Genomic DNA, 144,179 nt, shown 5'->3' on the forward strand with positions numbered 1-144,179 from the left:
CGGCCCAAACTAACCAAAATACCACTTTGTCCCTTCACCGGTAATAATAATAACAGTAATAAATAACCGACCAATAGTTTCGTTAACAGCCCAGTCCGCTTAAGCCGCGGACACATTAAAAGCCGTTAGTATTACTACAACAACACTCGGTAGTGCAGTAAGATCCTTCTTCACTTGTTGGCTTTTTTTCCTTTTCGGAGAAAACATTTCATCCAAGTCCACTTGTTGACCATGGTTTGACTCGCCACTCAACCACAAAGTTCAAGCTTTGTGAGTTAGATCTCGGTGAGTATACACAACCCCTTTATCATTATCTACAATTTGTCCGCTTCCTCTAGCGATCCTAAAATAAAAAGATAAAAGAACAGAAAACAATATTACATCGGTTCATTAACTTTGTTCTCAAATGCATTTTGTAAGCGTGAACAATAATATACCAGCGTGTTGTAAGCAAACCTTCAACTCCCACTGGCCCACGAGCATGTATTCTGCTGGTGCTTATACCAACCTGGTTATGGATCCAACAATTACCATGTATTATCAACTAACGATGAAAAATACTTAGCAAGCAATATGTTGTTTACCTCTGCACCAAGACCAAAACGAAAACCGTCACTAAATCTCGTGCTTGCATTGTGAAACACAGCAGCACTGCCAATAAAACAACCAATAAAAACATAAAAATTCAAATTCCCAATAAAAATATGAAAACACGAAGATATGAACCTGTCAACTTGACGGAGAAAGATGTCTGCAATTTCACGGTCTTGTGTGACAATACAATCAGTATGCGCACTGCATGGTTCAATCATGTAAAGAAAATAATAATAATAATAATAATAATAATAATAATAATAATAATAGAAAAATAATTACAAGAAAATAATAGAAAATGCAATACCTTCCATGCTTGTATATATGATCAATGGCAGCATGAACATCATCCACAATTTCAATAGTGCAAGTCAACGAACTATACTCGTGATGAAATGAAGGTGCTACTGGAAGATTAAGCATGGAGCTTGCTCTTGGACCACCATTGATGCTAACACCTGATACAAACAGATTCATTAAATATTATTATTAATGTTTGCATATGTACAGTTATTAAATTTCATACCTTTAGTTTGAAGTTCAATAAGAAGCTCATTAACACCACCATTCTCCATCAGATCCTTATGAACAAGAAGCGTTTCCATAGCATTACAGGCAGCAGGGTAGTCTGTTTTTGCATCCACCACTATGTTCTTTGCCATTTCCATGTCAGCAGATTTGTCAACATAAACATGACAAATACCATCTGGAACATAGGACGTTTAAAGAACAAGTTTTGCTATGAAAAAGTTATGAACATCAATTGTTTCATCTTACCAGCATGCCCTAAAACAGGGATTTTTGTCGAAGACTTGATTTGAGAGACAAGTTTATTGCTTCCTCTCGGAATCACAAGATCAATAACATCATCAAGCTGCAAAGTATTTAAAGTTGAATATTATAAATTTATGACCAAATGTTTTTATACATTCAACTTCATGAATCATGATTCATATACAACCAACCTTAAGTAACTCGGGTATTTCATCTCTAGAAGTAACAAGTCCAATTAGTCCTCTACCAACGTTTTCTGGTATGGCTGATGTAATAATCTAAAACGTTGAGTAAATAGACCAAAATAAGAGAAAATCAAATAAATATGTATTAATTAGTTAATTAAAGAAAAGTGACCTTGTGCAAGATTGCATTGGACCGTCTTGCTTCTTTTCCCCCTTTCAATAAGAGCCCATTCCCAGTTCGTATAGCCAATGATGCTATCTGTTCACGTTGTAAAAATTCAAGACTTACATATTTAGATATTGTCACACAATTCAGGTGTGCCATGCATATACCTGAACTAGTGCCTCGGGGCGAGACTCAAAGATAACAAGAAGTACACCTAAAGGAGATGATGTCTTGTCTAATATCAATCCATCTGACAGCTGGACACATAGCAGTTATTAGACAACATGATAAATTAAAATTTTTGTATCAAAATGCTAATTCCTTAATCCTTACCTCTGTTCTCTTTAATATTTGTCCAATTGGTTCCTCCATATTTGCAAGCACACGTATGGCTTTTGCAAGACCAGATATCTATAAAACATGAGATGCGTATGTTGTAGTTAAATTTGAAAAAAATAAGGATAATGAGAAGGAAAACGACTTGCCTTCCTGGGCTTGAGAGCCAAACGAGAGACTAATGATGCTTCATATCCAGCATCTTTGGCATTAACCACATCGGCTTCATTTTCATACACAATTACCTTTTCATTTGCTTCAAGAGCATCAGCTATATCCAGTAAAATCTTACTTCTATCCTTCACAAGCATCGCCTGCATTCATTAAAACATATCAGTACATCAAAATATATCATTAATTTATGATGATAAATTGATAATACCTGAAGACGTCTAGAACTTTCTCTTGCAGCCACTGCCATGTCACGTGCGTTTAACTCTCCATTTGTCACCCACGTGTGAGCATCCTGATGAAACAGTGTACCAATCCGTTTCCCTTGAAGAACTTTTATAATATTGTCACCAGCAAATCCACTTCAAACATTTTAACACAAAAGTTAGTTATATCAGTTAAAAGCAATAAGATCATATAAACGATATAATCATACCTGGTTATAACGACCGGGATGCCAGCCTGTGAAGCATAAACAGCAGCTTTGACTTTGGCCGTCATTCCACCTCTTCCTAACCTTGACTTATCACCAAAAGTAATTGTATTCTCAAGCTTTTCTTTAACATAAGTATAAATTAGCTTTGATTGAGGATCACTAGGGGGGCCACTGTAGAGACCGTCCACGTCACTTAACAGTACAAGAAGGTCTGCTTTGAGCTCTAATGCTAATAGAGCTGCCAAACTGTCATTATCCCAGAAGATTCCAGAAGAATCCTACAATATACACATCATTAAAATAACACAAAAGCACGCATTTATGTACTATGATTAGTAAAACAAAAACACATTACACACCTCGTATGGAGCTCGGCGGGTACTAACAGCATCATTCTCGTTAAATACGGGAATAACCTTATACGATAATAATGAATCCACTGTTTCAGTAAGTTGTTCCCTAAATTCTGGACTCCTGAAGTCGTTATCAGTCACGAGAAGCTGAGCTGATGTCACATCCAGCTGCAAACAATATAAGAGACGTCTCATTTCAACACAAAATTTTAAAATAAAGAAATTTAATCATGTTGTTAAAATAATAAACCTGACTGAACAATGTATCATACAGTGCCATGAGACCATTTTGTCCAACAGCTGCACATGCCTTTCCATCAAGCTCAACTTGTGGTTTTTGGAGGTCAGCAAAGCTTCAATAATAAAAAGTAATATAAGTATATATAACTAAGAGATATTCATTAAATTAAAGTTTATGTTGCAGTAGTTACATCATGTAACTAACTACCTGCTGTGGACCAATTTCCTGTATCTAAGTCGTTGTCGGCCAGCACCAACAGCACCCGATGAGACCAAGATAACTTCAAATCCTTCAGAGTTTAGTGTTTGAATCTGTGTTTAGAACATAAGTTAATCATAACAGTAATTCAACACATATAACTACTCAAATATAGAAGAATGAGTTTTGATCAAAACACCTGCTCACAAAGAGCTCCAAGTCTTCCAAGTGCAAGTCTTCCATCCTCTCGTGTGACGACAGCTGTCCCAACCTTTAAAAAATAAACAGTACATTTTCCATAATTATCAAATAGCATAAACCATGACAAAAAGTATTTCATAAACATTATTGTTAAATTCTTTCCATGCTACGAGGATCCAATCCTCCACAGACACTTGGTATTTTGATTTTTATTGGTGAATCATATATTCATATGGTGTTATAATTATGCCAAACATCCTTCATGAAGACTCTTCTGAGAATCGGTAGGACCATATAATGTAAATCGCAGTTGATAATGGAATTTCATTCCGTTTTCGCCATTAATATCTATGCAGATTTTAATCATGGTCCACAAACATAAAGATCAGTTCATAAATCCATCCAATTAGAATTATCAAATACCAAAAACTATAACAAAAAGAATACTCAAAACTTTGAATAAACAGTAATGCAATATTCTTTCCATGCTATGAGGACTTAGGAGCCAATCCTCCACAGACACTTGGAATTTTAATTCTTATTGATGAATCATATGGTGTTATATTTATGCCATTAAAATCTATACAGCCTTTAATCATGGTTCACATACTTAAAGATAAATTCCCCACCAGGTTACCTACGTGTCTAACAATATGAAAAGGACACTGATTGATACATCAGAACATATTATAGAATCCGGCACAAATGAAATTAACCTACTAAACATACAAATAACCAGAGTAATTAATTATCATCACTCTACAGTTTTAAACTAGAGTAATTACACTACAAAATAATTACTCCAGTTCAAACATTAATAATAATTATTCTACATTTAGCACAATTACTCTAGTTATTTGTTCTCATGTTAAAAGCTCAATTGGCATATACAAGCTCAATTGAAAAGGACACTGATTGATACGTCAGGACATATTGTATATCCGGTACAAATGAAATTAACCTACTAGACATAAAAAATAAAATAACTAGAGTAACTATTAAGTAATTCCACTACAAAATAATTACTCTAGTTCAAAAACTGTATAGTAATAATAATAATTATTCTACTTTTAGCACAATTACTCTAGTTATTTGCACGTTCTTACGTTAAAAGCTCAATTGACATATACAGGCTCAATAGAAAAGGACAAATGAACTTAACCTGCTAGACATAAAAATAACTAGAGTCATTATTATTAGAGTAATTACACTACAAAGTAATTACTCCAGTTCAAAAACTGTATAGTAATAACAATAATTATTCTACTTTTAGCATAGTTACTCTAGTTATTTGTACGTTTCTTACATATACAAGCTCAATTGAAAGGGACAAATCTGCTAAACATAAAAATAACCAGACTAATTATTATTAGAGTAATTACACTACAAAATAATTACTCCAGTTCAAACACTGTATAGAAATAATAATAATAATAATAATAATAATAATAATAATAATTCTACTGTTAGCAAAATTACTCTACTTATATGTATGCTTTCTCACTTATAAAACTGTTTGTAATGGATCCTAACATGATTATTATATAATCTGCATTGACGAACTCAAATAAATCCTAATTAATCCGAATATTACACAATTCAGAGATAAAAGCATCGCGATAACCGTCAATATAATCAATCAAACTATGAAATGAACACGAAATGAACACTAAATTAACATGAAACTGACCTTAATTACGATACGTTTAACATCCTTGAGGAATCCACGAGTAGGATCAATTGCCGCCATTGTTGACAGCTTTGAGTTACGAATATATATATAGACGCCGTAAATAATAATAGTCGATGTATGTATTTGCGAATATATATAGATGGCTGCTGCTATATGTATATGTATATGCACAGAATTGACTTGAGAGGCTGTTTGTGACGTGTACTTCAGAGATTGGGGGGTTATTGTAGGGTGTGGTTAACATGTATAAGCCGTGACTACGGCTTGGGTCTTCAGATCGTGCCACGTTGATGATTGTGTGTTTGATGGAATATTTAAGGGTTTTGATTTTTTGTTTTTTAATTAGGGTGAGGAGTACTGGAGTAGAGCCTTTTGTCAGTATTGAGAAAACCATACATTAAAGTTTAAACGCACCAATATTATAATTAAGGGTAAATTAGAAAAGTTTTTTTGTTTATAGTTAAAAAAAAAAAGAAAAGTTTTATTCTTTAAGAGTTTAAGTAACTTTATTACTTACACGAATCACTCTTTGCAAGTGGAAGGCTCGTAATGCGGTGATACGTGACGATTTGTCCATCCGTTTAGTGGATTTGATAGACGGGATAAAGGTTGTATGTTTTTTATTGGTGTGAAATAGGTAGAAGCTACGACATGTGGTGTGTGAGGATTGGAATAAATTTAATTTTTAAGAGGGTGTTGTTGTATGGGGTTTGGTATTTTTTATGATTTGTAATTGTATGTTACTTGGTGACTATGCTGGCTAGTGTTTTAATGAAATTTGTTGTTTTTAAAAAAAGGTTTTGTTACGATTTTAAATTTTAGTTTTTAATTTTTCTACTTACGTTAGATTTTCAATTGTCTTCTTATTTCACTGTTATCTACTTTCTAATAATACTTTTTGTATTGAAAACATCCCTCTCAACCAAGTTTAGGTTTTTAAATCAACAACTCTCTCTAGCTCATATTATTATTATTTTTAAATATAACTAATATAAAACATAATTGCATTAATGTTTAAATTCAATATAATATTTATATCATATGTAACAATTAAATATTTTTAGCATCAATTATGATGTAATTTGGTTCATAAATCTTATGCGACTAATTCAACCAATGAATTGTTAGTGCAATTGGTTTGATGTCCAGCCCAGAAAACATCAGTATAAGGTTAAAACAAATTTGTATTTTATAAAGTTCTAACTTTATATTATTACTTTTGTATTTATTATATCTGTATTCTCTAATAAAAAACAACAAGTTTTGTCACTTGTCACTCCAACGTTAAACCTCACTTTTTTAAAAATATTGTGAATTTAGTATGTAATTCCTATTTATTTGCAAATATTTTAAATTTATAATTATCTCACATTTTATAACCTCAAATTGATCCAAGATACGTAAAGCATGATTCTAATAATAGTAGATGATATTTTTACTTATATTGTATTTTGTAGATGTTTTTGATTCTTCATATACAGCTTTTCATTAACTAATTATTATATGTTATTTTTTGTTGAAAAACTCCTATAGTACACAGAACTCAAGCTAGTTATTTATACACACTTGTGACAAAGTATAGTCATATTCAAGAACCGTTTTCTTTCTTTAAAGAAAAAGTTGCAAACTTACAATTTGGAGATGAAACCATGACTTGATCTCTGGACTCTATATCTATGTTTTATTTGAAAGTATTAAGACTATCATCAATAAAGAACTCAAAAAATCTTCAAAAACATGTCCTGTCAGCTACCACTAGAGGTGCACAAATCGGTTTTTTTAAAAAAACCGGTTCGGTTATTAACCGGACCGGTTTTTTTCGTCCAGGAAAAAAACCGGTTCGGTTAATAACCGGACCGGTTAATAACCGGTTTTTGTGTATGAAAACAATAACCGGTCAAACCGGTTAGGACCGGTTTAGGAACCGGTTAGAACCGGTTAATAAACCGGTTTTTTTATTAACCGGTTTTTTAATAACCGGTCTAACCGGTTAACCGGTTTTTTTTTTTTTTTTTTTTTTTAATAACCATTATTTTTTCACAGTATAAACAAACCGGTAACTACAAGGCAAACCGGTAACTACAAGGCAAAACGGACTGACTCCATTCTTTGCTTTCGTTGTTAGGTTTCTTTGCTTGGAAGATTAAAAACACATAACTTTCATTTATAGCTTTTACATTAAAAATACAAACATTAAATCGTTATCGCATATTCGTAACTCAAAAATACAAACATTAAAGAATGCTTAGACACGATTACATTAACAACTTGCTGTTTCTTACTCATTATTTTCTTCGCTACCCGATCCCGAGCTATTCCTTAGGTAATCGTCGTACGCGGCTTCTTCATCGGTCATTGGTTGAGTGTGTCCTTGATTGACCTCGTCTTCATACAAGCCCGCCTCATAGTCCATTTCCCCCTCGAGTGAGCGTTGATGTTGTGCCCTATCTAAAGAGTCAAAGTAATCCTTGTAGCAAATCGACATCTCTACAGCTGGTGGAGTGAGTCGAGTCCTCCTAATCGATATAACCCTGCCAGAAACAGAAAAAGCAGACTCCGAAGCTACCGTGGAAGCTTGGACCGTTAGTAAATCTTTGGCCATGGCGGCGAGGATCGGAAACTCATCCTCCTTACCTCTCCACCAAGCCAGCAAATCAAGACTTCTAAATTCATCTGGAGTCATGTGTTTCACAAAGTTGGTACCACCATACCTTCCAAGTTCACTGCTTGGGGTGTTTACCTTTTGACGTTTACCGGCGTCTTCCCAAATCATGTAGTACATCCCCATTTCAAGGTCGGTTTGGGATTGGGATTGGGCAACAGCTCTTAACGAGTCATGAATTTGGGAAGACGACCCGTATTTTGTAAGGTAAACATCATACATGTTAGACAAGGTGGTGTTGAAAGCATTCTTTAAAGTTTGGTTATAATAGGGGTTTTGATCGTCGTTTAACTCTAGCTCATCACAAATTTTTTCTATTAAAGCTTCAACACCACCAACATTTATGCAATGGTTTAACGCAGCAGCACATGTCAAAACAGCGGGTAGTTGTTGAAAATATTTTCTAAATTTTTCTTTCATTTTTACACCCATATCAAAATAAGGTGCACCCCTACAATGAAGTTCACTCAACTTTGTGCACATGACAGCAATTTTTTGTAAAGCAATGGGGCTTGTTGGATAGTAAACCCCGGATAAACTAGTTGTGCAAGATTTAAAAATTTGAAGGACCTCCGTAACGATCTCAATCAATAACCAGTTTCTAGGATCGTACGGTGCACATTTACCCCTACTTGACATTATTTGATGAAACGCAATTAGTGATTCTTTTTGTTGGATGACTTTCTCAAACATATCACAAGTCGAGTTCCATCTTGTTGGACAATCCCAATTGGGCCCCAACCATTGACAATTAGCTTCATCACAAAATTTTTTGTATCTTGAAAATGTTTTATTGTTGCTAAAAACATCTCGTAACATTCTTTTAAAATTGTTTCTTTGCGTTTCGATCACGTTTAACCCATCTTGCACGCCCAAGTTGATAATATGTGCAATGCATCGGCTATGAAAAAACGCTCCATCACAAATAGGTTTATACTTTAATTTTAAATGGCCAACCGCGGCCGTATTGTTGGACGCGTTATCAAACGAAATTGAAAAGATTTTATCTTCAATCTTGTATTGTCGAATGACTTTATCCAAGAGTTTAAAAATATTTCTACCCGTGTGCGGGTAATCAAACAATTGAAACGCAACGGTTCGTTTCATCATTTGCCACGACCCGGGGTCAACCCAATGAGCCGTCACACAAATGTATGAGTCGGGCGAACCATTAGGTACCGACCACACATCCGTTGTTAAGTTTACACCAGTTTGTAAGTTTGAAAAGTATGAAATTAGTTCGGATTTAGCGTTTTTCCAAGCTTTAAGACAATCTCTTCTAAGGGTCGAACGACTTACGTGTTGGTAGCGTGGTTGAACATACTTTTGCATCATCTCCGTGAATTGAGGGTTGTCGAAGTGGTTGAAAGGAAGTGTATTTTGAATCACAAAGTTTGAAAACTTTTGACGTACCGCTTCAAGGTCGTACGTAAACACCGTTCCTTGATTCGTCATCTCCGGCTGCGAACTACTTCCCGATTCGTCCTTCAAGGCCTTGCAAAAGGGCCTTTGTACATGCGCTCTTAAAGTGGAGTTTGCATCTTTGCCATAAAACTTCAAACAATGTTTGCATCGAGCTTTTTGGGTACCGTTAGACATTTCGCATAGGTCGAAATGTTGCCAAACATCTTGGTTTCGTTTCGTGGGGATGACCCGAACGACCGTTTCTCCCGTGTTCGAGGCACCCATGTTGACGGATGAAGTAGCACTTTGGGAGGCCATGATAATCGACTACGAAATAAGAGCGTATGGAGTGGTAATGTGGTATAATTGAGCGTGAGATAACAAAATAATCGCGTATGTAATAAACGTTTAGAGCGTTTGGAGTTGTATAATCGAGTGTGATCTAACCAATACCCAACCTAAGCTATATATAGATGTTTGTGGGGGTAAAATGGGGAAAAAAAAAAAACGGTCAAAAATTATAAAAAACGGCTATATGGCCGTTACTCAACGGGAAAAAACCGGTTTTTAACCGGTTAACCGGTTTTTTTATAACGGTCAAAAACCGGTTTATAAAAAAACCGGTTAACCGGTTTTTTAAAAAACCGGTTATTAAAAAAACCGGTTTTTTAATAACCGGTTATTAAAAAAAACCGGTTTTTTTTATAACCGGTTATAAAACCGGTTTTGGCTCCAAATTGTGTAACCGATATATAAACCGCCGGTTTGTAAACCGGTCAAACCGGTTTACAAAAAACCGGTTTTCTTAAAAACCGGTTTCCGGTATAAACCGGCAAACCGGTTCGAGGACCGGTTTTTTTGACCACCTCTAGCTACCACATTAGAAAAATACTCATTCTTCAAAATCTTTAAAAACCTTCCCAATAAGAAAACCCAAAAACACTAAAAAACATTTCCACATCATCACCACCCTTTACATTTATTTTAACTACCAATATTTTATTTTTATAAACTATATAGAACAATATTTATATCTTATTTAAGGAAAAAATTAAAAATAAAAATTTAAATGTTAGATAAATTTTTTTTCCAGTTGGAGGAAAATATTAAAATTTTAATATTTTGTGTTGGGTATAAAATTTATATATATATATATTTATTTATATTCGCTTGAGATAAAATGTTAAATATTGAAACTTGAACCTCAAACATTACATTAGCTCGTTTATAATATTTACTTTTTATAATTTATAAAGTATTTTTATATTTTGTAATATTATTACTAAAATATACGTATACATATAATACAATTTTTTTATTTAAATGAAATCCAACCATGGCTCCACCCACCTGCTATTTTCTGCAAGTACGCGTTCTTTCATATTTTTGTTGAAGAATTTGTAGCTCAAGAATCTAACCCCCCGATGGACACATGGGCTCAAGAATGCCAAGTAAGCATGAAGAATGGCCACAAATATCGTATTGGAGATTACCCAAGTCAAGTAGTAGAGACAAGATAACATAGATTACATGGAACATAAAATATATTACAAGAAAATTGTTAGTTGAACTCCGATCTTGTTAACTCACATGTCTTCACCAAATTAAATAATACTAGGATTGTGACCCGCGCGCGTTGCGCCGCAACATGTTAAACCATGAAGCGGGTTGATTTTGCATTACATGTTTGTCAGAAAGTCCATCATAAGAAGGGTTTATGTAATAAATATAAAATAAATAAGTGTATGTTTGGCTTCACGCCTTCACAATAAAAGAATCATAATCCAATAATATCTTCTTTACCAAATCTTAGTCCCTTTCTTGGAACGCATGAAGTTGGCATTGAATCCTCCAACTCTTAATTACACGAACTTCTTTTTCTCGTGCATCCGTATTCACCAAATGCATCATCTCTCGTGGCATCATGACTCACCAATGAAGCCAACATGTGGCTAGAATCATCACATCAAGTATTGGGAACGTGGGTGAGTGAACTCTAGTTGTGCTTGAGTTACGATCTGCTCCGGTCAAGTCGAACTTTGCCAATTAGCCTCTGGATATCGGGTTCTTATTAGTGGTCCAAGTGGGAATTCTTGTAAGAAAGCCCCTTCAAGTCTTGATCCTGGATATAAAAGCATCAGTAAGACAGTAAACACCGTCTTTATCTTGAATACAAAAGTATCAGTAAACACTGCAAGAGTCAACAAAAGCAAAGTAACTTAAATATTCATTAATATTGCAATCTAAAGTGCAAAGAAAGAAAACTAACTCAAATATCTTGCAATAATAATATGACAATGAGTTATCGCCACGTCGTGTCACGTTGTAGTTCAAACAGATCAGCAAATTGCTCTTTAAAAAAAGAAAAAAAAAAGGATCAACAAATACTCTAGAGGGTAGTCTTTCAACAATTAAAAAGCCTCACATGACAGGAACCTAGATAAGACTTTTGGTTGAATTTCGCTTTTAATGGTTGAGGTCAAATGTCTGTGAGAATCATCACTAATTAATTATTGTAACATAACCAACAGTTTTGGCATGAAATATTGTTTCTCACAAAATCCATGCAAAAACAGATTGGATATAAACAGCCAAAGACACCCGCAAAAAGCCCTGAAAAAGATTTTTAACACACCATTTAATGAAACGAAAGTAATGTCACACACTCATATATTAGAACAGTCAACATACCAGCAGTTTGTTTGCCATGAGCTACATGGTTGACCGGCTTTCATCCCGACTGCGGTGATTCATGGCGTTTAATATATACACAAACCAATATATGACACATCATGATCCTTTAATAACACAATAAAACAAAAGGGTACAGACAGCGATATTCATAACAAAGGCTTCAAATTGTTGTATTCATAAATACAAACTATGGATTTTTTTTCTTAGTGTATATATTCCTTTTTAAGAGTGTTTTGTACAACAAAGGCGAGAGTACCTTCATTAGTGGAAGTAGTACCACCAACCCTGCTGAGAAAGAGGAAGGCCTAATTTCCACATGATAGATGAAGAACCTAAATTGTATCGATATTCTTCAATCTTAGAATTAATACACAATTGAAATGTCAAATTAATTAATTTTCAACTTCAATGGTGATATAAAATCAAACTTAAGTGCTTCGAAAGTTGTTGATGTAACATCATAAAAATTTTGGTCCAAATTTGACAAATTAATAAAACTTAAGGACTAAAAATATTCATGGCAAATACAAAAGAGAAAAATAAGACAAAGAATGGAAGTAGCTTATGTTAAGGAATGAAGTAAGGAGACTTCATCTCACATCGGAAAAAGAAAGAAAAATAATAAGAAGAGAACATTCCATGGAAATGTTCTCAAATGGCCAACCACTCTCCCTAGTCCTAGCGGAGGGTGCAAAGCACCCGACGCGCACGGGCACGGGCGATGGGCGTTATAATGCACTCTCGCATCGCCGCGAGCCGCCTTTGTATTTTTGGATGATGATAAGATCAAGATATGGCAAGTTACCAAAAGACCAGGGACTAAAAATGAACAGATTCAAAATTTTGCATCTTCGCGATACGCGAAGAATCCAAGTTATCACGAAGATGCAGTACACGTGGAGAGACAGGAACGACACGTGGCAAGCCTACGCGGCGACTCAGTGAAGCTGCTTCACGATACGCGAAGTTGCACAAAAATTTCTATACATAGGCCGGCCATGGGGGTGGTCCTCACCATCCAACTCTCACTTCATACGCGAAGCTGCACAAAAATTTCTATAAATAGGGCGGCCATGGGGGTGGTCCTCACCATCCAACTCTCACTTCCAATTACACATTGTCTCGATTTACGTGCCACGACCCGAGATGACGATATCCCGACAAGCCTTACCTCAAAATGCGTGCCATAACCCTACTTAAATACCCTCTCGACTTACCTTCAAATAGAAGTGTTGTTCAAGTAAAGCACAAGCATTTTTATAAATAAGCCATTCAAGGTAGGGATTCTGCCAGATTATTATAATATAAATGGCTTAGACCCTAGTCAGGGATATAGCCCGTACCTTGATTTTATAAAGTGAAAATAAGATTTTATAAAGTCAAGATTATAAATAAAATAATACTTCTTTATTTTATATAAAGATTTTATATTTCTTATAATTTGAAATATATGTTTTCTTCACGAAGAAGAAACAAAAGTTTATAAATGATTAAAAAGAAAGGACTAGAGGTCCTTATATTTATAAAGAGATAAAATGTCAAGGTAAAGGGTATGCAATCGGACTAAAGGTCTGAAGCTAGATCGTTGATCTAGTTTTATAAAATGTTATTCTCGTACTATAGGTCCGAGGTAACGAGACAAATTGGTGAGAAACACCAACCAAGAAGAAAGGTGAACACGTCCAACTTTTTATAAAACAAAATCTTGAATGTTTGCATGGGATTATATCCCTAAAACTTTATAAACAAAAGTAATACTGGCCCTCAGGCTATTGTATACGTTTATCTGGATCCTTACATATATGGGCAGACGGTGGGCACATTGCACCACACTTGCTAATGCCTCCGCCACGTTGGGCCGGACCCAAGTAATGTCCGAGAGGGGATTATCTCGTGTATATTGAATAGTTGCCAAGACCTCGACGCTGCGGTATCGTTGAGACGTTTCAAGTATAACTGGAGGTTTATAATAGTATACTTAACTTGGTTGTTTCCTAAGCCACGATGGGCCGGGTCACAAGATACCCGAGGGGATAACTGAGTAACTTAAATGTTTTGTGTCAGCGTGTTCACCAGCATGTGTTGCTGACGTATTTTTATAACTGTTTTACATGTAATGGAGAATAGGTGTTTGGAGACAGAGGATAGCCGTTTGACGATCTGATTGCTCAAAGGATGTTTTAATATTTAAAATAATGTAAGTCATGGTTTTAATATCCAAACACTTTTGTATAACTTAACGGGTGTTTTAAACCCCGTGATTTGAATATAATAATATTTTATTAAAAGTCTTCCGCTTTACAACCTTTAACTCTGATGTATTTACAAAACAGGTACCAACTTACGAGTCACACGCCCAGGCCCTGAGCCGGGGTGTGACAGTTGATTACCTCGAAGAATGTTTAACACGCTCGATTGGGAACAAATGACTCTGAATTGATTTTGTCTTCAATTTCTTTTTCTTTTTTTATCATCATCGCCGCCTTGACGGCGTACAACAACGATTGACGACCATCATCGTAGGCTCACATGCATGATCATTATAGTCGGCAACAACAATGCCGACAATAACACCGAGTCACAATCACAACCCAGTCAATGGCAGGTCACAACTGACAACCACAACAACCGAGTGCCACCATCATAGTCGGCAATCACAAAAGCCAACTGTCACTACGACTCCATCAACCCCAAAGGTTCGGAATCGAAACCTGCACTTTCAGATTAATATAATTTACCAAACAACATTACAATTAAACCCTAAATCCCTAAATTCCAACAGTAATCCACGAAGACCCTAATTTACAGCTACAAATTAAACAAAATTCGTAACAAAAAACTTACTTTCATGTGCCACGGAAGACCAGAAACAGTGCCTGCAGATCTGCAAAATGTAAAAAACAACATCAGTTCCACAAATATTGATGAGTAAAGTATAATAAAGCAAACTAACAGTGGCATAAAGCCATAAAAGAGTTATATGAAAACCCTAGATAAACAGATCGACGTAATAAACCTGAAGAAGCCGTTCACAAAAGCCAATTACGACATAACCGGAACCCGGCAGCGCAAACAATGAGGTAGAGAGAGAGACCCTGACGGCATCGAAAATGATAGGGAGGCATTCAAGACGGTGAAATAAGCCGGTGAGTTACTTATGTAACACGTGTGAGGACCACGTATCAAAGAAAACAGTGCTTCAGTATAGTGTACATGGTGCTTTAAAAGTTGTTCAGAAATGCTACAGTAACTTCTATGAGAGGCACCGACTTTGCATTTTAAACATATATGTAATTTGTGAAACATTTTCATCATCAAATCCTAGGTATATTATTAACTTTCTTACGATAAATAAAATTAAAATCCAAAAAAATATATAAATATTAAAAACGAATAATATATAACAACTCCGTAATACGAGAGAGAAAAGCTACTAAGTAATAAAATGCCATGTTGGGCCATTGGGCTACCTATTTATCATTAGCTGGGCTTCACAACAAACAACAATCTGTCTACTAAAATTTTCTTTTAAGGCACAAAGTAATCAACAACTTGTGACCAAAATCATGCGTAGTCATTAATCCATACCAAGCAATCAAGCATATGTTAGATAAGTACAATCATATTGACATATTGTGAATTTAAAAACTGATTAACGAATCCAACAACATGAACCTTAAACTACAGAATCAAGAACAAGAATTAGTCATAAGAACAAAAAATTAAAGCAATCCATTACTTATGATAACCGGTAACTCTTTCCCGTAAACGCCTTAAACCCTTCTTCCTTAATCTTCACAATGTCCTTATCATCAGCCACAGCCGTCAACGATAGCCCATCAAGCCGCCTCCCCAATCCAGTGAACGCCTTAAACCCTATCGCTTCTTTCACCTCCGGTTTAGCATCCTTCTTAATCTCCATCTCTTCTTTCTTTGCCAGTTTAGAAACCTTCTTACTCTTTGCATGATCTTCTTCCATTCGTCTCTTTTCGATCTTTTGATAATCCAACGGGGGCGCAAAGTCCACCTCACAATCGGTTTCAAACAATAAAATCGCACGTGACGGCCTCGTCTCCACAATATCAATCAAATACTTCTCATCCCCATGATGAACCACAATAGTGTCACCGGTTGTAAGACAAACAAAATCCCTAAACGCTTTTTCGAGCAACGATTTTTGATCCAAAAGGGTGGTGAATTTGGTTGCATGTGGTTGTAATTTAATGTACTTGCCTTTAGGGAGGCTAGTGTTCTTAACATTCACAAGCTCACCTTCATGCAAGTGCATGTTGTTCATCATCCACGTGGGGAGTAACACGAAACCCTCGTCCGCGGTGAACTCCACAACGCCGCAGTGGGAGTGGTGGCCCCCGATGCGAAAGAGCATCGGGTAGGAGATGGAGAGGGCAGCGAGTTCGTTGAGGGCGGATGCGGGCATTATGATCTTGTTTCCAGGTTCGTGGTGGGATTTTGAGGCGTGGGAAAGCGGGTAGGCGGAGTAGTAGTGGTCGAAAGCGGTGGCGGAGGAAGAGAGGGTGTCCATGTTGTCGTCCCAATGATGCATGAAGAAGAAGAAGAAGAAGTAGTGTGGTTAATTGGTTATGAATGAATTAAGACGTAGCGTGGTTATGAAGGTTTGTGGGAATTGTTGGTGTGTATATACAGGGGGGTGAAACGTGGAGGACAAGCAAGGAAATAGATTTTAAAAATCTTTTTTTTTTTTGATATTTTTGAAACCTTTTTGTTAAATAAGAGAGATTTTTACATGTAAAAAAAAAGGAAAAGGTAAAACTACAAACTATCAACAATAACAACTCCTGTGTATTTAATGTTTAGGGAAATTTAAAAAATAATTTGGTCAATTCTTTTAAAACAACAGACATTCACCATGTATCCAAAATGGCTAAAAATATGGAAGGGCTTAGCCGCCACTTTTTCAGCGATGAAAATCATGAAAAGTGACCTCAGACCAATCGAAAAACTATGTGTCCAGACTGCCTAAATTGAGTCCACAAGTCTTAGCTGCATTCTCCTTTTTTAGCGGCTAAAATGGAGACGTTGTCTAAGCTGTCGTCCGTTTTTTAGCCTACAACGAGACGACTAGACTTGTTGGTTAAATTTAGCCGGCTTTAGACACTAGCAGTTTTTTATTGGTATGAAGTTATTCTTCATGATTTTCAGATTCAAAGAATGACGCCTAAGGTTTAGCTGTCTTTCATATTTTTAGTTGTCTTAATATACGCGGCAAATTCTGCTTGGCTTAATTTGAATATCTATGGGGTTGGAGGCTAAATTTCATGGTCTATTTTTGAATGTTTATCTTCGTACGATAATTTTTTTTCTTATTAGGGTTGGAGACTATCAGGTATGGATGTCTTTTTGCTTCTTCTTTTACACTGTCACGTCAGCGTCACATCATAGCCCTCTCAACCCCACTCTTTTCCATAATATCAAGAAAATGAAAATGGTTACCAATTTGCTTTCCTCTTTTTTCAATTAAAATAATAATTATAATTCAATTATATCAATAATAATAATAATCCAATTAAAACCTAAGTTGATCAAATCACTAATTTCCAACCAAAGCTGCATAAACTGCATACCATCGTTTCTAATCCAAGCTGCATATTATCATTTCCAATCCAAATTTGAAATAGTACCATGATCCAAGTTTCAAATATCCCCAAATCACAAAACTGCAACCCTAAAATCAACGAAAAAACTACCAATTTCGTCACAACAAGAGCAAAACTGATTGAACTCTCAAACCCGTGTATCGAAACGAAGACCCCAATTAACTCATAAACTAGTAAGAAATGTAACAATTACAGATCTTGATATAAACTTCACATAGGCATTTTATCAAACACTTAGTAGGCGACCTGAAATTAAAGCTTAAAGATAAAAAAATAAAGAAATTAGTACTTGCAGATCTTGAAAAAATAAAGAAACTAGTATGGGACGATTGAGTATGGATCAAGTTTATGGGAGAAAGATAATACATGTTTTTCGTTTTATATTGTGTAAATAATTTTATGGATTTGATTAAAAAGAGAGATTTTTGGATAGTATAACAAGATTTCTTTAAATTGAAAAATCTAGGACTAGTTTTATACCGTGACTATACTTAATACGTGTTTTAAAAGCGTGGCTTTTCAATAAAAACAACCCAACATTGCATAACATTTTGCTAACAAACTCATTGCAATTACATGTTCCTCTATACTTAATACGTGTTTTAAAAACGTGGTTTTTCAATAAAAACAACCCAACATTGCATAACATTTTGCTAACAAACTCATTACAATTACATATTCACCCTTAATCTTTCAGCAATATGCTATTAATACTACATTAATAGTTCATATGCTAACGGCATTACATAATGATTTGAAGATTGGTACCAACAATATATTGAAACTTTGGTAGCATTATATGACTTGAATTGAATATCTGTTTGTGGAAAGAATGATGTAATGGTTGAAAAAGACCCGAGCTAATATACAAAGTGTTTGTACCAACTTGTTTTGAAAACGTATAAATTCATATTTAAGTGATTATTTCCGATATATTTCCCCAATGTCTTTCTCTATTGGAAAACAAGTATTACATGTAGTCCACATCAGCCCAAAAAGCTGATAATTATGGTGACAAATTCCATATGAAATCGAGCGTGACTTATGGCAAATTGGCACACAAAAAACATCCACTAGTAGTGCTCTCATGTGTGTCAAAGCCAACAATAATAGAACTAGTCTAAGGGCCAACAAGTAACAACTCAATAATAGTCCCACCATTTTTTATTAATTGAATTTTGATTGGTTTTCACTAATCTCAAACATGTGCTTCAACAATTCACTCTTTATAAATTGTAATCATTGTAAACATGAGTTGTGATATAGTACCTTTTTCATTCATAAATGGCTCAAAAGATAATTCATAACGTATGGAAGGTAGGGGTGCTCTTGGGTACCCGGGTATTTTGGAAACACTGGCGCCATCCCTTCTTTTCCTTTTCCGAGTAGGTGAAACTGGTTTTACAAACCAAATTTGAAAAATAATTGTGTCTGTAATTTAATAATATGTGATTGGTTGAAGCATTTGGGTATAAATAGAACACTACTCTCATCAATTTGGATTCATTTGGTTAGCTTTTGAGTAGTTCTGACTTGTCTTCATACGACTGGTAAAAATTTTGGGTAATTACTAATTTAGGTTTTTCTTGTTTTACCTCCACCTCCGTACGATTTGAACTTTGAAGTGGCAAAAATATCAATATCTTACAATAAGTTGGTTACTTTAAAATTGTTTTTATCATAATAAAGTAATGCATGTACAATAAACAAAGAATAAAACAACCAATACAATGTTAATAAGAACAATCCATCAAGAATAATATAACCTCCTACATTTGACCATTTCGTTCATTTGAAGTTACCTCCACACCTACCTCCAAATTTCATCATAAACTCACTCCTTCCCAATCCCACCACCCAAGGCTACCTTTCCCATTAACATTATCATCATATTCTCCTTCCTCACCATCCCTCTACCTCTCACCCAAAACCACCTTCTCCAACTACATCACAAAGGAGTTACACGTCGTGTATGTATATACGGAGACATGTATACCAACAACAACAAAATAGCCAATATAATAATAGAGAGATTGGATTTTAATATTATTGGCCCATTGGTTGACGATAAACCAAACTTGATAAACAACCGTCTCAATTTTCAACCTATTTTCTACTAGTGATCTTTTATGTATTCATCATTTCACAATAAAACTAACGAGATTACTTTTCAGTTAGCACGCGATTGCCAAATGACATAGGTTGAAAGTAGTTTGTCAGAAAATATTTTTTAAGTTAAGCTTAACACCGATCAATTAATTAAAATAGAGATTATTAAAATCCAAAATCCGCTAATATTGCCAAGAACAATGCACTAACTAGAGGTGAACAAATAAACCGGTTAACTGAACTGACAGGAAAATCGAACCAAAACTGAACCAGTTTGAAACCGATTATGTAGAAACCTGTTTGGAATCGATTGAAACCGTATGTTCAGAACCCGTTTGTAATTTTCTCAACCAAAACCGGTTAATTGAACCGAAGTCGGCCAAAATCAGGCAAAAACTGATCAAAACCCGAACTAAAACCGATCGTAATCTGGTTAAGAAACCGGTTTCAACCCGAACATAAACCGAAACTGATTTTTAACTTTTGTTAACCAAACCAATCCAGTTTTAAGATTTAAACTGGTTTGTGCACCTCTATCCCTAAGGCTTTTGTCTATGGTGGGGGAATCGAAGCCCCTCCACAATGCCACGTAATCGTCACGTAGAAAACGAGGTTTCGAAGCCTCTCTCTATGACGTCTCGCTGTTGTTTAAAACCCATTGAGCACCCCAATATATATATATATGAAAGAGAGAGAGAGAGAAAAATGAGGGCCCATAAATTCGGTACAAAGGCGCCGGTGGTTGTGAAGTCGGACACCTCCTTAAGCGCCTCCCGAACCGCGCCCCTCGACGGTATCCCATGCCATCCGTGCCCCTTCGCCGCCCCCTTCCACGCCCATAGCAAAGGGTCTAACTTCCTACATTTGACTAATTCCTACATTTGAACTTACATCCACACCTACCTACAACCTTCATCACAAACTCATTGCCCACCAAAATCCTATTCTTTTCCATGGCTGCCTTTACAATCATTATACTCTCCTTCCTCACCATCACCACCACCGTCACCAGCACCACCCTCTACCAGTCACCCAAAACCACCTTCTCCAACTACAACACCATGCTCTCCACCTTCAAAATCTTCACCTACTCCACCACACCCACCACCACACCCCAAGAGTCCCAATTCCACACCTCTCTCCTCACCTCCCACTTCACCACCCAAGACCCCAACCACGCGCACCTCTTCTTCCTCCCCTTTCCTCCCTCCACCTCCACGCGCTCCCTCGCGCGTGCCATCAAATCCATCCGTAACACCTTCCCCTTCTGGAACCGCACGCTCGGTGCTGATCATTTTTATTTGTCAGCCGCCGGCGTTGACTCGTCCGCTGACCGGAACGTGGTTGAATTAAAAAAGAATTCGATTCAGATCTCGTGTTTTCCCACGGCTTCTGGAATGTTTATTCCGCATAAGGATGTGACTCTGCCTCCGGTTCACTCGTTTGAAGGAGTATCCTCGGTTAATGATACCGATACCGATACGAATACGCCGTTTTATTTAGGTTACATGATTTTTTTTAATGGAAAATGTAAAATGTTAGGGGTGTTAAATGGGTCGTGTTCGGGTGGACCAAAAAGTCGTGTTGAGTACGTGAACTCAAAATTGGTACGAAGTTTCACGGGTTAACCTGAACACGACCCATTTAATGGTTCAAATGAGCCGAACTTGAGCTCGAGTAGGTTCCAGTTTGGCTTGTTTGACTTATGAGTTATGAGAGCTCGAATTTAGCTTGTTTCGAGCTACTTTTCTAAAACTCTAGCTCAGCTCATTTAGTATTTTATTGTTTTTTATTTATTTAGATAAACTTAAAAGAGTATAAACTTGGCTTGAGCTCGCGTAGTAATCTAAATAAAGCCAAACCTTGCTCAAGCTCGGCTATACAGTGTGAAAATTAATACATCGAAGTTCAAAATAGGTAAAATTTAAAAAAGAAAAAAAAAGCTTAATATTATTTTAAGGCTCGACGAGGCTACGAGCTTTCGACACAAGGCTCGAGTTTGGGCTTGATAATCACATTTTATTTAAATTTGATATTTTTTTACAGCAAATTTGATACTCAACCAATTTAATTTACTACATAAAATACTTAAAAGTAAGAAAATAAAATGAGTATAAATGGGCTAATGGGTCAACACGTGGACCTGCTGGGTTGAACCGAACTCGGCCCACTTAGTTAAACGGGTTTGCGGTTCGACCCGAAACTAACCCCGAACCTGTTTATTCCAAAACCAAACCCGCAGATTTTGTGTTACGTTCGTGTCATGTTTTCGTGTCGTGTTAGTGTTAGTATACTTTACACAAATAATTCTTAACTATTTTTCGTTTAGGTTACATGAGATTGACCGATGAAAGTCATCATCCTACTTTAATTAAAGAAATTAAAGATCATCCTGATTTCAAGGTTGAACTCGATCCGACGAACAAAAAGAAGAAATTCGTTAAAAGCAGTAGGTTTTGTTTGTTTGTGTACGGGTCTGATATGACGTGGATGGTGGAGGCGTTGGCTTCAGGGTGCGTGCCAGTGGTGATTACTAACCATCCGATTCAGGACCTGCCGTTGATGGATGTGATCAACTGGTCCGAGATTGCAGTGTTTGTGGGTCCCACAGGCGGTGCAGAGGGACTGAAACGGGTGTTGGATGGGATAGAGAAAAGTCGGTATGAGCGTATGGTGGAATCTGGTGTGGCAGTGACGCAACATTTAGTGTGGAACGCGGAACCAAAGGCGCATGACGCGTTTCATATGGTTGTTTATCAACTGTGGTTGAGACGACATACGATTAGATATGCGAGATGGGTAGAGCAGTAGTTATTTGATTTGTTTTTCATGTTTTTAGATTGCTACGAGAGAAATAAAACTTAATACAACTAGAGATTTGACTGAATGGTTATTACATGTATAAGTCCTATTTTTTATTTTGTACATTGAATAAATCTGTATATGTTTATACTCTACAAAAATAATAATTAATAATCCAATTTACTTGAGGCATAATTTTTTTCTCTAACTTCGGCCCAAAAGTTTTTAATGATTTTCAGGGATGGCATGTGTTTTGAAACCCGGACCGGATTAGGGCTGTCACTTTTACCCGAAACCCAACCAAAAAAAACCCGTACCCGAACCCGAACCCAAAAAAAGACCGACCCGAACCCGAACCGAATTAATTCGGGTTGGTCTCGGGTTTGATTTATAAGTTTCGGGCCAACCTAAATAAACTTTTAGTTTTGAAATTAAATATATTTCTAGGTATAATTGGCTAAGTCTTAGCCATTACGCTGTGTTCCCGAGTTTCATCAAAATTTGGCTTTAATCAACTATTGTAATTTTAACTATTATAGATCAATTGCTTATTATTAATTTATGTTTTCCATTACTAATAGCAATTGAAATCGAACAACCAAATCATGCCCGATTGAATACGATTATGGCTCGAACTAGTTTTACACTTTTGAAGTTATGTTGGTTTGTTATTTGATTATTTGCTTTATAAGCAAATTAAGAAGAATATGTTATTTTAGTTTTAGTATTGTAGTTTTTTATTTTTATTTTTGTTTTCTAGGATACTCGAAACCCGATTAACCCAACCTGAAAAAACTCGAACCCGAATTACCCGAACCCTAAAAACCCATGAGATATTTGTGTTGGGTTTCGGGTCAAGATTTAAACCATGAAACCCGAAGAACCCGACCCGAAAAAACCCTAAACCCGAAAAACGAACCCGAAGAACACCCTTGACCGGATTCGACCCGAAACCCAAAAATCATACCCAATAACTAGCTCGAATTACTAGGTTTGGATTTAGTTAAACTTTTCTCGGGTCGGGTGACCATTGTTTTAAAACTATATAGTTATATTTTTAAGAAAAGGTTACATGCGGCCATTTAAGTTGGCAAGTAAATGAGTAATTAAGTAATAATATATACTCTCATATATAACTCCTTATACAAATAAGGTATAACAACAAACATAATAAATACAACAATTTAACTTATTTACGTTAATTATTTGTATTGGTAAGTTATTGGGCTTACATATATATTTTACGAGCCCTAACATGTTTGTGTATCGATCATCTGCAGCTAAACCCTAGTTTCGAAGCTTTGAATGATGGAGATGGAGGATATGATATATGGAATATTATCAATACCACCCATCAAATCTTTAGCTCGTTTCCGGTGTGTATGCAAATTATGGTTGAAACGCATCAACGATCCTTACCTTCGTACCATTCATGTGAAAGAAGAACCTACGCTAATCATGTTCCAATGTTCTCCAAGTCATGAAAAGATCAAATCACGCATGGTGTGCGAAAGGAAGTCGTTATGGAGTTGTGTTATAAGGGTCCGTCCTACGACTATCTGCTTGTTAGTAATTCATGCAATGGGCTAACCTTGGTCTGTTACGAACGGGACCCGTGTAAGGCGGGCATCTATAGATTTGCGGTTATTGATATTGTTAGTAAACAGCGTCACGATTTGCCACCCCTCGCAATCAGAATTAAACCTTGTGACCTTGACTTGGACGGTCCATGCAATGCAGCAGGGATTGGTTTTGATGATTCCACCAACACTTTAAAGACGGTGTTTGTTGTCGCTAAAACCTCATGTAATAAGGCATGCGCTATGGTTCATTCCTTGGGGACGAGCTCGTGGCGAAAGTTAGCACAAGTCCCGGATTATATTATATATGGTGAAGGTGTATTTGGTCATGGACGTTTGCATTGGTTGACGTTCGATTGTGAAGAAAAAACAAAAATAGTGTGGTTTGATGTGAAGACAGAGATTTTCGGGTTAATGGGCACTCCCAAATCAAATGGGAATGTCGACGACTTCGAACAGTTGGTTGATTTAAACGGTATTGAAGTTGGATTTACATATATCGGCTTCGCTTATATCAAGATGTGGATATTAAAGCAGGAAAAAGAATGGGTGTTGCATTGTTGCTTTGATCAGCTTAGTCTGATTAAGCCCCGGTATTTTGTGGGGGTTTTGGGTTTTTGGAACAAAGATGGGGACATATTATTGTCCTCCAACAGAGGGGAACGGTTGTTCGTTTACGCCCTCAAAAGTGGTCATTTGCGAGAAGTTGATCAGGGGGATTCATGTAATGTATCAGAATTCCGAATGTGCCAAAGCAGCTTGTTTTCGCTCCACGCAAGTGCTAGCTTATTCCCTTAAAAACTGCTACGTTCTCGTTAAGATTGTTCGTATCTGCAATTATCAAGTTGTTTATTTTGAGTATGGAGCTCCAAATTGCCTATTTGATAGTTATATAGCCATTAAGTTGTTAACTAAGATTGCTTCATTATTAATATACGGTTGGTTTTTCTTTGTTTTTATTTTTAACCTTCGACGTGTGTACGCGTGGTGGGGGTGGGGTAGGGAATGAGAAAGTTTAAAATTTGATGTGCCACTAATGTGATAGTTTGTGGAAGTTTGTTATTGCAGATGCTCTTAAGCCTGAATGTAATAGGTCCTAGGGGTGTTCATGTTTCGATTCGAAACCGTGAAACCGTCCAAACCAGTTCGAAAAAATACCGGTCGAATTCGTTTCAACTAGTAACAGAATATACATCGTTTTAATTATTCAAAGTGTTTAATAATTTATTTTTACTTAATAACCAATATAGTGAAAAAAAATATATATGTGCCATAAACATAAGTGTTCCAAATCTAGCATATTACATCCATTATTTATACTAGCAAAATAGCAACTTTTATTCAAGCTAACAATACAAAACCAGTGGTTAACGGCTAATAACAACCTGATATTTCAAACCGACACAAATAGTCCCTGACCTATTCATCAGTCTTCAAACCCAACTATTAGTTACTTGTCACATTTAGCCCAAACTTATAAACTTCCTTTAACATCAACACCAGTTGACTAAACGTTGACCAATCATAATCTGATCATATCTTATAAGGGGTGTGCGACGATTGGTCCGAGGTCGCTTTTCATGATTTTCATCGTTGGAAAAGCTGTCTTGGGTACATGGTAATCCTGATTGACTCAATTCAAATGTCTATGAGGTTGAAGGCTAAATTTCAGTGTCTGCTTTTTAGAAAAATTGATCAAACTTTATTATTTTTTAATTTTTAAATTTCCCCAAACATTACATAGAGTTGTTATTGTTGATAGTTTGTAGTTTTACCTTTTCCTTTTTTTTACATGTAAAAATCTCTCTTATTTAACAAAAAGGTTTCAAAAATATCAAAAAAAAAAAAGATTTTTAAAATCTATTTCCTTCCTTGTCCTCCACGTTTCACCCCCCTGTATATACACACCAACAATTCCCACAAACCTTCATAACCATGCTACGTCTTAATTCATTCATAACCAATTAACCACACTACTTCTTCTTCTTCTTCATGCATCATTGGGACGACAACATGGACACCCTCTCTTCCTCCGCCACCGCTTTCGACCACTACTACTCCGCCTACCCGCTTTCCCACGCCTCAAAATCCCACCACGAACCTGGAAACAAGATCATAATGCCCGCATCCGCCCTCAACGAACTCGCTGCCCTCTCCATCTCCTACCCGATGCTCTTTCGCATCGGGGGCCACCACTCCCACTGCGGCGTTGTGGAGTTCACCGCGGACGAGGGTTTCGTGTTACTCCCCACGTGGATGATGAACAACATGCAGTTGCCTGAAGGTGAGCTTGTGAATGTTAAGAACACTAGCCTCCCTAAAGGCAAGTACATTAAATTACAACCACATGCAACCAAATTCACCACCCTTTCGGATCAAAAATCGTTGCTCGAAAAAGCGTTTAGGGATTTTGTTTGTCTTACAACCGGTGACACTACTGTGGTTCATCATGGGGATGAGAAGTATTTGATTGATATTGTGGAGACGAGGCCGTCACGTGCGATTTTATTGTTTGAAACCGATTGTGAGGTGGACTTTGCGCCCCCGTTGGATTATCAAAAGATCGAAAAGAGACGAATGGAAGAAGATCATGCAAAGAGTAAGAAGGTTTCTAAACTGGCAAAGAAAGAAGAGATGGAGATTAAGAAGGATGCTAAACCGGAGGTGAAAGAAGCGATAGGGTTTAAGGCGTTCACTGGATTGGGGAGGCGGCTTGATGGGCTATCGTTGACGGCTGTGGCTGATGATAAGGACATTGTGAAGATTAAGGAAGAAGGGTTTAAGGCGTTTACGGGAAAGAGTTACCGGTTATCATAAGTAATGGATTGCTTTAATTTTTTGTTCTTATGACTAATTCTTGTTCTTGATTCTGTAGTTTAAGGTTCATGTTGTTGGATTCGTTAATCAGTTTTTAAATTCACAATATGTCAATATGATTGTACTTATCTAACATATGCTTGATTGCTTGGTATGGATTAATGACTACGCATGATTTTGGTCACAAGTTGTTGATTACTTTGTGCCTTAAAAGAAAATTTTAGTAGACAGATTGTTGTTTGTTGTGAAGCCCAGCTAATGATAAATAGGTAGCCCAATGGCCCAATATGGCATTTTATTACTTATTTTATTTTATTTATAATTTTTATTAACAACACTAAATGGGCTCTAATCTCAAGCCCGGGTTGAACTAGAGGTGCACAAATCGGGTTCACCTTGAAAACCCGAACCGGTTCGGAACCGGTTTTTTTCACACCGGGTAGAAAATGAAACCGATTCCAGTCAGGAACCGGTTCGGTTCCCGACCCGAACCGATGCCCAGAAATGCAAACTTTTAGGAACCGGGTAGGTTGGAACCGGAACCGGTTTTTACGTAAAAACCGGTTCCACCGGTTTTTTTTGAAATTTAAACATTATAGCCGTTAGGAACCGGTTCCAACGGCTATATAGCCGTTTTTGACCGTTGGAACCGGTTTTTTAACTATAAATAGGTTATCTTCTTTCTATAAATAGCAAGGTTTGTTTGTGTACTTGTTAAACCACTCCCAAAACTATAAAACACACTCCAAACCACAATTAACCTTAAACCGACAACAAATGGCAACCAATGATGACGTTGTTATGGTGATCGAAACAACAAGATGCCCCGATGTTTGGGTTCATTACGATTTGTGTCTCATGACCGACTCACATAAGTTGGCACGTTGCAAATATTGCTCGAAGTTTCTTAAAGCAGCGTCCAACTCGACATTACGAAAACATACGAATAAGTATTGTCGAGAGAAAAGAAGAATGGAAGCTAAAAAAACGGAAGTGGGAGAGTCGTCCGGCTCTACAACCCGTCGGAACCGGTTATTCCGGGTACGAACCAAACCGGTTCCAATTAAGAACCGGGTAGGAACCGGTTTGGAACCGGTACTGACATATAAATATGAGAACCGGGTACGATTTTCGGGTACAAAAATACCCAAACCGGGTATTGTTCCAACCGGGTTGGAACTGGAACCGGTTCCGGTTCGGTTCCACCAGTTAGGTTCCGGAACCGGTTTTTTTTGTGCACGTCTAGGTTGAACCAATTAAAGTTTATATTCACGCTAAATTTTTACACCCTAGAGGTGCACAAATCGGTTAACCGGTTAATTTTTTAACCGATGTTTTTTTTTCTTTTTTCTTTTTTGGGGGAAATAACATATTAGGAAAGGAAGTTGACTGAGAAGGTAAATCATTTTAGAAGAAGCCAATCACGAAGGCCAGAGGGGAGGAGAATGCCAAATCGAAAGCAACCCGTAGAGCCGGTTCTTGTAGACTGAGTCTAGTGCTTCATACGTTACAAGACAAGGAAAGGATTTTGGTGAGCTTATGATGAAGTTTGTAGGTAGGTATGGAGGTACTTCTAACGAAGGAATTAGTCAAATGTAGGAAGTTAAAATTTCAAAACCGGTTTGGTTTGGTTAACATAAGTTAAAAATCGTATGATTAGTTTCGGTTTAGGTTGAAACCGGTTATTTTACCAGGTTACGATCGGTTTCAGTTCGGGTTTTGATCGGTTTCGGTTCAGGTTAAAACCGGTTTCTTTACCAGGTTACGATCGGTTTCGGTTTAGGTTTTGATCGGTTTCGGTTTGGTTGTTGATCGGTTTCGGTTCGGATTGAAACCGGTTTCTTTACCAGGTTATGATCGGTTTCGGCTCGGGTTTGGATCGGTGTTTGCCCGAATTTGGCCGGCTTCAGTTCGGTTAATTGGTTTTTGTGGAGAAAATTACAAACCGGTTCCGAACCTACGATTTCAATCGATTCTAAACTGGTTTCTACATAATCGGTTTCAAACCGGTTCAATACTATTCAAGTCAAAGTGTTTAATAATTTATTTGTACTTAAAAACCAATACAGTGAAAAAAAATATACGGGCCATAAACATAAGTTTTCCATCCATTATTATACTACTAGCAAAGCTGCAAAATAGCAACCTTTATTCTAGCTAACAACACAAAACCAGTGGTCAATGGCTAATAACAACCTGATATTTCAAACCGACACAAATAGTCCCTGAACTATTCATCAGTCTTCAAACCCCAATTATTAGTTACTTGTCACATTTAGCCCAAACTTATAAACTTCCTTTAACATCAACATCAGTTGACTAAATGTTGACCAATCATAATCTGATCATATCTAAGGGGTGTGCGTGGTGTGGTTTGGCCAAACCGAAAACCAAAACTTTGATTTTTGGATTTTTGAAACCATTCGGTTTCGATTTTTTGGTTTTCATTTTGGTTTCGGTGCGGTATCGGTTTTTTCGATTTTTGCCATTTGAGCTTTAAAATTTTAGGCCAAAAAGAAAGTTGGCCGAAAATAATAAATTTAGTTATAAATAATTTTATTAATCCTTAACTAATAGATTATTAAACATTTAGATAAAAGTATTTGAGTTACATATTTATTAAATTCTAATAAATTATTTAAAATTAAAAATAATAATCTAGAAATTCGATTCGGTGCAGTTTTTTCGGTTTTTATTGCATGCAAAACCAAAAACAAACCCAAACCGTTAATTCAGTTTTTACAAAAATATAAAACCAAACCGTCGGCTTTTTGTTTCGCATCGGTTTTTTTGTTTGGATTTTTTGGTTTTTTCGGTTTCGGATCGGTTTTTCGGTTTCTTGCACACCCCTATCTAGCATGCTGTAATCGACCAATTTCTTTCTCAACGTCTAACAAATCTAACACGACATGCAAAATAGTTGCAGCTAAAAAGTGACCGGAGAAAGTTCATTTGAAAATTACCAATAACTTGTTGAAAGTAAAATCCAATCCATCAGAATTCATTCATTCATGTTGTAGTACTAAAAAAAACAGAACTGTGAATACTAAACTTACCAAGCTAAATATATACACATATTCAAGTCCATAATCACCACCTCTAAGCAGTACAAGTAATAAAAAATGTGCCCTCTCATCCAAAGCCTATCTTTTCTTCTCTGGAAAACATAAAAAAACATGTTTAATTGATACCAACAAATCAACACAATAATATTTTCATTTATAGAAATAGTTTCAATGAACGGATTTGTTGATCTCGTTCGTTTATATTCTAAACGATCGAACACAAATGAACCAGCAAAAACGAAGAAAATAAGTGTGTGTGTTCGTTAGTCGCCTACCCAAGTACTGGTTCTAAAATTTTAACTAGGTTGATGCATGATAGGTCAATTAGTATTACTAATAAGTAATAATAATAAATAAATTTAAATGAATAAACGTTCAGAATGGGGCATACGTTTATGCTTTTTATTTAAATAAACAATTTTTTTTGTTAATATCCATTAATTTGTTAAAAAAACAAGCATGTTGTCGGTTCACAGAACGTTCTGTTCATTTACAGACTAAAAAACATTTCATATTCAATCTATACTAGATTTGAAGTAAAAAAAAACTATAAACGCACCAAACTACACTGATACTATTTTAAAAAGCCCATTTTGACCCGAACTCATTTTACACAGAAGGTATATTGATCCAAACTCCATTAAAATGAACATTTTTTTTTGTTGATATCCATTACTTTATTACAAAAACAAACTTCTCGTCGAACGTTCCATTCATTTACAGACCAAAAAATATCTCATGCTCAATCTGTACTAGATTTGAAGGAAAAAAAAACTATAAACTTTCCGAACTATACTCATACTTTTTTAAAAAGCCCTCGTTTTGAGCCGAACTTATTTTACACAGAACATATATTGACCCGAACTCCTTTTAAATGAACAAACTTTTTTTGTTGAAATCCATTACAAATACAAACTTCTTGTCGAACTGATCACAGAACGTTCCGTTCATTTACAGACCAAAAAACATTTCATAATCAATCTATACTAGATTGAAGTAAAAGAAACTATAAATGTTCCAAACAAAATTGATACTTTTTTAAAAGCCCGTTTTCACCCGAACTCATTGTACTCAGAATTTATATTGACCCGAACTCATTTTATTCAATATTGACCCAAACTCGTTTTACTCAAAACTCATATTGACCCAAACCCATATGACCCGTTACCCAAGCCCGCCCAACCCACCTTGTTTGCCTAGCTTAGCAGTAAGAAATATTTGTATTCTATCACATAATAAAAATCATTTTAACAATAAAGCTAAACAAAACAATAAAATTAATCTGACCTTAGGAAGGTAGGCAGCCAAAGTAACACCATGATCACATTTTTGTAGACATCAATAACTTATTTTTCTTATCAACCGGTTTCAGAATCTGGAACGAACACAACAGATTTTCATCGACACTCATCATCGCACCCGCATTATCAAATTCACCACAGTAATTCGGAGCCGAGAATATAGTCACTAGTTGCCTATCAGCAAAGAATTCATAACCATCTTCCACAACCTACATAACACAAAATCTCACATAAACATACATACACATACATACGCGCATAAACAAGTATATTAACCTGGTGCGCACGACAGACGAGATCCAAATCATGTTTTGCCAAAAACTCAGAAACCTTATCAGCACCGAAAGTATACGAAACGCCTCGATCATTCATCCCCCATCCTTTAACATCTTTACTCGGATCCGACCATAACAAATCACAAAGCAGGCCCGTATCCGGGATAGCAGTGGGCCGGGGCAAGTTTCTAATCTGATCCAAATTATTAAGATCAGGCGACAACCCCCCGTGCATACACAAGATCTTGTCATCAACAATAGCAGCAACAGGTAAACAGTTAAAACATTCAGTAAACGCCTTCCATATCTTCACATTGAACCGACGCTTGCACTCGTCATAAAACCCGTATATCCTGTTTATTGAAGCGCATTCATGGTTTCCTCTCAGGAGGAAAAAGTTTTCCGGGTACTTGATTTTGTAAGCGAGTAACAAACATATTGTTTCCAGGCTTTGTTTACCGCGGTCTACATAATCTCCCAGAAACAGATAATTTGATTGCGGAGGATAGCCTCCGTATTCGAATAACCTTAATAAGTCACTATATTGTCCATGAATATCCCCTACAAAATCACAAGTTTATACCGCTATGAATATATGAATCAAAGATAACGGAATACCAAGTAATGAACCAAACCAAACAAGGCCTTGTTCATGTTCGTCCGTTAAGCCTTTATCAGACAAGCGAATGGTTCGCATACACCTAACCAAATGAAATTTCTTGTTCGTGTTCGACTTTTCGTACATTAAGAAAATAACTTGCCCGTGAACGGTTCACGAACACAACTGAACACAAACAAAGTTATATTTGATTTGGCTAACCGAGAAAATGGTCAGTGGCTCGGTTCCAATGGTTCGGTCCGACTACCAAGTTTTTGTTGGTGTTTTTTTAACATTCATAACCATATGTTAATTTACATATAAATTAATCACATAAAATTCTTGTAAATATATATTTCGTTCATAGTTAATAATTTTGCCTAAATCTATACCTTAAGTCGTTAACCAGTGTTGTAGAAATCACGAGTCGCTAGTCGAGCGGTGGGGTATGGACTAGCGATCAATCGGATTGAAATATACGCGTAATTTTTAAATATATTTTATATATAAAATTTTCAATTTTGACCGACTTTATCAAACAGTAATTAATCGGGTACCCACTGGGATTAATTAGCACCTAGACGGGATTTTTACTACGGTTGTTAAAGACTAAAAGTAATAATAAAAAAATATTAAAACCCTTTGACCAACAAACATTAGCCAACATAAGTGGACGTAAACAAACACATTATCAAACGTTCACGAGCTTACCACAAATTTTAAAAGGGGCTTGGAGTTCAAGGAGATTGGGTTGATTAATAAAGATTTCGCGTGAGGTGGCACATAGCTGCTTGATTTCAGGTTCGGATAGTTGAACCAGCTTCCCGGATTTAGTGGATCGGACTTCGATTAGCCGTTCGATTATCTTGTCAACGACTACGGGGTCCATTGAAGAAGAAAGAAATAAGCAAGATCCTCTGGGAAACAAAGCCCTCTTTTGTTGGATTAATATTATTATATTATTGTTAAGACTGATTCAGATATTTTGGGACATGACGGCTGCAAACGATCGCTTAATTAGTAATTTGGGAGCGTCAAGATGGACCGGGTTAATTGTGTCTTTGATAGGCTATCACCAGCCGAGCCGAACCGAACCGAACCGAACCGAACGATGACTTGCTTGTTGTTTGGCTCGTTTATAATCGAACCGAACCGAGCCAAAATCGAAGCGAGCATTTTTCGATTGAACATCGAGCGATTTTCGAGCATTATTTATTTATTTTTTTACTATAAAATTTCAATAAATCAATAAAAAAACTAGTTTGAAGGTTGTAAATAATATATTTTTGTAAACAAATTAGTAGTTTTTAGATAAGCATGTAATAGGTTGTAAATTTTTATTAGAAATAAATTTTAACTGAGATGTAATGAATATATAAACAAACTTCTAGTATTCTGAAAACTTGATATGAACAAATAAAACTGTAAAATTGACGAAATTAGGAAATTTTTAATGGGTTTATTAAATTGTATGCTTGTAGTTATGTGTGTTGTCTATATATTAATATATTTGTTCATATATAATTATTTATAAAATAAATTAAAAGTATTCGAGTCGAACCGAACCGAGTGACCCTTTGCTCATTGCATGACTCGTTTACAAACCGAACCGAGCAGAGCGGCTCGTTTACAATTGAGTGAACATTTTCGAGCAATTTTCAAATGAGCGGCGAACGGTTTGAACGGCGCTAGGCTCTTGCCTCTTGGAATTATTTTGTTTTTGACTAAGGAATGCTATTAACGCACGAAAATGGACGTGTGGTGCAGTGGTAGAAAACCTTAGTTTCTTAATGGATACCGAGGTTCTGCCCCACAAACAACATTTTGAAGGGGTATGGGTGGTTAAATGAAGGAAGATTGGGATCTTTGTGATCTCCAATTTGATCTTGAGGGCTTTCGGGTTTTATCATTAGCGGGCTTTCGGGTGGGTGGGATTTTCCCGGAACTAGAGATAACTATGAGGCGCTTAGTATGGCTGGGTTGGGCCAGCTGGTGGTGGCCTTTTACCATTGAGTCACCCCGTATGAAATACCTAAGCAATTCTCTGTTTGTTGACCATTAAAAAAAAAGGTGCTCTAAAGAGACCAGGAAAGAACAAGAATGTTTGCTTCATAACCGGTTCAGGTCGGGCCAAGGTTTTGCTTGACTAAATTATTTCAATATACCCCTCTAATTATATTGAAACACCTCTAGCCCTTTGATTATAACCAAATACACAAGCAAGATGCTTGAGAAAAAAGTATAAAGGGAAGTTTACAAAAGTTTGACCCATAAGAAGGAGCATGCCTAAATCTCCCTCACCAAACTAGACATTGATGAAGTTCTGTTGAAAATTAAGTCGTTTCTTGCCTTCCAAATCAACCAATATGTGTTCTCCACCAAAAATTGGGAGTTGTGTAGGATATTCCGGTCATTCTTGAACTGACCTCCAAATCAGCCTAACATGTGTTCTCCACCAAAAGTTAGGAGTTGTGTAGGATATTCCAGTGATTCTTGAACTGACCGAAATGGACCAATTAGCGGGACTTCAACCCATATCATAATGAATTAATGATTGACCAAATTTTCTTTAGATCCTTTTAGAGTTTTAGTCTTGTTTATACTTTATAGGTGTTATTAAGTATATGTGGGATTAACAAGATAAATTGACGATCTTATAATCTCCTCCGTTGCAACTTTTAATTATAGTAAATGACCTTATATTCATTACATTATTTATCACATTGTTGATATAAAATAAGATTTGTTTTTGATAAACAAATAATGATTTGGAACATTTCATCGACTCCTATAGTCCTTCCTAACTAATCAATGATCATGCTATATAATTTTGTCAAACTACGTATAAAATTCCAATCTGATTAATCGCTAGTCGGTACTCCACAACCCGCCTAGCGTCTAACGAGCTCTACAACAACACCGGGTGAAATAAGAGAAGTGTGAAAAACTAGGTTGGTCCTACTTTAAACAAAGAAGAACAAATTATTAACCATGAAACAATCTTAGTTTGCTTCTTTTTTTGTAAACACACTTAGCTTGAAAGTTAACAACTTAATGGCTATATAAATATCGAATTGGCAATTTGGAGCTCCATACTCAAAATTAACAACTTGATAATTGCATATACGAACAAACTTAACGAGAACTTAGCAGTTCTTAATGGAATAAGCTAGCACTTGCGTGGAGCGAAAACAAGCTACTTTGGCACATTCGGGTTTCTATGCTCTCCATGGAATGAAACATGGTTCATGGCACATCACGGTATGAGTCTTTAATGACAACAAACACCGTCTTTAAAGTGTTGGTGGAATCATCAAAACCAATCCCTACTGTATCGCTCGGACTGTCCATGTCAAGGTGACAAGGTTTAAATCTCATTGAGAGGGGTGGCAAATCGTGACGTAGTTTATAAGTGTAACATGTGCATAGTGTCGCTTTTAACATAAACCCGATCTAACCCTGAAAGCCTGAACTTGAGAAAAGTCTAACCTAAGCCCTAACCAAAGTAATTTGGGTTGGTTCGTGGGACTATTTTATGGGTTTCGTGTTAACCCGAATAAACTTTTTGGTTCAATCGAGTTCGATGATGGTGTATTCTATTTAATCAATTATGATTTTTGAGGCTTAATCAATTACAAGTTAGATTATGGTATATTCTATTTGATCGATTAGTAGGTTAATTGCGTTTGATCATGTATATTCTGTTGGACTTGACTGTTTAATCGAGTATGTATGGTTTAATCGACTATGGCATATTCCATTAAATCGAGTACGGTTTAAATGATTTTTGAGATTTTTTTAATCCATTAGTAGATTCAATCTAGCACGGCTATGCTATATTATGTTTGACTTAGTTGTTTAATCGAGTATGGTTTAATCCATTATGGTACATGATGTTTAATCGATTATGATATTCCATATATAAATTGACTTTCTTAGAGCTTTCATTTAAAGTTAAAAGTTTTTTATTACATCGAAACAGAAGATAAACATAAACAATGTATTATGATATTGCGACCCAAAAGTGTCACAATCATACCTCTCGGCTCTTCATCAAATTAAAACAAAGATGCCTTACGATATCACATAAAGTGTACAATGTAATACCATGCTTTAGAAAAAGAAAGTTGATTTTTTCGAACGACAACTTTCATTAAACGACAAAACTATGAACACGTTAGGAATACAACAAAACAACGATCTGAAAAGAAAAAGAGAATCTTTCCATAATAAAGACTCTTTATGGAATCTATGATTGAGCCGGTTGGTAGTATGAAGCAAACCCAAACTCCACAAATGACTCAAGCTCTAGTAACTAGAGGTGTACAAAAAAACCGACCCGGAACAGGTTAACCAGAAACCAAACCGGACCGTTTCACGTCTAAAACTGGTTTCAGTCAAACCGGTTCCAAAACGAACTGAACTACCGGTTCGTATAGCGGTTCGGCCTTTTCACAATCAAACCGGTTTTTTTTGCCTAAAACTGGTAACCGGTTTAAAATCGGTTCTAAATCAAATCAAATCGGTTTGAATCAGTCTGACTTGTTCTACGCTGAAACTGGTTTCTAAACTGAACTGGACCATGCAAAACCGAAATTGGTTCGGTTACCCGTTCGGTTTAAAAAAAACGGTTTTGTACACCTCTACCGGTAACTAACCACAGATCCAGTGAATGATTCGACTTGTGAGGCCCAAATACAAAAGGAAAAAACATGTTGGGCCTCAGCACCGCAGCCACAGACCCAACCTACTATTGGATCCAGTGAATGATTCGGCTTGTCTTGATCATCTATAACGAGCAACATAACACTTGCTTTTGGTTTGCTCAGTGTACTTGATAGTTGATAACGTGTCAACTTTGAGACACATACCTATAACTCAATGCCTAATTACTTTGTCATGGCCATTCATTCGAAAGCATGTGCTTCGGAGAAGAGTATGGTATTGTCACTGGGATGGCAATAAACCCGAACCCGATAGGAAAACCCGAAACCTGACATAATTGGGACGGGTAATACCCGACCCATTAGGGTTTGGGATTAGTTTTGAAAATTTTCATGGGTTTGGGATTTGCGACATACCCGATTACTTGACCCGATTACCCGATAGCATTGACCCGTTTACACGATTATATACCCGATGTACCCGACATAACTTTTTCTATATTTATATATAGTTACTCATGATATTTTAAATATATTATTAATTGAAACTTGTTTATGACAATTATTTGAGACATTTTATTTTTATGGTAATCATTATTTGTAATCGATTAGTTATATATTGTCAAAACCGATAGAAACCCGAGGGATTTTGGGTTTGGGATACCCAATGGGTATTTTGATAAAACCCAATTAGAAACCCGAAACCCGACGGGTAATTACCCGATTAAAACCCGACGGGTTTGGGACGAGTTTGGGACAAGCTTTCATAATCGGGTATGGGTTTGGGAATACCTAAACCTGATCCAAACTCGACCCATTGCCATCCCTAGTATTGGACATGAGCTACGGTATGTCTATGCATAAATAGACACGGGTCATTCATGAGGGAACTTAGGATGACGGCATATACCTCTAGAGCATTAGTGATAAAAATGTTTACCTCTAGACCTGGCTCTTCGACAACAGGTGTGACAAGAAATTAAAAAAAATAAAAATAAAATAAAATAATAATAATAATAATAAGGTAACGTACACATGTTATACATTGGTGTTTATGACTTTATGCTCATCAACGAATGTCGACACATGCACACAACTCCATGGAAAACTATTCGGATATTAGTTAAAAAAATAATAATATGGCCGAATAGGATGTGTCCAATAAAACTCAAGATGAATGTGAACAAATATAAAAATATAAATTATATGTCAAACGATAAATTACTTAAATATGTCTGGTTTGTATAATAATTACTCCACCACAAAGGTGTTCGATTTTTTGCTTTTCAAAGAACCACTATCGGACAATGCTTAACTTTTATCACTATTTTCATTAATTAAAAGGAAGGGATCGAAGACAATTCTTTAGCACGACAGCATATATTCTTATAAGTAACCAACTGTTCAAAAGTTTGTTTAAGAAATAATAAATAAATAAATAGACAATAGATTAAAATTTAAGTGGAGCATTAGTCTTTTCCATTTGATTGCTCAAATTATAAGAATGAAATAAATCATTACTTTGTGTTGTTTTGTAAGCAGGAAAATATATAGGAACAAAATAGACATGAAAAATGTATATATAAAAATACCTCAACCTCAAGATAAAAGAAAAAATACAAAAAAAGGTAATGGTGGTGGTTGTGGTGGCGATGATGGTGGTTGGTCTGCGGTGCTAGTGGTGAGGGTGGTGGTGTTGGTTGCGATTTTGATAGTGGTGTTCAATTAACGGTGAGTCAGTGAGGGTTGCCAGGTTATGGTGGCGATGGCGCTGACGGTGGTGGCTGCAACGGTGGCGGTGGAGGAAGCGACAGCAGTTATGGTCTATGATTGTGGTGGCGACGATTGTGGTGGCAGTGGTGTCATGTTGAGAAAGTAGAGTGAAAGAAGATATGAAAAAAAAGAATCAAATTCCATGTGTAATAGATAATTTCTATCTATTAACTAACCAAACACTCGCCAATGAGATAGTAGCGGAGTGGTAAGGAAGAGACTTGGTGTTCCACGTGACCCAGGTTCGATTCTTGCCCACATCATTTAGTTTCAGATGCACTAGGGTGATGATGGGAGACTATGCGGGTAGGGGGATTTCACTAGTTAGATCCTTGAACTGAACGAGTTTTATCTCACCGCACTGTCGTGCCTTCGAGCGGGTGTTTACGGACGTTGGCCTTAGGTGAGGGTTTTTCCCGGATCGAAAGACGAATGTATACCGACACGATGAATTTAGCTACTAGCCCATTTGTAGGATTCATTGACCATTAAAAAAAACGCCTAACCAAACACCCTTTTTTCATTCCTTCACGATTATTCATTCCATTCCACTACGATTATTACATACTAAACACCATCTAATATCTTGGATCAAGCAAGGTTTCAGTACATGACGGTCTAAAAAGGATGAGTAGACTTTTATTGGATTTAATAATCCCAAAGAAACCAAGCGAATAAATCTTCCGTGAGCATAAAATCCTCAAGATCGTTCAAAGCAAAAAAGGAAGCCACAAATGACGTGGTTTTTGAACAACTTTAATAAAAAATCTATTCTATTATGAAAATCAAATAAGCTTCTAGAACCAATTATAAAGCGTTACAATTTTAATAAACTCCAAGAGTATGGTCCAATAACTTCAAAATGCATTAAAAATCTTTATAAGTTCTTAGTGACTAATTAATGTTAGTCTTATAATTCTAATTCACAGACAACGTGGAGATTTGGAAAACTTGGAATTGAATTGCTGAAATGAGGTGCTTAATCAACATATGTTAATTGATCATGTTGATATATGGCGTCGGGACGAGGATTTTATTGGGTTCATTTTCTGTTTATTTACAAAAAATAAGTATCGAAAAAACTTTGTTCGGTACATATAACTATATTCATGCTTAGATAAAATGGATCTCAATAAAAGTTAATTTCTTTGGATGGAGAGCGGATTTAGACAGAATCCCCTCAAGAGAATCATTAGCTAGAAGGCATGTGATGATGGTGGATACGAGGTGTGCTAATTATGAATCTCATTCTGAATTGGTATATCATCTTTATGTAATCTAGTAGCTTTGCCTAAGCGGTATGGGTGAAGATCAATTTGTGATGCAAATGTGTAGATTTAAGAGGAATTGAATTATTAAGGAGAACCATTCAAGTTATTCAATAACGTGCCTAGCATCTCATAAAATGTTTTGAAGAATATTAAGGCAAACACATGTTTTTCTAATAGTGATTCACTTATTCACAAGGATCCAATTACAATAGAGAGATAGGTAAGCGAGCAACAAACTGTGCTGCTATCCTCTTTTGAATAGCAAAACCGATCATACTGAAAATAAAGTTATCGTTATTCGTCGTCATTGAGTTATTATGTACGACCCGCTGAACTCTTTTCGGAAACGTAGCAGCACCGGGGGCAAGAGACCCAAATCTATCGAAAGTAAAAGGAATAAAGGCGTGTCGATTCTCAACACACGCCTTCTCGTGCTTAGCAATTTTTCCTGCTTCTGCTTTTAGCACTGCCTACCTAGCAACAAACCCGGTATCCCTAAGCCCGACAAGAAAGAACACCCCAATAAAATCCACACAAAAATATAACAAAAGCTTATCTTTAAGTTATTTGTTGCACATGTTTTTTTAACACGTCTATTCTTTTAAATTTTGATATGTATAGAGAATAAAAACATCAAGAAACACTTTCATGTATACCCTTATATTATTAAGTTTTAACATGGTGCCCCATTTTATTACAGTTAACATGTTTGTGCTTCATCAACGACTCACATCCATAAATGTTGGAATCGCCTGATTTCCTTTGAAATGTCTGCTTACTAGTTGTACAGATTGAACCGGAGAATTGGACCTAATGGTTAGGTCGAAGTTTATCTTTAACACTTTCATGTATATCCTCATACTTTTAAGTTTAACTTGGTGGCCACATTTCAATTCATTTAGGTTGATTATGCTCCATAAGTGACTCCCATCCAACATTGTCGAAATAACTTAAGTTCATTCGATATGTCCAGTAAGCAATTGTACTGGTTGAACGGACGAGTTTGACCTAATTGTTAGGCTGGATTGTATCTTTGACCCTTTCAAGATTCGTCTAATGACTTATTGCTATTTCAGGCTTCAAATTTTACTACAATCATAAATCCATGCCCACCAATAAGACAATTTCATGTTTTCTATATCATGTTTTTAGCAAGAGAAAATTATGGATTTACAATTATAATAAATAAAGTGATTTGTGTGTTTTACGCGTGAAAAGTATTCCATCACGTTGACGCCACCTTACATCATGCGAACAATGATTTATCAAAGTATGTACAGTCGTTATCACCGTATTCATATTCACATTCTTTGTTGATGTAAGATGCAAAAACTAGCATATAGATCGAGGAATCAACATGTATTCTATTCTATTTGTGAAATGTCAAATGCCACCATTATATCTAACTCTATGCACACTTTCGAATAATTAACGTACACATCAATTCTCAATGTCGGCTTGTATCTTTCCATCAATCCATCATCAAAATGCTGTTTGAATTATCGTACACATGTATAAAATAAAATACATATAAAGACCAACATTGACAGCCGACATTAAAGCCTCTTTAGATTAAGCACACCATGAAATTTGCCCATCCTTGAGAGAATCACGCAAATAGCCATCAAAGGACCATTATAAAAGCCTGGGTTTAAGTTACACCATTCCATTTGATTTCACACCATAAACAATTTTGGCATAAAAAACATCAAATTAGTAAATTATTGGTTAGAATAGTCATTGGCTAATAGCCTATATTCAGACTATTGGGGTAGAATTTTAAAAATTATTAGTCATAATTAGATGTGGCAATACAATTATAAATAGGTTGGGTTGGATTGAGTGACAGGTCAGAATGAGCTTGAGTGATGGTTTTTTTTTCTAAAGATTAGGATGGGTAAATGTCCAAATAGGTTAAGTTAATCCATCTTGACTTATTAAAATACAAAGGCTTTCAAGAACCCCTAAAAATTCAAAAACAAAAAAAATAATAACTCAACATATGAATCAAAAACGAAATAAGTAAAACAACTAAAACGTTTCCCACGTCGTCCTCGTTCATTAAAAAACCCGGCTTTGGCTCGGTTCGGGTTCGGTTTTTTCGGGTTTTATTTCGGTTCGATTTTTTTGTTTTGGTTGGTTTTGGTTTCTGTTTGGTTTCGACGTTTTCGTTTCTGTTCGGTTTAGATATAATTATGATTGAGGGTTTTGTTTTGAAATAACATAGGATGGAACTTGTTTTAATCAATTCTAACCCATAAACAAGCTCATTCTAACCCATAAACAAAACCTATTCATTTTCCCAACTTATCTTAAACTCCTTGAAAATTTCTTTTGATCCATCCCAACTCATTTCAGTTTTAAAAATTATCCATAAGACCATCCTCTGTGGAGGAGCTTTGTCGCCTCTCCACGCCATCGGCACGTAAGAAACGTGGCATCGACGCCCCACTCCATAACACCCCGCTATGATTTAAAGCTTATTTACCACCTCATTATACATACACACACACATATATATATAAGAGAAGTATAAAATGAAAACCCACTTGAGTTGTGAAAACCCTATGTAACATCGTTTTTTTTGTTTTTATTTTTGTTACACGTAATATGTGTTGTTACATTTAATACAAAACATCGAAAAATCAAAAAGAACATTTTTTTGCTATTTTTTAACATTTTTTTACTAATTTTTATATATGTTTTCAGGAGAGAGAAAATGTTATATATATGTTTATATTTTTTTATTAACTTTAATTGTGGACCATAAAATTTAAACTTTAATTAAAAACATGTGGTTGAGAATGAGTTTCTAGAGTTTTCACAACTCAAGTGGGTTTTTATTTTAACCTAACACTATATATATATATATATGTAGAAAAGGGTTCAAGTAAAAATAAAAAGTTTTCTAGAAATGGTAAGAACCAATAGATTTTAACATTTGGCATTAAAACCTATGTTAAAAGAATAATTCTAGGAAACTATGTCGGTTTTTGGTAATTTTAAATCTTAACCATTGATTAACATGATCAAATGGCTATGATTTATTCCTACTCTTACTAGGAAACTACTTATTTTTAGGATAACCCTCCCCTATATATGTGTGTGTATATATATATATATTATGTGTGTGCATATATATATATCTATATATATGTGTGTGTGTGTATGAGAGAAAGAGAGAGAGAGTGAAAAGTAGGTGGCCCCACTAACATACCCAAATCGCTCGTCTTCACATTACCGCCCCACCCTATGTTGCCCCTCAAAGATACCCCTCTACGGTGTTTGGGGCTTTAAAACCACCCTTAAATCCCCCCCCCCCCCCCGACGTGAAGTCGAAGGCTCACGCAAACTTAAACAAAATACAACTAAATTAGATAGCAGTAAGTGGGTATCGAACACGAAGAGTTTGTGGAAAATGTGTTAACCAAGTAGCTTAACGATTAAACTAAGATAAAATGTAAATGACACAAAGTAATTTCCAAGTTGGTTTTGATCTGATTTTTAATACTAAATTAAACTAAATGAAAGTTGTAAACGAATAATTAAACAAGTATTCCTCTCGGGGTTCGGGTTATTATTCAACACTTTTGTTAACGCTCAATGGATAAACCGTAATATCTCGGTTTTATGTGTATGCAATTGTTGTGATTAATCAAGCACTAAGTACTCGGATTTCTAGAATGCGAGGTTGCTACTTAATCAATCAATCAATACTATTCTCCCTAGTTCTTTCCACTTAATTTCGATTGCCAACGACACCAAGAACATATGCTAAAAGCTAGATGGAAACAATATGGACAAGCTACAAACAATCACACAAGCACAAGATTATACTAACATAGCATTTAGATAATCAATCCAAGTTCAAGAACAAGAAACAAAAGTGTTTTGCAAATAACCTTACATCTCGAGAGAAATACCAAAGTAACTAGCCACTCATGGTTCGGGAGATCATCTTTGCATCAAGTAACTTGTTTTTCACAATCCAAGACATAAAACAAATCAACACAAGACCCAAAATAATGTTTTTGTTCTCCTAAATCGCCTCTAGGCCGGCCAAGGTGAAAAAGTAGTCCAAAAGACACTCCCAAACGGCCTATTAAAAGACATGCAACTTTGTCTCCGCCCAGGATCGTGGGCCACGGTGTGAACCATGGTCCACGGTTGACCAAAAGTCAACAGGTCTACCAGCACGACCGTGGGCCACGGTCGCCTCCACGGTTTCCTTCTTCTCCACGGTACGGTGGACTCTGGAGTTTTTGCACCAGGTGGACCGTGGCCCACGGTTCAGACCGTGGGCCACGGTGGAGCTCATTTCCACGACTTGATTTCTTCGTATCTCTCACGTTCCAGCTCTGTTTCCTTCACCGTTTTCTCCCGTGTTCTCGTAACACCGCTCTCTAGCTCCTTAAACCTGCAAACACACGAGCAACCGTAGTCAACTAATTCCATGGAATTAACTTAATCCCGTAAGCGTAATTATATCTTTTATATCACTTAGTTGCTTTCCTATGGATCGCCCGTCACCCCCCCCCCCCCCACACCGCCAATAAAGGATGGTCTAATGACCCAAAAATTCCATTTGGATTTCTTTTGCCAACTCTAGTCATATTAGTTGTTTAGCCAATATTCGAACGACCGTTACGACCATTGTCGGTCAAACCTTGAAAATATTTTATCAAAACTATTGTTCAGTCTCTATAAACCATTTGAAACGGTGTGAAACTAGACGCCACATTATGTTTATTTTAGTTTTAATTTATTACGCACAAAAAACCGAAACCATGTTCTTGAAGATGCTAAGCTTCAAACTCAATTCTCTTCTCTCCCTCCCTTACACAATACTTACAAACACAAAGATGACATATATGTATATGTATATATATAGCTTAACTACTCTAATAACTAATATTCAAAGTTGGACTCTGGGACCGTGGGTTTGTTGTGGGTCAGGCTGCTGCGTTGAAGGCCGAATCAGGCAAAATTGTTAAACACGAGAAAATTTGTTTAGAGAATCAACATGTGTTTCTCCCATTTTCTTTTGATAAATTCAGTTTTCTGGCCCGAGAGACTGTAAATTTTCTGAGCAGGGTTCAGCGTGTCGTGCACGACACCTTTTTCGGCTCCGAAGTCTCAAAACTTCGTTTCTGAATCAACTTGTTGCCCATTTACCTGCCACATTATTGTAATCGTTTTAAGTCTAACGAGATTGAGAAGACTTATTCATCAAGGTGACCAATAGCTATTAACCTTGTTGTGATCAAGATATATTCTCCTGTTATCTTTGTTGCACCAATCTCTCCCACTTTCCGTTGTTTGCTTTCCAAAGTGAAGATCGAATCTCTCTATATTATGAAAACTATAGCTTATCTTTCGCCATCATAGATTCCCATTTGTCCACTTTCTCTAAATCAAAACCTTTAATTACCAGCAGCTAGCAATGATGCCATCATGCCTATCTCTTTGCAGCCACCTTTCTTTTTTCTTTCATAGTCCTTTTCATTCACGCCTTTGCTTTTTTCTCTACTTCAATCTCCGGAGCCGAATATATGCATATGGTCTCTCATCCCTCTCCGCCTTGTACTTACGGTATGCAAAAACAACACTAGTTTTGCATTTGTTAAGGGTCATGTTACAGCTACACCACACTCATCTGATTTCACGTTTTAAAACAGTCGTCTAAAATACATTCAGACGGCAATTTTGGCGAACATATTGGTCAAAATGGTCGTTATTCTGACCATTGGGGTTCAAACTTCGAATTTCTTTTTGTCATAACGACCGCTTAGATATTGTTCAAACAACCATTCTGATGGTCATCCACAAACCACTCAAACGGCCGTTTTGACAAAAAGAAAAAAAAAAGTCAAAAGTTTGAAAACTATTAGTTAGAATGGCCGTTTGAACAGTATCCAAACAGCTGTTTTGACCAAAAAGTCAAAGTTTGAAAATTATTGATCAGAATGGCCGTAAACAATATCCAAGCGGCCTTTCTGAATTATGAACATAGACGGTCAAACTTTAAAAAATTTTGGTTAAAACGGCCGTCCAACCTCTATCTGGACATCTGTTTAAAATTTTGTTTCTTAATTTTCACGCAGAGAGGAAATCATGGTGTTTGAGATGGCTGAGCAAGCTTTTTAAAGGTTGTTCTAGGAACCGGGGGCTGCCCGGTGGCACACATCGTCGTCCATCACAGTTTATTGGAGACGAAAACATGGTTTTACGCGCTCCTTCGAGACCATTGGTAATTGTTATCTTGCTTGTTTAGTTTAGAAAACATCAAAACTAAACTTTTGATGATGCTAATTGGTTGCAAAAAGTATAAAAGTCTGTTTTGTATTCTAGTGCTAAAAACTAAAAAGCATGCACTTTTCTTGATCACCAAAATTTTCATCTTGATTAATATTCTTATGAACTAACAAAATATTAAATTTTTTAAATTTAATCAGGGCAATCGAGCGAGAACTGATAAAGAGAGGGAAGAATTAGATCGAGCAATTTCACTTTCGTTGGCCGAAGGATTAAACAAACCAAATGGTAAGATGTTACACAAGAAATTATTTTATACATTTTTTTTATCTACTGTTAACTGATCGAAGATGAACACATTTTCGTGATATTTGTTTAGGACTCGGGTGGCGACACAACAACGAAAATGACCATGCTAAAGCGGTTCAAGATGACCATCATTCTTCATATCCTCCTAATTATGTTCCTAGAGAATATCAGCCAACAGGATATAGGTACACTTATGATACACAATTAGACATTAATCAATGTGCATTTTCAACCCAAATTGTGGCGGATCTTGAACACATTATATGGGTGGGCCGGAGGATCTTGAATGATGATATGATATGATTTTGTGTGTTTTAGGTACAAAAAAAGCCGAAAGTTGGGGGTCATGGGCTGATAGGAATGAGAAGTCAACCTCAGAAGTTGACCCGAAGATGTGAAGTTACCGCTATTCTTGTTCTCTACGGTCTCCCAAGGTTACTAACCGGTGCTATTCTTGCGCACGAGTTAATGCATAGCTGGTTGCGCTTTAAAGGTAACTAACTACAAACTAAATATTATCATCCTTTTATGCACATAATAATATGCTTTACTTTTTTTAATAAGGCTATCGAAACCTAAATCCAGAAGTGGAAGAAGGTATATGTCAAGTGCTTTCATATATGTGGCTTGAATCAGAGATCGTGTCGGGAACAAGTTCCACGCCAGCAGCCTCGTCATCGTCATCTTCGGCTTCAAAGAAAGGCGGAAAATCAAGATTAGAAAATAAGCTAGGCGAGTTCTTCAAGCATCGAATAGCTAATGATTCTACACCAGCATATGGAGGCGGATTTAGAGCTGCTAATGCAGCTGTTAATATGTACGGCTTGCGTCGCACACTTGATCACATTCTCTTAACCGGAAGCTTTCCTGTGTGACGGGTTGGTTACTGTTTTCGTGTCGTGTCAGGAACTAACAATATTACATATACGAAGTATTGACCGTTTGTACAAATAGTATTATACTAAGGTCAAACGAATATTACATATAGGAAGTTCTATATGCCTACAATAAATGGCTAAATGCCAATGCTTTTAGCAGTTAGCAATCCATCTTCTCCTTAGTTTCACTCTTGTTTTCTTGTGTTACATCAATGGAGCAAGCGCGTGACATATTTAGATTTACCATCAAGACGTCACGCCAAGTGTATATTCGTGTACTCAAATTCATGTTTAAAGAATAATACACACTTAATTACCGCAACAAACTGACCTTTTGGAATCATTACTCTCAACCTTAATAGTCGTGCCTTGTGTAGGAACCGACGAGGCTGCTTCTTGTGCAGCCAAGGCTTTCTTGCTTGCGACATGATAAATATCAAGCAAAATTGACTGGAACGCGTTCTCGACGTTATGTGCATCGAGTGCAGAAGTTTCTAGAAATGGAAGCGCTTCTTTTTCTGCAAAAGCCTGTGCTTCATTTTCGGAAATGGCTCTAAGATGCTTCAAATCACATTTGTTTCCAGCTAACATAAGAACAATGTTGGCGTCTGCGTGGTCCCGCAGCTCACGAAGCCACCTCGCAATGTTTTCAAATGATTGCTTCTTTGTTATGTCATAAACCAAAAGTGCACCTACTGCGCCTCGGTAGTACGCACTTGTGATCGCTCGGTACCTTTCTTGACCGGCCGTGTCCCATATCTGTGCTTTCACAGTCTTCCCCTCAACCTGCACCACATTGTGATTGTGAATTTACGTTCTATGATCAATTAACCTCTGTGAGGACTTTCATCAAACACCTTTCAGGCACTACAAAATATGCATCAATTTCACTCCTAAACCCATGGTTTCATAGTTGAAACGTGCGGTTGTATACTAGCACTGTAAACCAGCTGAGCCAGCCTTGATCTCGCCTCGCTTTGACTTTTAAGTGCTCGAGCTTGAGCTCTTTCTCTAAGGCTTGAGTCGCTTGTGAGTCGTTTTTCCCGAGCCAGGGCTCATCTCGTTTATTATTTTTTAACTACTTTATAAACATTTTTAATTATTATATATTTTGTGAAAAACCTTAAACGAGTCTAAGTTCAGCTCGAGCCCGTGTAGTACCTTAAACGATCCAAATTCGGCTCGCGCTCGGCTATGCAGTGTGAAACTAATACATTTTTTGTGTTCTATTTCACACTGCATAGCCGAGCTACAGAAGGTGAGTCCCACCATACTTTTCATAAATTTCAGTGTTTAAAAAATGACCGGCTAAGGCGTAGCCTTCTTTGTATACTAAGCTTATTTGACTCGGGACAATTGGTTCAAATATATATATATACACACACTAGAGTGTTTCCGACGCGCTTTGCGGGGGGTAACTCGACAACGGACCCGCATATTAAAATGCGAATACGCAAACATATCGTAACGAATATCACTTCGGCACAACAAAATAAAAGTTTATCTAACTATCAAAAGAACTTGGTTGGTATTGGTTCGGCTCATTACGGCATTGATGTGGTATCGACACTCGGTATGTGGTTACAATACAAAAAAAATATTCTATTGCTAAAAAAACTCGGTTTTCATCGGAACTTACATAACTTGTTGCGAATACAACTTCGTTTGAACGGCATGACATATAAAAATATGAGCATGTCGTAACGGAATACTAAAGTTTTTAAAATATCGTATGCTAAAGATTACCAAAGAATCAATAACTTAAATGTATAAGTAATAACAAAAAACTATATGGGAAGGAAAACACATGTTAACGCACATACTAAAACCATGAAAACTTTTGGATGCTAAAGTAAAAAGTAAACAAAGTTTAGCAAAAAGAAATGTCATGGATCAAAACTAAAACAATTTAAAACTTGGGAGGCTAAATTGAAACAATCTAAAATTCCAGGACTAAGGTACAAAATTATACTATATATTATATGTTTTCTTTAATGTATAGTATAATATTTTTTTGAACAGCTAATTTTTATTATCCATCTTTTTGCTTTTTGCTTCTTATGACTCGAACCCCGTCTTTGCTATGTAACATCGTTACCTTTAATGGTTTAAATAATATTTAGTTGACATGTTCAATATAGAGAAAACACAGCTACCATTTTCTTGAAGATGCTAAGCTTCAAACTCGATTCTCAATTATGCACGCAGCTTAATTATATTGCTCAATTATATATTTGTTGATACAAGTTTTGTCATCTTGGTCTTTGTTTTACTAGTTTTGGTCTTGTTGTAATAGTTAAGGGGCTAGTTTGTAATTTATGAGATGTCCATTCGCTAGGTTTGTTAGCGAATGGAGTTTTGTGATGTTTATGTTTGTTTTTACTTAAAAGATCTGCAATGGACTTATGTCTGTAGACGTGCAGACATAAGCTTCTGAAGACAGTTTGTTTTTAAAAAAAAGACATGAAAACTACTTTCATTGTCTTAAAAAATTAAGCTAGCATCCAACTTCTTCACACCCTACACCCACTATCCAACACCAACACTACCCACCGTGCGCTGCCACCACCACCACCACCCACCGTCGGCCACCACCACCACCACCACCCACCGTCGGCCACCACCACCGTCCACTATCACCACACACCACCCACCGTCCGCCACCACCACCCACCGCCACCATCATCCATCACCACCACCACCACCGTCCACCTACCTCCACCGCCACCACCCACCACCACCGTCGGCCACCACCACCGTCCATTACCACCACCGTTCACTGCTTACCACCACCCACTTTCATAGTTCGTACATCACGACCAAATTTCTTAGCAGTCTACGGACGTTAAAAAAACAAACTGCCTTCTTACTATATTATATTCGCAGACTACTGAGGTTTGTTATTCGCTTAGCAAGTAGCCAATGGCCCCTGCTCTATATATATCGTGTAAATTATTAACTATCTAACGAATCGAGTTATTTTATGATAATCACGTCCATACTTTGTCCAATTTGCTCCAGAAAACACACACACAATGTGTTCCTGAGTTTATTTATAAAAAAAAACAAAGAAAAAAAAGTTTTCTGTTCTTATCTTTTCTTCTCATTTCTCTTAAATTTTCTTTCTTGTCAAATTTTTCAATTTAAAAAGATACAAATTCTTTTATTTCTCCCATCAGTTTCTATCCCTCCCCTCCTTTTTCTTTCTTTTAATGGGAACACATTTTTATTTTTTGCTTCCTTTTCGTTTCTTAAATGAAACTGAACCCAACACTCTCGTTTTTCTTCCCTTTTTACTCGGTTAACTCTCTCATAGAATTAGATCCGAGCTCGAATGAATTAATCAACCATTGTTAGTTGATAATTAGCGTTTTCTCAAGTGCTTATCTATCGGTTATCTTGGTTGCACCCACTTTCCGTTCTTTAAGCGAAGAATCTTTCTATATTATGAAATGAAAACTATAGCTTATCTTTCACCATCACAGATTCCCATTTCACCACTTTCTCAAAAACAAAACCATCCATAATAATGATGCCATCAAACCCATCTCTCTGCAGCTATCTTTCTTTTTTCTTTCACTCACCCCTCAAAACCCACCAGTTATGTCTTTTCAAGGTAAGGAAAACAGTGCTAATTTGGGTTTTGTTGATAACGCACACCAAGTGTTCGACGATATGCCTGAATGAAACTTAATGTGAAATTTTGTAATTTGTTTTGTTGGTTTTCATGTAGAGAGGAAATCTTGGTGGCTGAGTAAGCTTTTTAAAGGCGTTTCTGGTAATCAGGGGTTGGTCGGTGGCACGCATCGCCGTCCTTCGCAGTTTATTGGAGACAAAAACATGGTTTTACGCGCTCCTTCGAGATCCCTGGTTAATATTATTATCTTGCTTATTTAGTTTTATAGTTTACAGAACATCAAAATAAACTTTTGATGATGTTAATTGGTTGCAAAGAGTATAAAAGTCTGTTTTGTATTCTAGTTCTAAAAATTAAAAAGCATGCACTTTTCTTGATCACCAAAATTTTCATCTTGATTAATATACTTGTGAACTAAAACATATTGAAATTTCTTAAATTTAATCAGGACAATCGAGCGATAACCGATAAAGAGAGGGAAGAATTAGATCGAGCAATTTCTCTTTTGTTGGCCGAAGGATTAAACAAACCAAATGGTAAGATGTTACACTTAAAAGAAATTATTTTATACATTTTTTTTATCTACTGTTAAATGACCGAAGATGAACACATTTTCGTGATATTTGTTTAGGACTCGGATGGCGACACAACAACGAAAATGACCATGCTAAAGCGGTTCAAGATGACCATCATTCTTCATATCCTCCTAATTATGTTCCTAGAGAATATCAGCCAACAGGATATAGGTACACTTATGATACACAATTAGACATTAATCAATGTGCATTTTCAACCCAAATTGTGGCGGATCTTGAACACATTATATGGGCGGGCCGGAGGATCTTGAACACATTATATGGGTGGGCCGGAGGATCTTGAACAATAATTTGGATGGGCAATACATATAAACATTTTTTGACTTTTTCAGAAAACTTACACTGTTGAGCGAAAAAACTGGGTGTGCCGAGGCCCAGCCTGGCCCACACAAAGATCCGCCCATGACCCGAAATGCTAAAAATGGCTATCTAATTCTTATGTTTGTAGAATATGCGGTGGCTGCAACCGTGACATTGGTTATGGAAACTACTTAGGATGCATGGGGACGTTTTATCACCCCGAATGCTTTTGTTGTCGTGTTTGTCGTTACCCGATCACAGAAAACGAGGTGACTATTTTCTTATTTGCTTTGTGATTTTGATTTCGTAGACCGGTCAAATGATATATATTTTTTCTGTTGATTTAAGTTCTCTTTATCAGGGAAGTATGCATACCATAAGAATTGTTTCAAAGACATGACACATCCAAAGTGTGAAGTCTGCTTACAATATGTAATCAATTAAGTATCAAACATTTGAAATTTAAGATCCTTTTATGCACTAAACTTTTAAAGTGCTAATATGTGAATATAACTTTTCTTAAAGATTCCCACTAACGGAGCCGGATTGATCGAGTATCGATGCCATCCTTTCTGGTCACAGAAATATTGTCCCATGCACGAACATGATAACACTGCACGATGCTGTAGTTGTGAAAGACTCGAGGTATCGTTTCAGAATCTGTCATGTCTAATTAATCTTATTATCGAATCGTTTGATTTTTTTTAATGTTTGTGTTTCTTAAAGTCCGTGAACACAAGATACGTGCCGTTAGGAGATGGACGGAGTCTATGTTTGGATTGTATGGAATCTGCAATAATGGACACGGGTGACTGCCAACCGCTTTACCACACTATTAGAGACTACTATGAAGGAATGAACATGAAGCTTGAACAACAAGTTCCCGTGTTACTTGTTGAAAGACAAGCCCTTAATGAAGCTATTGTGAAAGAGACACACGGTTTCCATAACATGCCTGAGATAGGAGGTCTTTGTCTCACCGAGGAGCAGACTGTTGCTAGCGTAAGTCCTACTAATTTTCGGTCATTTTCAATATTTTTTTATCTGAATGATGATATGGTATGATTTTGTGTGTTTAGGTACAAAAAAAGCCGAAAGTTGGGGGTCACGGGCTGATAGGAATGAGAAGTCAACCTCAGAAGTTGACCCGAAGATGTGAAGTTACCGCTATTCTTGTTCGCTACGGTCTCCCAAGGTTACTAACCGGTGCTATTCTTGCTCACGAGTTAATGCATAGCTGGTTGCGCTTTAAAGGTAACTAACTACAAACTAAATATTATCATCCTTTTATGCACATAATAATATGCTTTACTTTTTTTTAATAAGGCTATCGAAACCTAAATCCAGAAGTGGAAGAAGGTATATGTCAAGTGCTTTCATATATGTGGCTTGAATCAGAGATCGTGTCGGGAACAAGTTCCACGCCAGCAGCCTCGTCATCGTCATCTTCGGCTTCAAAGAAAGGCGGAAAATCAAGATTAGAAAATAAGCTAGGCGAGTTCTTCAAGCATCAAATAGCTAATGATTCTACACCAGCATATGGAGGCGGATTTAGAGCTGCTAATGCAGCTGTTAATATGTACGGCTTGCGTCGCACACTTGATCACATTCTCTTAACCGGAAGCTTTCCTGTGTGACGGGTTGGTTACTGTTTTCGTGTCGTGTCAGGAACTAACAATATTACATATACGAAGTATTGACCGTTTGTACAAATAGTATTATACTAAGGTCAAACGAATATTACATATAGGAAGTTCTATATGCCTACAATAAATGGCTAAATGCCAATGCTTTTAGCAGTTAGCAATCCATCTTCTCCTTAGTTTCACTCTTGTTTTCTTGTGTTACATCAATGGAGCAAGCGCGTGACATATTTAGATTTACCATCAAGACGTCACGCCAAGTGTATATTCGTGTACTCAAATTCATGTTTAAAGAATAATACACACTTAATTACCGCAACAAACTGACCTTTTGGAATCATTGTTCTCAACCTTAATAGTCGTGCCTTGTGTAGGAACTGACGAGGCTGCTTCTTGTGCAGCCAAGGCTTTCTTGCTTGCGACATGATAAATATCAAGCAAAATTGACTGGAACGCGTTCTCGACGTTATGTGCATCGAGTGCAGAAGTTTCTAGAAACGAAAGCGCTTCTTTTTCTGCAAAAGCCTGTGCTTCATTTTCGGAAATGGCTCTAAGATGCTTCAAATCACATTTGTTTCCAGCTAACATAAGAACAATGTTGGCGTCTGTATGGTCCCGCAGCTCACGAAGCCACCTCGCAATGTTTTCAAATGATTGTTTCTTTGTTATGTCATAAACCAAAAGTGCACCTACTGCGCCTCGGTAGTACGCACTTGTGATCGCTCGGTACCTTTCTTGACCGGCCGTGTCCCATATCTGTGCTTTCACAGTCTTCCCCTCAACCTGCACCACATTGTGCTTGTGAATTTACGTTCTATGATCAATTAACCTGTGAGGACTTTCATCAAACACCTTTCAGGCACTACAAAATATGCATCAATTTCACTCCTAAACCCATGGTTTCGTCGTTGAAACGTGCAATTGTATACTAGCGCTGTAAACCGACCAAGCCGAACCCGAGCTTGACTAGCCTTGAGCTCGGCTTGTTTTGACTTTCAAGAGCTCTTTTTAATTATTTTTATATATTTTGTGAAACCTTAAACAACCCAAAGCTCAGCTCGAGCTCGTGTAGTACCTTAAACGAGCCAAATTCGGCTCGAGCTCGACTATTCAGTGTGAAATTAATAATTTTTTTTTGTGTTATTTTTCACACTGCACAGCCGAGCTAAAATTTAAAAATATACAACGCTTGCTAACGTTTGACGAGCCTAAACAAACTTCCCATACAGGGCTCGATAATTAAAGGCTCATGTTCGGCTTGAGCTCGAAAAAGCTAGGCTTGTTTGCACCACCCGTATAATGTATACAAATAAATTATTTTGAACAAAATTCGGAGAAACAAAAAAAAAAAAAAAGACCTGATGAGTCCTTGTAGCGAACTCGACACCAATGGTAGATTTAGATTCTAAACAAAACTCATTCCGGGTAAATCTTGAAAGGAGGTTGGATTTTCCGACACCCGAATCCCCAATCAAGACTATCTTGAACAAGTAATCGTACTCGTGATCGACCTTATACGCCATTTCTTTTCTCGGCACAAACCTACAAAATTTTGGGAAACAAAGAATTTAAATTTCCAAATGCATAAATAACAACAATGCTGGGATCTTTCGTGTCGTTGCAACGAAATGAAATTCGATTCGATTGGATTTGCAGGGGACTGAGAGAAAGAGAGGATACCAGATCCACAAAGAGGAAACAGAATAACCGGATGAACAGGACTGGTGAATGGAAAACAAACAGAAAAACATTTAACTAATTTAACTGAAAACATTCACCAGACACCCTACACTATGGTCATGTTACAAAACATTTAACTAATTTAACTGAAAATATATTTAACTAATTTAACTGAAAACATTCACCAATCACAATGTGCCACCTTATTTTCACCCAAAAGTGCCCGATTGTCCGTATTTAGGTGACCGATGTTCACATGGTCGGGATAAGGGCTGTCGCTTTTACCCGAACCCGAACTAGCCCGGCCCGGAGAAACCCGAACCCGAGAAAAGGCTAACCCGAGCTGAACCGAAGTAATTCGGGTTGGTTCTTGGGTTCGAATTCTAGGTTTCGGGTCAACCCGAAAACCCGAATCTACTTTTAGTTTTAAAATCATATATGTTTTTAGGTATTATAGGCTAAGCCTTAGCCACTGTGTGCAAATCAACTATTCTCATTCCACCTATTATGAATCGATTATTTATTGTTTATTAATGTTTCAGTTTATGACTAAAAACAACTATAATCCAACACCCTAATCGTGGCATACTAAAGACTATTATGTTGGTTTTGTTTATTATTTTAGGATGTTTTATCGGTTTAATTTTGTTTTCTTATTGGTTTATTTACATTACGAGTAAAGAAGAATATATTACATTTTTAAATTTAGCAATGTAGCTTTTTATTTCCTACGATACTCGAAACCCGATTAACCCAACCCAAAGAAACCCGTACCCGGAACCTGAAAAACTAACCCAAAGAAACCCGTACCTGAAGAAACCATGAGAGATTTGGGTTGGGTTTCGGGTCTGGATTTAAAACTTTGAAACTTGAAGTACCCAACCCAAAAAACCCGAAACCTGAAAAACTAACCCGAAGAATACCCCAACTCAGGATCACGAACCTGAAATTGAAGCCAAAACCTGAACCTGAATGGGTTGCAGCGGTGTTCCCGATTGAACTTGAATGATTTTAGTAAATACATCCCTTGCACCCTAATGTACCAAGGGGGTTGCACCCTAATGTAACAAGGGGGTGTTTGGGATTCCTTTTTAAAACTTCCTATAACTTTTCATTAAGTTAATAAGTTACAAATTGTAACTTATTAACTTTTTCCTCTCATACCAAAAGCAATCTCAAACACCTTAATACTTTTTAAAAAGTTAATAAGTTATAAGTTGATGAAAACAAGCGATCCCAAACACCCAAGTAACTAGTTTTCACTTTGGAAATAAATGAATTTTCTAAAATAAACAAATATATTTAAAACTCCACATATTATATCTAGTGTGGTTAACAAATGGTCCTTGTGGTACGTATTACTGGTTTTGGTTTGGTTCCCATGTTTGAAAATTTACACCTTTAATCCAGTAGTTTACAAATATATGTTTGTCAATGTTCGTATAGAGTATCTAATTGTTACTTGTAAAAAATATTATAGCTATAAAAAATTAATAAAAATATTTAATATATAAATATAATATTCAAATACACGAATGGTTGCTGTACCGGATGTTGATCATAATGAACAAGAAAAATATTTGTTCGTTCATTTAATTTAATTAACTTAGCGTGAGAGCATTAAATTATTATTTTTTGGGTTCTTGGTTAGAGGTGTTTTAGAGTTGAACAAGTTGGTGGGTTTACTAAATGAGGAGAAAGAGGTGATTCATGAGAGTGTGATAATTACCTGTTTGTGGAAAACGGGGAATTAAAGAACTTTTGAAAAGGAAGAGATGAAGACTGAATCAATAATTTGGGAGATTAAATTGTTAGGTTTTTTTTGGTATAATTCTAGAGTTAACATGGATCATGTAGATTGGATAAACTGGTGTAAATTTAGTTTCATGTAACCAAGCCCAGCCCAAGGAGAGGGCGCACAAGCCAACTCTCCTGAGAAGCCCATAGTTGTTAAAAAATTAAATTCATATTTTATATATAATTTTGTTTTTAAGACAAAAACCTAAAAATGACTCTTTGGTTAAATGAAAAATGTTCTAGATTATGGAAACAAATGTCATAGGTTCAATTACCACAATTAATGTTCATTTTTTTTATAGAAAAAAACTTTCATTTGTGTTTTATATGTCATTTTAGTAATATGTTTATTATTATTTGTTTGTTTTGAACTTTTGAAAGATAATCTTATCGGTAAAATTGTCAAATTATCATCTATTACATAATTGAGATTTGAGAACGTGTTTTTAGGGGTCCGCTTTTATACTCGTTCCAGGCTCTAAAATTTTAAGGTGTTCTTGAAAACGCCCTTGTTAGTGTCCTCCGGCTTATGGAGGGTATTATGGAGGATACTAGGTAGGCGTTTTGCCAGTTGTTTATAAAAGCTTTTGTTTCGGGAAAAAAAAATAAAAACGAACATAGACAATCTTTAGGCTAAACTATAGTCTATTCACAAACGTCAAACAAGTCAGCTCACAAAATTTAAAAATAATAATAATAAATACGTGGAAGACATTGTATGATTACTATGCATGTTTCAACAGTCACCACAGTTTTATTGGCCGATGGACAGTTTTTAACTAAATTATATGACATATATATTAATTAATTTATTAAGACACTTGAGATGAAACGTAACAGCTCATAACCTGCGGTGATTCTTAACCTAACATTGTCAAACACGCCTTAGACGGCTTTAATTTGTAGTATATTGTAGTGCATGATCCGATGGTTTCAACAACATCGTATGACTAATATATTTTGAGAAAACAATGAAGTTGAGTTTGCTATATATATATATATATGCATGCATAAACAAAGTTTCAGTACACAATAACATATTGAAATCAATGGCATCTCATGCATTAAGACTGCTCTTGTTACTCTCCATCACATATTCTTTCATCTTTAGTGACACATTAGCAGCTGACACCAATGATCTCAAGGCATTATTTTCTCTTTTCCAACAAGATAACCTTATCATATTACGCGTTTTTAGTCGTGTTCTTTTGGTTAACATGAGATAATATTATTTGTGTTTGGCAGACGTACATTGTGTACATGGGTGACCTTCCAAAGAGTGGTTTATCCGTAAAAGCACTCCACACTAACATGCTACAAGTAGTTATTGGCAGGTTAATTGTTATTTGTTTCTTGTGATGGTAACCAACAGGACCGGGCCAACGAATGCGGAGGCCTAAATCAGAATAAGATTTTGGGGCCTTTTATGACAATTGCTATGAAAAAAAATTGCTTACTACAAGTTTTAAACTCATGACTTATATTTTAGTAACAACCAAGCCTACCACCACAACTGATGCATTACTTTGAATTTATTTTACCCATTAAAACATATCTATATATAATGTTTTTTTGGACTTGGAGAGTTGGAGGCTTTAATTAAGTGTGGACCTAAAGCCGTTACTTGTTTTCGTTGGCCCACGGGCTGGCCCTGGTTACCAAATTAAATACACAATATTTCTACCGAAAAGTCTTGGGTTGCATAGAATGTTTTCCTTTGCGTATTTTGTGACATGATGATCAGTAACATATTTGATGATTTTCGACAGCCGAGCATCAAAGTCTTTACTTTGGAGTTACAAGAAGAGCATCAATGGCTTCGTCACCAGGCTCACGGAAGATGAGAAAGACCGCCTAGCTCGTGAGTGAATTATTTTTTATTTTTGTTGTCACTAGTGACTACTAAACAAATGAGTAACTAAAAAGTCCGAAAAAATTTATTAGTAATTAACTAAAAAGTCCGAAAAAATACTAATTATCGTCGGACGGTTTACCTATTGATTAGCAACGGATCTTGGACATGAAATGTTGAACTCCATTAATATATGTCATTAATCATCACAAGTTGCATAAATGATACAACTATGCAGTCAAAACAGTAATGTTACATTGTTACTTATGTAAAAGTTTTGGTCAATGACACATGCATTCAAAATTTCAAACATTCTCTTGTTTGCACCTAGGAATGGAGGGTGTTGTGTCGGTATTCCCAAGCCGCAAAAAACAACTACATACAACAAGATCATGGGACTTCATGGGCTTTCCTCAAGATGTCAAAAGAGCACCTCTTGAAAGCGACGTCATCGTCGGCATGCTAGACACCGGTGCCTGGCCGGAATCCGACAGTTTTAAGGACGACGGGTTTGGTCCTCCACCAGCCAAATGGAAGGGCTCATGCGATTCTAAAAATTTCACTTGCAACAAGTAAATACATTCATTTCAATATTATCCCATTACTCTTTTGGGATATTGACTTAAATGCCTATTTAACCGGTTAATATCGACAAAGCATTCATTTTACTTGTCAGTGCCGACAAAATGTCGATTTTACCAACCAATTTTCAGAATGTCTATCCTAAAACTTGTAGACCCGATTACTTTTTAATCATTATTCGACGAGATTTTCTCATGCATCATAAAACCGGCAGGTTGTTAGTTTTTTAAAATATAAAAACCGCCGAAGCCAACAGGGTTATATGAGGTTCCAACGAGATGTATTTTGGCTTTTGACGGAAATTTTTTGACTTCCACGAGACTTTTTGGAAGCCAGAATCTGGTCGGTTAAATATCACGTCAAATGATGATTAAAAGTGATAGGTTGCCAGGTTTTAGGGTGAACATAAATTAGTTAATCAAATGAACGTTTTTTCGGAATCAACCGGCCAAATGGACACTTTGGTCATTTTCCCTAATTGTTTCATTATCTTGTTACTAACATCATTACTTACATTGATCATCAGTAAACTCATCGGAGCAAAATACTACAACACTGAGGGCGAACCCCGAAATGAGGAACTATCAGCACGAGACACCGAGGGCCACGGCACACACACTGCATCCACCGTGGCCGGGCGTGCGGTTAACAACGCAAGCTTGTTAGGTTTAGCCAACGGAATAGCTAGAGGCGGTGTTCCTTCTGCACGTATAGCCGTTTACAAGATCTGTTTCCCGGGTGGTTGTTCAGATGCCGATATCTTAGCCGCTTTCGACGATGCAATAGCCGATGGAGTTGATATAATTTCACTTTCGGTTGGAGGGTCTTTCCCTTTAGACTATTTTGAAGACTCTATTGCCATTGGGGCTTTCCATTCTATGAAGAATGGAATTCTTACGTCGAATTCTGCTGGAAACGATGGCCCGACTCCAGGATCGATTACTAATCTGTCACCTTGGTCGTTGTCAGTTGCTGCTAGTAGCATTGACAGGAAGTTTCTTACGCAGGTTGTGTTAGGAAACAATGTGACTTATGAGGTGAGGAATTAATCTATGGTTCGTCGGTTATTTTGGTCAACGATACTATGATAAAATACATGTGTCAGTCGCTACTTCATCGGTTATTTTATAAAGTTAAACTTATTTCATTAAGGGTTTGGCTATTCATACTCCCTTTTTTTCTCTTACGTGGACACATAACACACCTTTTTTAAAGGACGTATGGGTATCTAAATAGCAGCTCCCGTTATGGAGATGATTATCTACTCTAACTGTATAAACGTGTAGGGACCGTCTATAAACACATTCGATGGTGCGGTTCATCCGATAGTTTATGGTGGATCAGTGCCTAATATAAAGAAAGGATTTACATCAGATGAGTCTAGGTAATGAACAAATACTTTCATTTAAATCATAAACTTAACGTCACATAATTTTGTGCAAAGTAATTAATTATATATTGGTGACAATTTCTTCTATGGAATTATGCTATAAATAAAGTATATACAGTATTACTTACTATTAGTCTATTATGACAATTGCAGATACTGTGATGAGGATTCGTTAGACCCGACTTTGGTGCATAACAAAATTGTGGTATGCGAGGATCTTACATCACCGGATAATGCATTATTATCAGGTGCAAGTGGTGTCGTGGTCGAAGGTGATTTAGGTTATGATGATTTCGCCTTCAGTTATCCGCTACCAACAACGTATTTAAATAGCAAGGATGGAGCATCTGTTCTAAGTTACATAAACTCCACCACGTAAGTCTACCAAGCGCATAGCTTACTCGCATCGTACAATATTCGTCACAAGGACTAATAAGTAATAACAAGTTTTCGTGTTTGTGTTTGATAGAACACCAACTGCAAACATCCTAAAAAGTATTGAACCTGTTGACAAAGCAGCCCCAACTGTGGTTTCCTTCTCATCGAGAGGCCCGAGCCAAATCACACTAGATGTTCTTAAGGTACATTAACTTTTAAGTACGGATATGTAAGTATGTAACCTGTGTATTACATGGGTTAAATAAAGGATATAATCAGTAAAAGAAGATGTTTATATATGTGATATAAGTCGTATGTATATAAAAACATATGAAACAATTGTGTAAACAAAAAAAATTAATAATTATTAAAAAATAGGCCAAATAATTTAACGTGGTATAACAATTTTTCAATGAAATTAGTAGACTTATGTTAACATTTTATATATTTATGTGTAGCCTGATTTAACCGCACCTGGAGTGGACATTTTAGCCGCGTGGTCAGAGGGTACAACCGTCACAGGGGAAGAAGGTGACACCCGTGTTGTCCCATTTAATATTATCTCCGGGACATCCATGTCTTGTCCTCATGCAGCTGGGGCGGCTGCTTACGTTAAATCATTCCACCCGACTTGGTCCCCTGCCGCTATAAAGTCAGCCCTTATGACTACAGCCGCACCAATGAGTCCAACCAAAAATACTGATGCCGAATTTGCTTATGGCTCTGGCCATATCGACCCATCAAAGGCCATAGACCCGGGTTTGGTCTATGATGCCGGAGAACAAGATTACGTGTCATTTTTATGTGGCCAAGGTTATAACGCCACGAATTTAAAAATCGTGACGGGTGATGCAAGTGCTTGCTCGGCGGCCACTAATGCAACCGTGTGGGACCTAAACTATCCTTCTTTCGCTCTCTCGGCTAAACAATCGGGTAGCATAACCCGAACTTTTAACAGGACGGTTACTAATGTGGGTGCAGCAGATTCCTCATACAAGGCTAATGTGGTTGCGCCTTCGGGGCTGGTGGTGAAAGTTAACCCGGGCAGTCTTTCGTTCAAAGCGGTGGGTGAGAAGCAATCCTTCGTGGTTACGGTTGATGCGACAATTGGATCGAGTACGCTTTCGGGTTCGTTGGTATGGAGTGATGGAGTACACAAGGTTGCTAGTCCGATTGTTGCGTTTACTTTTTAAAATATGTTTTTTGTTCATTGTTTTCTTTTGGTTAAATAATTTGGTCCAGTTGACATTGGGTAAACTGGGTGTCATTTCTTTTTTCTTATTTTTGATTATTGAATCTTGATATTGTATGACAAAACATCAAAACTAGTCCTTTATGTTTGCACGGTTTTTTAATGGTTGTTCTTTCGTAAACTTAATGACAAAAAACATCCTTTATGCTTTAAAACTCTTTCATGTTATGTCCTTTGACACTAACCCAGTTAAATTTTTTCGTTAAATCCGGTCATGTGCAAGGCACATGTGGGTAGTTTTGTAATTCACCTATATATTTATTAATTAAAACTAAAAAAAATAAAAATATATATACCCTCCCTCTCTCTCCTCTCCTATGCACTCTTTCTCTCTCTCTCTCCCCGCTGCACAAACCGTATCCCACAACCACGGCCGACACCATTTCCAGCAACCTTTAACACCACCACCTGAAACCGCCACTTCCATCACTAACCCTTTACCCTCTTCTTCCCCGTCATCGAAGCCTAACTCTACCACAATCAAAACCCAAGATCTATGTTAGGACAAATCAAACTCAACCATAATCGAAACCTTATTTTGAATCGATGCTAGTTTGTTTTTTCTAGTTGTGGCGTCGTGGTTGTAGGTTGAGACGGAGCCAGCAGACACGGAGGTTTGATGTGTGGGTGAAATAATGTGTGTTAGCTTTTTATGTGTTTATATGTCTTGGACACGATTACTTTGAGTGGTTTTACGTTTACAGGTGAGCGGAGCTTAAAGGAGCTAAATTGGAGCATATGTGATGGAGTGGAAATAGAGATTTTATTGCATGGAATGATAGAGAATTTGAAGACGAAGACATGGCCGAACACGGTGCGTAAAACGGAGCTATGACGAAGAAGTTATGGGCAAAACAGTGCAAGGGGGCTGTCACAGTAAAGCAGTGGCTGATGACCGCACGGTCCCACCGTAGCTGACGATGGGGAGACCGTAGGCTACGGTGACTGGGCGGAAAAACACGATTTTTAGGTTTTTGTTAACTATTTTAAGCCCGGTTTAACCCTAGGCCGCCTATCTTCAATATCACAACACCCTTGGACGTTTTTGGAGCATCTTTCCACCATTCTAACACATCCTAATCACCCGAATCATCCATGGTATCATCTACTCAACAATCAAAGAAGCTATTGAAGATGCATATGCTAGGCTAATCTCCTCGTGACCATCTTCGGGTGTAGGGTTGAGTTGTTCATTGGATTTTTGGTACTCTAAACCTTATTTTTGGATTTTGTTTGTGTGCTTGAACATACTTTTGGGTAATCAATGATATTTGCAGTTTACAATTATTGATTTTGGTCATCAACAATTAGGATTGAGTTCTTAGTGTCATTGACCTAGTATCCTTAACCATAATACTGAGTGATTCATCATTGCCTAAGATTAACAATCAAGTAGATTATTGTTTAGCCGTGTCAATCAATTGGATTAAGTTCTAACGATCAACATAGCCACACATCTAGTCTCTTGGTTTATTGCTTCAAACAAAGGTTATAAATTCAATAGGTTTAATCATCAATCTAATTTACTTCAAAACCTGAAACCTGGAGATTGGTTACCCTTTTCATAATTGTTTACAAATCAAATTAGTAATCGTTTCGTTTAAAACAAATCTTTAAAACCGCTTGACATCGTTTGTCCGCCTAGTATAACTAGTTATTACAAATTGAACTTGATTAGCACTTTCCACTGATTCCCTGTGGATTCGACACCTTACTTGCCCTTGCTAGTAAAGGTATTTTATAAATATTTTTGATTGACCTTTCGACATCAATCAAGGTTGCCATGGTTGCAGGTGGAGGCGGAGCCGAAGGTGGTTGCAGATGGAGGCGCAACTTGAAAAAATTATAACCGAGCTTCATCCTTTAAAAACTAACCGAGCTTCTTGTATTTGGGGACGAAGATGAAGTGGTCGTCTGCGTGGGTTTTGTCGAGAAGCGTACGACAGTGGTGGTGGGTTGCAGCGGCTGTGATGGTGTTGGTGGTGGTGTCGGCGGAAGGTGGTGGGCAGTGGCAGCGGTCGGCAAGAGGCAGTGGTGATTGGTTGGTGGTGGCGGTGGATATTACAAAGAGAAGGAAGATGGGTTGGTGGTGATGGTAGGGTTAAGTGTTTTCTTTTTTTTTTTAAGTGTTTTTATTATTTAAGTTTATTTATTTAAAGTCCAAATTGTTAAACTAATTACACAAACAACCCCTCAATGTGTAAAAAGACCAAGTTGCCCTCACATGAGGTGCACATGTCTGACTTTAACGAAAAAATTAATGGAGTTAGTGCCAAATGACGTAATGTGATAGGGATTTGAAATATAACGTTTACGATCTGCCATTTATTCCGCTAAAGGATGTCCATTTGACCGAACCGAACCGGTTTGGGTTTAAAACCAGTTTCACCCAAACCGGTTTCCAACCCGACCCAAACCGCCAGTTTCAGGACCGGTTCCCCTTAAGATCTACCAAACCGGTTTTAAAACCGAACCAGTTTGAGAAAAACCGGTTTAAAACCGGTTAAACCGATTTATAAACCGAACCGACGTGACCAGGTCGGCCTATCTTGTGTCTAAACCGGTTTATAAACCGAACCGGTTTGAGTCAAACCGGTTTTGACCAGCCATTGACCAAACCGGTTCGGTTTAAAAACCGGTTCGGTTTGGGTTTAAAACCGGTTTTGTACACCTGTACGTAGAGGTGTAAAAAAACGGGTTTGGGACCGGTTCATGGCAAACCAACCCGAACCGGTTTGATAAGCAAACCGGTTTCACCCAAATCGATTCATGAACCGACCCAAACTGCCGGTTTTGGTACCAGTTCTCCTTTGAACAACCAAACCGGTTTTTAAACCGAACAGGTTTGAGGAAAGCCAGTTTCAAACCGGTTCTAAACCGGATCAAACCGACCCAAACCAATTTGGTATTTCTTGCTTCTAAACCGGTTTCGGTGAAACCGGTGTTGACCAAATCGGTTCGGTTTGGGAAAAAATGGTTTTCTATACCTCTAGTCTCACGTGGGCTTAGTTGAATAAGAAAAACATGGTTAATCCAATTTTCGCTACCGGTTAATAATCGAAATGATTTTTGGTCAAAGTGGTCGAAACCGGTTATATAATAACCTGTTATGGTTAGTAATTTGTTTAGCATGTCTAAAAGCCAACTGATTTCAACACTAGAATATGAAACAACACATTTAACGTTAATACATATGGGAGTGACACATATGATGCCAAAGGTTTAGAGACAAACTTACAAGAAAAACTACCCTTGCATTCATTCTTCGAGTTTAAATACGGTATGAACATTTAAATTGCTCGAGATCAACATGTAGCGGCATGTTTGATAAGAGGCAATCGTAGAGTATAAATTTATAAGATACAACACTCATTAACATTTCACAAATTCACACGTTGACATTCGTAGAAATGAAACCTTAAAATCTACTAAAAATGAAAATTAAAAATTAACAAATAAAAAATGATAGGCGCATTTAAAGAAAAACGGTATATATGCTAAAAGTAGAAATAGTTTAAACAAGGACCATAAGTTAGCACCCCCGGGATTCTTTTCATGCACTTGAAGAATATACAACTTTTGTAAAATAGAGAATTATGTAATTATCTTAAATACTGAGAAAGACAATTCTAGAATGTTTGAAGCTATATTATTTGTAGAAACACGAAATGAATCTAACCTGATCCATGACGATGTTCCCCGGTCTTCGAGATGAACGAACCACGACTCGATCTTCTTCTCCGGTAGCTTGAGATCTGCAATGGCTTTTTGGGGGTATGCAGGTGACTGCTAAGAAATCTCGAGGATCTCTTGTTTACAGACACAAAAATGTATGGTGGTGGCTCTTATTGAGAACCTGCCCCTGAATAAGGAGGTGGAGACCTCCTTATATAAAGAGCCTCATGGCCACCATCATGGTACCCTAATGGGCCTAGCCCAGTTAGGGTTACCTCCACAAAACCCCCTCAGCCCAATAATATTGTATTAGTCCATATAATAAAATAAGCCAAACATAATAAATTAAGGTCGTAAGCCGGGTTTAGTACCATACCCCTACAAGCCCCCCAAGTCCAGTGTTGCTCCTAGGCGTGCAAGCGTTTAGGTGGAGCGCTGGACTTCATAAGGTGTATTAGGATATGAGGCGGTTTTTCCCCTTTCTTCGGCCTTGTCTTTATTGTCTTTGAGTTTTGAGAGGTTTTCTCCATGATGGTGACATATTGTGATTCTTATGATAATAATGGTGCACTGGCATGAATAAGATATAGCACGCATCATAACAATAGTGGCGCGGGGCCTGATAAAAGATAGAGTGCGCATCTCGATAATAATGTAATGCAACTTGCGCGCGAGGCAGCTTACGAGCTATAGAAATAATGAAGCTTGCGCGCGAGGCGACTTACGAGCTATAAAATAATAAAGCATGCGCGAGTTGCGGCTTATGAGCTATAATATGATGATAATGATTGGCCCACAAGGGCCTCTTCTATGCAGGATGACTATCCCGGCTTGTCTTCAAAATAATAATGGAGGCACAAACGGCCAGATAATAATAATATTGTCATAGTTGCTTGTGCGACTCGTAGCCGAACCTGCAAAAATATATAAACTAAAAGTGGATGTATTACAAGGTTCCCATCCTCGGGCAAATTATGAGGTGTGCCCAACCTACGTTGGCGCGTGGCCGTTTGGGATATTATTAGGCTCCCGACCTTTATGTTTGGCGCGTGGCCATGTAGGATATTATTAGGCTCCCGACCTTTATGTTTGGCGCGTGGCCATGTGGAATATTATTAGGCTCCCGACCTTTATGTTTGGCGCGTGGCCATGTGGGATATTATTAGGCTCCCGACCTTTAAGTTTGGCGCGTAGCCGTATGTGTTTATGAGGATTCCCAAACCTATGTATTCGGCGCGTAGCCGTGTGTTCTGCATTAATATAAGCACAATTTTTTGTGCCATTTCATGCAAATCTTATATACTCATACTTTTCGTTTTGTTTTATTTTGATTGTTAAACCAAAATAAATATGACTCAAGAGTTGAGGGGGCTGTTTTGAAAATTTGGAAATTAATTCCTCCATCAAGACTTTGTTGTCATGTGACATGTGATGATACTGACAACGCTTACGTTGCACTACTGACATGCTATTATATTATTTATTTAGCTAACTGTTTCTTTTTCGAAGACCCACAAATTTGTAAGGGATGCCGTGTCGGAGCAGAATAAGACATCCGCCCCAGTTTGTCGATTTTAAAAAGTTGCGTTGCGAAGATGTATGCGTTCTTTAGTGGTCGGTGTTGGTCTAACGGAGTGTTGATCTGCGGTGCGCGCATGCATGGAGGCGGAGTGGTGATCCAAGGTCGCGTATGCATGGCGGCGGAGTGGTGATCCGCGGGCGCGCATGCATAGCGGCCGAAAGTTGAGCGCGCATGCATAGCGGCCGAAAGTTGAGCGAGCATGCATGGCGGCGAGTTGCGCACAAGCATGGTAGAGGGTTGCGTGCACATGCATGGCGTTGGAGTCTTCTACATAAAACCAAAAGCATGGAGTTCGTAATTGCCGGCGTTAGCATTGAACTTCAAGAAGGTCGCATGCATTCCGCGACGGCGGGGCTTTACCCACCGGATCAAGTTGGTGGAATGTGATACGCGACTGCGCGTAAACATCATGGCGGTGCACGTGTAGAGTGGCGGAAAGGTTGATCTGTGACTGCGGTGGCAGAATGTTGATCCGTGGTGGCGCGCACGCGACGTGGCTTGTATTCCACCCTGCTATAGTGGCGCTGTTGCGTTACAATGGCGCTGTTGGTATGCTAGTATGTATGTGATCCGCGGTGGCGGGTGTTAATCCGCCGTGCCCGTTTTTGTCCGCCTACGCGCATGAGAAAACGGTTGACACGCCGTGAACGGATTACAAATAACAAGCATGGTGGTCTTCGTGATAGCGGCCTTCATGTCTTACCACTTGAACAGTGATGCGGATGCAAGAAACCAAATTTTTGGAGGCGCCCATCCATAATGACGCGGTGTTGTTCCGCGACGGCGCCCACGCATGTGGCGCAGTGTTCTTTTGTGACGTGATTGCGTAGTGGTGATCCGCAAGTATGATGGCTGTGTGTTGTGAAAATGAGTAAAGGACTTAGAATATATTTTCTTGCCTGGCTCCAACTGTGGAGGTGGTGTGGTATTTATAGTATTAGGGTTTCCAATGATTGGGCTCAGACCCAATTAGGGCCTTTTTGGCCTCCTCCTATTGCTTCGCGCCACGTGTACTTAGGACACCTGGTGCTTTTTCATTGATTATTCTCTGACCAAGGTATTTCACCTGACCCATGTGCCATCACGCGGTGGCACATAGGCTTTGCTGAGTTGTCCACCCTTCATTGACAGCTGTCAACATCAGCACATTCTTTATTCCTTAAAATATACCTTCTGGAAGGTTGTCTGATGAATACAATCATGGTTGTCCTTATCCTGATTTGGATTAGACTATTGTCTCATTTGTTGTGTGTCGCTTACGCGCGGTGTGACACCCGGTAATTTCCCAACCCTATAAACTAAGTAATCAACCTAATAATTAGGTGATTGTGAATTTTAAGCGCGCCATGTTAGTCAGCGCGGGCATGTTATGTGCGCCCTGCGCGAGCGCGCTATGTTAGTCAGCGCGGGTATGTGTTATGTGCGCCCTGCGCGAGCGCGCCATGTTAAGAACCAGCGTGGGCGTATGTTATATGCGCCATGCGCGAGTATTTGGGTTTATGCTTTCATAATGTTGTCTAATGGGTTGACCGCCCCGCATGATGCTAAGGCGGGTGCATCCCAAATCGTTTATGCGCGTGCGGAAGGGGAACTAACCTCCCCGCATGGCGGGAACATTGAGAGTTAGTTTGTCTGAAGCTCCAAGATGGAATTGACTTCAACATGACTGATCACTATGTTGAAATACCAAGACCACCTGGAGAATCTACAAATGAAACTCAATGTCCCTAACTGCGAGAAGGTTACGCACCTACCCGCAGCAAAGAAATGTCCTTCACGCAGAAAGCTATGCGCACAAAGTTATACGCGCAGAACACTTAGCCTAATCTCCAGATATAAGGGAATTATTCCCGCCCAAAAGGAAACAGTTGCGTGTTTCAGAGATTTCCACTTTTTAACTGTACAACTGACAAAAGTACCTGAAAAAGCACACTGTAACATGAAAAGTCAACTGTCAGCCACCCTACTCCCACCAACCACAGACCTGCATGTCCTGTTCAAATCAAATCAAAATCTTTTATCCACTCCTCCACTTTTAAATAAATAATAATAATTTCCATACTTTATCATCATTACACCTAGATATGAAAAGATTACAATCCCCTAAAGCAAGGGATTGTGTTCCCTAAATCTTGCCTATAAATATGTAACCCAAATTATCACCCAAACACACTTCAAACTTCTCTCTTAAGAACTGCAAACTTGCACTAATCATCTCCCAAGCATCCGTTGTTTTTATTTCCGATCCTGTTACTAGGTAAGCCGAGATTATAACCTTGAGATCTACTTTCCAACCCTTATATTCTCCTATTTCTTGATCTTAATATATATACTTCTTGTTATTTAATCGTATTCTAGGCCTTCAATTCCGAGGCCAACACCAAGAAAACCCGAATCTCGATTAATCCCCTAACAAGAACCACAGGTGAGTCTCACAGCCCCTATTTTCACTATTTTCACTGTTTTCACTATTTTTAAACTGTTTTCGGGGCGAGGGACACGTACTTAAATTACGATTTATCATGGTATACTTACAAGTTATGCAAACGATTGTGTTTAAATTATGTTTCATGATGAGCAATGCAAACGGTTATCTATGGTTTACGATGTATGTGCGCCAGAATTCGAGTAAGTGATCACTTTACCATTGGAACTCGAAGGGTAGGGACTGCTGGTTTGATCCACCCACTCGTAGGGGTCGCACCTCTTTGCATGGATGAGTGCCTAGATTGGGGCAGTACTATGGGATTGAGCCCGCTCGTAGGGGTCGCACCTCTTTGCATGGACGAGCGCCTTGTTTTCCGGCACAACGTCCGCGCGTAACCCGCGGGACGGTATTATTGATTAGCTCGTAGGGGCAACGCCTCTTTGCATAGACGAGCACGGTTTTTCAGAAATGTCCACGCGTAACCCGCGGGACGGTATTACATTATTTTAGCTCGTAGTGGCAGCGCCACTTTGCATGGACGAGCACGTTTTCCAGAAACGTTCGCGCGTAACCCGCGGAACGGTTCTATCAGTAATATGTTGTCAGATCTATGTTTTCATACGGTTTATCAAGCATATGTTTAGACATGAAATCAGAAATGTGTTTCAATATGATTTTCGCCAAGACTATGACGCGATACGATTTATCAAGTTACTAAAACTTGTGAACTCACTCAGTTTATACTGATTCAAATGTTTTACGTGTCTTTCAGGAGATAACTAGGTAGCGCATGGAGTCACACTTAGAGCACCTCACGCTGAACATCTAAAACTAGCTTTTTGGAAGATTTTAGTTCTATCCCTTCGATGCGCGTGGTTGTTCCCGCCGCGCAAGGGGATATGGCGTGGAAATCTTCAACAGTTTTTATACTTGGATGTTTTTATGTAATTTTTAAACAATGTAATGTATTTGTATTAAACATTTCACGCGCAATGAAAATCTTACTTTGAATGTTTGCAATGGCCCGTGCTTAAGTATCAATCCCCACTCGCGCGCGCCCGGCTGTTTCCGCCGTTCAGGGCCGGGTGTGACAGATTGGTATCAGAGCACTGGTTATAGCGAACTAGGAAAAGAAGTTTTAACCTAGACTATAACCGTTGGGGAATCGCATGAAATATTTTTCAAAGAAAATATTTTCAAAAAGAGAAACTACACACACACGTAGGAACACGGGTCACACAGTGTCTAGTGAATAAAGATAAGAACATTATGTGCTCAGAGTACATGCGCTAAGTTTGATATATTTTCATTCTCTTTTAAAGCGAGAATGCCTCCAACTAGAGCCAAGGGAATTACCATGACACCCGAGGAACTCGCGGAAATAATCGCGCAAGCGATCGCAACACATGAGGCCAGCAAGGCCGAATCTAGTCAGAGTCGTCAGAACGAGACCCCAGAACCCGAATCAGGAGCCTTGGACAAAGGGTGCTCCTATAAGACATTCATGGCCTGTAGGCCTTGGCCATTCAAGGGTACCAAAGGGGCCATTGGGCTCTACAACTGGATTGACAAGATGGAGACAGTTCTCTCCATTAGCGGATGTAGTGAGAACCAGAAGGTCCTTTACGCGACCTGCATGTTCCAAGAGGCAGCTTCATCTTGGTGGAAGCTTCAAGTAAAGACCTTGGGGCGAGAAGTTGCTCTTCACAAGACCTGGGAGGAGCTGAAGGAAATGATGATAAGAAAGTTCTGCTCTCGCGCAGAAATTCAGAGCCTACAACAGGAATTCTGGAACCACACCATGGTAGGAACGGATATCGACGCCTACAACAACCGGTTCAACGAGCTTTGCCAGTTGGTGCCAGACATGGCAAACACGGAGGAAAAGAAGATCGAGAGGTATATCTTTGGGTTACCTCCTGTTGTTAGGGTTCCGCTCAACGCCGCAGCGCCTCCAACCTTTGATGAGGCAGTAGCGCGGGCCATCACCCTTACAAGGGATACGGTCCGTGCGGGTATGTTGACTACGCGCGGAAACGAACAGCGAACCTCTGACTCCAAGAGGAAATGGAACTCTCACCACCGAGGGTCTGACTCCAAGCAGCCACCGTTCAAGAAGCAGGAGAGCGCAAGGGTTTACGCGATCCAAGCCGCGGAGCCATCAAGGAAAGGGTACAGCGGGCCTCGCCCATGGTGCAGCAAATGCAAGTATCACCACGAGGGTGAATGCGCAAGAATCGAATGCGCCAAATGTGGCAGACCAGGGCACAAGACGATGAATTGCCGTATCAGAGAAGCTGGAGCGAGCGACATCTGCTACGCATGCGGGAAGCCAGGGCATTTTAGTCGGGATTGCCCGCAAAAGGGAAACCAAGCTCGCGGGAGAGCTTTTGTGATCGGCGCAGGCGAAGCTAAAGAAGAGCCGAATGTGGTAACCGGTACGTTTTTGCTTAACGGCCATTTTGCATCTGTCTTATTTGATACTGGCGCTGACCTAAGTTTTATATCCACCGAGTTTAAAGACTCCCTAGGCCTAGCAACCAGTAGGCTAGACACACCTTATACTATAGAACTAGCCAATGGTAGGCAGTTATGCGCGAACGAAAGAACTGAACAATGTGTAATAGTCATGGGAGGTCACGGGTTCAATATTAACTTGTTGCCAATAGACTTGGGAAGTTTTGACATTGTGGTAGGTATGGATTGGTTAGTCGAGAACCACGCGGAGGTTATTTGCCATGAGAAGCAGGTTCGGGTCCCACTGTTGAACGGAGAAACCTTGGTGATTCAAGGGGAAAGAAGGGGAGTTGCGACGAAACTGATTTCGTGCCTAAAGGCGCGCAAGTGCCTAAGGAAAGGGTGCTACGCCTTCCTGGCGCATGTAGTAGAGAAGATAGGAGATGAGCGAAGAATTGAAGACTTACCAGTAGTGCGCGAATTTCCAGAAGTTTTTCCTGAAGATTTGCCCGGATTACCGCCGCCGCGACAAGTCGAATTTCGTATTGATTTAGTCCCAGGAGCTGCGCCAGTAGCTCGAGCGCCTTATCGACTAGCTCCATCTGAGATGCAAGAGCTATCCAGTCAGTTACAGGAACTATTGGATAAGGGTTTCATACGCCCAAGCTTTTCACCTTGGGGAGCTCCAGTACTGTTTGTTAAGAAGAAGGATGGTTCGTTCAGAATGTGTATTGACTACAGGGAGCTGAATAAGCTGACAGTCAAGAATCGGTACCCCTTACCGAGGATTGACGACTTATTTGACCAGTTGCAGGGATCCAGTTATTATTCGAAGATAGATCTACGGTCAGGATACCACCAACTTAGGGTCCATGAGGAAGATGTGCCGAAAACAGCCTTCCGAACTAGATACGGCCATTATGAGTTCTTAGTGATGCCTTTCGGGCTAACTAATGCGCCGGCTGTATTCATGGATCTGATGAACCGCGTGTGCAAACCATACTTGGACAAGTTTGTGATTGTATTTATAGATGATATTCTGATTTACTCTCGGACCGAGGCCGAGCATGAGCAACACCTGAGATTGATTTTAGAATTGTTGAGGAAAGAAAAGTTGTATGCGAAGTTTTCCAAGTGTGAGTTTTGGCTTAGAGAAGTTCACTTTCTCGGTCACGTTGTAAACGAGAAAGGAATACACGTTGATCCTTCCAAAGTCAAGGCCATCGAAAACTGGGAAGCGCTAAAAACCCCAACTGAGGTGAGGCAATTCCTAGGACTAGCTGGCTACTATCGACGCTTCATTGAGAACTTCTCCAAGATAGCTCTACCTCTGACCGCGCTAACCCAGAAGGACAAGAAGTTTGTTTGGGGCGAAATCAGGAAGCGGCATTTCAAATGTTGAAACAGAAGTTATGTAGTGCGCCAATTTTGTCTCTGCCCGAGGGGACGGATGACATCGTCGTTTACTGCGACGCTTCACATCAGGGACTCGGATGTGTCCTTATGCAGCGAGACAAAGTCATAGCGTATGCCTCGCGCCAACTCAAGACCAACGAAAAGAACTACACAACGCATGATCTGGAACTTGGAGCGGTTGTCTTTGCGCTAAAGATTTGGCGCCATTACCTCTATGGTACAAAGTGTATAATCTTTACGGATCACAAGAGCCTTCAACATATATTTGATCAAAAGGATTTAAACATGAGGCAACGAAGATGGATGGAGTTGTTGAATGATTATGATTGTGAAATTAAGTACCACCCTGGAAAGGCGAATGTGGTAGCAGACGCGCTAAGTAGGAAGGAGCGAATAAAAACGCTACGAGTCAAGGCTCTAAGGTTGACCATTCGCGCAGATCTCTCTACCCGCATCCGAGACGCTCAGCAAGAAGCCTTGAAACCAGAGTTTGTTAAAAACGAATCCCTTGGGGGTATGATTAAGAGTTTGGAACTTAAAGAGAACGACACTCGATATTTTGCTAACCGCTTATGGGTCCCTCTCAAGGGAGGATTGCGCGAGCAAGTATTAAACGAAGCTCACAAGACGCGGTATTCCGTACATCCTGGCGCAGACAAGATGTACCAAGATGTTAAAGCGCTGTATTGGTGGCCCAATCTTAAAGGCGCCATCGCGACGTATGTCAATAAGTGCCTTACGTGTTCAAAGGTGAAGGCTGAATACCAGAAGCCGTCGGGGTTACTTCAGCAGCCAGAAATTCCCATGTGGAAGTGGGAACAAATCTCTATGGACTTCATTACCAAACTGCCAAGGACACCTGGGGGTTACGACACGATATGGGTTATTGTAGATCGGCTAACTAAGTCAGCGCACTTCCTGCCGATCAAGGAAACCGATAAGATGGAAAAGTTAGCCCGATTGTATATTCGAGAAGTAGTTTCAAAACATGGAATCCCGGTGTCCATCATTTCTGATAGAGATAGTCTGTTCACCTCAAGGTTTTGGAGATCGTTACAAGGGGCTTTAGGTACTCGTCTTGACCTGAGTACGGCATATCATCCCCAAACGGATGGGCAAAGCGAGCGAACAATCCAGACATTGGAAGACATGCTGCGCGCGTGCGCAATCGATTTCGGAGGTAGCTGGGATACTCATCTCCCATTGGTTGAATTTTCTTACAACAACAGTTATCACACAAGCATCAAGGCTGCGCCGTTTGAAGCTTTGTATGGGCGCAAGTGTAGATCCCCACTGTGCTGGGCTGAAGTGGGTGACAAGCAAATGACTGGTCCAGAATTGATCCAAGAAACAACAGACAAGATTTTTCAGATACGGGATCGCCTTAAGACAGCGCGCGACAGACAGAAGAGCTACGCAGATGTGCGAAGGAAACCATTGGAGTTTCAAGTAGGGGATAGAGTACTTTTGAAAGTCTCTCCATGGAAAGGAGTCCCCCGTTTCGGCAAGCGAGGAAAGTTGAATCCGCGCTATATTGGACCATTTGAGATCCTGGAAAGGATCGGTCCGGTTGCTTATAAACTCCGTTTACCCGCCGAACTCAGTGGAGTTCATGATACGTTTCATGTGTCCAACCTCAAAAAGTGTTTATCTGACGAAACGTTGATTTTACCGTTGGAAGAGATTCACATCGACAAACAACTGCACTTCGTAGAAGAACCTATAGCAGTAACCGATTGGAAAGAACAAAAGTTACGCAGAAGCAAAATCAAGTTAGTAAAGGTTCAATGGAACTCAAGGCGTGGGTCTGAATTCACTTGGGAAAGAGAAGATCAAATGCGCCAGAAATACCCACACCTCTTTCAGAGCATGGCTTCTGCCAGCAACGTCTCCTAAATTTCAGGACGAAATTCTCTTAACAGGGGGAGAATGTGACACCCGGTAATTTCCCAACCCTATAAACTAAGTAATCAACCTAATAATTAGGTGATTGTGAATTTTAAGCGCGCCATGTTAGTCAGCGCGGGCATGTTATGTGCGCCCTGCGCGAGCGCGCTATGTTAGTCAGCGCGGGTATGTGTTATGTGCGCCCTGCGCGAGCGCGCCATGTTAAGAACCAGCGTGGGCGTATGTTATATGCGTCATGCGCGAGTATTTGGGTTTTATGCTTCCATAATGTTGTCTAATGGGTTGACCGCCCCGCATGATGCTAAGGCGGGTGCATCCCAAATCGTTTATGCGCGTGCGGAAGGGGAACTAACCTCCTCGCATGGCGGGAACATTGAGAGTTAGTTTGTCTGAAGCTCCAAGATGGAATTGACTTCAACATGACTGATCACTATGTTGAAATACCAAGACCACCTGGAGAATCTACAAATGAAACTCAATGTCCCTAACTGCGAGAAGGTTACGCACCTACCCGCAGCAAAGAAATGTCCTTCACGCAGAAAGCTATGCGCACAAAGTTATACGCGCAGAACACTTAGCCTAATCTCCAGATATAAGGGAATTATTCCCGCCCAAAAGGAAACAGTTGCGTGTTTCAGAGATTTCCACTTTTTAACTGTACAACTGACAAAAGTACCTGAAAAAGCACACTGTAACATGAAAAGTCAACTGTCAGCCACCCTACTCCCACCAACCACAGACCTGCATGTCCTGTTCAAATCAAATCAAAATCTTTTATCCACTCCTCCACTTTTAAATAAATAATAATAATTTCCATACTTTATCATCATTACACCTAGATATGAAAAGATTACAATCCCCTAAAGCAAGGGATTGTGTTCCCTAAATCTTGCCTATAAATATGTAACCCAAATTATCACCCAAACACACTTCAAACTTCTCTCTTAAGAACTGCAAACTTGCACTAATCATCTCCCAAGCATCCGTTGTTTTTATTTCCGATCCTGTTACTAGGTAAGCCGAGATTATAACCTTGAGATCTACTTTCCAACCCTTATATTCTCCTATTTCTTGATCTTAATATATATATACTTCTTGTTATTTAATCGTATTCTAGACCTTCAATTCCGAGGCCAACACCAAGAAAACCCGAATCTCGATTAATCCCTTAACAAGAACCACAGGTGAGTCTCACAGCCCCTATTTTCACTATTTTCACTGTTTTCACTATTTTTAAACTGTTTTCGGGGCGAGGGACACGTACTTAAATTACGATTTATCATGGTATACTTACAAGTTATGCAAACGATTGTGTTTAAATTATGTTTCATGATGAGCAATGCAAACGGTTATCTATGGTTTACGATGTATGTGCGCCAGAATTCGAGTAAGTGATCACTTTACCATTGGAACTCGAAGGGTAGGGACTGCTGGTTTGATCCACCCACTCGTAGGGGTCGCACCTCTTTGCATGGACGAGTGCCTAGATTGGGGCAGTACTATGGGATTGAGCCCGCTCGTAGGGGTCGCACCTCTTTGCATGGACGAGCGCCTTGTTTTCCGGCACAACGTCCGCGCGTAACCCGCGGGACGGTATTATTGATTAGCTCGTAGGGGCAACGCCTCTTTGCATAGACGAGCACGGTTTTTCAGAAATGTCCACGCGTAACCCGCGGGACGGTATTACATTATTTTAGCTCGTAGTGGCAGCGCCACTTTGCATGGACGAGCACGTTTTCCAGAAACGTTCGCGCGTAACCCGCGGAACGGTTCTATCAGTAATATGTTGTCAGATCTATGTTTTCATACGGTTTATCAAGCATATGTTTAGACATGAAATCAGAAATGTGTTTCAATATGATTTTCGCCAAGACTATGACGCGATACGATTTATCAAGTTACTAAAACTTGTGAACTCACTCAGTTTATACTGATTCATATGTTTTACGTGTCTTTCAGGAGATAACTAGGTAGCGCATGTAGTCACACTTAGAGCACCTCACGCTGAACATCTAAAACTAGCTTTTTGGAAGATTTTAGTTCTATCCCTTCGATGCGCGTGGTTGTTCCCGCCGCGCAAGGGGATATGGCGTGGAAATCTTTAACAGTTTTTATACTTGGATGTTTTTATGTAATTTTTAAACAATGTAATGTATTTGTATTAAACATTTCACGCGCAATGAAAATCTTACTTTGAATGTTTGCAATGGCCCGTGCTTAAGTATCAATCCCCACTCGCGCGCGCCCGGCTGTTTCCGCCGTTCAGGGCCGGGTGTGACACGCGGCCTTTATGCGCCTATCCCGGGGATGCGCAAGGTCTTCTCTTTATTCTCACGCGCAGATGTGATATGCGCCACGCGCAGATGTTTCATGCGCAGATGTGATATGCGTGAGCATATGTGACATGCGTGAGCATATGATATGCGTGAGCATATGTGATATGCGTGAGCATATGTGATGCGTGAGCATATGTGATATGCGCCACGCGCATATGTGAGCATATCACATATACGTGAGCATATGTGATATGCGCCACGCGCAGATGTGATATGCGTGAGCATATGTGATATGCGTGAGCATATGTGATGCGTGAGCATATGTGATATGCGTGAGCATATGTGATGCGTGAGCATATGTGATATGCGCCACGCGCAGATGTGATATGCTTGAGCATATGTGATGCGTGAGCATATGTGATATGCGTGAGCATATGTGATGCGTGAGCATATGTGATATGCGCCACGCGCAGATGTGATATGTGTGAGCATATGTGATATGCGCCACGCGCATAGGTTTTGGCTTTGTGTCTTCATGACATCCTGATTTCAAGCCTCTTGTCTATATCTTGTGGGTTGACTCGCCCCGCTCGATGTTAAGGCGGGTGCATACCCCTTCAAGCCCCCCCAGTCTAATGTGTGTCTTGTCTCGCGCGAGCGAGGTAAGATAAATATTAGACTTAATAGTTTGCTTTTTTAATAGGGCTTGTTTTTTCTTTTTCTTTTCTTGCACGAGCGTTGCGCGAAATTCCATCCCTTTGGTTAAAACGAATCGTCAATGCATGTGGTTGGTTGGTGTTGACATGCATCAGAGATGGAGACGTTATGTGTCAGACCTTTCGTGTGCTTGGTGCCAGCGCGCATGCGTGATGGCGCGCTGCTGCTTCATAGCGGTGGAACTCATGCATGGTGGCATGCACCATGGCGGCCAGATGGTTATCCGCGGTGGCGTGTACCAACACATTGTTGTACGTCGAACAGATTGTGGCACCGTTCGAGGTATTTCTGTAAGTCCTCGAAATGGAATGATGGCGGACATGATTTTTATCCAAACATTAATTGGCTGTGTATTAGCAGATGATATATATATAGGTTCGCGATGCATTGCTACTAGAAATCAGTGATGGCGGTTTATCGAACCGCGGTGACGTATGCGTGATGGCGGTGTATCGAACCGCGGTGGCGCATGCGTGTGCTTGTTGAATATAAGTTATGCTTACACATTGAAACTTGAACAAGGTTGTAAGGAAATTATTTTTACTTAATCCTTAACAGTTGTCATATTTCAAGTTAATTTGCGATATTCTGAATATGCTGACACGTGCCTTGGCATTTCATTATTCCTCTTTTGCGCGACGTTATCATGCATTTATTATAGGGAATTATGAATGAGTTTTTTAGCCTTTACGTGTCAATATGTGTTACTCTGCCTATATCCATTATAATCCCATGCGCGGCCCCGACCTGAGACCTTAACAACTATGCTTTGGCATGTGCTTTGCCTTAGTTGTGCTTAGGTATTTTTATGGTTCAGCTGCGCAATACATAGGATGGATGCTATGAGTAATTTGAGCTAAGGCTCATATTGTTGGGCTAAGGCCCTGACGTTTTAGAGTTAAAACTCGTTAACGCATCTGAGCTTGAGACTCACGCATGTATGTTTTACTTCGTTTTATTTTTAGTTCGATGTCAATACAATGTTGTCATATTGCTCAAAATTAATAAAGGGAAGTGTGAAACATTTATGCAAAATCAAAATCAAGCTCGCACATGCATGGCGGCGGAGTCGTGACTCGCGGGCGCGCATGCATGCCGGGAGTTGAGCGCGCATGCGTGGCGGGAGTTGAGCGCGCATGCATGGCAAAGGGTTGAGCGCGCATGCATGGCGGGAGTTGAGCGCGCATGCATGGCAAAGGGTTGCGTGCGCATGCATGGCGGGAGTTGAGCGCGCATGTATGGCAAAGGGTTGCGTGCGCATGCATGGCGTTGAAATCTTTCATAGGTGGTGGAATGTTGATCCGCGGCTGCACGCATGCATGGTGGTGCATCAGCCGCGACGCGCGGATGCATGGTGACGAAACCTTCCACGGGCGGTGGAGTGTTGATCCGCGGCTGCACGCATGCATGGAAGCAGAGACTTGATCTCCGGTGACGCGCATGCATGGTAGCGGAATCTTGATCCTCCGCAGGCCCTTGCATGGCGGCGGAGTGGTGACTCGCGGGTGCGCATGCATGGCGGTGAAGTCTTCTGCGCAAAATCAAAGGCATGGAGTCGTCTTCCGACCCGCATGTTGGGTTTTTGCGGACGCGCATGCATGGCGGTGGAGTCTTCTGCGCCACAGGCATGGAGTCGTCTTCCAACCCACATGTTGGTTTCCGCGGGAGCGCATGCATGGCGGCGGAGACTGATCTGCGATGGCGCACGTGCGACCATCACATTTTTCCGCGATGGCGATGGCGCAGTATATGATGTCTTTAAAATCCAGATCTATAACCTAGATCTAGATCTGTAAACCAGATCTGGATAGATCTGAAACTCGGAGTGGAGAAAATTTAAAACCATCACAGATCCGGAGGCTTGACCGTCCGAATCAGGTAATTTCTTTTTTGGATCTACAAATCTTTTTCAGCTTCATCTTTGCACAGATCTGGAAGCATCTTTTAGATCTATGGATCTTTTTGAGCTTTAATAGAACAAATCTTGAAGCATCTTTCTGTAAACTTCCAGATCTGGATTTTTCTTGGATGAACAGATCTGAGAACCGAGACGAAAATCGAAGGGTAGCTCGTTGCCGTCCCACGGATGGCGCCAATGTAGTAACATGAAATGAATCTGACCTGATCCATGACGATGTTCCCCGGTCTTCGAGATGAACGAACCACGGCTCGATCTTCTTCTCCGGTAGCTTGAGATCTGCAATGGCTTTTTGGGGGTGTGGAGGTGACTGCTAAGAAATCTCGAGGATCTCTTGTTTACAGACACAAAAATGTATGGTGGTGGCTCTTATTGAGAAACTGCCCCTGAATAAGGAGGTGGAGACCTCCTTATATAGAGAGCCTCATGGCCACCATCATGGTACCCTAATGGGCCTAGCCCAGTTAGGGTTACCTCCACAAAACCCCCTCAGCCCAATAATATTGTATTAGTCCATATAATAAAATAAGCCAAACATAATAAATTAAGGTCGTAAGCCGGGGTTAGTACCATACCCCTACATTATTCATGCAAGAACTTCATTTTCATTGTGTTCGTTAATTTAGTAAATTGATATCTAGATTCTTAATTGTTTGACCTAAAAGTAAGGGTGTTCAATACTCGAAAAACTCAAAGTTCAATTTGAATTGAACTCGAGTTTCAGGTTAATATTCAATTTTTGAATAATTCGAATTCAATAATCAAATTTTCAATTGAATACGAATTTGTGATTTTCGATTTTAAAGCATGCATTTAATTTTATTACAGAAAACTATATTTCTGAAATTCTAAATCTACTATAATATAATAATAATTGGCTCTAGGCAAAGGGTATGTTTGGCAAAACTGGCTGGTAGCTAGAAGCTGGTAGCTGTTGGCTGTAGCTTTTTAGATATATGTAGGTATTTGGTAGAGTAGCTGGAGCTTTTTAAATATATTTATGTATTTGGCAGAGTAGCTGGAGCTTTTAATAAAACTAATTGGGTGCCAGCGCGTTGCGGCGCAGTGCGCGCGCAACCTGAGATCAACCGCATAATCAGTGTCGGTACGTGATTCACTTGATGTTAGTGCACGCATAACCCGAATGCAGACGTGTACTTCGTGCAAATGCAGCAAGCGTGTAATCGTGACGAAAATCAAGAAAAAAAGCTAAAATATACAGTAATTTCAAATAGATAGTTTTTTAAACCAACCTCTTTTGATTTGAAACCCTTTCTGACCCGACACCGTTTTAATCTGAAACATGTTCTGACCTGGCCTCTTTCGACCCAAAACCGTACCGACACGAACCGAACTAAATTAACCTTTTTTTATCAACTCGTTCTGACCCTAATTTGGTCTTACACATGACTCGAGCTCGTCTGACTCGACTTGTTGCCAATCATAACCGGTAAAGAAGTATATCAATATCATACTCAAATTAAAGAGAATAAAATGCTCTTTTTTTATGATGTAATGTGTTTATAAAAATATTAACGTCTGAAAAAGTTATGGACTTTTAAAGAGTCATGGGGGTAGTTAGTTTTGAATAAGGATAAAATATGTAACCATTATATAAATTAACAAAAGTTGATGAAAGTTCAAGTACCAAAATTGTAAATTCAATTGTAAAAGCTTGTATCTTTTTCTTAAACGCTAGTAGTGGCGTTTAGAAAAAGAGTTTTTTCTCTTAATATAAAAGCTTCAAGCTCATTGAACCAAACAAGACTTTTTGTTAGGTAGAAGCTTTTCTTAAAAGCTTGAAGCTTGAAGCCCCTAAAAACTCTTTGTCAAACATTTTATCACTACTTTTTCCACCTTTTAAAAATAAAATCTACATCATCACTTCCACAGCTCCACTCTATTGAAGATGTATTGGACATTTAAACTACTATACTTCGTTGTTGTCTCAGCCCTCAGCATCCCTCAAAGTTAGTTCATAAAGCTACTTCCACAGTTCCACTCAAGTCAAAACCCATTATTGTAGTACAATAAGTCGATTTATAGTTTCTACATTTGATTTGAAGTTCATATAGTTTGTTACTTTTTAGATTTCGAGTTTAATTTAGATTTTTCTTTCGTCCATTATAGTTTTATCATATCAAAGTCAACAACTTCATCATAGTTTGTTAACATCCTTCTCCTAGGGGTGTTTAGTATTTGAATTGGAATTAAAAGATCATAAAATGCGATTTGCATTTGATAATCAATTTCAAATTGAATTTGAATCTAGCTTCAAAGTTTTGAAATTTAAATAATTTAAGCATTCGAAATTCGATTCATTGAGCACTCCTAACTAGGTGTAATAACCAACTTTCACGAGAGTTGAACGATTATTCAGCTCTTGTCAAAATTAAATGAAATCATCGATGTTTAGCTGTTGATCAGTTGTTGTTTCCATTAGTGGGGACACACGCTCATCTGTTATAAATATCTTATAAGTTGTTTAAAGCGCTTAATGCAATTCAAAACGTCAAAATTGTCTTTTTATATGCTAGAAACCAAAATGTCGATCAAAGCACGCATCAAAATGTCGATCCAAAATGTTTGAACAATTACTTATCATCCAAAACATCGATTCAATTAATGCTGATTATTTCTAAACAATTAGTTATCATCCAAAATGTCAAATCCAAGCACGTGTCACCCACTTTTGAAACCACAAACACTTCTTTTGAACACAACTATGTTATCGATATAATTTATACCAAAATGTTTTTAAAGAAAAAAGGAAAGAAAGAAAAGACTCTGCATTTATTGTTTTTTTTCTCCTAAAGCTAATGAGCATAAGTTATGTTATAAAAATCAGACTAAATGTTAATGGAAAAAATTATAAAAATCAGACTACATTTATCTTATAAAGATCAGAAAAAAAAAGGTCCTTAAACTCGAGCATTACACATATAACCCATTTGCAAATTGCAAAAACCACCTTTTGTCACTTCGATACCCCATTAGGGCACTTAACAGGATAAACTTTTATGCTTCCCTTCTAAAGTTAATTTAAAACATTATCATAAATTATCTTCTTTTCTTTGGATTATGTCATTTTTATATTTTAGATGATGATAAAAGTTAATAAAGTACTTATCTAAATTACAATGCATACGTATTAAAGTACTTGTAGCATGAGTCAGTTATTCTATAAAAACTAATTATTATAGTGTTTAGTATCCATAAAGTTCCACTTTTGAATCTATAAATATGTAAATGAATTATATGTTACGAGAATTACAAAGCTACATAAAAAACTGACATACTTCATGTAAAGTAAGTTATATTAGAAAATATTATAGAATATATTTTTAGAGTTTGATTTATACTTTTATCAAAATTAGGAGATAATATTTGTTTATGTTTCTTGTATTATCTTTATCGTACTCTATATAGTTGATCAATAATGCATTATGCCTTAGATTTTCATTATTCTACAATTTACAATACAAACTATATGATCAAATGTTTGGATGATATATCATAATAGTAACTTGAACGGGAAATTATGGAACGCCCACAGATTTTTAATTACACACAAAAACAATGGTCCATTACAAAGGCATATTCAATTCAAAGTGTCGAAATCAGCTGCGGATATTTTAGCAAACATGTTTCAGTGTTTTTCGGGTAACAACAACATTGAAAGTGCCATATGAATTGACAAATGATATGTGCATGACCACAAAACTATATTCTTTGTTCAAATAATATCTCAATAGCAATCTACAATGATTAGACTGGTGTTGAGGAAGACCCACGAAGAATCAGATACAGCCCATCGATTTTTAATTTTTTTTTTGGTGGGCCAAATGTTTCTCTAACATGTAACTCAGATAAGCTCGAAAAAAGGGCGACACTAGCAACCAAATATGTGCTTAGTTATAATTTATAAAGGTCGAAGTTATTCTAAAAACAGAGACAGAAATTAAAAGGATGAGAAGTGTTAGCGACAAAAAAAAAACTAATAAAAAATTAATAGAAAAATCATAACTTTAAATTTATAAAAAACAAAAAATGTAAAAAACGCAAAAAATGTGGAATCCACCGTCTTCCTCGTTCTAAAAAAAACCCTTGAAAAAGACGCAATGTTAAGGAAAAAAAAACATCATTGTGTTTTGTATTTATTTTCGTCATTGATTGTGTCTCTTTTCCTTGATATCGTGTCTTTTTTTCTTGATATTGTGTTATATTTTGTTCAACATTGTGTAAATTTTGCGACCTATTGTGTCTTTTTTTATTTATCATTGTGTTGTTTTTTCATTTTCAGCATTGTGTCTTTTTTCTCGGCATTATTTCTTTTCGTCGTTTTTTTGGAACGAGAATGACGGGGGAAACATTTTGGTTTTTTAAATTTTTTCGTTTTTATTTATATTTTGAGTTATGATTTTTTTTATTATTTTTTTGATTTTTTAAGAGATTTTTCGTGTGCCAACAAATCCTTCACGCACTTCTCATTTTTGTATCTATTTGTATTTTAACTTTATCCTAATTATAATAGATAGGGTTAAGTTATAATAGAAAGTATACTTTTTATAGATATTATCCTAGGTATAATAGACATTATAACACGGTATAGATTTTATAGATAACATTTGATGTATGCAACTTGGTTAATGTTTGTAAATGAAAGATATACTAGGAACATTTTGGAGAATTCAAAATTAAAATATGTTGGTAAAGAACTTCGTTTAGAGAGAGCAGCAATTTAACGGACATCCATTTGAACCTTTTTTTTATTTAAAGGCTATGTGTAGCGGGGGTCGGGGGTTACGACCCTACCACCTTACACATAAATTGTTTGTTAAACCATTACAACCAAACATAATAGGGGCGTTAAAGGTGGGGATGGCAATGAAACCCGAACTCGATGGGAAAACCCGAAACCCGACATAAATGGGATAGGTAATACCCGACCTGCTAGGGTTTGGGACGGGTATGGGAATAGTTTTGAAATTTTTCGCGGGTTTGAGACGGATTTGGGATTCCTAATATACCCGATTACCCGACCCGATTATCCAATAACATAGACCCATTTACCCTATTATATACCCAATGTACCCGATATAGCTTATTATATTATACATATACTATATTCCAAATATATTATTTGCTGAAACTTGTTTATGTCAATTATTTGAGATATTTTACTTCTATGGTAACCATCGTTGTAATCGATTAGTTATATTTTGTCAAAACCCCTGTAGAAACCCGATAGGTTTTGAGGCGAGTATACCCGTCGAGTATTTTGTCACAACCCGATAGGAAACCCGAAACCCGACGGGTTTGGGATGAACTTTTATAACCAGGTATGGGTTTGGGAATACCTAAACCCGGCCCAAACCCAACCTATTGCCATCCCTAGTTAAAGGTGGGTAAGCTCGTTGAGGCACCAATGCGTTAACGGGGCAAAGGCTTCAAGTGATGGTGCAACAATTAAATTCAACCATCCATATAATGTATATATGTGTGAACCCTCGGGTGGACAAAAGTGAAATTGCACTAATTTGACGTTATTTTACTAATCTCATGAAAATAATGTTAAAAGTGGCGGAAGGTTAGTCAGACATCATGCGGTGGTGTTGATAGCCAAAAGACAAGGGTGCACGCACCAATCGGTCGGTGTCTCGATGGTTGAGTGTTATGTGCCTTATGTCCAAGGCTTGATGCAAAACTATTATCGAGTCGGGGGTCTCGCCGGAAGCAGCCTCTCTATTCATAAGGGGTAGAGGTAAGGCTGTCTACATCTTACCCTCCTCAGACCCTACTATAGCGTTGCTATTGGTGGGACTTACTGAGTACGATGATGATGATGATGATAATGTAATAAAAAAAATTATAAAAATTGTGTCGTTAGTTAAACCATCACGTCTTTTATATGAAAATGTTAGCGAGAGTCCCTATACTTACGTGATGGAAGACTTTTTACTTTTTAGTTAAACCATTACACATAGCGACAAAAGCCAACATGATATAAAAACAACCCCAGTTAGTCTAATTGGGAAGAAAAACAAATCGCATACTAAGGAGATGGCTTTTAAGCCATCCTACCAGATTCAAATTAAAAATACTATTACGAGATGAAAACCATAAAACAGACACGGATGCAATCGGATAGAAAAAAAAAAGTATCTTTGTAATCACATTAGGAACCAAATATAAACTTATTTCGAGCTATCCAAATAATCTTAAATATATATATAAACGAAACCTCTAAAAGCCCTCTAGTCGCTCCCCACCCCCTCTTAAGCCATCAAATTTCTTCATATGTAAATGGAGGTCTCTTATACGTTTGACCCGAATTCATGGGTATGGGTCTCACCAAACCCAAATAGCCCTTAAACGAGTTATAACATCTCATTGAATTAAAAATTAATATCACCAAAGATTTGGTATGCAAATCTTATAAAATAGGTTTGGATATATTAAAAGTTAATATTAATTTCTTTTAAAAAGAGGATATTATTTATAATTAAGAAATAATTTATATTAAAAAAATAAACGGGTTATAGGTCACACCAAACCCGGATAACTTTTAAACGGGTTATACAACATCTCATTTATTTGTGAAAACTCTTTTATTATCAAACCCTAATTTAATTTTTCAATATGTATTTAGTTACATTAGCGATTCTTTTTTCTTTCCCAAAATAATATCCAAATTATAGGAAATGAACATAAATAAAAAAAAAATACATTCACAATACTATAAACAAAAAATGTAAAACAACTTTAATATGAGGAATAAAAACTAGTTCATCATATAGTAAACATGACAGCTGATTTAATTTCTTAATATGTATTTAGTTACATTAGCGATTCTTTTTTCATTTATGTTTAACTTAATAAATTTTTTCACAGAATAATATCCAAATTATAACAAATGAACATAAACGAACAAATATAAAAATTAAGTAGATAATTTATTTAATGTTTCATTCAAAAAAGAACATAACCAACATAAATGAATCAAAATAGGTTTAATTATACTTTTAACTTCTTAAAAGAAATAAACTAAAATCCAAAAAAATACATTCACAATATTATAAACGAAAATATTATAAACAAAAAATTATAAAACAACACTCATAATATGAGGGATAAAAACTAGTTCATCGTATAGTAAACATTCATTTGGATTTTGGACTTTAAAAAAGCAAATTAATATGGTTACCATTACCTCAACGAATGTTCCAAACTTTAAAACAAACAGAATCTTGGAAATAAACGAAGGGGTGTCAAAAGTTTATTGTCCTTGAGTTATCCGAATAAGCCCAAGTTGCAGTACAAACGACATAGTTTATCTTAGCGATTTTCTAATGTCGGACCTACCTCACCCTAGCATATCAGTAGTGGGATTGGATGGTGTCACTATAGGGCGTTCATCAAGTCGGTTTCCGTTTAGTCGGGTTATTCAAATCAAGCTATTCAAGTTTGAATAAGGTTATTCGAGTTTGGGTCTACTTGAATAAATCGAATTAACAAAAAGAAGTAATTGAAAATTGTATATTATTCAAATCCAGATTATTGGCTCAGTTCGGCTTGAGACTCCCAAGTTCAAGTTCGTGATTCGGTTGGATAAGAAGCCTATTCAAGTGTCAACAAGGCAAAGAAGGACTACAATGGGAGGAAATGTTTCCCTCTACCAATGAGAAGAGGGGACATTACTGGGTTAGGTGGTTCACATGGGACAACTAACACGCAATAGTGACTTGAGCTCTAATTCATCCACAATAATACTAGAGATGAATACGAGGGAAGGTACGCTCTCTCTTACACACACATACACTATAGAACTAAGTTATTTGAGTTCATTCTCTCCAAAACCCTTACTAATTCTCACATCAATCGATGGTCACAAAGAAAATCTTTTTCTATATGAAGAGGCTGGCAGTGTTTGCTTTATAAATTAACAAAGTTGAGTGATTAGGATTCACAATAAGATTAATTGGAAGATCTTTATTGTTGAAGGCCTTATTAATATCAAGAAATTGAGTCGGTATTTCCTTCTTTAGTTATAATCAAGCATGTACTTTATTTATATCTATACTATCTAATAAATAAAGATATCTATGATGTCACCTATTATTTTTATCTGATTAAAATTTTGAAAAGATTTTAGGCCCCAACCACCTAAATCTATATTTTTCCTTCATTCTCATATAAATCCTAATTTTCTTTGTTTTTAAGTATATTATTATTATTATTTAGTACGTGTAATATACGGGTTTCGAACTTAGTATATCATAAATTGTAACATTATGTATATTGTATATTTGTATTCTCTTTAGATTTACTAAATCTCATTTTAAAAATATTTAATAACAATACAATCTTCAATATTTATCAAGTTGTGTATGCTGTTTGACATTTAGTTGAATTAGATGTTGTATTTATATAATATATATAAACAAAACCTTTAAAATTTATCTGGTTGCTTCTTAAATTCTTTTAAGCTATCAGATTGTTTTATTTGTAAATGGAGGCTTCCCATGCATTTGACCTAAATTCACGGGTATGGGTTTCACCAAACCCAGATAGCTTTTAAACAGGTTATAACATCTCATTAAATTAAAATTAATATTATCAAATTTGATAAGAAAATTCTATAAAACAGGGATATACTAAAATTAATATTTGATTTTGCAAAAAAAGATATTATTTATAATTAAGAAACATTTATGGTAACAAAAATAAGCGAGTCATGGGTTACCAAATCCAGATAGCTTTTCAACAGGTTATAACATATTATTTATTTGTGAAACACTTTCATCATCAAACCATAACTATATTATTAACTTTCATAAATAAAGAAAATTTAAATCCAAAAAATAAATATTAAAAAACAAAAAATTTAAAACAACCCCCGTAATACGGGGAATAAAACCTAGTTTATTATATTAAGTTAAACCGTTCAAAAAGATTACAAAATAATAGCATTCATTATAAATAAGACTATCTTAATCTTAAATCTTATTATAAATAAACCGAAACCTTTAAAAACTCTCTGGTTACTCCCTATATTCTCTCAAGTCACTAGATTATTTTATTTATAAATGGAAGCTTTTCATGCATTTGACCCAAATTCACGTGTATGGGTCTCATCAAACCCAGATAGCCTTTAAACGGGTTACAGCATCTCATTAAATTAAAAATTAATCTCACCAAATATTTGATATGAAAATCCTATAAAATAGGAATATACTAAAAATTAATATCTACTTTTTTTTAAAAAGAGATATTGTTTATAGTTAAGAAACAATTTTATAGTAAAAAAATAAGCGGGTCATGGGTCTCACCAAACCCATATTGCTTTTAAACCGGGTTATAACATCTCATTTATTTGTGAAACCCTTTTATCATCAAATTCTAAGTATATTATTAACTTCCTTACCATAAATAAAATTAAAATCCAAAAAAATATATAAACCTTAGAAACGAATAACGTAAAACAACCTCGTAATATGGGGGATAAAAACTAGTGTATATATAAACGAAACCTTTAAAAACTCTCTGGTTGCTCCCTACTTCCTCTTAAACCACCAGATTGCTTTATTTGTAAATTGAGATTTCTCATGTTTTTGACCCAAATTCACAGGTATAGGTCTCACCAAACCCAGATAGCTCTTAAACGGGTTATAACATCTCTTTAAATTAAAAAATAATCTTATCAAATATTTGGTATGAAAATCCTATAAAATAGGGATATACTAAAAATTAATATTCATTAAAAAAAGATATTATTTATAATTAAGAAATAATTTTATAGTAAAAAAATAAGCGGGTCATGGGTCTCACCAAACTCAGATAGTTTTTAAACCGGATTATAACATCTTATTTATTTGTGAAACCCTTTAATCATCAAACCCTAAGTATGTTATTAACTTCCTTACAATAAATAAAATTAAAATCTAAAAAAATATACGAATATTATAAACGAATAATGTAAAACAACCCCGTATTACGAAACATAAAAATAAAAGCCAGTATGTAATATTAGTTTTTGTTTTTTTTTTTTTGTGGTAGGGGGTGTTGGGGGGGGGGGGGGATATTAGATGGGTCAAGTGCATGTCATGTTCATTAATATGTTGTGGCCCTATAAATAACCCACACTCCCTTTCATCTTCTCCATCCAACAAAGCCTATCCTACTCTCATTCACACTCTCCTTGGCTTTCATTCATCATTAAATTTAATTAACCAACAGCTTCTTGTTACTTACAATCTCACACTCAACTGATAATGGATCCTATGAAGCAGCAATCAGGCGGTTCTTCTTCGTTCACCGATCTGTTTGGCCCGAAGGATGCATCCTCCACCTCATCTAGCCTCTTCAACTATGTGTTTGGCCCCTCATCCACTGTATCCATTACACTTTGGAATTTGTTTGTTTTCATATAATATTGAAACAATAAGTTGCTAATGGTTTGTTTATTTCAGGGTCTAGGAAGAGACTCAAAGAACACAGGATCACCGAAAAGGCAGGAATTTGGAGGTGCCAAACCTTCAACACAAGGTTGGTAACGTTTATTATAAAAGTTATCCTTAGAATGTGCTCCAATGTGACTGATTATTAATAATCATTTGGTAATAGATTATAAGTCACAAAGAGTGATGGGTAACAAAGATGGGAATCTGGTTTACCGAAATGAAACAACCGAAGCAAGCTATTTCGGTTCGTCCATTTATTATGGTGGCCAAGAAGTTTATTCATCAAATACCCATACCGATCGTCCTCAGCATGTGGTCAGCATTCCACCTTTTTGGTTTTCCAGTGTTTGTTAACAAATTGTTAACAAACAAACGTAGCCGATATAATCTTATTAATAGCTCTCATTAATAGCAGAGCTACTAGTAGGGTGTGATGGAGGCATGCAACATGTTATATATCTCATGGGATATATATAGATGTTGATTACATTAAAAATTAACATGAGAACTAACAAAGTCTTCATATGTGGTTTCTTTGATTAGTTCAAGAAAGATGAAGGTGATGATGATCCTAGTGCCTCAAGGGGAAATTGGTGGAAAGGTAACAATTTTTTGGGATTTTTGGTGCATAAAGGTTACAAAAATGCTGCTTATTTTTGTTGCTCCTAAAGCAATAAGTGACTAATCAATCTTAAAAATAAACAATCAAATTAGTATCAGTAATAACTCAAACCCGCTCATTTGTACATATGGGGTCGAGACTTAGGTTTTCTTCGGTACTTTATATAGCATGAAATGAGATCTCTGAGTTTCAACCCAAATAAAGATCTTTGTCGATGTTTCTGCAGGCTCTCTCTACTACTAAATATCTTCTCGTGTTTGGATGGAGAATTAGAGAGTTGCAAGATGCTAAATGATGTCAGTTTATTGATCTAAAGACCTTTTTTATTAGTCTTAACAAGTGGTCACGTGTAATCGAATGTATCTTCAACTTTCTTAATGGCTATCTATGGAATACCGAATATGTAAACCTTCTTTATGTACCTAATTTAGTTGGTTTTCAACTAGTAAAATATACCCTCTTTTGAATGTGCCACAAGGGTTTGGTAGAATGGTAGGTTATATCATTCTTTTTGAAGATGATAATAATGTGTGTTTAGGTGCATTCCATTCGTTTATTCCAAAAGTGTGTCATGCATGAGATAATGATGTAATATGCTCCAATCATCCCTTTTCTCTCTAGTGCCATACCCAACCACATTTATTTGCATCATTATCTCAGTAATATGCACTTTGTTAGGTGCATTTTTTGTGTGTTGAGTGTTGACATTCCTTTTTAGATGATAGATTATATATGTCAAATTCACCACGAAAGGCCGATGATCTATACGCCACAAAAGTACATTATCATGCGACTTACATGCGTATTTGAAGACGCGTTATTTTATGATGCACAAATCACCTTCCCAGATACAAAATTTAAAGGATATTGCAAAACAAATGTGTCAAATTTGGTTATTAGCGTCAAACAAATAAAAAGACATCTAAGCATAAAACCTTTCTGAGGTTGTAATATTGTGTGTGTTTTTTTATCCTATTTCATTCAAGACCCGGATAAAAAATTGTCAGCAGTTGAGAATAAATATAAGAACTCTGAATCAAATGCAATCTTCTAAAAGAAAAGTATAACTAGATAAAATTTAAATGACAATTTTATTTATTTTAATAAGAAAACATGCAACACGTTTTTCACTAGGGATGAGATCGGTACCACCGGTACCGAAAATCTCAATCCCAAAAATCGTAAATTTTTGGTACCGGTACCGGTACCGAAGTTTTCGGTTCGGTACAAGTACCATTACCGGGACGATACCGGTATTTAAGGTAAAATTCAGGAAATAGCGGTACCGAAACTCAAAAATTTGATACCGATTCAATACCGACGGCACCAAATCAGTATCGATTTCAGTACCGGTATCCTGAATTTCTTCATCCCTGTTTTTTACTCAAAGCTTGTTATTGTTTTCATGACACTTCAAAACTAACTGGATAACAAATAAAGATTCCCTCTTTTGCAACAAAATTCAACTCACTCAGGAAGCATCTAGATAATGGATTCTCATTAGGTCCACCTAATTTCAAACTTTCAAGAAATTACAACTTTGACCCTCAAGTCTCCTTTAATTAGATTTGTCTCCAGTAACTTGGAATTTTAAGTTTACAAACAAACTATATATTTTCAAGGTTCATCTTTTTTATTTTTATAACCTAACACATCTATGTATTTTATAAAAATATCACATCCATGAAATAATTCAACCTCAATTTTTTTATTTAAAAATACCATTACTTGTCAAATTTGAGGCTTTCAGATTTATGATGTTATAAATAAATCTATACATTTTAATAAGAAGCCCTAATATTTCGTGATTTTATCACATGTTACTCCCACATTAATTATCATAGTTTAAAGCCAACTAAAATTTTAAAATCACCATTATCATTTATTTGTTAACTAGGATAGTGGCTTGTGTTACATACGGGTGAAAAAATTTCAAACGTCATATATATATATATATATAGGCTATGTATATAATGAAAACTCTTATGACTTGAAAAAGCCTTAGAAACCCATCAAGTGGTTAATAATTGTCCACATTTTCATACTACATCAACCATTTCTTTTGTCTTGAAGGTTATTTAGGTCATTTAACAATTTTCATTCTTTCCTTTCTTACAAATAATGTCAGATTATCTTTTGTCGTTATTGATTTTTCTAATATTTAGTTTCAAAAGAAGTAACTTTATTAAAATTCTAAAGAAAACTAAAACTAAAAACTCTTAATAATTCATCGCTTGTTTGGCGCTTTAACCTGTCTCCAATACACAATAACACAATGCCACATTCTTTTAATATAATAATGCTTTACTAATTATTATTGCCACTTATTCTCAAGTTAAAAAACTAAAAGCACAGAGTAGCTTTTGTTAAATATGTTAGTTTGACGAAATTATTCTTTGGGTTTGGTTTCAGAACCGTGAGAAACCCAAATTAGTGTTGAATAGGCGTCACAAAGCTCGTCTTTTATTTATACAAGTAATTTATGTAAGTAGTAATTAATATAATATGTAATTTATATAAGTAACATTTGTAACCTTTCTTTTACAAATATAAATTTATTATAATATAATATGTAATTTATACAAGTAATTTGTAACATTTATTTTACAAATATAAATTTGTAACATGTAATTTGTATAAGTAACATTTGTAACTTTTATTTTACAAATAAAATTTATATAAGTAATTTGTATAACATGTAATTTATATAGATTTTTATAAGATTTATTTTAAAAATGTAAATTTATCTAGTATGTAACTTATATAAGGAACATCCATATCCTTTATTTTACAAATGCAAATTTATATAAATATTTTATATATTATGTAATTTATATAAGTAACATTTGTAACCTTTTTAAGTAACTTATATATATTATGTAATTTAAAAGTGTAAATTTATATGTAATTTATATAAGTAACTTTTTTTTATTATTATTTTTAACACCAACTCAAAGGTATATTTCAACAAATAACTCAATATTTTGTGATAATTTAAATAACTAGTTTATACGGCTCATTTTCTTCAATAATTAAGTCCTAAGTAGGATAATCTTATAAAAATTAAACATATTTTTTTTCTGTTTTAAGAAATTATACATCTTGTAAGTAGCCTTAGAAAAAATAACAAAAAAAAATGTGAGATTTCTAGATTAAAAACAAAAAATTTTAATATTAAAATATAAAACCATAAACTTAATTAGACATGATGTATGCGTGTCCTTGGAGTGAGAGAAAGCAAATACTCAAAATCCTTATTTTTGCCCTCATTTGTACTAAACACTAATATAATAATATGTAACAAGATTCTTTTAAACCTCTTGTGGAGGGTATAACCTCAACCATTCATTGACACTGTCAAGGGTTAACGAATAGTTTTTAGGGTTTTTTAAACTCAAGAGAGTTTTTAAATTAACCTAACCATATATATATATATAGCTATTATAAGAATTCTTTACATTGTTTTCTGTAAAATCACAAGATGTAGAAAAAATATATACAGCTATCATAAAAATTCTTTAATTAGTTATAAATAATTAATTGTAGTCAAAATCGGTTTTTAAATCGTTTGAAAGGAAATTGTTGGTTATGATTCCAGAAAACATTAATTAGTGAGGTTATGATTCTAGAAAATATTAATTAGTGAATTATGTGGCAATTCTAGAGATGGAAACCTTGTAAGCTTATGTGGATATCCTATTTGATGGCCATGTGGATATCTTGTTTTGCTTTAATAGTATAGTAAGAAGATTAGCATTAGGATTAAAATTAATTGATTAATTATGTGGAAATTATAAACATAGAAAGTAGATGACATGGAACATTAGGTGAACCCCTAGAAGAAGGACAAGTGGATAAATTGGTTTTCCTTTAATATATTAGTTAGATGTAATAAAGTCAAAGTAAATGTTAAGGCGTGTCATGATAACCAACATGTATTTATTCCTTTTGCTTTTAACACTTTCGGTTTCCTCGCTCCTGAAGCTGTGGAGTTATTTACCCGTGTTCAGCGGGTCATGCATAGTAATGTTATGACTCAAAAATAAGCAAATGCAGTTTTTAAAATATTGGCTTTTGTAATTCAAAAGGGGTAGCGGCGCAGCTTGTTGCCCGATTGCCTTTTGTATCGATGTAATCTAAACATTGAAATTTTTTATATTTAAGTTGGTTAAAAAAATGTTAAGTTACGAATTCAAAACTTTAAATGTTAAGTTTGACCAATACTTGTGTTATATATTGGTTTAAATGTTAATTAGCCTTAGGGTTAAAATTAATTGATTAATTATGTAGAAATTATAAGCATGGAAAGTGAATGACATTGAACATTAGATGGACACCTTAGGAAAAGAACAAATGGACAAATTGGTTTTGCTTTAATATATTAGTTAAATTGACAACTGTTAATCACTGATTTCAATGAACGAAAATAAGTAAATTGTATTAAAGAAAACTATTTTTGTAATTATTAAAGTTGTAAAACTTACTTTTTATAAAACTTTCCAAAATTTTTCCAATCAATATCACAAGGATTTTCATTTAAGTATGGTTATGATAAACAAGGTAAACTAACGGATACAACATCAAATGTAATATACAGAGAAAATTTACTAATTTGTAATTTATTATATTAGCATTGACTTTTTTTGTTTTTTACTTTTGTTACCGTGTTGTTGAGTATACAACTTATTAATAAATATGATCATTTTATTGTCTGTTGTATTATCATTATTTATTAGTTTTAATTGTTTATATTGTTATCTTTTCCTAAACCCATGTAGTAGTGTAAGAAAAACAACAAAAAATGTAGATATAGTAACTTATTAATGTGTTTTTTCTTTTTTAATTTTAACAATGTAGGATAAGTTTATTATTTTTCGTATTTTACTTAATTATTAAATATTGTTATCGTACTGGACATGGGTCTCAAGCTAGTATAAATACATAATGAGTGCAATAAATCACTTCTAAGGCCGTCTTAAGAACTTTGCTAAAATTACTTAAAATCGAATATCACTTTAAAATAGGTCAAACTATAATGCATCGTTGACATCTAAGTCAGATGGATCACCTGTCTTTATCGAGTCGGTCCACCTACATAATCGTTATGAAATATCCACATCCAACCATGCTGGAATATATAACGCTCACGTATATGTGCCACAAGAAGAACTAGCATGGTATCTTCTTTAAAGCTAGCTTTCAATTCTACCAAGTTGTTATCAAGAACCAGATTCATTCCACCATATTAAAGTATTAAGTCTGATCCAAATACCAAATTGCATTCTCTTTTTAAAATTACATAAAAGTTGACCATACAAAAGTCAACAGAAGAGAAACAACAATTTATTAGCACATGACCAAAAGACACAAGACAACATCTTGACACAATTAAAATACCAGTAATTTATTTACTAAACACATGAGTAGAAACCATTGGCTAGAAAAGAACCAACCAAGATACACTTCAAACTCACTGGTACAACTTCCATGAAACTAGTAGTCTTCAGGCTTTCAAGGCAATGTATAAGCTGCAAAGCACATAGCACAACTATGTTAGCAGAAAGAAAAATAATATAACTAATATCTAAAATCTAGGGGTGTGCATAGTTCAGTATTGGGCTCAAGTCGAACCAAAAGCGAATTTTCAGTTTTCTTTTTTTCTTTTTTCTTTTTTTTTTAGAAAACTGTTCAGTTTCGGTAATTCAAATCGTATGAGTGTGATTTTTGGTTTTACATTTGGAATTTAAATGTTCGGGGTTGATAAAGTTGGCCCAAATAGGCCCAAATAATTGAATTTGGGCCTAAAACTTTTAACCTAAAATTTTGTTAACCTTCTGCCCTTCTACTAAAGCTGTAAAAAAAACGGTTTTGAAACCGCTTCATGGTAAACTGACCTGAACCGGTTTGATAAGAAAACCAGTTTCACCCAAACCGTCAGTTTTGATACAAGTTCCCCTTTTGAACAACCAAACCGGTTTTAAAACTGAACCAGTTTAAGGAAAAACGGTTAAACCGGTTCTAAACCGAACCGACCTGGATCAGGTCGGCCTCTCTTGCTTCTAAACCGGTTTATAAACTGAACCGATTTGGGTCAAGCCGGTTTTGACCAAGCTTTGACCAAACCGGTTCGGTTTATAAACTGGTTCGATTTGGGTAAAAATTCAAAAACCGGTTTTGTATACCTCTACCCCCTACTAATAAATTTGAGAATTAAATTTTTGGTTAAAAGTATTGAATTTAGCCATAATAAATCCCGTAATAAATATTTGAACAAGTTCGGTGCAACTCGATTTTTTAGTTCGGTTTGGTTCAGTTTTGGAGTTTGGATGCGGAAACCGAAACGTAGTTAGCACTTAGCAGTTTACAAAGAAAAGAAAACAAACCCGAATAATCAGTTATTAGTTTGGGCCCGTTACTTCAGTTAGGTTTTTTCATTTTCCATTCGTTTAATCCGTTTTTTTCTCACCCCTAACAAAAGAAATGAAACGAAACTAAACCAACCTCCACATTGATAACCAACAGGACGGTCCGCAATGTTGCACCGTTTTGGAATAGTCATCGCAATCTCCGGCTTCACTCCCGAGCTTTTAGCAGTATTAGACAACATAACCGCACACAAGCATTTCGGGTTTTGTCCCAACTTCTTAACCGCAGCACAACAGCTGCCAGAAACCGATGCGTTCTCATCTTGTGCAGCCGATGCACACGGAGCGAGCTTAAACGCTTCCATGTCCGGGTTAGCCCGCCCACACTCACCGGCCCCATTCACTTCACCCAACCCAACAATCACAAGAACCACAACAAACCCAAACATGCATATGTTTTTCATTGAACCTTCCATTGTTTTGTAAGTTATTGTCTTGTTAAATGTTAACAAATCGAATGCGTGAATCGGTTGCGGGTTCTTTGGGTTTTATACTAGTGTATGGAAGTTGGTTACACGATGTTTACATTATCTTCAATGGTGGAAGAACCATCGAGAGCTTATGCACTAATGTTGTGCTGCAACAATCATTATATCTTTGCAATGAACAAATGGTTTCTAGGTGATAGATTTTTTTGTAAATGATTTTTTGGTGATATTCTGAAATAACGGATACTAGAAGCTGTATAGACGTTGTCAGCTACTGTCTCGTAATATGGAACTTTCGAACGTGTTCCGTCATATTTTAGGATCCGCCAATTGAAATGACAGATCCTAAAATATCCAAACTAGTTGGCGGTTCGAAACTTCCATGTCACCAGACAATGGCTGACAACATCTGTGTAATTTTATTATCCGTCATTTCAATGGTGGGTCACTCGAAAACCAAAAACAAATATTCTCTCTCATAAAAACCAGTTGCTCTCTTATTGTTATTATTATTATTATTCAAACTAGTTGGCGGTTCGAAACTTCAATGTCACCAGACAATAGCTGAGAATATCTTTATAATTTTTATTATCCGTCATTTCAATGATGAATCACTGAAGAAACACTAATCGACCCCGGGCAGATTACGGATAATCTGGGGGTTAAGTAGATGTTTCCCACGAGGGGTTAGATCCGGCAAAGATGGTTCTTCTGATAACCTGCAAAACAGACACCGTGAGCTCGTCACTGAGAAGGGGGGGTACCTCCTTGTGACCACCCTCCGGCGTGAGAATCAGACTAGATTGCTCTTGAATATAAATGTATATTAAGAGAATGACTAGAGCAGATATCAGGTAATGTATCAAGAGATGAGATATGAGATAAGATGATACCATTCCAAGGTGTTGGAGTATTTATAGCCGAAGGTAGGTTCCAAGCAGGTACAGCTGGCTGAATAGTGTTCCTGTTCTGCCAACTGTGGACTACGCACATGCCATGCTGGTGGTTGGTGGATAGGCAGCGGCTGATAGTGACCAGGCCGGCTGTGTACTATTCCTGTTCCACCAACTGCAGGCCATGCCATGCACGTCCTCTGACAGGTTGGTGAGTAGGCAGCGGCTAATAGTGACATACAGTACAAGAGCGTGCTGCTCGTCATACTGTTGTCAGTGAGCTGTCGTATCCTTGGTCAGATCTTTTGTCCATACCTCGTCAGGTACAGTACAAAAGATCCTCCAGTATCGTACGGACTGGCTCATTTGGGCGGTAGTTCTCCCGGCTTTGTGCGGGAGTGTTCCCGGCTTGCTCACTCCTTCTTCATGTGACATTACTGAATTATTTAAGAGTTAAGTGCCTTGTGCGTGTAGCTTTGCTGCGCAGGTAGCCTTCCCTGATGGCTTGTATCCGCAGCTGCGGGAACAGGCGGAGTACTTCACCATTGGGAGGCTTTTCCTGCGGGAACAGCTTGCGTACTGCGCGTAAGGACGTCACGTCTCTGAGCATGGTGGGTCCTGCGGGCCCAGTTGGTTTCTACGCAGACGTCCCTCTTCAAGGGGTTGCGAGTTTAGCCTTTGCGTAGACGTCCCTGTTGAAGGTGAGTCTTGCGGGTTCAACTGCGCAGACGTCCCTCTTTGAGGTGAGTCTTGCGGGTCCAACTGGGCTCTGCTGGGACCTACCTCTTCAATCACCTTAAAAACAAAAAGAAATATTCTCTCTTATACCACTTATTATTATTATTCAAACTAATTGACGGTTCAAAAGTTTCATGTCACCAGACAATAACTGACAACATATGTATAATTTTTACTATCTGTCATTTCAACGGTGGATACCTTAAAACCAAAAACGAATATTCTCTCTCATAAAAACCATTTGATCTCTTATTATTATTATTATTATTATTATTATTTAACACAAAAATCCACAGAAACAGATGTCATGTAAGCAAGATAGTTCACCAACCCCATTATCCCTAAGAACTTGGATATATAAACTTTAAACACTCTCCATTTCACAAAAGCAATCATTCTTCACCGAAAGCAAGTGATCACAAATGTTGTAATGGTGACAAAGTGATAATGAGCTTAAAAGTTGTAAGACTGAATAAACTAGTTCATGAAGGAAACCGATTTGAGAGAAACCGATATGCCATTATGTAATGGGCTTGAGAACTCTTTCGTTGAAACCAGTTAAAACCGAACTGATTGCTCTGAGACTGAACTGATTATTTTCCGTTATAAAAAGGTTTCAAAACGAACCTGTTGGGGTAAAAACAGACTTTGACTTTCTTTGACCGAAACGAAACCGGCTTAGACCTAAGAATCTATTTGTGTACCTCTATTCTCGACAGGCTGGATCATGCGGCAAACAATCATAGATGATTTAGCCTAGCGGTCAACCCGAGTTTCGTTAATTAGGGTTTTAGTTTCGTCACTCAGTATTTTTTCTCAAATTTAACAGTCTACAGTTTTTACCTTTTTTTTAGTCTAAACATTTAAATCCTTAACTAATATAATTTATACGCCTATTTATAGTTTTAATCTTATTAATTATTACTGATTAGTTGGTTTGTAAGGTAAAGTTATTCTACAAATATGGACAAAAATAAGAAGGATTTGTAGCTACAAAAAAAAACCCTAAAAAAATGATAACTCAAAATTTAATAAAAAAATGAAAAAAGTGAAAACACAAAAATGTTTCCATCGTTTTCCTCGTTCTTAAAAAACAAAAAACAATGTTAGTGGAAAAAGATCATTGTGTCTTTTTGTTTATCATTGTATTTTGTGTTAATTTTCGTCATTGATTATGTCTTTTTTCCTTACATTGTGTCTATTTTTTCTTGATATTGTGTTATATTACTCAACATTGTGTTATATTTTGCGATCTATTGTGTCTGTTTTTAGTTGTAATTGTGTCTTTTGTTCATTTTCGTCATTGTGTCTTTTCAACGTTATTTTTTATTTTTTTTTGCACGGAAATGGCTGGGGGAAACATTTTAGTCTTTTAACTTTTTTCTATTTCTATTTATATTTTGAGTTATGATTTTCTATTATTATTATTATTATTATTAGAATTATTTTTTTACCAGTTAAAACCGAACCGGTTGCTCTGAGACCGAACAGATTATTTTCCGTTATAAAACGGTTTCAAAACGAACTTGTTTGGGTAAAAACGGACTTTGACTTTCTTTGACCGAAACCAAACCGTTTTGGGCCTAAGAATTGATTTGTGTACCTCTATTCTCGACAAGTTGGATCATGCGGCAAACAACCATAGATGATTTGGCCTAGCGGTCAACCCGAGTTCCATTAATTAGGGTTCCAATTTCGTCACTCAATATTTTCTCTTAAATTTAGAAGTCTACAGCTTTTACCTTTTTTTAGTCTAAACGTTTAAATACTTGACTAATATAATTTATACGCCTATTTATGGTTTTAATTTTATTAATTACTACTAATTAGTTAGTTTGTAAAGTCAAGTTATAAGGATTTGTAGCCACACAAAAAACCCCTCAATAAAATAAAAAAAATCATAACTCAAAATTTAATAAAAAAACAAAAAAAAATAAAAACACAAATGTTTCCACCGTCTTCCTCGTTCTTAAAAAACAAAAAACAATGTTGAGGGAAAAAGATCATCATGTCTTTTTGTTTATCATTGTGTTTTGTGTTAATTTTCGTCATTGATCGTGTCTTTTTTCCTTACATTATGTCTATTTTTTCTTGATATTATGTTATATTACTCAACATTGTGTTATATTTTACGATCTATTGTGTCTTTTTTTAGTTGTAATTGTGTCTTTTGTTCATTTTCGTCATTGTGTCTTTTCAGCGTTTTATTTTATTTTTTTTCGCACGGAAATGGCGGGGGGAAACATTTTAGTCTTTTAAATTTTTTCTATTTCTATTTATATTTTGAGTTTTGATTTTCTATTATTATTATTATTAGAATTATTTTTTTACCAGTTAAAACCGAACCGGTTGCTCTGAGACCGAACAGATTATTTTCTGTTATAAAACGGTTTCAAAACGAACTTGTTTGGGTAAAAACGGACTTTGACTTTCTTTGACCGAAACCAAACCGGTTTAGACCTAAGAATCTATTTGTGTACCTCTATTCTTTACAGGCTGGATCATGCGGCAAACAATCATAGATGATTTAGCCTAGCGGTCAACCCGAGTTCTGTTAATTAGGGTTTTAGTTTCGTCACTCGGTATTTTCTCTCAAATTTAACAGTCTACAGTTTTTACCTTTTTTTTAGTCTAAACATTTAAATCCTTAACTAATATAATTTATACGCCTATTTATAGCTTTAATTTTATTAATTACTACTGATTAGTTAGTTTGTGAGGTCAAGTTATAAGGATTTGTAGCCACACAAAAAACCCCTCAATAAAATAAAAAAATCATAACTCAAAATTTAATAAAAAAACGAAAAAAAATAAAAACACAAATGTTTCCACCGTCTTTCTCGTTCTTAAAAAACAAAAAACAATGTTGAGGGAAAAAGATTATCATGTCTTTTTGTTTATCATTGTGTTTTGTGTTAATTTTCGTCATTGATCGTGTCTTTTTCTCTTACATTGTGTCTATTTTTTCTTGATATTGTGTTATATTACTCAACATTGTGTTATATTTTACGATCTATTGTGTCTTTTTTTAGTTGTAATTGTGTCTTTTGTTCATTTTCGTCATTGTGTCTTTCAGCGTTTTATTTTATTTTTTTTCGCACGGAAATGGCGGGGGGAAACATTTTAGTCTTTTAAATTTTTTCTATTTCTATTTATATTTTGAGTTTTGATTTTCTATTATTATTATTGTTAGAATTATTTTTTTACCAGTTAAAACCGAACCGGTTGCTCTGAGACCGAACAGATTATTTTCTGTTATAAAACGGTTTCAAAACGAACTTGTTTGGGTAAAAACGGACTTTGACTTTCTTTGACCGAAACCAAACCGGTTTAGACCTAAGAATCTATTTGTGTACCTCTATTCTTTACAGGCTGGATCATGCAGCAAACAATCATAGATGATTTAGTCTAGCGGTCAACCCGAGTTCTGTTAATTAGGGTTTTAGTTTTGTCACTCAGTATTTTCTCTTAAATTTAGAAGTCTACAACTTTTACCTTTTTTTAGTCTAAACGTTTAAATACTTGACTAATATAATTTATACGCCTATTTATGGTTTTAATTTTATTAATTACTACTGATTAGTTAGTTTGTGAGGTCAAGTTATAAGGATTTGTATCCACACAAAAAACCCCTCAATAAAATAAAAAAAATCATAACTCAAAATTTAATAAAAAAACGAAAAAAAATAAAAACACAAATGTTTCCACCGTCTTCCTCGTTCTTAAAAAACAAAAAACAATGTTGAGGGAAAAAGATCATCATGTCTTTTTGTTTATCATTGCGTTTTGTGTTTATTTTTGTCATTGATCGTGTCTTTTTTCATTTACATTGTGTCTTTTTTTTCTTGATATTGTGTTATATTACTCAACATTGTGTTATATTTTGCGATCTATTGTTTTTTTTTATATATATAATTGTGTCTTTTGTTCATTTTTGTCATTGTATCTTTTTTTCGGCATTGTCTTTTTGGCTTTTTTTTTTTAACGGGATTGACGGGAGAAACATTTTAGTCTTTTAAATATTTTCGATTTCTATTTATATTTTGAGTTATGATTTTTTATTATTATTTTTTGAATTATTTTTTTAAAGGTTTTTTGTGTGATCACAAATCCTTCTCACACTTCTTTTTTTTTTTTTTATCATTTGTATTTTAACTTTTCCCTGGTTTGTAATATTAATAATTTTGCAAACTTATCAAGTTTAGAACTTTAAATAAGTCCACCTCATGTAACAATTTAAGCACTCAACAACAAATTTTTAAGTAATTGTTCTCTGTTTATTTTACTTGTTTCCATTCTGCATAAAAAAACATGATATTAATACAATCTCTCAGATTAAAATTATATGATTTAGCCAATGAAAGCAAACAATAAAGGGTTAACATAAGTAAAAATCTTGAACAAAGCATATGCATTAAGCTTTTAGGATCACTGGAACACAACACAAAGATTAATATTAACTGTAAATGTGTATAAACTTTCTTTCCCTTAATCAAGTTGTAACTCCGTGATCCGTTTTTGCACCTTGACCGGGGTTCGATTCTCCTTCTGGCTCGGTCCACCATCCACGCTACTTCTAGAGCCCGGCGTATTTGCATTTCGTGTAGAAACACAACCAGGACCTTCTAAACTCTTGACCCTTGTTTCACCACCAAGATAGCTCGTTAAAGCACGCCTGACCCCACAACCACGGCTAGTTTTGTTACTGTTCCCATTGCTAGTCAAGAAAGGCGTTCGGTCTCCCTTTGCCGGGCTAGGACTCACTAGCGGTCCAGGTGAAAACTTTGGAGTCCCAAAACTTGGTCTGTAAGGTGAACTTGAGGTGGTGGACACCGAGACTCTCTTGTGACTAGTTGTGCTCACTCTTAATGCTTTGGTTTCGGATTGTTTAGACAAGTCGTCTACGTATAATAAATCGTCGATGCGTGCCACAATATTGTATGCTAAGCTCTCCAACACTCTCGAGTAGCTCTCCAGAATCGCTTTTCCGACATCCTGAAGTAAAAACCAAGATTTCATATTACAAAAATTTATTGATATTTGTATCAGATAATATATTAGCTAGAGTAACTTAACTCTAAGGTGATATGTAGATAGGCCTGTAAACGAACCGAACGTTCAGTGAACTGCTCGGCGGGAAGTTCGTTTATTTGGTATACGAACAAGCATGAACGAAAAATCTGTGTTCGTTTAATTAAATGAACGAACATGAACACATATTTCGTTCATTCATTTATGTTCGTGAACGTTTGTTTATATATGTCTGTTTATTTATGTTTGTTTATATTATTAATAGAAAATAATCAAATATTATCTTGAAGATTCATCTACTTAATGGTTTTATATTTGTTCATTTAAGTGTGTTCATTTATGTTCGTTTATTTTTGTTTGTGTTCGTGTACATTTGCTCATATATGTTCAGTTATGTTTGTTTATCTTTGTTCAGTTACGTTCATTTATGTTCGTGAACTGTTCGTTTAGAACTTAAACAAACCAACATGAACAAATTCATTTTTTAAATAAACAAACACAAGCATGCCTTTGTTCATGTTCATTCGTGTTCGTTCGGTTCATTTACAGGCCTACATGTAGAATAATGAAATCATATGTTTTAACTATGTTAATAATTTGTGTGTTTTATTAACATTAAAAGTATGTACCTTGTTACACTGAATCTTGGTGGTGTCCAATGAGGTTTGAGTTAGACAAGGAAACCTATGTTTTAAGCAAACCAAGAGGCTTTCTGCTCGGTCAGCTAGTAGATCATGTCTATGCGCATCTGCCATTAGGTCTTTCACCATATCCCATGACGTTTTAGCAGGCGGGGGCTTTTTACGCCACATGTAGATCGCTGCTTCCACTCGGTTTGCGATTTCTAGGGCGATATGTTCGGATGAAAGATCAAGGCAGTCTAGCAAACATTCTGCTGAAAATTGCTCTGAGGTTATATATTGATAGATCACCTCTCCTAAACAAGCTTTTCCATTCTAGTAAACATATAAAAAAAATCATGTGTCAGAAGTAGGGCTTAACTAAACAAACACCACTGACACACTGTCCAAACACGAATGTGTCATATGGCCCATACAACCTCATACGGACCATATAACATGCAAAATGGTCATATGGGCCGTATGTAGGGGTGGCAAATGTGACCTATGGGTTGAAATAAAATGTATATAATGGGTCAGAATGGGTCAAACTAAAAAAAGAAAAGAATTGAAACTCAAAACGGGTTGACATTCCTTGAGTTTTTTTTTTTTTTTTTTTATGGAATGAGAAAAACGGAGGAAAGTTTTTAGATTTTTTACTTTTTTGATTTATATTTCGAGTTATGATTTTTTAATTATTTTTTTGAATTTTTTAATGAGGGGTTTCTGAAATCTCTGACCAATTTCGAAAACCCATCATTAAAAAAATTCGAAAAAAATAATAAAAAAATCATAACTCGAAATATAAATAAAAGAACTAAAAAACTAAAAAGTTTCCTCCGTTTTCTTGTTCCATTAAAACACACACACACACACACACACAAGGAATGTCAACCAGTTTTGACCCGTTTCAATCTTTTTCTTTTTTTAGTTTGGCCCATTCTGACCCATTACATACATTTTATTACAACCCATTCAACCCATGGGTCACATTTGCCACCCCTAGCCGTATGGCATGAAATTATACGGGGCCATATGGTCATATAGCATGTTTGACCGACACAGAAACAACTGATATGACCACCGTACTAACATGACATGATGAAAATTTTAATTATGTTTTTGTTATACCTTTGGAAGGGATTCCAAGTAAGATTCTGGAACTTCCATTTCAGCTAAAGAAACACTATTAATCGCCATGGCGGCTTTTAGAATCTGATTAGCAGACTCGCGCTTATGAGTTAACTTCTTTCGTGCATTTTCATCTAGACCGCCAGCAGGGACCCGAGGCACAGGCAGCCACCATTTGTCTTGTTGGCGTTGTAACGGTTTATTAAACGAGGCTAAACCATCAGGTTCTGGTGTTGTTATCCCCTTATCAACGTACCAAAACTCCGTGTTCGTGAAACTGTCTAGTATTCCCTGTAAAAAAATCAAATCTTTACAATTTAATACTTGTTTATTTAATAATCTTAATAAAAATAATAATAATATTTTGAACAATGTATACTAACCAGAAGCATGTTGTCTAGTTTCTTAAGAGCAGGGAGGTTAACATAGATATCTGATCTTGGTCTGCATGTCATGATCTAATGTAACATAATTTAAAACATGTGTCACAACAACAACAACAACAACAACAACAATAATAATAATAATATACATTAAGTCATTAACTCATTACTAACCCAACATTAACACAAAACACTGACAAGTTACCTCGAGTTTACTTCCATCGGCTAACGTTTGCCAAGACGGTTTAAACTCGACGATATGATCACTAACACAAAGAAGACATTCCATTTCTCTTTGCCACATTTGTTTTTTCTCAGAAGGTAAAGGTTCCAATCTCCACAATTGACCAAATGCAGTGGCTGGAAAAAAAAGCATAATTTTATAAGCTTTAGCATAATAAAAAAATATGATTAACACAAGTCCAGTAAGTGTGATTAACTAATTACCATACCACAGAGATTTGTGATGGCATTTGAGATGGCCAAAGCTGTGCAAACACCTTTACCACTTCCAGACATATCTTCACCAAGTAATAATTTACTAAACCTTTCTTTCATCATCTCCATTTCTATACAAGAGTAATAAAAAAACAGTATATTATGATAGGTAAAAACTATAAAAGAAGGGAAAATAAAAGCAAATGGAATCAATAAAGATAAAGTTTGTAACTTTTTTCTAAAACACATTGATCTTGAAGGTAATCAAGGTATCCTTAAATTCAAATAGTAACTTAAAAAAGACACAATTTTTTCCCACCTAATCATATTCAAATTTGCATTGATCTTGAAGGTAATCAAGGCATCCTTAACTCCACCCATCAAAATTCAAATTCAAATTCAAATTCAAATAACAACTTTAAAAATTTTAATTTTAATAAAAAATAATAATAATAATAATAATAATAATAATAATAGGGGAAAGTTAACGTACTAATAAAATTATCGAGCTAACCGTGCGAATCAATTATATATACAGGTAGTGTAATTACACTACAGTATAATTACACTATGTTGTCTATATAATATAATTACACTACTTGATTTGCATAGTTAACACGTTAATTTAATTTGTATATGATCCAGCCCCATAATAATAATAATAATAACACATTAATTACACTATGTTGTCTGTATAATTACACTTGATTTGCAAAGTTAACACGTTAATTTAATTTGTATATGATCCAACCCAATAATAATAATAACATCAACAATAATAATAACAATAATTATTGCACGGTTAACATGTTAATTACACTATATTGTCTATATAATTACACTACTTGATTTGCACAGTTAACACGTTAATTTAATTTGTATATGAACATGATCCAACCCCATAATAATAATAATAATAATTTCAAACCATACCTGAAACTTGTGCACCTGGTTTCTTGATCTTGAACTGACCATCAAAACAAGAACTTGATTTCAATTTATCTTCATCAACACCGCCACATTTGCTCATAACTTGATCTTTTTTAATAGGCCAGCCAAAGGAAACAGGAGACGAACAAGATTCTTTAAAAGAAGTGGAATTCAAGCTTCTTGTTCTGCTATCAAATGATTCAAATTCAAACCCATCTGAATTATTATCCATCTTGGAAACACAAACTGTCAGATCTTTTATGTTTTTACCCTTTTCACCTTAAAGATTACTACCCAGATGATAATATTAAGGGAAGAAGTGAAATTGATTAACTTTTTGAGTTTTTGAGTTAAAGAAAGAAGGCAGATTCAAAAGGTGACTCTGATTGATTCAAAATGGAATAAGGGTAAATTCAACCCGGAGACTGTTACTTTTGATGATTTGTGAAAAGGACAAGTTACTTTTCTTTGTCTTGTTTTCCCTCCTGTTTTCTTTATAAGATTTTAAAATTCAGTTCTTTATTAGTTTTACCCATTTTTCTTTTTTTCCTTTATTTATGAAACTCGAATATAATGGAAAAACTCAAAACTCGGCAACAACGAGACGGGTAATACACGACTAATTAGATTTTCGGACAGCTGACTTTTGAGATTTGTAATATACCCAATTGCTCGACTAAATTGACCCATTTACCCGATTTACCCGACATAACTTTTTGTAATTGTATGTATGCATAGTATATTTCTAAATAGAGTAAACTGCGGTTTTCGTCCCTATGGTTTGTTCAAATCTGCGGTTTTAGTCCAATAGTTTTAAATTTGTGATTTTCATCCCTAAGGTTTCATTTCACTTGCAATTAAGCCCGACCCCACTAACCCCGTTAAATCTGGTTGTTAAACCCGTTAGCACACACCTCTCGTAAGGAACAGTTTTGTACCTTCTCACCTCAAATAAACCCAGCCCTAATTCGCAAGCCCCCTCACGTGAGGGGCTAGGGTGTATTTGGAGGAAAAAGGACAAAACTGCCCCTCATGTGAATGGCACACTGGGTTTAACAACCAAACTTAACGGGGTTAGTGGGGTCGGGTTTAATTGCAAGTGAAATGAAACCACATGGACGAAAATCGCAAATTTGAAACCATTGAACTAAAACCGCATATTTGAACAAACCACGGGGACAAAAACCGCAGTTCACTCTATATTATTTGTCGAAAATTTTTATTACAATATTTATTTGAGACATTTTATTTTTATGTTAATCATTGTTTATAATTGATTAGTTATCATTTTGTCAAAACGCGATAGAAACCCGGCGGCTTTGGCCTGGGTATAGTTGGCGGGTGCTTTGTCAAAACCCGATAGAAACCCAAAATCCGATATGAAACCAGAACCCCAACGGGTAATTACCCGATTAAAATCCGATGGCTTTGGGACGGGTATTTATAATCAGGTATGGGTTTGGGATTACCCAAACCCGACTCATCACCATCCCTTGTTTAATAGCATAGTTGATGAGGATGTTTTTGACATTCGTGACTGATGTGACACCAACCCGGGGGGGGGGGGGGGGGAGATAAGGCTGAGGGGTGCGGGGCTTCAACGGGGGCGCTAGAGCCCCTCCGCTCGCGCCCCCAGGCGCTAACACCACACCACCGGGGCACTAACGGGGGCGCTAACGCGAAAAAAAATGCAGCCGTGAGCTGGTTAGCGGGAGAAGAGAGAGAGGAGCACACCTTTTGAGGTATTTTGGACCGTTGGGAGCCGAAAAAAACAAAAAAAATATATATTTTCTATATAGGTTTACGGAAAAGAGCCGTTGAGCTCATATTAAATTAAAAAAAATATTATGTGCTGGCGAACCCGATACGTTATTGGACTCGGGAGAGGATAATGGACGTCGTCTACACGTGTCTGATCCTACACAACATGACGTTAGAAGACGAGGGCAAAGCTATCTGCCAAAACTACCAAGGTGACATTCCGCCACAACCGTCCACAATCAGTGATCAACAAAGACTTCATAACATAGCAAATATCAAGAGCCGTGAGATACACGGGAATCTTCAACATGAGTTGGTTGAACATTTGTGGGCGAGGCGACCCGATGATCTTGTATTAGATTAGTGTTATTATTAAGTATTATTGTTTGTTTAATTTTTAGTATGTTTTTTTTTGTAATTTGAATTTTAGATATTAATGTGTTTTTTTTATTAATGTGTGTTTTTTTAATAATTTATGAGTTTTTTTAATAATACGTTGTCTGAATATATTTATAAAAAAATAAAAAAAAAATTTCGCTGGAGCCCCTGCTCTCCACACCAGGGGTCAGGGCTCCAACGGGGGCTCCAACAACCCCCTTATCCAGTTTCTCTCTGTGCCACACGTCATAATATTATTGGTTGGAGCCTCCACTAAAGCCCCCCCACACCCCTCAGCCTAATTTTACTATATTACCGAACAATGAAATGTTAAAACTTAATATTACCGAACATATCCGATCACCTTTTTTTTTACTTCGTTAGCCTTCTTTGGACAAATCTAAGACCTTTGAAGAAGAAAGTGGAGTTTCGTAAAAGATAAAATTATTTTGAACCAAACTCTGATGAAGAAAGAAGTATGAGTTGACATTTGTCTTTTTACTTTTGCAGGCAGAGATAAAGTATAAAACGCTGGACCAAAATACCCATTTGTGTACTTAAAGTAACTATAATATTATATTTTATTCAATTGGACTTGGTTGATTATCTGATCCGTTGATCAAACCCAATCAACAGCTAAGGTACGGTTTTCAAGGTTTCCTTAGCCTAAAAGGGTTTTTAATTTAGCCCTACCCTGTATATATATATATTAAATTACAACTTTTTTAACCAAAAGCGTGCATTAAAAACCAGCTGGCCAGGCAAAGGATGGGAAGACCCGGGGAGACCCGGGTTCGATCCCTGATGCCGACCGGATTTTCCCTGATGCATAAAGCATGTCGTGTCTTTGGGCGGGGTGAGTGGGGGTTTTACCGGGAATGCCAAATAATCCTTAAGTTTCAGCATGGGTCCCGATAATGTCAACATAGTCTGGACTGAGAGTGATGGGGCCATGCATGCGGTCGCGTTATCACTTAACTGAGAAAGTCGCCGTTATAAAAAAACGTGCATTAAATGTTGTACTTTTGGCTTTCAACTGCGTTCACTGTGCTTTAAAGGATGTATCTTTAGTTGTGAATTGTGTACATTTTATCTCACACTCCACGTGTTATTGAATCTTAACACCTGTCATCTTCAGCAAACAGATGTCATATTTTGGAGGATCATATTTCCTTCTTTCTCTGTCTGGCACATATCTTCTTTTTGTATCAAGTCTGCCTTCTTTCTTCTGTTTGAGGAGATCGGAGGGCACGATTTTGTATCGAGCCGTGATTGTTTTACACCTGAGTTCTTTTAAACGTTGTTTTTTTAGAGAGAAACAGAGGCAAAACGACCGTCTATGTTGGCGGTGGACATATGCAGTGCCTTGCCTCGCCGTCTGATGGCCTAACGACTTTGTTGTAGCTTATGAGACAAACAAGCAATGTTTAGAGGCGATGATGGTGATAGTGATGGTGGTGGTGATGAGTTTTCCGTTGTCTGAGTGAATCGAACAAAACTTGAGACCTACCGTATTTTGGTTAGGTAATATTAGGAGGTTTCATGGTAGAAATTACCAAATTGGTGTTTTTAACACTGAAGCAGCCGTAATATTTGCAACCATGGCGGTTTTGTTCGTCTTTGTTTTGAATATTATTAAATCTGAACCTCTTTGAACTTTATCCTTATTAATATTTTTGTTTGATTTTTAATGTTTATTCTTATTCATATCAATCAACTAATATTATTATTTTCGTAAATTCCCGTGTATTCATGAAGTTGGCCTCAAAAGAGAGCATGGCAAAAAGATATTTCACAATGTTGGAAAGTGACATCTATAGATATGGCACCTTTTTTGTGAGAAAAAATTAAAAGAGAGAAGGATGCGACGGACAAAGAAGTGCTTATTTAGTTTAAGGTAGGTTAGCTTATTGCGTATTTTGTAATTATCAAACCATTTGATGTATATTATGATATTATCATGGCTAATCTTTATACAGAGCAATGTTTATGGTAACTTGGCAAGCAATAAACTGTCTAAAGTTAGAATTGTTGACATTTGTTAAGACATTTTCAAACGTTTATGGTTTTCTTTTCTCGTTTTCAGTTGCGCGGGTACTAAACCTAGTTAGTTAATTTTAAATAGCAACCAACATTACATTGAAACTTACAATTATAAGAAGCTTCCAAATGACATGGATAGCAGGAAAGTCTAGATAAAAGTCAAAACCAAAGATCGGTAATTGATGCATATATTCCATTAGAAACATCCATCGAATACTTTATTGGTCACATTTTTCGATTTTATTAGTTTATAACAAGACATGGATCACGACCGTCCTTGTCCTTTTCTGTTTGTCATCATCTTCCTAAAAACATTTCAAGAAACCTTGAATTTCACTACTTCATTTCTAGGTGTTTGAAATTTGCCAGACTTCATCACTCGCTTCAACTCAAAGAAGCTAAGTCTGGGTAATATTAGCGAAGATCTTGTTCGCGCTGCTTTCATCCAGGGCGCGAACGACCCAGAGCTCATCCGCACCTTAACGGGTAAAGATGGCATGACATCCACATGGGATGCCATCATGACAGCAGCTAAACGCTTTGCAGAAACGGAGAAGCAACTGGGTAGAGATCTCCCCCAGAGCACAAACCTCTACACCCAGAAAACAAGAGAAGACAACGTCCTTACCGCCCGACTAAACAAAAAGCGGAAGCTAGGCATTTGGCAGTCAAGGGTAAACTTTGACACCTCATCCGGCTTGCAACATCGGTTAGGCGGAAGGGATAACGTACAGTCGAACCAGAACTCCAGATGGACGCCACTCACCAAAAGTGTCACCGAGATATTCGCCACTGAGGAGCTCCCATGGCCAAAGGCTCCAATAATCCGACATCGTCACAATGCTGATCGGAGCAAATACTGTGACTTTCACAGGACAAAAGGCCACAACACTGAAGAATGCACAGACGTAAAGGACATCGTCGAAGCATTTGTCAGAGATGGGACGCTCGCACACCTCGTGGCGTAACGAACGCTGAGCAGGCTGATGCGTGTAGAACCCCAGCTGGGGAAAACACGAATAAAATTGCAGCTTCAATGCCGGAGACTACATACTGCGTAAACAACGAGATCCCGAACCAGGTGCATATCGGCTCGATGGCACTCCCATCACAACAACATGGAAGGGAGCTCAATTACACAGTTTGCATGTAGATCAATTCCAAATTTGTAAAGAAAAGGCCCAGAGCCACTTCTAATGGAAATGATTCTCCTTAGAACATCGACGCTGATGATTTTACATTTATACTTATGAACTTTCCACACGGATATGCCGGTCTTCACCACATACATAAGTGTGAAAGAAGTCGTGCGTGGGGAAGGCGGCAAAACCCGCATAAACCCAAAAAACGGCAAACCATCACGCAGGTCAGTCATAGGTAAAGTTCAGTCATCCCACTAAATGAAAGTGCCGGTCCTAACCGCACGAATCATGATAGAGGAAACTGAACACTAACCTAATAACAACCGCGCGTCGAACGGTTAATTTAATCAACACTGATATGCCGGTTTTCACCGCATAATTACGTGGAAAGTCGTTGCTTGGGGAAGGCGGCAAAACCCGCATAAACCCAAAAAACGGCAAACCTTCACGAAGGTCAGTCATAGGTAAACTTTGGTCATCCAACTAAATGAAAGTGTCGGTCCTAACCGCACAAATCATGAGAGGAAACCGAACCTATTGACAACCGGGCGTCGAACGGTTAACTTATTCAAAATACTTTAGAAAATTCCTAACAGAAGGATGAGGAAAACCTCCACGCAGGTTAGATGTAGGTAAAGTTTAGCCATCCTATTAAGTGCAAGTGACGGTCCTACCCGCACAATCACGAAAGAGGAAGCAAAACTTCAACCTATTATCTACCACGTTCAAAGGTTAACTTATTCTAAACACTTAGAAAATTTCTAAAAAGATGAGGAAAACCTCCACGCAGGTCAGATATAGGTAAAGTTTAGCCATCCTACTAAGTGCAAGTGACGGTCCTACCCGCACAATCACGAAGGAGGAAGCAAAACTTCAACCTATTATCTACCACGTTCAAAGGTTAACTTATTCTAAACACTTGGAAAATTGCTAATTTAAACTAAAGTATGCATGAGCAAGTCATATAACGTTTATAAAGCAAGTCATCCAGTGAAAGTAGCGGTCTTACCCGCACAAAGATTTATATTTCATAATATTCATTACAAGGGCCGGGTAACTACCCGCCTACAAGAATATAAATCTATACAAGCTAAACCTATCGTAACAGTGGGAAGGGATCTTCAGGATCAAGCTTCAGGACCACTTCCACTTGGACCAGCACCATCAGTAGAGCGTGGCGGTTCAAGGAAAGCTTTAAGGATAGCTAGCCCATCATCAGCAGCAGCAACTTCGTTCACCTTCTCCACCACCGGATGCGGGAAGGCGGCATACTGATTCACTGTTTGGTCATAAACAGCTTCAGTATCCACATAATACAAAGGGAAGTTGGAAGGCGGGATGCCTTTCTCAACGAACCCTAGACCAAGCAGGAAGCCGGCCTTTTCCCCATTCTCATGAGAAGCGTTGAGGGCTGCGCTCATGGCATCGTCGTATGATGTGTCCGTGAAGACTCGATGCACAACCTACCAAAAAAAAATATACAAGTATCAAAACCTAGTTAGTTTTCAAACGTTTATGGTTTTCTTTTTTCGTTTTCAGTTGCGCGGGTACTAAACCTGGTTAGTTAATTTTAAATAGCAACCAACATTACATTGAAACTTACAATTATAAGAAGCTTCCAAATGACATGGATAGCAGGAAAGTCTAGATAAAAGTCAAAACCAAAGCTCGGTAATTGATGCATATATTCCATTAGAAACATCCATCGAATACTTTATTGGTCACATTTTTCGATTTTATTAGTTTATAACAAGACATGGATCACGACCGTCCTTGTCCTTTTCTGTTTGTCATCATCTTCCTAAAAACATTTCAAGAAACCTTGAATTTCACTACTTCATTTCTAGGTGTTTGAAATTTATATAGTCTAAAGGAAAATAAAATTAAAATGTTTTCTTATATAAAAGTTACGTACAATATTAAGTTGCATATATATTTTTTTAATATAATAACGTATTTTAAAGTGCTATACGGTTTTTCTTATTACTATTTTTTTTACCAATTTACAAAACTACGTTGAAACAAATTAAATAGGATTATGAAGATCAAGGTGCTCCATACGTTAATAGTGTACTTACTTTAAAATAGTAACTTAATAGTGTACTTAACTTTTATATAAGAAAGAGCATAGAAAATTGGTTAAAAAAATAGTAAGAAAGAGCATAGAATGGTAAAACAATAGCAAGAAAGAGCATATGCAACTAGTTTAGTATTTACAAATTGAAACATTCTCACATATTATAGGGAATAGAACATAGAATAATGGTGAAAAAAAATAGTAACTTAATAGCGTACTTAATTATTATATAAGAAAGAGCATAGAAAATTGGTAAAAAAAATAGTAAGAAAGAGCATAGAATGGTAAAAAAAATAGTAACTTAATAGTACTAGTGTACTTAACTTTTATATAAGAAAGAGTATTTAAAATAGTAAAGTAACTTTTATACTCATATATCATATGATTTACAAAACACACTCATATATCTATAGGAAATAGAGCATAGAATGCTCACAAATTGAAACAAATTAAATAGGATTATGAAGATCAAGGTTATCCAAGAAGATTCGAAAATTTGTCTAGAATGGATTTTGGCATCAAATTAGGCGCTAAATATGTTAGATCTAATAACAACAAAAAGTCCAAATATAAATGGGATCATTTTCTTATATATTTATCGAACTGTTCACATACATAACAAAGATGATCCCTCAAATTTCATTTATATTGAACTAGTCTTTTCTATCCGGCGCATTACGCTGGGACAGCTGGCAAAACCCCAACGTTGAAACACGACGTTGGTAAAATCCGAGGATTACGACGATGAATCGACACGAATTCAGTCAGTATCGCATGCGTTCGTTATGATATAGACACGAATTCGGTCGGTAAACTTGCCCATTGGTAAAACTCAAGCATTGTCGGTCAATGGCTTTAAATAAGGCCGCGAGTCTGCGTGAACTCGCTTGGTTTCTTTCAAGTTTGTTATGTTACCGAAACTAAAACAAAACAAAAAAAAATTAGCATTTGGTCGATTTCCATTATATTTATTATGGTAACTGAACTAAAAAACAATGTTGATCGACCAATACGGTGCCGCCAAATGGCCCAATAGGCCCCTTGCAGCACCAAACTTCTTCTTTATATTATAGTAATAATATACCTCTAACAGGTTTCAACTTAGTTAACATATTGGAAACCTATATAAATTATATCAAATTATCAACTCCACTAAACACAATCTAAACATCCCAAAATTAACTTTTAGGTTGAAAAATTATGATTACAATCGTCATTGGAAACTATATAACTGTTATAGTGGTACATTTTGTTTATCCTATATTTGATGGCAGATCTTACTATCTTAGGTGGAGTTTTGATTAGATGGTTTTTAGTTAGAAAAGTTGTGAGGATGTTTAAAAGTATAAGGATTAAGGAGTGCCTAATTAATAATTAGTTATTAAGTTCTCTAGCAATTGTTTGGTTTGTGTTATGTCAACTTGATCCTAAAGTTTTACCGCGTCAAATAAATATGAAAGACTATTTTGTCTTATTTAAAAATACAAATATGTTAAATGGTTTAAACGAATAAAACTATAGAATTTTTTTACTAAGAACATAGAACATTTACATACATCATTGAGAAAAAATGTTATGTAAACAAAACCGCTACTAATGGCATAGTCGTGGCAAGGATTTAGTATTACATGGGTCTAGCATTCTTGATTTCTTTGGCACGAACTTTGGTGTATCTTGTGTCACTTTTGATCCTTGTTTACCGAGAACTCTAAAGTCATTATTCATGCTACCCTTGAACCTGTTTTGTTTATTAAATGTCAAAAGTCTTGTGTTTTCGTTTAGGGAAAGGTTTAGTCTTGTCTTGATCAACGAGCACTTCTTGAGGTTAATAACACTCCAAAGCTTCGTAGTTTGTTCTTCGTTTAAATCCCCTCCATGCACCTATGGAAAATAAAATATAACGTAAGAAAGAAAAAAAGAGGATAATGGGTAAATGAAATTTATCTTGCCAAACGCTAGGTTTTTAACAAGTCTAATGTATATTATCTCTAGGTGAAAGTGGAAGTTGCCAGTGACCTGTCTAGAAAAATGACATGGGTATGGAGCTCACCCACGGATCACTGACGACATTTACTAACATCTCTCTCTCTCTATATATTTTTTTAAGGGATGCGATCCATCCATAGCTAATTTTGATGGATTCGGATATTGTAAGAAGTAGTTTTATTTTTTTATTTTTGATTTTTTTTTCCAGTTTTTGATATATCCGTTGGTGATCCTTTGTATTCACCAACCGATAAGTCCGTAGAAATTTATTTTTCTAGTAGTAAGAACAAAACATCACCTCAATGTACAAGTCGATTGCATGGTATAGTCCATCATGGGATTCTCTAGCAAAATCAGGCAAGGCCATGACTAATGCCAAAAATTTAGAAGGTTTCAAGAAAGGATCAGGAGCCACCTCTAACATGAAGAAGTCCATTAAGAACCCAACTTTCTTCACCCGGTTTGCGAATAGCCCATTAATCCTTTTTTCCAGTAGAAAGCTTTTTATCAACTGAAGAATCAAATCCACATCGAACACCTCCTTTTTCTTGCCACGAACAAGCAAATCATTAACCGTAAATTCATCTAACCGTGATCCCAACAAATTCTCCAACTTTAACCTTTCATTTGTTCTTAGATTCATACTCAAGCTCATACCAAAGGCGTCAAGTAACGCTCTACATGAAAATGCACTACCATTAACCAAACTTAGTAGATTGATATTAGTTTCCACCATCTTACACTTCTCATCATGTGAATAACATGCAAAGAACTTCGATTTTTGGTAATGAAAGATCAATGAGCATATTCTAGAGGTGTCCAAGTGTAAAGAGATCATGGACTTTACTACATTTTCAAATAAATTCATGTTCAAAAAAGAAAGATCATCAAACTTCCAATAATCGATATGCGTATTGCTTCTTGAACTTTTTGGGCTATGATCACTAGTAGAAAACCGAAAACTAGAGCTATTTGAGGAGGAAGGGCATGAACTATCATAACTAGGAGTGGTTAAGTTTCCTAAAAGGGTATTCAAGAAAACTTGAAAAATTGGTGATTTGTTCAAGAAAGAGTATAAAATGTGGCATTGTTTTAGACCTGTTACAAATTCCGACCATGTCCAACAATGAATGCCTTCAAGGTACAACTCGGTTTGCTTGATCAAGGTAGTGATTTCCATGAAAGAACCACCACTATGAAGCAAGAATATGTTGGATGGGGTTATTTCAATGGTGCCATTGTTGTAGCAGAATCTTGTAATGAGCTCAAAACCCTCTGCTCCTCCTGGGAAATCATTGAATATGAGCTTCGCGTTGTTGGTGATCTTCACGTGCAATTTGCTTAGGCGATTCGAATAATATGCCAGAATGTTCTGAAAATAAAAGGTGTTTTAGTTAAGTATCTTTAAAGTTCATAAGCAAACTTAATGTCTAAAATGGAAATCAATGATAAAAACAAGTTGACTTTTGGTCATTTGCAACATGGGTCAAACCTAAAAGTCAAAATTTTAGCTGTATGACACTCATTAATATCTGAGGGGTGTGGAGGGCTTTAATGGGGGCTCCAACCAATAATATTATGACGTGTGGCAGAGAGAGAAACTGGATAAGGGGGGTGTTGGAGCCCCTGGCCCTGGTGTGGGGGGCTTTAATGGGGGCTTTAATGGGGTATAATTATATAGGAAAAATATTTTTTTTTTTGGTTTGTTCGGCTCCCAACGGTCAAAAAACCATCAAATCCCGTGCTTTTCTCTCTCTTCTCCCGCTAACAGGCTCACGCCTGCATGGTTTTTCGCGCTAGCGCCCCGTTAGCGCCCCCGCTAGCGCCCCGGTGGTGTGGTGTTAGCGCCTGGGGGCGCGAGCGGAGGGGCTCTAGCGCCCCCGTTGAAGCCCCACACCCCTCAGCCTAAGAGTGCTTGTGACGTTAATGTGTCATAAGGCTTCTCATTGGAGAACACAAAGAAATCCATCGTGGATTTGTAAGTGATCGACTAAAATTGGCTCAAAAGCAAAAAAAGACATTGTTATTAAAACAAATCAAAATTTTAATACTTCTTGGTTATTTTTTAAATTTTATTTAACGATTTGTTTAATATTTCATACTTCATAGTTTTTTATTATGGCAACTGGTTTTTGTAGCTGGTATAACCGATTCAATTCTGATAAAGCAATTTGTTTAGTTACTTGTCCAGTTATGAAAATGTATTTTATAAATGTTGTCGTATGTAAATTATTTTCTTGAAATGCTTGTATATGTAGAAAAGGTTAGGGATAATATAAGGATTTGAGTGTGAATGCTCTAACTTAAAAATGTCAACCATGTTCTCAACTGTACTTGTATATCGAAAAATATGTATATTAATTGTTTTGGGTAAAAACAAGTGTAATTTCGTAACCAAATTAGTAAGTAAGGTATGGTACTTGAATGAAAATGAACATAGAAATGCTATAATACAAGGATTTGTTGCGATGAAAAAATCCGTTATCCTGAGGATAACAAGAAAAAAACCCCGGGCGATGAAAACTATCACCAACAGTTTATTAATAATCGAAAAAGACTACAAGCGTTGGAGCAAATTGGACCATGTTACAATTAACGATTACTGCTAAGTATCGAGTGCTAGAATCGTGTGTGAAATGACCCAAGGTTTAGCTCTATTTATACAAAAATCCAGCTAACAATAATTCCTAAAAATCAGGAAATACTAGAAATTAGCCGTTAACTTCCATAGCTTCCATTAAACACGTTTTCTTTGAAGTAGTTGAGTGGTGGTCCGAATCTTCAGGAGATCATGGGAACGTTTCACGACCTAGTAAACATCAAAGAAAAGAGATTGAACCGTTAGTATAACAATATATTAAGGATACCTGTTAGGGCAGTGCAACGGTTCGGAACCGCGAGAACCGAACCGGAACCGGAACTGAACCGGAACCGTTAAATGCTAGATATAAGAACCGGAACTGAACCGTATTTTAACGGTTCCGGTTCGGTTCGGAACCGAGTTAAGCGGTTCTTGTGTAAACGGTTCTTACCAGAACCGATTTTTAATTAAAATTCTAAATATGAAATATTAAAAGGTGAAAGAAACAAACGACATCCCATAAAATAAAGCATTATCATATTAACATATTATATTTTAATGAAGGGGATTGAGAATAGATTAGAATGGCTTAAAGTATTTCATAAAACAATTATTTTTCAAAAGATATTTAGGGCCGTAGAAGATTATTATCGTTAATGATATTTTAAGGGATAAAATGTAACCGGGAAAGTGACAACGTGATGGTTGCTTGTGCATGGAAGTATAAAAGCCAACTAAATAAATAGGTTTTAAATGTAATCTTCAAAGTTTAAACCTAACCCGGTTCTAGCGGTTCTATAACTGGAACCGTCGGTTCTAACCGGAACCGAACCGGGAACCGTTTTCATCCAAATTTAAGAACCGGAACCGGACCCAAAATACAATCATACGGTTCGGATCTAACAGTTCGGTTCCGGTTCCCCGGTTCTCGCGGTTCGGAACCGCGAATTGCTCACCCCTAATACCTGTTGCTTCGGAGGAAATTATATCCTGGAGTTATCATGAATATATCATTTACCTAGGATATCAAAAATCCGATGCCTAACATTAATGTTTTTAAAAAATCAACTCATACACTTTCTAACTCTATTTCTAAAACCTATATTTATATATTTACATATTTACTGTGTTACATTTGTCGATATTATGAGTTTAGAATTCTTGGAATGTTTGGATCAGCATCATTAATTGCAGTTAATGCGTGACCGGGTATGTTAGGTAAATGAAGTGATTAAGGCCACAAGGATGGTGTGTACAAATGGGCCGGCCTGTTTTTGAACTTTGAATAATGTGGGCCCATTTGCTCGCTCACTTTTAAACGGAAAAGTATAATGAGGCGCCATGAGGACAGTCTGTAATTTCAAAAACATACTTGTAAGTTGTAACCTTTTGGTAACGTGTCTTATAGACCCTCCACTTATAGTCAAAATGTATATAGACCCCCATAGTTTTTGCATTTGTCAATGCTCAATATCGAGACAAGGCTTCCCTGAAGTCAGTCCGGTCATTCTATACAACGTAGCTAGCGATAAAGAAAGGCTGAAGTCAACGGAACTTTAGTCTTTTTATTCTATTAGTAGCAGGGCCGTAAAAAGCAAGGGGTAAAGAAAGGCTGTGCGGATGACGATGCTATCATAAGAGAGGACCACACTTCCCGGTTCGGAAAGCAATAATCTATTTTTTTTTCCTTAAATTTTGGCATGTGTGTTTACATACTAACCATTTTAAACCAAGTGGGCACATTTGAAGTTTTGGGCTGTTGGGCTATTTGGCACTCATAAAGCACCACACAAAGCCTAACCAATCCAATAAGTGATCTTATATTGACGAACTTTTAAAACTTAGACTACGTTCACAAACCAACCCAACTCAAATTTTATTATAAAATTAATTTCTCTCTCTTTCACATATTCAATCCAATCAAACTAAACTTTTCACACTCATTAACAACCCAGCCTTTACTATTATTTATTAAATGAATATAATTTATGATTATTGTTTCTTTTATTAAAAGTAGTTAGAAATATAAAAGATAATAATTTATTTCAAAAATAAATAACATATTTAATTTAAAAAATAAGTTTCATCCAAAAACTCTTACGAACCAATAGAAAGGCGCCAAATGCCAGACAAGATAAATCGATAAAATTAATATTTATTTTATATTGAAAAATATATTTTTTAAACGAACTTTGTTTTTAATAAAATTTATACCGGTGTGTTCATAAAAAACACTGAGTGCGACTGTGTTTTTAGATTTTTTATAAAAACTTAACTATTAGACATTGTTAGAAAAAATTAAAATTAGAACTAAAACTAATTATTGTGAAAGAAAAAATAAAAAGAAATTAAAATTATACCCATTCATATGTGACAAGTGGCGATGAACAAGATTGCAAACTAGGTTGCTCTTATAAACTAGTTTGCTTCAGATTAAAGGTTTTTTAATTTTTTTTTCAAATAGTGTTAGAAACTATTTGGGTTTGTCAATGAGAGTTGTCTTATAAGTTATAACAGTGAATGTCTTTTCTTTTCTTTTCTTTTTCTTTCTAAAACAACCAGGACACGCTCTCTAATTTGCCCTCTAAATGCATCATGGTATTCGAACCTTTAATTTCATGACATCATTGCATACTTTAATCCTAACAATTAGGGTTGTGTAAGGTTCGATTCGGTTCGGTTTTTAGATGAAACCGAAACCGAAAATTCGGTTTTTCAAATACACAAACCGTTCGGTTTTTGATTTTTCGGTTTTTCGGTTTTCGGTTTTTTCGGTTTCGGTTCGGTTATAATCGGTTTTTTTATGTGTGTGTGTAGACATTGCAAAAAAATTCCAAAAAAATGAAAATGCATATTAGATCCAAAAAAACAAAAATAGCCATTTGTTACGTGAAACCAAACAAATACAAACTTACAAGAGTATTAGAGTTTAAAATGCAATAAAATGCATAATCAAAAAACACTAAAGGTTTAGTTCCAATATTCATTCTTCATCTTCAAAGTTTACTCCCAATATTCACCATCTTCATAATCCTCATCACCATCAACGGTAGATCCTTTTGGTGTTTTGTTTCCGGTCATAACATCTAAAAAAACACATATAATTGTATTAATATTTAAGTAAAATCACATATCGGTTCAGTTCGGTTTTTTCGGTTTCTTAAAATGGAAAACCGAACCGAAACTAAAAATTCGGTTTTTCAAAAAAACAAAAAATAAACCGCCGGTTAATGCTTCGGTTCAGTTTTTTCGGTTCGATTTTTTCGGTTTCGATTCGGTATTTTCGGTTTCTTGCTCACCCCTACTAACAATACAATAGCTAGGTACGTAATCAGTATGAAAAAACACAAGTATTCGTAATAATATTATTAAAAACCGCATTATTTTGTCTATACCAATTTGAAAGATTATAAAAAGAAAGGGAATCAAAAGGACCCAACAAAATAATGCTTATGATATTATACAATTAGAATTACAAAACGAATGTAACACATAAAAGCATATCTAAATTGCAAACAAAATATTATTATTATTATTATTATTATTATTATTATTATTATTATTATTATTATTATTATTATTATTATGGAGAGAGTGTTAGCTAAGAGTGATAATATTATATAGAAGATAAACATAAATGGATATGGGAAGATATGAGTAAAACATGGAACGACACAAAGGAAGAAAGTATGTCGACAAAGTGGTGGTGTCAACGAGAGATTCGGGGATGTATCCGACAGCTTTTTTGCCGCACGTATCTCCATTCTCCTATGTTACGTTTCATAATAGGTTACATGTATTTTCTATAAATCTTTTGTTATAAGGCTACATATTTTTGTGTATCTTGTATAAATAACTTCTAGATGCACCAATATTTAGGGGTGTCTACTATTACGCATGTTTTTAGGTTAAAAAAAAAGGGTGATCATGTTGTGACGGAAAATGTCTATTTTTTTAAGCCGGAAAATGTCCATTTAAGATCATTAATCATTACGCATGGCTTTAGAAAGAGGGAAAATGTATGTATTGTCATATTATGGCAATAACCAATAACATTGTCTAGCCACCGCCTGACAATCAAACAAGCACAACTAACATGACAATATATGATGAAACCGAATAATAATGTTTTACGGGTAAATGAGGATCTCAAATAAAGAGATGTCAACAATGTGATATGTCGCATGTTATAACACAATACTCTTACCTTTATACTAGAAAGAGCAAAGATATTGTAGTTTACACAACTTTTTTTACATTGAGGTGCCTCTCCTATGATCAGACAGCCAACATAGTCAACATCATACTATGCATGGATATTTGTTTGAAAGATCTATGGATAGACCAAGTTGTTGATCACTAGTGACAACCAATTACCATTGATGACGAAGTTGCCACCAAGTACTACAATCCTTTACGATCAAGTTAATCCTGATGGAACGTGTTGTTGTATAGTAGTGGCTTACTAATGCTGACTAATTTACCACTTATAAAACAGTTACTACTAATGATCATTTTTTATCCAAATTCATCAACCACGCAATTATAAAACTACTTACAATAGCTTTTCAACTATGTATCAAAAATATTTCCATTGTGCCACAATGGGCGTTACTCGTTGATTGGGTAACGAGACCCCGATTAAAGGCTACGTCGCTTGGACCCGTCTAGGGCTTTGTCCTCTTCAACAATTGAACCCATTGGTTTGTTGGCGTTTAAAATTTCAATAGTCTCAAACAAACATGTATTCAACACCACCTATTCACCTAACTTATAACGATTTATACTATAGTTTCATGTATGTAATATATAAATTCAGTTATACAAAAATGATACTAATAACCCCAAAATTATCATGTGAGAACCCTTTGGCACTTAACGGAACTTTGTAAGGACTAACATTACCCTCATCCAATGCGACAAATCATTATTTACGGTTGGCCCAGTGGTATCTTGTGTGTTATAAGGTGCTCTCTTCCTTGGAAGTCGAGGGTTCAAGTCTTATGTTAGACATTGTTATAGTATTATTGGAAATATATAAAACTGATGTTAATAATAATAATAATACACCTTGTTAAATTTTTGCATATTTGGCCATAGTTGAACCTCTTTAGCATCAAAATAGGGTTTCTAGTTTCTCACATAATTGAAAAGCATTAATTGTACTTCCAATTGGCAATGAAGGCAATTGATGATGTAACGTTTAATTAATGCAAGCGTCTACATAGTTACCACTCCTATGATACATGACTTGGACTCTTGGAGAGTTGGAAGAAGCGTCATTTTGATAGAGACAGGAAAATATTATTATTAGTTAGGCTGAGGGGTGTGGGGCTTCAACGGGGGCGCTAGAGCCCCTCCGCTAGCGCCCCCAGGCGCGACCACCACACCACCAGGCGCTAGCGGGGGCGCTAGCGGGGCGCGAGCACGAAAAACAAAGCAGGCGTGATGGGGTTAGCGGCAGAGGAGGGCATAAAGTGGCCTTGGGAAGGGACAAAGAGCCGTTGGTAGTGTTTCAAAGAGCCGTTGGCTCTTATTTAATTAAAAAAAAACGTTTTTTCCCTATATAATACCCCATTTCATCCCATTTTATACCACAACTTCAAACCTTCACCCAAAATCAATTCATCTTCTCAACTTTTTTTAAAAAAAAATGTCGTGGTACTCGTCTGATTCCGACTCCTCCGAAGAGGATGATTTGCTTCTTCATGTAGGGGGAGTTTTGACCGCAACCGTGGTCGATCTCTTGCAAAATCAAGCCCATCAACCTCGAGTCCCGAGGGTTAGAGCACCACCTCGTGATCGTGATCGATCGGGTGCTAACGATACTTTGATTAGGCATTATTTTAGCCCTCAACCGGTATACGAGGAGTCGGATTTTCGAACTCGTTTCCGAATGAGCAGACAATTGTTCATGCGTATAGCAAGTGATTTAGAGGCACGGTATCCCTTTTTTCAACAAAGGGAGGATGCTAGGGGTCTCCCCGGTTTTACCCCTCTTCAAAAATGCACGGCTGCTATCCGTCAATTAGCGTACGGCATCTCGTCGGACGCTTTGGATGAGTATTTACAGATGTCGAAAAGGGTTGCACGTGAATCCCTTCATTTTTTCTGCCAATGTAAAAAACATTAATTTTACTTTTTATTAAATATTTATTACATTTTGTAATATATATTATATGTTTATAGATTATTTTATATACGTAGGAGTCATATCGATTTACGCTTGGAGATATCTGCGTAAACCTACAATGTATGACATCCAACGCATATATGAGGTGCACGCAGAAAAACATGGTTTTCCTGGGATGCTAGGTAGCATCGATTGTACGCATGTTGGATGGGCTATGTGTCCAACGGCCTGGCGAGGTCAGTTCCACCGTGGTGATCATGAAGGGCCGACCCTTATACTTGAGGCGGCGGTGTCACAGAATCTTTGGTTTTGGCATGCTTTTTTTGGTGTTGTTGGGTCAAATAACGACCTTAATGTTATCGATCAGTCACATTTGATCAACGACCTTATCGACGGGGTTGAACCACCTCAATCTTTTGTTGCAAATGGAGAACTCTTCAAGTATGGGTACTATCTGGTCGATGGTATTTACAACGAATGGGCTTTGTTAGTTCAAGCTTTTACAGATCCAATCGCCGACAAACGGAAGTATTTTACGAAGAAGCAAGAGTCTGCTAGAAAAGATATTGAAAGAGCTTTTGGAGCTCTGAAAAAACAATATTATGTTCTGGCGAACCCGATATGTTATTGGACTCGGGAGAGGATAACGGACGTCGTCTACACGTGTCTGATCCTACACAACATGACATTAGAAGACGAGGGTAAAGCTATCTACCAAAACTACCAAGGTGACATTCCGCCACAACCGTTCACAATCAGTGATCAACAAAGACTTCATAACATAGCAAATATCAAGAGCCGTGAGATACACGGGGATCTTCGACATGAGTTGGTTGAACATTTGTGGGCGAGGCGACCCGATGATCTTGTATTAGATTAGTGTTATTATTAAGTATTATTGTTTGTTTAATTTTTAGTATGTTTTTTTTTGTAATTTGAATTTTAAAAAAAATGTGTGTTTTTTAAATAATTTATAAGTTTTTTTAATAATACGTTGTTTGAATATATTTATAAAAAAATAAAAAAAAAAATTTCGCTGGAGCCCCTGTTGGAGCCCCTCCACACCAGGGGCCAGGGCTCCAACGGGGGCTCCAACAACCCCCTTATCCAGTTTCTCTCTCTGCCACACGTCATAATATTATTGGCTGGAGCCCCCACTAAAGCCCCCATTAGAGCCCCCCACACCCCTCAGCCTTAATAGTATAATAGGTTAATTTGTCAATAACAAGCAAACTAACACAACTAATCCTCCAATGTGGTGTCAAATAATGAGCTGCAACCCAACATATCAATGGCATGTCAAACGATAGCTACTCTATTAAATTCAATAACGTAATTTGTACAAAATGGGGTGGGTATGTTGACAATTAAACTTTACGATCTGTAATATATTATCTTACATTATCTGTCTCATTCTTTCAGGGGAAAAATTCTTAAAATAGGTTAAATGAGGAGAAAGATTCCTAATTTAGGCAAAAAAATTTGAAAAATCCCATAATGTTCCATTGACCCGTGAGATTTCAAGCCAAATCTGTCTGACCCGTGACATTTGGGTTCGTGCCAAATCTATGAGATTTCAAACCAAATCCGTCTTACCCGTAAGATTTTCAAGTCAAATCCGTCTGACCCATGAGATTTCAAGCCAAACCGTTTCCTTGAAAACCATCTCCTCCGTGAGATTTGGAAAAAGTTTGAATTCGCCTCTATCCACCGTTGATTCACAAATCAAGGATAATAATGAATACAATCCCAAAAATCATGGCTAGTTAAAGATGGAGATATTCTCTTCATAAGTTATGCCTTACATATAATTATAATTAAATTTATTTCTAAAATTAGCTTCCAATTCTTGTATATATATATGTCTTATTGTAATAGACAAAGTGTCTTTAATTCTATTCTTCTTCTAATATTGTGGTTGTTCATATTCTTCATATAATCGTGGTTTCATAATATATTCAAAACGTTAATTTGGTATCAAAGCTTATATCTCCAGCGAGAAGTTCTGGATCCTGTGGCCATCAATCTCCTTTCCTCTTTCTATATTCTAATAATCTCCCCTACTATCACAATATTACTCATTCAAACACCACCACCACTACCACTATTCCCCTCTACCACTAAAATATTTTCTGGCGACGCACTGTTCCGTCGAACCACTGTTCCCTACCACCTCTAAAATACTTCCGACCGACGCACTGTTCAGGCGACCCACTGTTCCCCTCCACCAATAAAAAATTTTTCGGCGACGCACTGTTCGGTCGACCCACTATTCCCCTCCATCAATAAAATATTTTTTGGCGTCACACTATTCCGTCAATTTTCGGTAACGCACTATTCCGCCACTATTCCCCTCTAAAATTAAAAATTAAAAAAAAAACCCACAATGAATACAATCCCAAGTATCATGTCTTTGCTTCATCAACTTTTCTTACATACCACAGCATCTACTTTTATTCAATATTGGACTTATCCTACGGTCGTCCATCTTGCGGGGGCATATCAAGGATAATAATGAATACAATCTTAAAAATCATGGCTAGTTAAAGATGGATATATTCTCTCCATTAGTTATGCACCTTACATATAATTGTAATTAAATATATTTTTAGAATTAGCTTTCAATTTTTGTATATATATAAATGTCTTATTGTAATAGACAAAATGTGTTTGATTCTATTCTTCTTCTAATATTGTGGTTGTTCATATTCTTTATATAGTCGTAGTTTCATAATATATTCAAAACGTTAATAACCACTACCTCATTTTTTGAAATAATCCTGATTAATCTTTGTCACCATCTCCGTCCTTCAACATCCAACATCACCATCTTCGGCCACCGTCGGCTACACTATTTCCAACCACCGTCGCATTCACCATCTCCAGCCACAGACGTATTCACCATCCAACATCACCATATCTGGCCGTCGTCGCCTTCACCATCCAACATCACCATATCCGACCACTGTTGTCTTTGTGTTAACCTCCATTTCGTGGTGAATCAACTCCGGTGTCTTCCAACATCAACATATCTGCATCGCGTCGTCTTCTCTGGTTTCCTGCAAGTGGCGGCAGTGGTGGTGGTGGTGAATCAATGGTTCCGTCGTCTTCTCCATTTTCCGGCAAGTGGCGGCGGCGGTGGTAGTGGTGAATCAATGGTGGAATGAGGTGGATTTATTTTTATTTTTTTAACTCACGGAGATTGTTTTGGTTTGAAATCTCACAGATCAGACGGATTTTCTTTGAAATCTCACGGGTCAGACGAATTTCCTTTTAAATCTCATGGGTAAGGGTCAACATCTTTACATCTGTCAATATTTTATTAGGGGACGAAAATTATCGGCAGGAAACCAAATGTCACGGCGAAGATGAATTTCGGTGGATTATTAATGGAAGTTTTGAAACCTGTGACATATTTTAAGACTCTCTCCTCAAATGACTTATTTTAAAAATTTTCTCTTCTTTTAGGTTTTCTGTAAAGTCGATAGCTATTCGTCATGATTACTGAGAATCGAGTTATTTGATCTACTTGAATAAGGTATTCAATATTATTGCATTATGAAGAGCCGAATATACAAATCAAAAACCTTATATTTTAATATCAAATTACACTTTATAAGATATCTCATCACCCAAACCAAATAAAAAAAGGCTTTTATATTTATTTTATGTTTTTTTTTAATATGAAATGAAATGTGACCCATAAAAACAATCTATTTTTGGTATTTGACTTCAATATCACTTCATAAAGAGCCAAGCCAAAATGGCCAATCTCATTATTTGATGCATCATAAATTCAAACACTATACGTTGAACAAAGTACACAATTCATACCTATCATCAATGTGTACGGTATGTTAAATTTTATCATAAAAAAACCTAACTACTTTTTATTGCTATGTTCACTGAAGTTATTATCGAATATTTCTTTCCCGCTTTTCTTTTTTAGCCTTTTAACATGTTTGAAAAACAAGACAACCCATGTTTATTTTTTAGACAAAAGGAAAATTAAATTGATGTAACTACAATTAACAACATATCCTATTTTAACATATAAAACAATTATATTGTAACTATGATAAGATAATTAATATGTTGTTCCCATGATTCATCATTCATGTTGCATGAAGAGGTATGTACCCGCCTCAACAACGAGCGAGGCGGGTCAACCCACAAGATATAGACAACAGGCTTGAAATCAAGACATTATGAAGGCACAAAGCCAAAACCTATGCGCATGGCGCATATCACATATGCTCACGCATATCACATATGCTCATGCATCACATGCTTAGGCATCACATATGCTCATGCATCACATATGCACAAGCATGTGATATGCGCCACGCGTATCACATTCGAAATTGTGAATGCACCAATCTCTGGTGTTTCAAATGAAATCATTCATCCCCTAGGTCAAATACAATTTGAGCTAACTATGGGGGATGAGAAACACAAGCGAGCCGAAGTTGTCAACTTCTTGGTCTTGCCCACCACTTCATGCCACAATATGATCTTGGGTAGAGGAACGATTGCCCAATTCAACGCCATACCGTCGCCAGCGCACGGCGCGTTGGGGTTCCCAACACCAACAGGTGTAACTTTTGTATACCGAGATCATTTGTGTGCAGTGACAAGTACTCCGCGGGAAGGGAGAATGAAACTTCCAATGGCAGACAACGCGCCAGAGGAATGGATTCTTAACCCAAAATTCCCGGAGCAGACAATCACAATTGGCGCTACGATATCAGACGGCACGAGGTTGAGAATGAAAAGATTGCTCACAGCATATATGTCGGTCTTCGCGTGGCAACACTCTGATATGACTGGAGTTCCGCGAGACCTGGCGCAACATTCTCTCAACACGTTCAAGTCTGTAGAGCCAATTGCTCAAAAGAAGAGAGTCATGGGGGATGAGAAGGCGAGGGCCATGAATGAGCAAGTTGAGGATCTATTGCGCGCAAACATCATCCGCCCGATACGATACCAGACATGGGTAGCCAATCCTGTGACGGTAAAGAAAAGTAACGGGTCGTGGCTCGCGATGCTTGGCGGAGTTGATCACTGCGCGCGCCTTGTATAAAGTCCACGCGCAAGAGTTGCTCAGTGATACCTCCGATTGCCAGAGACTCCTGATTGAAACGAGTTATGTAGTCTTCAATCGTTTCATCATTCCTGCGCACGCAGTGCATGATGTCATCAGGGTCGCGCGTGTGTCTGCGCTGCTGTACGAAGTGGGCTTGGAATTTTTCCAATAGTTCCTCGAACCCATCGATCTGCCCAGTCGGCAAGCTCTCGAACCAGACACGCGCCGCGCCCGTGAGGCAGCGAGCAAACATGTGACACCATGTTGGCATCGTCCAGCTTTCTAGGTTTCCAGTGTTGTAAAAACCTTGTAAGAAATCGTCTGGATCTGTTGTGCCGTCATATTTGCCCAAACCACTTGGCATCTTGGTTTTGTGCTGAATGGGAGCCTTCGCGATGCGCTCAGTGAATTTTGAATGTTTCACCAAGATGGCTGGCCTGTACGGTGTGGTTACATCCACTTGCCCTTTCACTGGTGGGCTGTACGGTATGTACAGATCCAGATCGGCTTTGGCTCCAGGCGTCATGTTCACGTGCGCGCGAAGCTGTGAGCCTCCTGCATGAGTATCTCGCGTCTTCCTCATGCTGTGCACTTCTTCATCACTAAACTCAGCGTGTTCAGTGTGAACAGAACGACCATCTTCCGGCGCGCGCGCCCTTTTTGTTCCATGAACGTTTTGCTTGTCAAACGCTAGCCTTTGTGTTAAGTCGGCTGACTTTTTGTGTTTGACCAGCTCATTGTACTTGTCCATTAGACGTCGTTGCTCGTTTATGAGCCATTCTTTAGGGTCATTGGTTTCATCTTCTGGACCCATTGGTCCTTTTTGTTTCGCGCCGGTAAGATTTTGGAACGTGAGATCGTCTAGAGGAGTTTCAGTCTGGCTATGAGGAGTTGTGATGAAGGGATGGTTACTGGTGGTGCGCGTAGAATCACGCGGCACCCTCAGAAACTGCTGTCCCCCATTAACATCCTCACGCTCAATATCCTCCAGAACTTGATCGACGTTACGAACACCAGAAACCATGGTGAAAATTTTTTTTAGAGAACTGATGAGATTTTGTTGCCGTTGTAACAGGTGATGGCGCCAATGAAGAAACGTGGATCGACTCACTGGTAGACGATCAACTTTCTTCGGGTGTGATTATGCTATTTCACCGATGGTTCTCTGGAATCTGGATTCTTCCACCTACAAAATGAACAGCACCGTAATCTTACCCCTCAGAAAGGGACAGAGGGGTCCTCTTTGGGGTAACCCTCCGGTGTGAGAATAAGAGTTTGTAGGAGAAGATAATAATCTGAGAGTAAGGAAATTGGAGTGTATTGCTTAATATAGCTGAATACTGTGTAATAGGGCATACCTCTCCTTGTGGAGTTGATGTGGTATTTATAGTGCTAGGGTTTCCAATGATTGGGCTCAGACCCAATTAGGGCCTTTTTGGCCTCCTCCTATTGCTTCGCGCCACGTGTCCTTGGGACACCTGGTGCTTTTTCATTGGTTATTCTCTGTGCAATCACGTGGTAGCACATGGGTTTTGCTGAGTTGTCCACCTTTCATTGGCAGCTGTCAACATCAGCATATTCTTATTCCTTAAAAAGATACCTTCTGGAAGGTTGTCTGACGTGCACAATCAAGGTTGTCCTTACCCTGATTTGGATAAGGACGAGGTTGATTATGTGCATGTGTGATATGCGCCTATCCTGAGGATGCGCGAGGTCTTCTCTTTATTCTCACGCGTAGATGTTTCATGCGCAGATATGATATGCACAAGCATGTGATATGCGCCACGCGCGGATGCGCCACGCGCAGATGTGATATGCGTGAGCATGTGATATGCGTCACGCGATATGCGTGAGCATGTGATACGCGTGAGCATATGTGATGCGTGAGCATATGTGATGCCTGAGCATGTGATGCATGAGCATATGTGATATGCGTGAGCATATGTGATATGCGCCATGCGCATAGGTTTTGGCTTTGTGCCTTCATAATGTCTTGATTTCAAGCCTGTTGTCTATATCTTGTGGGTTGACCCGCCTCACTCGTTGTTGAGGCGGGTACATACCTCTTCATTGCACATAATTGTAATGTGTAAACACATATGGCAGAAACCAAGTACACACATGAGATTACGGGTAGATGAGAGTTGAATGCATGTGCATCCATGTTGCCATTGCCACCCATATTTCACAAGGCATAAAAACAAAATGATGATATTTTGTGTACATTAAACATTGTTGCTCCTTTATCATGGGATCTACATTAAATAAATCAAAATTTAATATTGGATGCACTTAAGCATTTTTTATGTATAGACCTATGAGAAGTTATTAATATTTTACAGAAAGTTCAAGTGTATATGTTCGGAGATATTTAGGAATTTTGGATTACTTAAATTAAGTAAGTAGTTGTTTTCCCTTTTTAACTATGATTACTTAAATTAAACAAGTTTTTTAACCCACGTGTTGCGGCGCGGGAAGCATTTGTCTACAATTAGTCATTAATCAAAAACAGCTTCAACGATAGCAGAAAATAGAGTAATACTTATGTGGTTCATAATAATATTATATATTGTGTCACAATTATTAAAAGTTGGATGAATAGTGAAAGAAAGATGCGGCTATTATTGAAAGTTGATGAATTGTGAAATTAGCGAGAGGAAGAAATGTTGGTTTTTAATATATATATAAATATAATATCTTATATACTCCTTATTTTGATTTCTTTTCGTTGAAATAAAAAAGGGTTTAAACTAGCCTCCTAGTTATTTTATTTTATACCTCTTCTAAACAATGCATAGGATCATAAGAACAATCAGTTATCGAGGATGGCTTATTATGAACGGAGCTGCTTGTACCAAAACATCATAGCTATTGAAGATCAGTAGCAACTAAATGGGTGGCAGTATATCGGTGGTATCTTAGAACTTCGGTAGCTAATGAGTCTGCTACTAAATGGAGTTCCTGATACTCAATGTAAATGCAACGACTACCCCCAATCATTTATGAAACGTCGTGAGTTTCATGACGTTTCACCCCCAATGTTCATAACAGTAGATTGGAATTGAATCTATACACGATTAATAAAGATATCCAAGTCGAATTCGAAATCTACAAACTCTTACAATAGGTTGATTCGTATCAGGATTCAGGAGCATGAAAAATAGAATCACAATTTAAAAAAGTTAAATTGAGATTCCATAAATTCAATTCTAAAAAAGGTGAGTTATGTTGAGGCATGTCTGTATATGAGCATACTGATGAATGGGGGGCCAAGGGTTGGTTGCATGTTTTAAGGAAATTTGAGATGCAACCACCAAAACCAAAAGGTGGTTCACCCATTTCATCACTCAATTTGTATTTGTAAAAAACTCACTTGTCACACATAATTACACTAGTATGGTATCAATGATTTAAAAGGGACAAATATATAGTATATGTCATTTTCTTGTAACAAAGTGTAAATAAACAAGCACATACAAACGTATTTGTTTGAAATTAAAGTAGAGTGATAAAGATTACCTAAAAAATAGAAATCAAAATAATTTTAACAAGTTACAATAATAACATGTTCATTTGTTTTTGTTTTTTTTCTTGAACATGAATTTCTGTTAACTTTTGTCGTATATGATACTTGAACTCAAAACCTCGCAAACCCCCAACACAAGATGTTTAAAGGTTTTTCTATTGTCAATAGACCACCAACCCGTTGGTATTAAGTATGAAAAATAATAATAATAATTTAAGTGGTTCTAAAAAATTATATTTTTCATTTTAACCCATAAATATGCTTGGTATAACTTATGGTATTTTTATTTTGTGTTGTAGTGAGAGCATATAAATATAAGCTTAGATAACATTTTATAATATAAATTAAATTTTTAATAAAAAAATGTTCAAAATGGAAGCATGCAGTAACTTAGTTCGAATTTGAAAAACATCCTGTTTGACCTTTTGAAAGCATTATGGATTGTTCAAAAAAGCAATGGATTAAATAACATTATTCATACAAATATACTTTTTTCCTCTTTTTGTTTGTTTTGACAGAAACAAGTAAAAACCGAAAACGAAAGGCTCAAAACCAGACCCCACTTTGGAACCAAGAGCCGCACCAATATATGTTAGTTGATAACGACTGTTCTTTTTGGCGGGAAATTGTTTCGTTTTGGAGGCAAACTATACTAAAATCTAATTGGCCAAGTTTTTAAAGATTAATTGTTAAACTCAAAAGAATAAATTTATTTCATTAACTTAGATCGAAATAGTTGTAAGTCTAAAAGCATTCTCATCCAATTTCCTATCTTTAAACCAAAAATTACACTAAAACTCATTATATTTTCTCTCTTCATCTCAATTAAATAATATTTTTTATACCTTTTATCATTACATTTTCTCTTTCATCAACTCACAACCACTTTCAAAATATATTAAAAAATTATATGGGAGGAACAGTAATTTTTCAAATATACAGAAAAATCATTACTTTTTCTAATATATAAAAACTTTTCACTCACAACACCCTGAATCACTCTCTAAGTTATAAAAATACCCCTCACATAAAATAAAGAGTTGGATGAGAATGCTCTAAGGCTTTTCACAGGATTATTTTCACGGCTTGTTAGTGTGTTTGGAAGAAGAGAAATGAAGGGGGTCTTTAACAACTAATCAGCAAACTTATCCAATGCAGTTGAAGAAATAAAGTCTTTAAGCTGTATTTATGTTAAAAACAAGTCTCTGTTAGTTTCAATTTTTCATGGCTTGTCGGTGTATTGAAGTTGATCCTAGCGTCTTACTTGTTTTGAATGAAAGTGGTTCCAACAAAATTATATATGTTAGCTTAAAGTTATTATTATATTAAGTATCATTTAAAATTTAGACAGAAATACAAATTTTATCTTTTAAACATACTGAATTTATGGATCATGTCCTGTAAAATGTTTACTTTGAAGCGGCATATGTTTTCTTATTTTTTGTCCTTTAATTAACTGCCATCCAATTTCCCTATTAAATCCTCGCATGTGCCTAGCACATGAGGGTAGAAAGGTAATCTCAACCCTTTTATTAATAAATATAACAATATTAATATCTATTATAAAATACAATATTAATATTTAAATTAAATTAAAAAAACTGTTGAAAAACCTTAACCAAAACTAAAAGTCAGATCATAGCCGTCACCACCACCACGTCTCATTCTACAACCACCACCACCGCTGGAAGTCACAACCACCACCGCCGTTGGAACTCACAACCACCAACATTTGGGTTTCAAAACCTAATCTCTCTCTCCACCACCACCATCACACAGTCTGACTACCACCACCACGGGTGGTCGGCTAGGGTTTGGGATGTAGGTAAGCCCAACCCGCTCCACCTCTAACAACATCCGTCCCCCTCCATTGTTATTACATCCCCCACCTGAAACCAACCGTCTTTGAACCGCTGCAACTTTCAATATGGAATTTGAAAACATAGCCTCTCTCACTTCTAATTAAAAGAGGCATTTGCTTGTTCGATTATTAATAATGGCGAATTAGTACTTATCTTTACCCCATCTCATGTATCAATCCTTATGTCCATAGATTTAAGAAATTTGAAATGACAGAGCTTCAGTTTAAACTGGATTTGATGTTTTGAAACGAGGGTTCTGTTCGATTATTTTATTTCTTTAGATTGGTTCGTGTTTTATTCAAGGGTGGTGACAGATCTTTGTTGGTGTTTCCAGCAGTGGTTGCAGGGGTGGGTGGGTGGGTGGTGGTGGCAGAGTGCCGATGGGCTGATGTGGGAAGAAAGATATGGAGCAGGCCTTCAAATTTGATATTAATATTTTATTCTGTTTTGTTATTTAATTTATTTGCAAATTACCTTTATACCCTCTTGTGTCTGGCACATGTTAGGAGTTAAACTAGAAATATGGATGACCGTTAGTGTAGAGACATTTTATCATATAAAAGACAACAAGTGAAAGCAAACTTTTTAAAGGATCCAGTCCATAAATTAACAATGTTTAAAGGACAAAAATTGTAATTCTGTCTAAAATTTATTAAACAAACTAAATATGTAGTATTATATTACTGATGATATTATCAATAGGACTGATGACAGCCAAAAAAGTTGAAATATATACGGATGTGAAGTCGTAATAACGTATCCATAATTTAAAGTGAGATTTTGTATTTTTATTCAATAATTTATATGTTTAGCAAATTCAAATGAAAAATGGGGAACAATTTACCGCTATTTTGACCACATTCAACTTTTAAGTCCTTTCAAGTTTTAGGTTCAAATTTATGACTCGATCTTCTGTTGTATTAAACAAGACAGAAAAAGTGGTTGTGTGGTATTTAAAAGTTATTCATGTTACATGCCAATAATAATATAGTTTTTTTTTAATTTATAATTTGAAATATCATGGAATATCATTTTGTAAAGTAAAGGGCAACTTTTGCTTTGACACGTATGTATGGGAATATGAGATCATGAAGTTTTACAAGGTTATTATCTATTTACTATACTATTAAGCAATAAGGACGTTCTTCTAATTTTTTCTAATAAAATAATTAAAAATTATATTAAATTACATTCAACCTAATTAAATTCAACATATAATAATAATAATAATAACACATGTATTTCTTAATGAGTTTGAGTTTTTCTTTTCAAAATTTCATTGTAGTTATTTTTTATTTTGGTTTTATTTTGGCTTTTGGCTTTTGTTCGGTTCTAGTTTTTATAAAGTTGTTTCGTTTCAGTTTCGTTTCGGTTCGATTTTGGTTTCTTTAGTTTCGTTTTAGGTGGGTTTAACTTTATTCAGTTTTTCGTTTTGGTTTTTACAGTTTTTGTTTTTGGTTCGCTTTCAGATTTATCGGTTTTAGTTTTTCAGTTTCATTTCGGTTTTGGTTTAGTTTTATTGGTATTTGGTTTTATTTAGGTTTTCGGTTTTGGTTTTGTTTTATTTTTTTTCAATTTAATTTCGTTTCAATTTATATTTAGTTTGTTTGGTGTTTGGTTTAGTGCCTATTAATAAATGAAAGAATATGGAAGGTTCATAAATTAAGTAAAAGGTTCATATGAGTTTCAACTTCCAAGTGGGTTGAAGTCATTGAATCTTTATATTTCTTTTGGATCCTCATAACCAATAATAATAAATTGGCATTTGGTAGAAAGGATTCCAAAAGCTAAGATCGTTCTATACGTTACCCTTCATTTTTTTCTTAGTTTTTAAGTGTGGGTTATTTCAATTTTCATTTATGAAAATGAGTCATTTTATAAATGTTTCGATTTGTTATGGCTCGGGGCAAAATGGGTTATTTTAAAAGGGTATCAGTTTAATTCTGGTCAACGGATCAATATAAAAATGTATCGATTTCGTTCAGGTTTCAACGGGTCTTTTTAAAATCGTGTCGATTTGTTTCGGGTCATAACGGGTCAATTTTAGAATATATCGATTTGGTTCGGGCTAAAATGGGTCATTCTCAAAACGCAACGATTTGATTTTGGTCAAAACATGTCATTTAAAAAAAAGGTTTCGATTTGATTATGTTCTTAAATGCGCTTTGGATGTACTTCAGTTTATTAGGGTGCAAAACTTTTTCACATGAAATGTAAAAACAGTTTTCGTAATCAGCTGGTCACTATGTTTGTTAGATTGGTATATGAATGTTTATGTCATTAACTGTGTTCCAAGTTTAGGAAGAAAAGTAGCCCGAACCATTATTGGATGCTTGTCGGGAATCTTTCATGGATGCTTATTTTCTGATTTGTTTTCTGTTAATATTATTTTTTTAAAGTTTATGTATTAAAGTTTTAAATTTTATTCGTAAGCATTCTACTATGTAAAATTATTATTTGTAAGTTTATGTATTTCAATACTATGCTTGTGTATAAATATGAATTGCAATTAGAAAATCATGTTGCTGTCTCAAAAAATATATAAAAAAATAAATTATCGTTTGAAATACATATATATATATATATATATATATATTACTTGACGATTTCTATATTTCTGCTTGTGTCGTACATGGGTCAATAACCTAGTTTAGAGCAATATAAAAAGCGGATGCGTATATCTTTTTATTTTTAGGTGAAAACCATCCAAATAAGTAACGTAATTTAGGGCTGTTCAAATAGTTCGTGGTTCGAAGTTTAAGCTCGTGGCTCGCTTGAATAAAACTAGCTAAAAAACATGATTTGAAACATCTTGAGCTGAGCCGGCTCATTTAACTTCAAATTCAAGATCGAGCCTATCTGAGCTGCCTCGTTTAACTTCGAGCTCAAGCTCGAACCCATTTCGGCTTGACTCGTGAACAACCCTAATATAACTCAAGAAATTGCCCACACGAAAATAACTTTTATACTTTCTACTACAGTCATACCTATAAACCAACCACGATACAAAAAAGCAACACCAAGTCACCAACTAAGACGGTAAGAACTTTGTTGAACCAGTCGATCGATAACACATGGAAAAGTGCAATGGAGTTCATCAAGAGCTAACCAAATGATAACATATGTATATCAGAGGCAACACTCCCGTCAACATACATCCAAACGGCTAAAACCAAGTCGACGATGCCACATAAAAAGTAACGGCTACAATATAGTCAACGAATTCTATGGCGGCAAAGATACAACGTTGATATCTTAAATTAGCCTTGATATTACTATTTGTTTGATAGTGGATACAACGCTTGACCCAATCCCCGAACGACTTCAAGCCAATCTCTGATAGTTCTCCCACCAAAGATAAAAGTGATGGGTCATTTTTTTTCCTCGAGGAAATTGTTTCAAAGATAAAAGGTATCAATAGTATAGTTGGAAAGAATGTGCACTGAACAATGTTTCTAAGATAAAAGGCATTATGCGTTATGCCATTTAGTCAATTCTGAATAGCGCATCAATCCTTTTAACCATTGTGATTTAGTGTGTTTTAGGTGGTTGAACGCTTTTCCATAGGTGGGAGAAGCGCTAACGAAATTCATTTTCGTTCACATATGTGATGTACGCTATACATTGAGTAAAACACAAAAAACGAATGTAGCTCCACGAAAAAAAATATTCAAATAGCAGCCATCAGTTTATAACGTTTTAATCCCGATATAAGCTATTCCAACTTTATAGCCCCCTTAAAATGCCTATAAAATTTAGATATAGGGAAACATTTTTAGGTTGGTACTTTGTTTGGTTTTATCGTTTATGTATATTTCCTCTTCTTTTTTTTGAAAGGCATTTATTATTTATATTTCCTCGTAAACAATAAGAAATGAAGGTGCTCACTTCAACACGTATAATAAAAAAATAGAGGCAAACATGTTTAGAAGTGACCATAGTATAATAAAATGTCTGCGTGTTATGGACTTAGGTCTATTTTTAGTTTTGGCGGGAACTATAATAATATAATAATAAAACCAATTGAAGCATCATGGTCCAAGTCCGACCATCTGGGACATTAAATAATGGTTCTACGATTTTATTTATTTTGTTTTTGGGATAGACACCAACCGTCTAAAGTCTAAACCTTGGTAGAGACTGGAAGCACTGTTGTTAGTTCTTTTTAAAAACACACCACACATCACCTTGTAGGGATTTTTATTCTAGATAAAGCATGTTTTTGTGTGAATAAATCTATTAAATATACAAAAGTATAAATTGTTAAAAAAAACTCTAGCATGAACTATAAAATTTAGATATAGGGAAACATTTTTAGGTTGGTACTTTGTTTGGTTTTATCGTTTATGTATATTTCCTCTTCTTTTTTTTTTTTGAAAGGCATTTATTATTTATATTTCCTCGTACACAATAAGAAATGAAGGTGCTCACTTCAACACGTATAATAAAAAAAATAGAGGCAAACATGTTTAGAAGTGACCATAGTATAATAAAATGTCTGCGTGTTATGGACTTAGGTCTATTTTTAGTTTTGGCGGGAACTATAATAATATAATAATAAAACCAATTGAAGCATCATGGTCCAAGTCCGACCATCTGGGACATTAAATAATGGTTCTACGATTTTATTTATTTTGTTTTTGGGATAGACACCAACCGTCTAAAGTCTAAACCTTGGTAGAGACTGGAAGCACTGTTGTTAGTTCTTTTTAAAAACACACCACACATCACCTTGTAGGGATTTTTATTCTAGATAAAGCATGTTTTTGTGTGAATAAATCAATTAAATATACAAAAGTATAAATTGTTAAAAAAAACTCTAGCATGAACTCGTTTGGGAAAGTCTTTAAAAGTGGATTGGAATTGGCTCATTTAAAAGCTAGTCAAGTTGAGCGTACTTGGTTTGTAAACAAGTTGAGCTTAAAGCCATCTTCAACGAATGCCACTTAACCTCCTTCAAATTGGCACACGAGGCTTCTCTTCTACTTGTTCCCGCATATGCAACTCTTCTTTCTCATCATTCCGCCAATCATTTTTGGACGACACACCTATTGCTTAACATCTTGTATAATATCGAACATGGTATTTCCACTGGTAGCCCGGCGTTTAGAACTGACAGCGTGCAACATGACCACCCTATCCCTTTGCAGTATCGCTGTTTTCAGTTTCGCTCGATCTGTATGATGATGATGCCACGTTAAAACAATGGCTGACGTATAACCAATCTGGCTCAATACACAATTGCAAAAAGTGGAGAGATGGGAGAGAGACGGAATATGTACACTTTAATGGTTTAGAGTTTAATATATTCGATGCAGATATAAGTTTTTTTAATCTCTGTAAAGAACTTCACTTTCGTCAGGTGTTTCAAATTTAAATAATTTTTTATAAATATTTAAGACTTCTAAGATTTACATCATGATGAACAAACACTTATAAATCTTTATTACTCACAAAGTAACAAGTTATATTTTTTCTTGGGATAGGAGCGGATTGTTATTGTGTGGCTACATGCTAAAATTGGTATTCATAGAGGTAAATTTTTTTTAATAAACCTATCATTGATAACGGTCATATAACTGTTAACAACCTCATCACAAGGACGACTAACCCCTCATGGTGTTGATGTCTCTGGTGCCGAGAGTCTATCACAAGCCGCAATATCTCTTCGGCTGGAGTATGCATGATACACTTATTGTCAAAGTAACGCCTGCTTTGAATTAAAACATTTTTTTCAATTATAATAATAGTTGTGTCATAAAACTCATAAATTGAACTTTACGAGATTTCACGTCATTTGTGGCGGTTGAATTGATTTTTGTCAAATAAAAAACGAATTGTATTAAACCGAGTCACATTTGTCATTACTATCCTATGATATATTACGGCGAACATTCAACCACTACTATAAGAACCAAATAAAATAACATGAACAAATAAAAGTAATTTGAATTTCAGAATTATTATTTTCAAACGTCCATAGGATTATTGATCATGAAGAAAGCATACGATATACACATTTTTTAACTGCAATAAGACTGTATCAGATTTATACTCTCAACCCGAGTAAATTGTGGTTTACGTCCTTTTGGTTTTTCCAAACCTGTGGTTTTAATCCAAGAGTTATAAATTTGTGATTTCCATCCATGTGGTTAATTCAAGAGTTTTAAATTTGCGATTTTTGTCCATGTGGTTTCATTTCACTTGCAATTAAACCCGAATTTACTAATTCCGTTTAGTCTGTTCGTTAAACCCATCAGTGTGTTATTTACGTGAGGGGTAGTTTTGTCATTTTTCACCCAAAATAAACCCAGTCCTAATTCGCAAGCCCCTCAAGTGAGGTGGGCTGTATCTTGGGAAAAGAAGTACAAGGCTGCCCCTCATATGAAGGACACATTGATGAGTTTAACGACCAAACTTAACGAGATTAGTGAATTCGGGTTTAATTGTAAGTGAAATGAAACAACAATGACGAAAATCACAAATTTAAAACTATTAAACTAAAATCACAGATTTGAACAAATTACAGAGATGGAAACCACTGTCCACTCTCTCACCCCCAAATACATATTTTGAA

The 144,179-nt window shown here is 36.6% G+C and overlaps 13 protein-coding genes, 1 long non-coding RNA gene and 2 pseudogenes across 14 annotated transcripts; 8 read left to right on the forward strand and 8 right to left on the reverse strand.

The window, feature by feature from the left end:
- Window positions 1-246: 246 nt before the first annotated feature.
- Window positions 247-5,423, reverse strand: LOC143560325 (delta-1-pyrroline-5-carboxylate synthase-like). Its single transcript, XM_077048649.1, has 19 exons — window positions 5,346-5,423; window positions 3,654-3,725; window positions 3,464-3,567; window positions 3,266-3,368; window positions 3,022-3,183; window positions 2,663-2,940; window positions 2,438-2,588; window positions 2,205-2,369; window positions 2,053-2,130; window positions 1,887-1,976; window positions 1,726-1,812; window positions 1,560-1,646; window positions 1,372-1,468; window positions 1,121-1,300; window positions 902-1,052; window positions 727-795; window positions 585-651; window positions 438-508; window positions 247-343 (listed from the first exon to the last, which is right to left on the reverse strand). Exons 1-19 carry the CDS (start codon window positions 5,403-5,405, stop codon window positions 262-264), a joined length of 2,154 nt encoding a protein of 717 aa, XP_076904764.1. The 5' UTR covers window positions 5,406-5,423; the 3' UTR covers window positions 247-261.
- Window positions 5,424-15,847: 10,424 nt separating this feature from the next.
- LOC143560348 (uncharacterized) lies at window positions 15,848-16,651 on the reverse strand. The gene has a single exon (XM_077048665.1). It carries the CDS (start codon window positions 16,649-16,651, stop codon window positions 15,848-15,850), a length of 804 nt encoding a protein of 267 aa, XP_076904780.1.
- A 4,155-nt stretch (window positions 16,652-20,806) lies between these two features.
- On the forward strand, window positions 20,807-22,689 carry LOC143560326 (putative glycosyltransferase At3g07620). Its single transcript, XM_077048650.1, has 2 exons — window positions 20,807-21,356; window positions 22,183-22,689. The coding sequence occupies exons 1-2, from the start codon at window positions 20,807-20,809 to the stop codon at window positions 22,662-22,664; spliced, it is 1,032 nt and encodes a 343-aa protein (XP_076904765.1). The 3' UTR covers window positions 22,665-22,689.
- A 1,489-nt stretch (window positions 22,690-24,178) lies between these two features.
- On the forward strand, window positions 24,179-25,033 carry LOC143560349 (F-box/kelch-repeat protein At3g23880-like). The gene has a single exon (XM_077048667.1). The coding sequence runs from the start codon at window positions 24,179-24,181 to the stop codon at window positions 25,031-25,033; it is 855 nt and encodes a 284-aa protein (XP_076904782.1).
- A 1,215-nt stretch (window positions 25,034-26,248) lies between these two features.
- Window positions 26,249-27,052, forward strand: LOC143560350 (uncharacterized). Its single transcript, XM_077048668.1, has one exon. The coding sequence runs from the start codon at window positions 26,249-26,251 to the stop codon at window positions 27,050-27,052; it is 804 nt and encodes a 267-aa protein (XP_076904783.1).
- Window positions 27,053-29,999: 2,947 nt separating this feature from the next.
- LOC143560337 (serine/threonine-protein phosphatase PP1 isozyme 3-like) lies at window positions 30,000-33,196 on the reverse strand. Its single transcript, XM_077048659.1, has 4 exons — window positions 33,003-33,196; window positions 31,695-32,254; window positions 31,405-31,627; window positions 30,000-30,209 (listed from the first exon to the last, which is right to left on the reverse strand). Exons 1-3 carry the CDS (start codon window positions 33,178-33,180, stop codon window positions 31,439-31,441), a joined length of 927 nt encoding a protein of 308 aa, XP_076904774.1. The 5' UTR covers window positions 33,181-33,196; the 3' UTR covers window positions 30,000-30,209; window positions 31,405-31,438.
- A 12,900-nt stretch (window positions 33,197-46,096) lies between these two features.
- On the forward strand, window positions 46,097-46,731 carry LOC143560339 (uncharacterized). The gene is made up of 3 exons (XR_013140105.1): window positions 46,097-46,249; window positions 46,455-46,542; window positions 46,634-46,731. It is a non-coding gene; the product is annotated as an uncharacterized LOC143560339 (long non-coding RNA).
- Window positions 46,732-46,826: 95 nt separating this feature from the next.
- LOC143560351 (protein DA1-related 2 pseudogene) lies at window positions 46,827-47,555 on the forward strand (annotated as a pseudogene).
- A 195-nt stretch (window positions 47,556-47,750) lies between these two features.
- On the reverse strand, window positions 47,751-48,248 carry LOC143560338 (ras-related protein Rab2BV pseudogene; annotated as a pseudogene).
- A 2,796-nt stretch (window positions 48,249-51,044) lies between these two features.
- On the forward strand, window positions 51,045-53,741 carry LOC143560352 (protein DA1-related 2-like). Its single transcript, XM_077048669.1, has 10 exons — window positions 51,045-51,057; window positions 51,175-51,311; window positions 51,527-51,614; window positions 51,710-51,824; window positions 52,123-52,243; window positions 52,323-52,406; window positions 52,500-52,619; window positions 52,701-52,976; window positions 53,054-53,228; window positions 53,301-53,741. Exons 1-10 carry the CDS (start codon window positions 51,045-51,047, stop codon window positions 53,609-53,611), a joined length of 1,440 nt encoding a protein of 479 aa, XP_076904784.1. The 3' UTR covers window positions 53,612-53,741.
- Window positions 53,742-53,763: 22 nt separating this feature from the next.
- On the reverse strand, window positions 53,764-55,140 carry LOC143560341 (ras-related protein Rab2BV-like). Its single transcript, XM_077048661.1, has 2 exons — window positions 54,976-55,140; window positions 53,764-54,400 (listed from the first exon to the last, which is right to left on the reverse strand). The coding sequence occupies exons 1-2, from the start codon at window positions 55,138-55,140 to the stop codon at window positions 53,924-53,926; spliced, it is 642 nt and encodes a 213-aa protein (XP_076904776.1). The 3' UTR covers window positions 53,764-53,923.
- Window positions 55,141-58,345: 3,205 nt separating this feature from the next.
- Window positions 58,346-62,507, forward strand: LOC143560340 (cucumisin-like). Its single transcript, XM_077048660.1, has 8 exons — window positions 58,346-58,428; window positions 58,864-58,955; window positions 59,278-59,518; window positions 60,055-60,565; window positions 60,815-60,912; window positions 61,072-61,293; window positions 61,388-61,499; window positions 61,755-62,507. Exons 1-8 carry the CDS (start codon window positions 58,355-58,357, stop codon window positions 62,487-62,489), a joined length of 2,085 nt encoding a protein of 694 aa, XP_076904775.1. The 5' UTR covers window positions 58,346-58,354; the 3' UTR covers window positions 62,490-62,507.
- A 28,692-nt stretch (window positions 62,508-91,199) lies between these two features.
- LOC143560353 (uncharacterized) lies at window positions 91,200-92,305 on the forward strand. Its single transcript, XM_077048670.1, has 4 exons — window positions 91,200-91,319; window positions 91,398-91,473; window positions 91,552-91,703; window positions 92,237-92,305. The coding sequence occupies exons 1-4, from the start codon at window positions 91,200-91,202 to the stop codon at window positions 92,303-92,305; spliced, it is 417 nt and encodes a 138-aa protein (XP_076904785.1).
- A 5,092-nt stretch (window positions 92,306-97,397) lies between these two features.
- Window positions 97,398-98,872, reverse strand: LOC143560343 (uncharacterized). The gene is made up of 2 exons (XM_077048663.1): window positions 98,512-98,872; window positions 97,398-97,538 (listed from the first exon to the last, which is right to left on the reverse strand). The coding sequence occupies exons 1-2, from the start codon at window positions 98,849-98,851 to the stop codon at window positions 97,522-97,524; spliced, it is 357 nt and encodes a 118-aa protein (XP_076904778.1). The 5' UTR covers window positions 98,852-98,872; the 3' UTR covers window positions 97,398-97,521.
- Window positions 98,873-104,982: 6,110 nt separating this feature from the next.
- LOC143560342 (rop guanine nucleotide exchange factor 7-like) lies at window positions 104,983-109,259 on the reverse strand. The gene is made up of 7 exons (XM_077048662.1): window positions 109,031-109,259; window positions 108,112-108,228; window positions 107,865-108,019; window positions 107,660-107,734; window positions 107,277-107,567; window positions 106,155-106,481; window positions 104,983-105,489 (listed from the first exon to the last, which is right to left on the reverse strand). The coding sequence occupies exons 1-7, from the start codon at window positions 109,257-109,259 to the stop codon at window positions 104,983-104,985; spliced, it is 1,701 nt and encodes a 566-aa protein (XP_076904777.1).
- Window positions 109,260-117,917: 8,658 nt separating this feature from the next.
- On the reverse strand, window positions 117,918-119,795 carry LOC143560354 (BTB/POZ domain-containing protein At3g22104-like; the record flags this gene model as incomplete). The annotated part of the gene is made up of 2 exons (XM_077048671.1): window positions 117,918-118,309; window positions 118,713-119,795. Coding segments are annotated over 2 exons (1,371 nt in total), but the record flags the coding sequence as incomplete, so codon positions are not given.
- Between the last annotated feature and the right edge of the window lie 24,384 nt (window positions 119,796-144,179).

The sequence above is a fragment of the Bidens hawaiensis genome, unplaced genomic scaffold, assembly GCF_021521415.1.
Source record: "Bidens hawaiensis isolate Kalapana, Puna unplaced genomic scaffold, B.hawaiensis_p1.1 tig00020325_1, whole genome shotgun sequence".
Classification (NCBI taxonomy): Eukaryota; Viridiplantae; Streptophyta; class Magnoliopsida; order Asterales; family Asteraceae; genus Bidens; species Bidens hawaiensis.

Coding starts and splice junctions, on each gene's coding strand:
- LOC143560340 (XM_077048660.1), top strand. CDS start 58,355: ATGGGTGACCTTCCAAAGAGTGGTTTATCCGTAAAAGCACTCCACACT. Junction 59,519..60,054: donor AAAAATTTCACTTGCAACAA/GTAAATACATTC, acceptor ATTGATCATCAG/TAAACTCATCGGAGCAAAAT. Junction 60,913..61,071: donor TTTACATCAGATGAGTCTAG/GTAATGAACAAA, acceptor TGACAATTGCAG/ATACTGTGATGAGGATTCGT.
- LOC143560350 (XM_077048668.1), top strand. CDS start 26,249: ATGGACACCCTCTCTTCCTCCGCCACCGCTTTCGACCACTACTACTCC.
- LOC143560337 (XM_077048659.1), bottom strand. CDS start 33,180: ATGGACCCCGTAGTCGTTGACAAGATAATCGAACGGCTAATCGAAGTC. Junction 32,255..33,002: donor AGCCCCTTTTAAAATTTGTG/GTAAGCTCGTGA, acceptor GTGATTTTGTAG/GGGATATTCATGGACAATAT. Junction 31,628..31,694: donor TCGTCTGTCGTGCGCACCAG/GTTAATATACTT, acceptor TGTGTTATGTAG/GTTGTGGAAGATGGTTATGA.
- LOC143560325 (XM_077048649.1), bottom strand. CDS start 5,405: ATGGCGGCAATTGATCCTACTCGTGGATTCCTCAAGGATGTTAAACGT. Junction 3,369..3,463: donor AGGAAATTGGTCCACAGCAG/GTAGTTAGTTAC, acceptor TTATTATTGAAG/CTTTGCTGACCTCCAAAAAC. Junction 796..901: donor CATATATACAAGCATGGAAG/GTATTGCATTTT, acceptor TGAACCATGCAG/TGCGCATACTGATTGTATTG.
- LOC143560349 (XM_077048667.1), top strand. CDS start 24,179: ATGGAGTTGTGTTATAAGGGTCCGTCCTACGACTATCTGCTTGTTAGT.
- LOC143560341 (XM_077048661.1), bottom strand. CDS start 55,140: ATGGCGTATAAGGTCGATCACGAGTACGATTACTTGTTCAAGATAGTC. Junction 54,401..54,975: donor TCGCTACAAGGACTCATCAG/GTCTTTTTTTTT, acceptor AATGTGGTGCAG/GTTGAGGGGAAGACTGTGAA.
- LOC143560343 (XM_077048663.1), bottom strand. CDS start 98,851: ATGGAAGGTTCAATGAAAAACATATGCATGTTTGGGTTTGTTGTGGTT.
- LOC143560352 (XM_077048669.1), top strand. Junction 51,615..51,709: donor AGGATTAAACAAACCAAATG/GTAAGATGTTAC, acceptor ATATTTGTTTAG/GACTCGGATGGCGACACAAC. Junction 53,229..53,300: donor TAGCTGGTTGCGCTTTAAAG/GTAACTAACTAC, acceptor TTTTTTAATAAG/GCTATCGAAACCTAAATCCA.
- LOC143560342 (XM_077048662.1), bottom strand. CDS start 109,259: ATGGATAATAATTCAGATGGGTTTGAATTTGAATCATTTGATAGCAGA. Junction 108,229..109,030: donor ACCAGGTGCACAAGTTTCAG/GTATGGTTTGAA, acceptor ACTCTTGTATAG/AAATGGAGATGATGAAAGAA. Junction 105,490..106,154: donor CCAAGATTCAGTGTAACAAG/GTACATACTTTT, acceptor TTTTTACTTCAG/GATGTCGGAAAAGCGATTCT.
- LOC143560353 (XM_077048670.1), top strand. CDS start 91,200: ATGGATCCTATGAAGCAGCAATCAGGCGGTTCTTCTTCGTTCACCGAT. Junction 91,320..91,397: donor TGTTTGGCCCCTCATCCACT/GTATCCATTACA, acceptor TGTTTATTTCAG/GGTCTAGGAAGAGACTCAAA. Junction 91,474..91,551: donor TGCCAAACCTTCAACACAAG/GTTGGTAACGTT, acceptor ATTTGGTAATAG/ATTATAAGTCACAAAGAGTG.
- LOC143560326 (XM_077048650.1), top strand. CDS start 20,807: ATGGCTGCCTTTACAATCATTATACTCTCCTTCCTCACCATCACCACC. Junction 21,357..22,182: donor GAATACGCCGTTTTATTTAG/GTTACATGATTT, acceptor TTTTTCGTTTAG/GTTACATGAGATTGACCGAT.
- LOC143560348 (XM_077048665.1), bottom strand. CDS start 16,651: ATGGACACCCTCTCTTCCTCCGCCACCGCTTTCGACCACTACTACTCC.